This window comes from Cyclopterus lumpus, chromosome 13, assembly GCF_009769545.1.
Source record: "Cyclopterus lumpus isolate fCycLum1 chromosome 13, fCycLum1.pri, whole genome shotgun sequence".
Lineage (NCBI taxonomy): Eukaryota > Metazoa > Chordata > Actinopteri > Perciformes > Cyclopteridae > Cyclopterus > Cyclopterus lumpus.
The window spans coordinates 10,279,213-10,423,391 of record NC_046978.1 but is presented as its reverse complement, the minus strand read 5'-3'; the positions used below and the strand labels follow the sequence as shown (position 1 = coordinate 10,423,391).

The window sequence follows — 144,179 nt, the reverse complement described above, 5'->3', positions numbered from 1 at the left end:
TAATATTATAAAGGTGGAGGCTTCAAATAAGCCCAGTTGGCTTTTTGCCTCTTCCTGCACAGTGATATTCATTTTTCTCTATTATGTTTGTTTATTTTTTAATTGTATTGTTTGAGTTGTGCAAATAAATAAACCTAAACCTGAAAAATGAAAATGAAACGGTGACCAACTTTAGTAACTTAGCCCCATGAGGTCTGTTTATTCTCTTGGGTTTGCCTTTCCCTTGTTCGACAGGATTCAATGTTCTTTACTCTACATTCATTTTGAAGGGGGATTAAGAGCGCTATTGTTCTCTGTAGTGAACACTCAACATGGAAGCAGAGCAGAGGGGTGACCTCTCGCTCTGTCTCTCTCTTGATGTGGCGTTCAGGTATGAATCAGACAGCCAGCTGTGACGGCTGATCATGGAAGCTGTCAGCCAGAGAACTTTTCAAGGCAGTCCAGGTCCAACGCCAACTGCTTCCGAGCAAGATTGATGCCAGGGCTGCGTTAAAAGATTGCTCTCTGGTGCAGTCATTGGGCACGGAGATTGAGGCTCACCCATGGCAGAGCAATGGTGACACGACTCATCACCGGAGAATTATATGGAGAGAAGGGAGATGGAAAACACAAGGTCCCTACTCGATCAATCCTGTTTACTGGAAATTCCAAATGAGCACCAAATTGGAGGATCAGAGTACAGTGAAACCAGAAGCCTGGAGCTGACTAGATTTTTATTCACAGTGCTGCCGTTCATTCCACAGTAGATGTTTGTTTGTTTACTGTTTTTTAGTTTTTTTACTGAATGTTGCTTGATGTGTTGAATAGCACAGCATCCCAGAGGTTCAAAAACAAACCAGCAAAAAATAATGGCTTAAACACACAATAGCAAAGCCCAAATTCCCAATGCATTTCACTATTTTGCCCAACCATGTGCAATAGTAAACCCTAGTTAGAATCTATAGATATAGGAGAACAACCTGCAGGGGCTTAAAAAGATTTTTTTCAGCAGACATTTGGAAGTTTAGCTGTGAGTACACAGTTGCTGTCCACAACAGGCTTGTTTAACAGTGCGTGTTATGCGGTGGAGTGCTGCAATGTCATCGTGCCACAGAGAAATGTCAAATGCTGTGTTAATATTTGGTTTTCTGCGCATCCATAATGTGGCTCTTGATAAGAAAGGCATCTGTATTGTCATTCTCACTCAGACTGATACCGACTTTGTTGTGGGACTTTTATTCAATAACAATTTTTCATGAAAGATAAAATTGTTTTCATTCGGTCCAGACATTGTTTTAAAAATGGCACATACCTATTTCTTGCTTCATTTCTCTCTTTTCTTTTACAGCCCATCATAACTTTCATTCCCTAATCGTTTTATTTGTTTTCACAAAAGTGCCTGGTGCTCAATGATTTTTTTTAAGTATAGATGGGCTCTGCAGACAATTATTTAACCGGAGTGAACGATTAGCTCTCTAAACAAATTCCTCTACCTATTCCCACCAAGGAGGACTGAAGGTCATCCATCTGTCTGATTCCATTTTTCCTGTGCTTTGTTGTTGAGTTGCTTTTCCAATACGTGAGGAGAGTAATTCCGTTCAATACACCGCCTGCCCCAGCACTACTGCTCGGCACAGTGATAAATCACAACACAGAGAAACAGAACTTTATTTGCATTCAGCTTCCATCCACTTTTGAAGCCGCCAGTTTGAAATTGAATTTTTCCCCTCCCAGCTCTCTCTTTCTCCTCAGTAAGAGTCTATGATCTCAGAGCTCTGAGCTATCTACCTTGTTTTCAGGGGGAAACCTGATTCAGCTTGAATCTGTTAAAGCACAGCGAGCCTTTGCATACCCATATAAATGCCATTTGCAGGTTACCGTGTTCTCTGCTCAATAGCAGGAAATCCATGAGGCGGGGGGGGGAGAGAAAAAAAAATCAGTTTTAGTGCAGTAGTCTTTCAATCTAGCAAAAACATTACAAGGTGCATGGTCATTTATGTCACCATAAGTTATGGTGATTACGCTGAGAGGAGAGAGCGGCTGGGGCAGGCCCAGAGGATGCAACCCGCCACCAGATTTTGGAAGATAAACAGCGGGCCATGTGGCAGGATGTTGACTGGCTCCCTCCTGGCTTCGAAGGCTGCAAAGGGAATCTATCACGTCAAAGAGGCCATAGCCTCCCGCGTTCTCCAGATTGCTCCCTCTGCATTACGCACTCGCACACACATGCACATTCACACAAGCGTGCCTGCTCAAGGGCTGGCCTCTTCCACTTGACCGCTCTCGGTGGCAGAGAGGGTATATACTCCGTGTGACAGTGGCACTCTGTTGTCCTCCTGGAGATGGAGATCAGCCCCTCCAACCTGCCTCGCTGCCGAGAGCCGGCCCACATCGAGCTGGCCCACATCGAGCCCCGTGTGCTGTGACCTTCATGTCCTACAAGCAAAGGTGAAAGTCTGGGCGATTCTGGAACTACAACTTGCATCCGGCCTCTTGTCGGACGATGGTTCCTCATTCCGAACGAATTTGAGATATTTTTGTATTAATCTGTGGGTCAAATGAGTCAACTGTGTCGCCAGTGTAAAGCCAGGCCAACCGGCTCTGCTCGATTGGATCGGAAAATAACTGGCAGTGCTGATGAAGCCAAGAGATTATTCTACTTGGATTTCATTTCAATATGAGCCCACCTTTGGAAACATGAACAATGATCTCCCAATAATTTCATTCTTATTTATTTAGTTGCATATTCCTCCCATGTTGAATAAATACAGAATGATTCGTTAATATTACATTAAGCCTCAACAATAACAATCATGTGTATATGTTGAGTGTGGTTATAAACACATGCAATCACAGAACTGAATTTCTGTTTTTACTCTATATTGTGTTATTTTTAAACCCAATAAAAAAAGGGATATCTGCAATTCTCAAGAGATGCTAGGCTTCTGAAACTACACATTTCTGTGGTGGGACTGCACTATCGCTGTACTGCATTGATTTAAAATATATCACCATAATCTAGGACAAAAAGTTGTACTGCAACATTTTTTGTTGTTTTAAAAAATGTTTACATGATGCATGAGCATTAAAGTTTGGAACAAATACCAAACTTCAATGTACTTGAATTCTTGCATTCAACTAATTGTTGTATATCTTTAGTTGTTAATTTGAATCATAGTTCACTGTTGGTGGAAAGTTACTTGGGAACCACAATGTTAAGAGGGTTATACCCTAGAATTGTCAAACTAACCACCTTCACAAATTCCTCCTCATGACCTAAAAGCAGGTGTAATTCATGTTATTTCTCTCTAACTGTATATCATTTTGTAGAATAATCTTGATTTAACAGGTAGCCCACCTGCTGATTGACTGACATAATAATGAGTTCAGTGCAATAATTAACACTGAAACTTTTCCTGATAGGATTCCATTGTCCCAGCACAGTATCACTGATTAAATTATGTTCTTAAGATTCACAAGTTTCTTACTACCACCACCTTCACATAGATGGTGTTATGCACTGCTGGCTTTTGCACCATTAAATACATTAAGCATGCTGTGATTAGATCTCGAGTGAAGGCATTATGTGAAGAATTGATTTGATCCTTCAAATAATCATTCTCGCTCTTTTTAATACAGTCAATACAGTGGGCAGTAATGAGTAGAATGCAGGATTACATTAGAAGTCCTTCGACATTTCACTGGGTCCCAGATTGCTTCAGGCACAGACATCCCTCCTTGCTAGGCCTAATGAAGCATTGTGCACTCCTGTGGCAGCCTACTTAATCTCCCCACCATGGCTGCATTGTTTGAGAAGAAACTCTGTGTTGGGAGGTTGGAGGTGTGAGTCCAACTTCCCATCAGGTGTTCAGAAGATTTGACATAAAGTGCCATCTGTTTAGGTGTGCGGTCCAAATTGTTTCAGTTGTTTAAGTGTTTTTAGACTTTTTTGATTGGTGATGAGGCACATCATTATTTTGGTTGTGATTGTGTGTCTCGGTTCTCTGCTGCACCTATCTTTAACTTTAGCATTGATAGCACAAAATGCTTGGAAAATATAGCCTATTATTTGATTAGATTTCTGTTTGTTTGTTTTGGGAAATAGAAAAACAATATATATTTTTTCCCTATCATGTCAAAACTATTACTAGTTATTTCTTATCAGCAAGGTTAAAGGACATCTAAAAGTACAAAATCATATGCGACTGCTTTTTATTTTGATATATCCCTCTCTTTTGCTGCATTGTTATGCTCCCCTTATGACAGTTATGATTTAGAAAATGAAACGTTCCCTGTTAAAGCACAAGCATATAATGAGCTACACTTACAGCGGTACTCAGATAACCATTTACTTTTCACTAATCTACAATATTGAAAAGGATCGCAGAGTAGGCTGCTGTACCAGTCACAGTTTGGACGATAGTTGCAGCACAGATACAGAAGAGAAGGAATTTGGGTTGATGGCTACCACTGTAGGTTGGATCTGCTCACTTGTCACAGTTTGCCACTCTGGAAACCAGCTGCACATATACAGAAAAAAGTTTGACATCTCCTTTTGTCTTATTTTGAAAGTGCCGGAGCCCTGACACTGCTGAACGCCGACTGGCTTTTCTTCTTTATAATTATAGAGTCAGCGAGTGCTTCACCAGATGTCATCACACTGTTCTGTTTATGTTGGCATGTTGAGGGGTGAAACATTGTTATAGAAATGCATTACCACCCTTCATTAAACTGAGACCAATCGCAGGCAGGATTATGTAAATTAACCCTGATATGAGAATCAGTATGCCCAGGACAGCGGTGCCAAGAAGAGCTGGCTGGGAAGCTTTCAGCCAAAGCCAAGAGGCTCTGGCTCCAGCAGTGGAGAGCATGTGTTGGTCCCGATGTTGGAGTTACTTTGCATTTTCACTCCTGACACTCTTCATCATCCGTTTGGAAATCGTGGAGGTAATTGGAGAATATGTCAGCATAGAGATAAAAAGGCAATCATTAACTCCTCTTGGAAAAGGCTTTTATTCCTTATTGTTCGACAAATTGAGAGCAGTGGTCAGAACGATGCAAGTCACAATGGAAATCAATCAAGAATTGACCTTAGCCATCTGTGTATCTCCCTGTTCTTTATCACCTCAGACTGGCTGGTTGCAATCTGGCACGTATACATAGGCGCATACATACAGGCACAGAGAGGGAGGGTGACACCATAGTCATTAGCAGCATATTTTTGGAGGAATCACTTCTGTTCTGTCGCTGGAACTGTTGCAATTAATCTACACTGCTTGTTATTTCACAAGCCGCTATGATAAGCTGGGTGCATATTCCGTTGAAACAAAGGAAGGGATAAATTGAACACATACTTTTAGATGTGTCTAATTCAGCATTTTACAATAGCATTAAGTGGTCTCCGTACAGTGAGACTAATCCCGTCAACTCAGGGAGGGAGCAGTACCTGCGCAGTAGCTCCAAGAGTGCTCACATCTCCACACAATAAAGATGGACATCTTCCCAAGTGGGCGCGATCAGGCACATTTTTTATATTCTTGCCATAGAGAAGAGCCTTCATCAGGAGAATCAGCATCTCTGAGTGTGTGGCTTCCCAGGGAAGTCAAGCTCCACAGAGCTGAAGGTAATGGCCATATTGCCTGCAGCTCTACCAGGAGAGGGATGAGTCTTGCCGGAGCCCACTGTCAGGAGAGGAGGGCTGAGCTCAGTACTTGTCACGGCTGCTGTATAAGAACCGCTTTGAGATCCCTACCCCTTAGTATTGGCAGAGGAAAATCACGCTGATATTAACTGTTGCTGCAAAGCTCTAATGCGCTCTCCGTGAAATGATGATTAGATGACAGCAGCTGGAAAGATGCTCTGGTTTGAAAATTAGACCGTATCAATTATTCAAAGATTCACCTGGCTTCTTTGCTCACTTCTGGGCCCCAAGATTAATTGACGCTCCTTTCAAGTCTCTTTGGGATGTTCACGGAGGGGCAGAGGCAGCTTGTATGGATGGCTGTGTAAAACAAGAACAACAGTAAATTTGACTGATGTCCCGTGTATCCATAATTAAACTGAACATCATCCCTAGGGCCAGATATATATCAGAAAAGATGAGTCATGCTATGAGCCTATGGAACAGCAGGAAATAATGCCCTTGGTTGTGAGCACTTTGTCATGGAGCCACAGATCACAATGACCAGACCCCATGGCACCACAGACCACCACTAGGCAGTGGACATTATTTCAGAAAGGCCTGTGGTTCTGATACGATATAAAGTTTACCCTGAGGATGTTCAGCAGTCTGTTATGGTCATTCTGTCAGTGATGTATTGTACATAATTCAAAATGAGTGGAAATGTGAGGCCTTCTTTAATAGCCTTGAGAATCTCAAAGTGCCTATTGTTGGTTTACTGATGTCTTTTTAAGTGCGAAGGCTCTTTCAGTTTCTTTGATATCAAATTGTGTCTTTGCAGGATTGTGATGAAAGACAAAATGTATCTCAGCACATTTTGAGTCTTCTCCCCCCCACCACGGTAATGACAGCATGTACTATACTCAATATGTTTAGGTTATTTGCAGGTAGTATTTACAGTCTATCTTCAGTTGCTGGTGACAAACACCTATCCTACAGCTTAAGAGAAGGAGAGAAAATGGTTTTGATGGATGCATCACTGAGAGCTCCAGAGGACTGTCTGAGCTCTCTGTGAGGGATTATATAGAGGTTAGTCATGTAAGAGGTGCTTCTCTCTTCAGCGAGGCACTTATGAACCAGGCAAATATTGAAAGCTATTGTATGTACATTTCAATACCAGAGATATTGGTTAAGTTGTCAGAGCTGTTCATTTCGGATTTTGCATTGCTGCTGTCCAATTTCATTACAGTCTTCGGTCAATCAATACTATATCCGCATGAAAGAGGCTTTGCAACTCCTTTCAAATGCTGTTCAGTCATTGTAATCTGTGGATGGTGCAGTCTCAAGGTGAATGTGATGGGGGTATAGCACGATTCAAAATGCTGTTACTTAAGAAAATCCCATTGGTTCTACCATTTGTAAATATCTCTTCCCTTGCATTATTTGTTAATAGAGGCATGTGGCATTGAGAATGACAGTTAAATCTAAGGTCAAAGAGGAGAAGTAAGGGAATCTGTGAATCGGTGATTCATACTGTTACTCGATGCCAACATATTGGGTAGCTCTGGTTGCTCTTTCTGGAAGTCTCCTGGGTCCCTCTGGGAGCAGAAACATGATCAGATTTATAGGGCAACAGCTGCCACCCCGCTCTCCTCAAGCTACTTGACTGCAGGGAGATTTGTTAGTATTCACTCTCATCACTGATAATCTGATACCCATTTTTGACCGAGCAGTATAATGATGATAATTCTTAAGAGTGTCAGCTTATCCCTGACTGCTTCAATAGACAGAGACCGTATAATAATAATAATAATAATAATAATAATAATAATAATAATAATAATGATAATACATGTTATTTGTATTGCACTTTATATTTTAACAATCTCAAAGTGCTACAGAGCAGAAAAATAAAACAACAAAACATTTTAAGATAAATTTAAAATAAATTTAAAAGCAGAGCCTATAAAGGATATTTTAGCAGTAAGCTTTCTTAGAAAGGTGAGTTTTCAGGTCACGTTTAAAGGCCTCTGCAGTCTGTGGGGCCCTCAGATGGTCGGGGAGGGTGTTCCACAGCCTCGGAGCTGCAGAGGAAAAGGCCCAGATCGCCCATAGTGCGGAGCTTGGTTCTGGGGACTTGGAGGGTGTTTTTGGTTGCAGAACGGAGGGTGAATGAGGAGATCTGGAGGGTGATTAGTTCTTTTAGGTATTGGGGGGCATGTCCGTGAATGCACTGATGAGTGATGAGGGAGAGCTTATACTCAATTCTGAGTGGGATGGGGAGCCAGTGTAATGATTTCAGAACGGGGGTGATGTGGTCGTATTTGCGGACTCTTAACAGGATCCTGGCAGCGCTGTTCTGTATATGTTGCAGTCTCTGGATGTTCCTGTTAGAGATTCCGATGAGGAGAGCATTACAGTAATCCAGTCTGGACGAGACAAAGGCGTGGACAAGCTTCTCTGCATCTGTCAGGGTGAGTGTTGGACGGAGTTTGGTGATGTTCCTGAGGTGATAGAAAGCTGTCTTGCAGAGGTGTTTGATGTGGGTGTCAAAAGTGAGTTTGGGGTCCATTTTAACACCTAGGTCGGTGACAGATGTGAAAAGAGGGACGTTTTGACCGGAGAAGGTGATACAGGTGATGGTGGAAGAGCACAGCTGATGTGGTGTGCCAACTAGGATGGCTTCTGTTTTTGAACTGTTTAGCTGAAGAAAATTTAGTTTCATCCACGCCTCTATGTCCTTCAGGCAGGTGGTGAGTGTGGCTATAGAGTGGAAAGCAGAAGAAGTGGGGGTTGTCCTCATATAGAGCTGTGTGTCATCAGCATAGCAGTGATAGGATACCCCATGCCTGCTAATTATATTACCCAGGGGAAGCAGATAGAGGGTGAAGAGAGTGGGGCCCAGCACTGAGCCCTGAGGGACACCGCAAGCATGTTTATTCATGACAGTACCCAACATGACATAAATAGTTCAATGTGCCTCTTCTTGATCAGTTAATTAAAGGATAAAAATGCTGCTTACACATGAATGTGCTAACAACATTATCATCTAGTGGTATTTATTTATTATTTATTATTTATTTATTATTAATTATTTATTATGGATTCCATCCAGTATATTACCATGCTCATTAGTTTTTTGCAGTGGATCCTGGACCAGATGCTTATGCTATAGTAGTTATGTCAGGCCAAGCTGCTGGTGTCAGAAATAATGGCACTGTAGGTGTATGGGTATAAGAAAAGTGTGGTGAGTGCACTTTCTTTCGCTACAATAGAGGAATAATGAAGTACATGGTCCATGTTCCCCATGGGAGGTGTAATTTAATTAGCAAACCTGACAATCTGTGATGTGCATTCCTTTTTTAGGAGCAGAGAACATGATTTATTTGCTCTGCTATTTTTGTCTGACCTAATTGAACATTATTCACATCATATCAATGTAAATGTACCAAAGGAATATCAAAGTTAATATTATTCCCCAAAGGCTGAACATATTGATGCTCAGGCTTTATGGTAGAATTTGAAATATGTTGTGCTTGCTGTCCTTGGTTAGTGTTATATTTCCAGAGTCTGTCAGCTAAACCATGAACACAGAATTATAAATGAACTATGAGACAACACAGAAAATATTGTGAGAAATTCAGTCTCATCTTTACACCTTTACACCATCTTGATTACTTGATCGTAGCACCCTAACTGTGACCACATGTGGCCACATAAACTGATGTTCTGCCACCCGTGTGATTATAAACTCACTTTTGAGGGTTACAACCTTCACTTTTACTGTAGTTCATGCGTAAAATGTTGTTTTAGCTGCAATCTGCTGTCCAATATCAACTGCCCTAAAATCACCAAACCTTGTGGCCCTGTTATGGGATGTTCATCTCATAACACATGTGTCAGTAGTGTGGCCCAGATACGGGAGGTGTTGGTATAAACTGAGGCCTTGTATGTCACGCTTAACTTCATCAAGAATATCATCTATGACCAGCCCATCTTACGGTGATGATTTAGTTCCACTTAGAAAATGTAACCCTGATGTACCATATTACCCAGAAATAAATAAGAATTTTGGTAGAGAGATTGTTATGATTATCTGAGTGTTTGTGCTTGGATGTTATGCAAAGCAGTAGCTTGAATTGGGCTTTTGGGCATCTCACAGGTGACGTTATCCTCATTAGCTGCTGAGAGTAGAATGCATTTTCCCAAACGATATGCTACGTATATACATACGTATGTTCACCATTTGGCAAAATGTTGTGCTACTGCCAATCATGAGTGCTCACAAATAGTTGTTTCACTATTTCAACAAGGAGAAAGTTGCTATCTTATTATGTGTGATTAGATGCAGTGCAAACCACTTGCTCAAAATAAAAATGGTTCCTTACACTTTCTTTTCTATTTCTTTTTATTTGCACCATCAGCCCAATATAGTCTTAAACAGCTCTTTTGATTGTGCATGTTGGCAAGTACATGTATGTTTTTAGTTGTTTTTACTTGTCCAAAATCAAATTGCCTTCATTGTTTAATAAAGTAGTAACATTACAATTTATATTACACTGTATTTTTGTGGGTGGCTAGGTTTTTCATAGCCCCATTAATCATATTGTATTAACACTGAATCAATTTACTTTGTGTAATATGAGGGGGGTTGCTGTTAGTGTTCAACTTGTTATCCCCACCCCCTCTCCTTTAGCTCACTCCTTAAACCATTCAGCAAATGTGATGTAAAACCAATCTCATCACTCACATTTATTATATGTATGTACTCACACATATTCCACACACACACATAACTTTGCCCATTCAATGGTGAAGCATCCACAAAAAGGGTTGATGTAGTCGAGTTTAGCAACAGACAATCCATGACAAAACATTAAATTAAAAATTACAATCTCAGATCACTTTAAAAATCCAATAATATAGTAATTTCAAACTTGACCCAGGATAAGAATAATAAACTTCATAATATTTTGCAATAAAACAGTAGACTTTGAATTGTGTTATTTAAATTATATTAATTTCTAAACACATCTTGATTTAGGTAAACCTACTGAGTAAAGGCTTAAGTGCTTCAAATTGGCCTGATTTGAAGAATTGCTTGCATTCATTAGGGTCCAAGCGACTGACGAAGTCAGTCCGAGAGGACCCTATTGAGTTTGTTAGGGTGAACATTGGGCGCATTTTGGGGTATTTGCGAGCGACGAAAACCGCTCAAATTTGGCACGCTTGTCAGTCTTGGTGAAAATAGCCATCTGATCAAGGAGTCAAATTTTTGCAATTCATAGTTGCTCTCTAGCGCCCCCTAAAATTTTGACCGGCGACGCCCCTCACCCAGAATGTCCGATTGATTTGAAATTTTTCACACATGTCCATATCCACCAGCTCTACAAAAAAAACTCTCAGACCCCTAAGGTCCGCCTACTGAGATTTTCCGCCATTTTGAATTTTGTGAAAAACACCTAATTTACTTTCTTAACTACATGCTTGGTCCATATCGACAAGCTTATTTTCACTCGCAGTCGACGCGCCGCCTACTGGCGAAAGAATATCGGGGTTACGCGACAGACGGTAAAACGTACGACCGGTGGCCCCGCGTTCTCGGCCGAGCGGGTCGGCGTCCCGCCGGCGCCCCCGACTGGCGTGGGTGAGCGAGGACCCGTTCATTGCTGCTCGCAGCTTTAATTTGTAATTGATGTTGCTAATCTGGAACTGCCTGTAAAATCTGGTGAAATGCTATTTTATTGTTCTGCTGGATGTGAATCCATGCAAACGGCATCCATTAGCAACATAACAAGCTATCATGAATGAACCCTTAATTATTTTTTATTATGTAATACAGATTACAAGAATCTCAAGCAGATGGAGTTTGGCTGGTTTAAGTGATGCAAGATGAGTAGTTGAACTGTATAAGAAAACATGGAAGACTGTCTCAAGTCTCATAGGTGATTTTGTTTTCATGATTGTCACGGCAATATGATTAATCATGTTGTAGGAGAAAAAACATGTTTTCTACTAATAAAAATTATTTCAAATTATTTCAAATTACTGTAATTATTTTTTATTGTCTTAAGTTAAAAGGCAAGTGAGCCTTTCTGCTGGCATTGTATATTCTTCCACCAATAGACAGTGTTTGTTAAAATGGTGATTTATTCCATCCTAATGAATATGGTGTTTAATGGCTAATTTGATATTAGAGCATACTTCCACCATTCAGAACTAAACTGTTAATTTTTGATTTGAAGTCATCCATTTGTCCATACAATTATTGTTGATTTTCATGTCAGATTTTTATTATTTTAGCGCTGAACATTAATATTGCAACGACCCTACATATTAGATTTACCACTTTTGATGTAAATACTTGATATCAAAACTCCTCTAGACACAGATTGAACCTTACATTTCCTATCCCACAAGGTTAATCTATCACAACAGCCAACTGTGGGCAATCAATCTTTGCGGAGGAAGAGTATTCTTTCTGTCCATTGTGTGAGGAGTGTGATGGAGGGCTCAGCCAGGGACACAACTTAACCATCACCCCACCCTTTCTCTAGGGGCTGAAATGGTACTTCATCAATGGTGTGTGAACAGCCACTTCCCACGCCATGTATCCATCACTTCGGATACATAGCAATCACGACACATTAGTCGAAGGGGATTTAATTTTGATTACGGAGAGGTTGTATGGGAAGGCAGGTTAATACAAGTAGGGTAAACGCCACGGCATGCCATTTCTTTGTGGCATATAGTAATGACTGATATCCTGCAGGAGAGAGCGTTTTGTAGTCAAGGGCATTCAGTGTGACTTGACTGGGATGACTGCTGAACTGACAATGCTGATAAAATTGAAGCTCTTGTTTTTCTGTCAACATGGTGACATGAGCAAATCTGATGATTGTTAGTCTATGAAGGAACTCTCGGCAAAACTCTCATAGATATCAGTTATGACAGTGCTAAATTACACATTGCACAGGAGGCAGAGAAACACACGAAACAGACGCTTGTTTGGACAGGGGACTGAGATCAGAACATATTGAAGTTGTATTGAGAATGTGAGAAGCTTGCCCTGGCAACAGCAGTCAATAGTTATATATTTCCTATTTTCTCTGGAGAGAAGCGTAAAGGCATGAATACATAATTGAACAAAGGCAAAATAGTCCAGTACAAACAACAACCCTATTAGTATGAGTCGCTTGGGCTGAACCAAAAAACTGATTCCACTTTCTCTTCAATGTTGCTGCATGGGAAATAACGTATGGTGGCAACATGACATGCTCCTAGAGCAGAACATTGCTAATAAACAATGGATGACATTCTTGAGCACGAACACGTAAGCGTTTCCTTGTGATTGCAATAATAAACATTCCGAGCCTCATCTTAAAGCAGTGTCTTCACCCTTAGACCCCGGCAATTGGTGGATTAGAGCGCTATAATTATCGAGCATGCTGTGTGAAAAAGGTTTATTTTATTGGCATTATCTCAGTTCATGATGTCAGACTGACTCGATTAACTCCTCTAGCGAAGAGTGAATAAGGTTATGAGCCTTATCAGGTGGGATTGTGCCTGTGAGCTGTTTGCTGTTTGTCTGTTTGCCTTTGTCAGCCACAAAGACCTTCTTACTGATGGCTGGGGTCCGGGAGGCTAAACCGATATTACAGTTTTTAATGGCAGCCGTACAGATACTGTGCCCCCTCTGCAGCACCTTTGTTCTTCCTGCCTTCAAGCAAACATGCCTTTAATCAACTTCAGACCTTGTGCTGAACAGTAGCTTAAGAGATCTGTTAATGAAAGCAATGAAGAAGCACATGCTCTATGCCCATAGGCGAGGATTGAGACTTCAACTCATTGCGAAAGATGTTTGCAAAGCTATCATCCTAACAACGTATGTCTCACCTCATACTCTTGGCATCGTCTGAGGTGGACAGACTGAAACACAGCCCTGATACCAGATGACAGTTTGTTCTTTTTTGCCTAAGATATCTGTGGCGATTGAGGCCAAGACAACAGATTATACATGATGGATGAAAAGAGTTGACTTGCCACTTTTAGTGCAGGCTCCAAAAAGTCAAATAAGTAGAACGCTGACATCCATTTCACAAGGATTCAGTAAATCTCTTCTTATGGTGACATACTTTGAAAAGCCATTCTATCTTGAATGTACCTTTATTACAGTGAAGCTACAGCACTCCCATACAGGAGGGATGCAGTTGGATGATGAAGGGCAAATTAAAACCCAATTCATATTTAAAAAAGAAAGAGGTGCTTAGCTGGTGACTCATTTCCAAGACTGTTTATTAAGCTAAATACAATGATTTTCGTGAAGAAATAGCAGACATCTCTAGCTCCTTATAACATTCCTGTTTGGAGAGAGGAAAACAAGTGGACTCAGCTGTTTGATCTCACGATTATCTTAATACATATGGATCTCTTCGCTGCTTCTGAGAGCATTGTTCCAGCCCATTTGAATCATTGTCAGCTGCTCCTTCCCATGATTGGAACAGTTTTGCTCCTGCTCGGAGATAAGAGGAAGTTTAGGTTACTGTGTGAGAACGTGGTCTGAATAAATACATATTCTGTTAATCAACTAAATGAATGTGCCACTGAAATTTCAGTTTGTTGCTTTCTACAGTGTTGGGTCAATCAATACTATATCTGCATGAAAGAGGCTTTGCAACTCCTTTCAAATGCTGTTAAGTCATTGTAATCTGTGGATGGTGCAGTCTCAAGGTGAATGTGTGTCATTTCTCTTTCTATTTGCTGTGACATGTTGCAGAAAGACTGGATGCCCTCAGAGCCCAACTTTGATGATAGCTTGTGATGGCCTGCCCAGGTGCGAAAATAACATTAGACCTGCTGGACAGGTGGCTATGCGAGAGAGGAGGGCTTGGAGGCTCAATAATGAGGGGTACGCCAGCTAGACCCCCATCTGTTGCCATGCACAGAACTCTGATCCATTAAATTGTGGCACTCTCAAGTTTTGTCACAGATGAGAAAACGTCTACTCCTCTGAAGAGTGTTAGCGTGGCTTCTAGTACCTTGGAGCCATTTTAAGTCACCTGTTATAGTACATTACATTTTAATTGGCCATCTTGTGTCTACTATAATTATATTTGCATTGACATTTTTTGTTCTCATGAAGAATACCTAAATTTAAAAAGGCACAGTATTTTATTTTCACGAAGTACATATTATTTTCTTCTAGCCATACTGTACTTGCTCTGCCCATGTTAATCTACAGGGAAGCTATATCAGCCTATGTTTTTACTAATTAGAATATGTGGCAGTGCTCGGAGGAAGATGCCTCATACTGTAGAAAGTGAAATGCAGTGAAGCCAGAGCTCCTTAAAACAGTAAATAAAACAGTCCCTCTTCTCAAACCCACTTTTCTTGGAAGAGGATTAGTTCACCCGAATTACAACGATCCAATGCAGGTGAATGGATTTGTATTTGTGGGGCTCACTGCTTTGACAGAAATTAAATGTATTACATTTACGTTTCACAAAAACATTTCTATTACTTTTCTTTTGTATTTTAAAATGCTCTTCCAAAATTAGTTTGTCAGCCAGTATCAGGGTCTGTTGCTTTGGATCATTTACGGAACGCATACTCTATGACTTTAGGGACATCTCTGAATTTTTCAAAGTAAAGATTAATTACCATTGGAATTCTTAGGATATACATTTTATTGGTTTAAGCACACAAAACAACATTTTCCATTCAGTTGGGAAGGAGCTATTATTTCATAACTGTTACTTCAGATACAATTAGGTACTGTATGTGATAGATATGCTATTTTGGAATTCAGGTTTTTTATGTGTTCCAAAACACATAAAAAACAAACACCTGATTCATCTGAAAGAAGACTGAAAGAAATCCCGTCCTCACCTGAAATGCCTCCTCTACCGGGGAAGGCACAGAGTGACATGTGTAGTCTTTGAGTGCATGTACATGCTCGGCATTCTGCTTTTGTCACTTTCAAAATCTACTTTGACAATTACAGTGTGGAAGTGTCATGAATAATCCACCCTAGAAATGTGGATAAGTACTACCTTGGTGGAACCCAAACAATCTCTTCCTTTCTTGTTTTTTATTTTTTGGTGCCATGCTCCTCTCTCTCTTTCTCTCTCTCTTTCTCTCTCTCTTTCTATCTCCATCCCTCCCAACCTGTGTCATCATTACTGCACTAAATCCATCAATAAACATAATAGAGCTGCTCAAACTAAACAGGAGGCTTGTGTTTTCTCTCTTGTTGGGCTCTGCTTAGATGTTGTGCAAGGGAAAGAGAGAGTATTTTAGGGATTAAGGAGTACATTGTGTGGCACAGTGGGAACTGAGCTACTGGGAATTACCCTGTCGACAGGGATGTTTGCGAGGCGAGCAGTTTCCTAGGATTTCCTATTCTCGGCAAAGTGGTTGCTGGGTTGCCAGAATTCGTGGTGCGCCCCCTGTAAAAGAAAAGTGAATTTCCACACACCCTGCCTAAGAACCATCTGGGCACTGTGCATCTTTTAGCTCATTTCCAGCAGACACATTGTCTCATCCACAGCAGGGGTGGAGGGGGACATCTACTTAATATAATATCAAAAGAGTGACATTATTGCATCATCCAAACATATTGATCATAATGCTGGATACTGTACCAGCTAGTGTCCTGACAATAATTGCTTTTCTTTCTTTTCTTAGCTTAGCTCTACAACCACTGCAAACATTGTGAATTGTATTCCCTAAACCATATCATTACTGTGTGCGGTAAATACTAGTTTGTTTTCAAGATTAAATTGCCAAATAATAAATAATAGTTAATATTTTACAACCTGCTCATTTAAAGTCACAGAAAAGGAAGAGGGCAAACATACTAATGATGATGAAGAAAAAAGAAAAAAAATCAACCTCTGACCACACTAATAATGAAGGAGTTTTTCAGTCATTGGCTAAAATTGATTTTACACTGCCATTAAAGACTAGAGAATGCTGTCGAATGCCACATCAGAGTCATATTTTTTCCACCGCACAGAGAGGACCAGCTGGCACTGAGCAGTTACTGAGTCCTGCCGCGAGCCAAAAAAATAAAAGCTCTTTATGTTCATGCTTATTCACTTTTATCAGTGGACGATCACATGCATATCCCAGGAAATATTTAGACATGAACTCCAAAGTACTCTTCAGGTCGTCAACAAAGTGCCAAACAAAATGTCACAAGAGAATAAACCCGTTAAACTACCTTATTGTCCACCTTCTAAAATCATAGGACAGTACATTGAGCTGTTTGATTATATAAAATATGCACTTTTCGTAACTTAAAATTGGCTTCTTTTCTGAAAGTGTGCAACTCAAACTCTATGACTGTATGCAGTACCTTCACTAGTCCACAGCAATGCATTTGAACTCAATGCATTGACATACATTTTGTTCACCAATAACTTACGGAAATATTGCACTGTAACATTCAATTAGAATAATATCAAAATAGATGGTCACACCATAAGCATGACGAATGGATTTGAGACTGGGGCCAAAGTAGCTGTTAATTGCATTACTTAACCTAAGACTGTAAAGCATTGACATGAATGAAGCTATTAGTTTCACCACGTTAATCTGTTGTGATGGCATTGAGCAGCATCATCTTTTCAACCAGAAGAAACGTGGTTTATTAGAAATGTCTTAATTCAGAGACAAAAACACGGCATCATAGGTACGAGATGGGGCCTTCTGGCCATCTGAGCCATCATTCAATTTTGGAAAATTGTGTAAAAATGTACTAAAATGTGATGCATACAGATTACATATGTTATGTATGCTACAAGTAGCAACTTTACAATACCTCAAGAATATCCACAGATGGACTTGATTTAAAGTATCCTCAATATTGTCTGAGCATCACTTTCCCGAAACCTGCCTTACCTATAACCTCGTTGATGATTTCTTGTCAATATATTTTCTTTCAGTGAGTTTGATTTCCAATGCAATCTCTATGATAAGGAGGGGGTGTAAGTATAACCTGCCACACACTTTTTTTTTTGTAGATCGAAGAAATTAGCCCCTTATGCATTGCATTGCCCTTTATGTAACTAACACCTTTTAATTGTAATAGTAATACAGTCTGGAATGTAGCACATATTTTTAAACCAATCATAGGGATTTCATCCAGCAGCTCTATACTTCTAAACAAATATTGACTTGCTTCCAGAACTGCAGGTGTTACACACAAAGTGTTATCTGAGTGAGTGTTGATAGCTGTGTAGCTAGTTATGATGCAATATGTGATGTAGTAATGTGTAAAATCATGCAGTATTGTAGGAAAATGTTGTCTTATATGTAGACATGTCTGTGGACATGATATACGGGTAAATAAAAAAACATTTTGACATCCATCACTATCATGGACCCTGTTTCTGTTTCTATTGCCATAGTCCTCTGGCCGGCCACTGGTTCAGCTGCAGCTGAATCTTGTTTTAGCCAGGGAGGCCAGGCAACATGGATCCAACTAGCCTCTTAATTTCCTGCTCTGTGCTGAAGGGACTCCAAAGAGGCACAAGATGAGGCGAATGATGGAGATGGACTGTGTGCCAACATCCTGATGCCAAGTCTTAAACTTTTCATTTTACAGAATCAGAATTTTGTCTGAAAAATACAGTTTCTAATATGTTCATATGTTATGCATGTCTTTGTGTGTTTTTCTATTAAGGGGCTAGTGCCACAGCCCCAGTGACTTAACCTGCTGCCACTCACAATGAGAGGAGAGTTTAGTCATGAATGAGTCGATTTTAACAGGGTTTTAAGTTTCACTCACCTCATTGCCTTCAATGGCCTCACTAACAATCACAATAAGTAAAGTACTATTATATCAAATAAAGTGAAGTAGGTCTTGTTTAGGCCACACGCCTTTGTGATTTGCTTATGCAGTTTAACAAAATAAATGTAATGCTTGGATCATTACAGTCTTGTGTAGTTGGTGGTCTTTAAGTTTCTATACTTCTATGTGGTATCATATTTCAAATATTGGAATTTCTGGAGTTTGATTTTCAGATTACAGATTCATTTAAATGATATTTTAGTTATGCGATTTAGGATGACAGTTAATGATTTTATATTACCTTTGAGGTATCGTGATCATGATCTGGTAGCTCACAACTAATTATTTGGTTTGTGACTTTGTGCACACTCATTCTTTAGGACCTGGAGAGCAGAGAGCTCAGAGTAGAGATTAAGGATATGAAGGAGAGATAAGAGATTAATGAAATCTGAAAATTTGTTTTGTACCCATTCCTAGAAAATAAAACAGAGAAAATGTGATAATAATAATATCAATAAGGATTTGGAATTGCTCTGTTATAATGAGGCCTATAATCCATCAAAGAACCGTTATGAAGAAACTGGAGTGGACTTTTATTCCACTGCTCCTGGTTAGCTTCTCTCTCGCACCTGGGCTGGTGGTTCAGTTGGTACCTGCATTGGACAGGTTACCAGCTGCTTTACTCCTTCTCCAGGAGGCTCTCAGGCGGGTCTCCTGTGGTAGTTAATGACATGTGGCCTTTATGCAGAAAGGCAACTTTGAAGGGTGGAGAACAAGCACTCTTTGAAAAGCACTCCATTAAGGTGTAAATATCCCAAAAGATGACTCAGTCTTGTCCTGGATAGCCAATACTTTAACATGCAATGGGATCTTGAAAGCTGGTGTTTTAAATAGGTCCTCAGCAGGTTAACCCCAAAGATGAACGCCTCGTCACTGATGGTGAATGGAATCCAGCTCTTCAGCTCCATACCTAAGGGAGGTCAGTGAAATCCACAAGGTAGCCCTGCTGGAGTTCCTATCCAAAGGCAGATTCACAGAGTTTACCAGAATCACTCCCCTTGCCACAGGCACCCCAACATCAGTGATATGGAAGCAGTGGTTTGCATCTGCATTAGCCAGGAGCACTGTGGAACAGCTAGCTTTGTATTTTGACAAAGGGCACTGTGGCCCTCAGTCTGGTGGCGCCTGGGTAACAATGCCTTCCAATCAAAATCCATTTCTGCAAGAACTCAGCAATGATGGTTCTTGAAAGAAACTCTATCAGCTGGATTACAAAAGTTAGCGACTTCTCAACTAGCAAAACTTAGTGTTTGTTAGCAGTGTTCGATGGGCCACAAATAAAAGAAAAAGTCAGCAGGAAATTTCACTGTTGTTACAACCTGTTTTTTTGCTGCTCACTGGTGCTGTCATGTAGAAAGTGGGAAATGGAGTTGGTGATTATGAGCATTTTCTCCGTATTATATAAAGTATATGGAAATCACTTCTCCTTCCTCTGATCTCAAACTCTTCCTATCCAGCCCAAGAGTGACAGAAAATATATATTTTTTTAAATACTCAGACAACTGAAAGTGAAATGAGAATAACATTAGAAAATATATATTTTCTTAATGTATAGAAATAAAGAAATATATATTTGAAGTGCATGCGGAAAAACCAAACATTCATTATATACTGATGCCGTTTGCCAATAAAACTTGTCAAGATGAGCAAAAACAACTTTTAGCAAAATTAGCTTTTCTTGTTCAATTTAACAATGTAATATGAGTGTCCTGTTGTTTCATACCAAATTAGTTTGTCCGTGCAAATAAACAAACTGGTTGCAGACTTGTTTTGTTCTTGAACTACTCAGAATGTGAAGTAGCCCCCCATTGTAACATCTCCAACACGTCATGTTTTCATTCTCAACAAGTTTTCAATTCATTCTGATGTGTAAGAAAGTGCAACGTTGTTTGTGAGCTGAGGTGATTAATAAACCATCTATTTCATATCGAGGAGGAAGTCAATGACTTCAAAAGGCTTTAAGGATGACACTTTGAGAATGTGAACAGATTCATCAAAGTGGATTATCTTTGCGGCCGAAAGTACTCTCCAGAGGTTGACCTTCTTTAGAATTCCATCACTGGGACACCACTGTGAGTGTTAGTGTGATGAAGGGGGTGTGTGCATGTGCGCCTCACATGTGGTTACGTTATGACATAAAACTATCCACTGTTTCGCCACACAACCTTTGTTTGAATTACATTTCGTTGAAGGGGTTTCTCACCATTGACAACCGACTCACTCCCAGTTTTCTGGCATGTAACGAGAACCTCACCTCCAAATTCTATCTGTCTATCTGTTCTACCCCCGAGGCAGGAGACGGGAATCAAGGACATGACGGACCAGTGACAAATCAAATTGAACACACCTGACCCAACAGTTCATTCAATTATGCATTTAGCTTCGCCCAACATGATTTCCATAAATAGCGTTTAAACTTATTTTTACTTCATTCAATAGATGTGACATGTATTTGCTCCACGTTACCAGCATTATCTGTGTTTCACAGCTGGAAAACCTCTTTGCTTAAAAAGAACAAGTGCGGAGAGTCTACTTTACCTTTTTAAATATGCCCACACTACGAGGCAAAATATCAAAAAAACGTGGAATTGGGCCCAGACGAAATTCCAGACGTCACGCAGCGTTTTAACTTCATGTAAACAACTGCAAATAATATATCCATAACTGACTTGCACTCACAGAAAGACAACTGTAAACACATCTTGTTTTCCTCTGAACAGCACAAAGTGATGAGAAGATGTAATACAGCAAAGTACAGGATCTGTCACTCCCTCCTGCTGTTCATCACATCTCTCTTAAGATGGCTTTCCTAAATACTAGGTTACATTTTAAACATAAATGTGTCCCGGGAAACCAATTCCTTTTGACACAACAAACCTTTTGTCTAAATATAGTCATTGAGTATAATTTTTGCAACACTAAAGTATTGTACTTTCAGCAAATACTGTAAATTACCCAGCATAATGGCATTTTAGGGTCTAATTTAAAGAATCTAATTTGCATACCAACTTTAGCCGAAGTATAAATTGAGCAAATAGTGTAGAGGGGAAAATACAAATTCTCATCTCAGAAACGATTGGAATATTATTGTTTTATCAAAATCAAACATGAAAATGTCAGTATAATAGGTGTTTCTCATTTAAACCTTGTTCCCAACTTTTTTGTTCCAGATTATTGTAAAATTGGGGTTTTTAATCATTTCCCTTGTGTGCTCATTGAAGTCTGACAGTGTCACCATCATGCAAGGCTGAAGCCAGAGGAGAGGAGTGGTGTATGTAACATTATCCTGGGGGTTGGCAGATAAAGACATCGGAGGTTTGAGTACTGGATTGCCTTAAGCGGGGAGCCTCATCTGCATGCACAGGGCCTCAGCAAGGCATTGGTGCAGCCACATAATGTCAAGCAATTTTCTATAACACAAGAACATGTGATTTCTAGTAGCAATGAGTAGTGACAGATACTCCAAAATCACTTTGAAACATCTTAGTTTATATCAAATACAGCTCAGCTGGACTAAAGCGTAGCCTCATGGCATGTTGTCATGCCCCCAGTGGTGTGCACACCACAAACCATCTTGCAGGTAATGCGGAGTGATAGCACTGTGGTTGCCTTTGTTGTGGCGTTTTTGCCCTGTCGTGATACCACAGGTTTTCATTGTCTAGCATACCTGTACAAATGCTATTATAAGTTTTTTTGCTACACACCATATTTGTTCGGAGTGCAGGCATGGGCACGTAGGGCAATGAGCCCCCAACACCAAAATGCTCCTGCAGCCCCACACTAAGTATCTTCCCTTCACTCCAAATTTACAAAATACAACGTATATTATTTTATTAAATTAAATAAAATGCCACATCAAAATAACAGATTTTACTAATATCTGATTGGTTGGTTTGGCCACATAAAATTCGGATTAGTGTATATGATGGAATAGTGGCATTAGAATGTGCCAGAGGCCTAAATGACCAGGACATGTCCGCAGACCCCCGTATAGCTGGCTACTTTTTCCCAGAAGCTGCTCCGTATCCTTGTGGCAGGCCCTGGTTACTGTACACAGCCTGCTCTTACTCATTGGGGCATAGCTTTAGATAAAACAACATAACAAAGTGTGTGTTAAAGCTTTAACTCCTTAAGCCCACTCAACTTAACCCCCACCCCCCATTCAAAGCATCCTAGAACCAGGCATGTTTGGAGGGTGCATGCTGCACAACTACCAGGCAGAAGTAAGATGGTGTCTTTACATATTAACTTGCAAGTCTGAATTCATGTTGCTGCATAAAAAACACCTTATTACAACTACTGTCAACAAAATATGCAATGTTTTGTCGAATGAGCTATTGAAATGGTAAATCTTATATCAAATCTTTGTTTTTGCTCCAGGCCAAACCATTTAAGTGCCATGGTAAAGTTCAGGGCTGCTATGGACAGAGTGGTATGACATACAAAAAGAGAAGCAAAGTAATTGGCAACACAGTCCACGACATCATTGCAGTCTGAAAGCTAAACCCCTGCTTTTACCAGTGGGATTAATGGCTGCAAGCTCCCACTTCATAACTATAATCATGAATTAAACACAAATATTAATCTGTGATAGCTGTCTTCTATGAATAGGTCTCTTGTGATAAGGGTAAAAATATGGCACTGAACATGGCCCAAATATATATAAAAATATCAAATTATACCTCAGTTTTTGTATACATGTGTGGTTGTGACCCATCTGGAAATCCCCCCTTACCTTCATATTTCTAGATGGTTAAAATGAGCCTCTTGAAATTACCTGTGTATCCAGAATGTATGTTACACTGTATATTGTGCAAGTTTGCATGATTTTGTTCTAAGATGGAATTGGAGTTGTTTAACATTTTTGTTCGATTTATTGTATTTTTTCTTGTGAAATGGTGAAAAAGTATTTTTTTTACTTCACATTGCCGTACATATTGCTTTATTTTACCAACAAGTACCAATGAGTGATTCTGTGTTGTTTAAAATCGCACTTGACACCAGCAAAAATGTGTCTGAATCTCTAGTTTCACTGACATTTTACTGACATTCTCTATTATGTGTACAAGGATTGTTTATTGCATTTATTTTTACAAATACCAGTGTGACGTGAAAAGATGAAGAGGTCTTATTCCACACAAAGTGGCTGTAGCATGACACAGAAATTTGAAAACAGGTTCTCATTTACACTGGCTTGCCTTCCCATGTTTGTGTTGCTCCAACCGGAGGGACACTCGCAGCTTTCGTTACATGAAGGGCTCGGATAGAAACAAGATGAGAAAATTGAAGGAGGAATTGGTTAAGGGCGTTGTCGGCAGGTACCGTATGTGTGCCTGCCGTGCTACCTTTCAAAGTGCTCTAGAAGTGTGTTTAAATTGTGGTGTTTTCATTGGACCAGCAGCAAAGATGCAAACTTCTGGGAGAGGAGAGCATTGCTCTGAAGGGAGTCATTGCTGTTTGTGGAGGAGTTGGCACTTTGAATTGGGTTATTCATTCTGTATTATTGCTGTAAAAAGCTGGAGGCACTGACCATTTCTTACAGCTCAACCTCATCAATAATCCACTGAAAGACTAAATTATTCACAAAACTCTGGACACAGGTGAGAGGACATTACAGCTGCTGAACTTTGCCAGCTGTTTCACCTCACGTTGATTCGATTGCACGTCCAAACGTTTTACCTCCATTAACACTCACAGCTTTGTGCTGCTCTCTCTATTGTAATGAAGTCCTCCCACACAAAAAAAGCATAGTTTTCAATCAAGAGCTCTGCACGATGGCCGATATTCTTCTGCAAAATATTGTGTTACTCTCCTGAAAGTCTAGAACTGGATTTGCAACATTTAAGTTGCTATTAATGAGAGTCTACAGATTATCCATATTTGCTTGTGTGTGTGTGTCTGTGTGAGAGAGAGAGAGAGAACTGAATATGATGAAGTGCTTCCCTGTTAAAGGGTTAGTTACAGGCGCGTTGTCCCATGAGAGTGTGTCGTGTGACACTGGCAGAGGGAAAGCAGTGACCCCTGTGATGGCCAGCTGAGGGACCGAGAACGTCTCTCACTGTGTTAGAGGACAAACCTCTCAGTGGCCGGTTAAAGTAATCACAGCAGGGACAAGCGGACATTGCTTTGTTACAGGTCTGCGTCACCACTTCAGAAATGACAGACAAAAGAATAGACTTCATTCTGTCGCATGTTGAGCCTAACACAATGCAAATACAGATAACAAGCAGACTGACTGCTCCAAATGTGTGCTTCTGGTGGCCATGGTGGCCAAAATCCCATCTTTCTGCCTGGTTGTGTTGCTCTGTCTCTCATTACTATCTTATCTCATTATCATTGACATGCCATTATCCATTTTATTGTTTGGTTCCAGAGCATATTGCACTCATCTGACTTCTCCATGTCTTTACTGGGGATGCTATGTGAATCTCGGTAAAGTTTTTTAAATTTTCTTTGCCAGTGTGTTGTCCTATTTGTATGAGGCAGTGAAGCAGTATTGTTCAAATAAAACTTGTTTATCTGAGTGTATTACTCATTCCAACTTAACTAGTCAGTAATAATGCACTGTTTTCCATGAAGCAAAATAATGGATTGTTTACAAGCTACGGCAAAATAATCCTTTGTGTTTTGGAGTTTAACGTTCTAGACTTAAGAGGTGGGCATTAAAGATTGGTACAGGGTCATTGCTGCAGGGGAAAAAACAACTGAAATAGACAATTGTGGTACCTAACACTACATTTTGAGGTCATAACCTAGTGACGCACAGTTATGAATCATCTCATGAGGATTGTTTAGGATTCAGCACTAATTGTTAAAACAAACGACGCATAGCTAGAACAATCTGGAGGAGGTTTAAAGTGATAAACAATATTGAGGAGTGTAAATTAGCAATTGCTCTCAACATGTTGCCTGGCCACGCTAATGTCACTGGTTTCACCCTTGCACTGCCTCAGATTCACTTACATTATATGTAAAAATTGCTGCTTCGTTTGAAACAGAAGACGATTTTGCTGCTATTCAAAGTCAAACAGTTAATATTATTGCTTTCTTTGAGTAATTACAAATAAGAAGATATCTAAGACCCTGAAATGTTACTGACAAATTACAGGTGAAAAACTAATACTACATTTGGTTACATTTGAAAAGTTTAAGAACATTTGTTTTCTCTCTCTCTCGCTCTCTCTCTCTCTCTTTATATATAGATGTGTATATATACACACACAAATATGTATTCAGTTCAGGTAATCCTATTAACACAAACAGCAAGGTGTTTACAGTATTTTTACACAGTGTTGGATTTATTTAATGCACTCATGCATTTAACCATGCGATAAATGTGTTAAACACATTGACATTCTTACAGAGAAGTGGGTTGTTTTGTGCCATGCTATTGATTTTCAGAGAACGTCCTCTTAGGAATGTCAGTGTGTTATACTTTTCAGATAGAATATATTGATATGCTTGCAAACATTTCCAGTTCACAGCAAGGATAATCTGATCATGGTGTCTGACTTTGTCAACACTATTAAATCAAAGTCAGAGATTAATAACTTCCATGTAAGGAAAGAATAGGAAGAAGCACAAGCTTGGGAGCATACAGAAAGATTAATGAGTGTCAAAAAAGAAAGAATTCTCCTTTTATATAATAGAATGGCATGTGTTACATTTTTTAAGTATTTGCAGTTTCCTCATCAGATAGGACATTTTTCAAGGATCACCAAGAAATTACCCATTTATATCGATAAACATTTTTGTCCTTTCTGCAGACTTCAGATCAACACCGACCTATATTTAGTCAGAAATAATACTTTTTTCCACAAGGCTTCATTCCACCAGTTATTGATGTTGTATGAGCAAGATGACGTCTATTTATATATTGTTTTCTTTGGATGTTTGGCCTGGCTGTTACAGAATTGCAAAGATATTACATTTAACGTGTAGAATTGGCCCTGTGGGGGCTGGTTACTGAGAAAAATGGCAGATTGCAGGAAAATCTTTGAGCCTCAGTGTATGTAACACTAAAAGTATACAATGCATTGCAGACCGGAGGTAGAAGAGAGGTAAATACTACAAGAGGAGCTTATTTGTCGAGGAGCCGAGAAGTGCTCTTGTCATTCAACCTCTGCGTCCACAGGAAACAGCATTGTGAAATTCGCAGTCGGTGCAGATTTAGTTCGAGCAAGGAAAAGCTCCAGTGCTGCTTCACATGCAGCCCTGTTGAAGTCTCCATGCACTGTAACAAAAGACACGCAGAAAGAAAAGGTCAGGCAATGTCTTGTTAAAGAAAAAAAAGAATAAGAAGATATAAAAATCTTAGGACATGAAAGAAATAATGCTAACATCCTCTTTTCACAGCAGAAATTCAACTAAAGGATGCATGGAAGCACAAAAAAACATCAAAATAAGATAGAAACATTCCCTGATAAATCAGATATGAGCTGTAAATTAATATAACCTCCTACCCCACAGATACTTAAACATTCAAGATCTTGCAGGAAGACCCGCAGTGACTTCTTTCAGACAATCTTCTGTGAATGTGTAACATCTGGGGCAAACGAAAAACTTGCATTCCTCAAGAGGCGTCTCATTAAATCTATAGTGTTTCCATTACTTATTTTATGTGCACAAAGAGAGACACAAACATGTCACCTTTGAGGTGGGTGGTTGCCTGTTTGATCCTCTTCCTCTCATCTTGTGACCTGGGGAAATCCAAATGTGAATGTTTAATTCCAACCTAGTGTTCAACTTCTGTCTCCTTTTTTTTCTTCTTGAAATAGGCAATGCTATAATGCCAGCTCCATGTTCCCTCTCGTGAACAGTCGCCACACTTTTGACAAAGTTGTGCGCATTAAAAAGCCATTGCTTTAACTCTTCTATCTCAACAGTGTTTCCACGACAGACATAGTGCTGTAGTTTATTAAGTTGAGGAGGAACCGTATCTGGAAATGGGCCTTTTCTACGCTCTGTGGTGCTTTGTCCTGTGTTGGGCACACACAGTTGTACTTCTGATCAGCATTCAGTGCTGGTTTTGTTGTTCATGCAATGAGTCCTTTTTAAAACCGTACTGGCAGCTCTACCGTTAATCTCTTCTTGTCTGAAGCCTTTGGTCACAATGTTCTGTCCTCATTACATCTAACTAAGTGTCTGAAAGACAGTAAAGCACTTCTCTTTATGTAGCCAGTAACACTGGAGACAAACAAAGCACCTGTCTCTTGAGTGATGATGAAAGGAAACTGTTTACCAGTCTGCCATGTTAGCCTGAGTAGTGTATTGCAGAGAAGGTGGAAGTTGAAAGTTATTGAGTAGTATTCTTCCCAGGCACTGTCGCACAGATTAGCCCGTAAGGCGTGTGTGTGTGTGTGTGTGTGTGTGTGTGTGTGTGTGTGTGTGTGTGTGTGTGTGTGTGTGTGTGTGTGTGTGTGCACGCGCGCGTGTGTGTGTGTGTGTGTGTGTATATATATTTAATGTAATGGTATTGATATCGGAAGAACTCTAAACACTGGCACCGCAGAGTATGAAAGTCCCCCTCAAGCCCTAAACAGACATTTTCACCGTTAACCTGGTTTGCTGGTCATTTATCAAATACAGTAGTGCGTATCATTGAGGTCATATTAGAGAATACTTGTGAAAGAAAATTCAAAGACATTACTGGTGTTTCTTTTGCCCTGATGTTTGTGTAAATAACTACATACTACCCTCTGCATATTTGTTTTGTAGATGTTAAATAATTCATGATATGACTAAGCTTGTTATAGGGGGCATATTTACAGTATATTCATGTGTTCTTGTGTCTGCAATGTTGTATTGATAAGTTCTAACATTTGACATGTCCTGACACAGTGTGGTATAAATAAATACGCATTATACTACTTACATTTCCACATTCTAAACATTTCATCTCATACCCCCTGACAGCATGGGTAGTGAATAATCATCGATGTTACTCCTTCATACTGTACTACCTATCTAACCTGCTCTTCCCTTGCTTTACCCCCTCATGCTATCAGTGGCTGGGACGAAAAGCAAAGCGAAAGGTGAGTTATTGCCTCCATTTTCTTGCTACATGATTTATGTTGCACACCGTTCCCAATAAACAATGTTTGAATCGCCCTTTTATCTCCCCCAAGAGCCCGGGAAGCTTTAACATACGCTGCTTTCAGCAAAGCTTTCTGGGAATTTTTCAACCTTTATTTCTCCAGGAGAAATGTGCCGAACGTGCTGACTGTTTTTTAGATACAACCTGCTTCCCATATGTCTAGATTCACACGTTCACACCAGGGAGCTGCCCGCCTTACCCAGTCATGCCTTTTCTCTATTTGGCCACTGTGCAGCTCCAGTGGAGCAGCTGGGGGGTTGTTCCTGGTTCAAGGACACTAGCGGTAGATGAGGGAGGAGAATGTTTCTCATTTGCTTTCCCAACCCAGATTTTACCAGAAATACTGTGCATTCATACTGGAGACCTTCTGGTCACAGGCCTGCTACTCTGCCTGCTTTCATATACCGCTGCCCTCCAGTAGCCTAATTAATGCTTTGTCCTGATATTTGGTGGTGTAGGTATTAACATTATTGCCATTGAATCTGATCTAGTGCCTAATAAATTGTCTTATTTTGATTTATTATGCACTGAGCGTAAAAATCCAGCACCTAGGGTGTTTTTTTATTTCATTTCTTGCTGCCAACCCACAAATGACTTCTTCCATCCTGCTACAGATTGTTTGATGATTCACAGACCATTTCTCTTCCTTTTATATTGGATATTAATTTTCTGTTATTGTTCATGTTCTTGCTGCAGCTGATACAATTGTAGAATCACAGCATCAATACCCCAGTGTCTCTGGCTCCGCCTGTATGCGTATTGATGTCACTGGGTTGTAACTACGGGATTCTGTAAAAAAAAACAAAAAAACAATATGCTAGTTCTTCTGACTTATTTGCTTTAAATTGTATGAACCTACTGTATTGTTGTCTTTCCTGTGTGACAGTGAAATGACTAGCTTCCCAATATACTAACCAGAATCATATGCTCATGCATTATATATTGTAGGCCAGTGTTTTTGTTTGTTTTTGGGCTTCTTTTGTTATTTTTTTGTGAACATGACTTCAACCAAACCCACTAACAGCCAATGTTCCTACTGTTCATTAATTACATTTTCTTTTTCTTTTTTTTCACTTTTTAAAAATGCAGTGTTTTCTAATTACATAAGTAATTTAGGGGCTAGCTTTTAATTAACAGAAGATACACATTCTGCATCCACACTTCTGGAATCTCGCTTATTTAACAGCACTTTTAGGTCTAATTATGCTTAGTACATTTTATTAATAATGGTGAAGATAATGCATGTAACCACATGTATCAGTCTTGAATATCAATGCATTGGTTTTTATCAGCTTCTCTATTGCATGCTATAGCAGTGTAATTTGAGTGTACAGTAGAAATCATTATAATGTAAAACATGCCTTTGGATTTATACAGTGAGACCTACCTATAGATTTAAAGCAATACTTTGACCAGTGCAGATAAACACAATCATTTATTAAAGTGTAGATTGTCACACCTGTATGTCAGGTTGGGTTTTTGTCCTGTCTCCATGTTTGTTTTGTGACTTCCTGTTTTATTTTGAAAATTAACTCTCCTCTCGTTTCAGGTTCCTTGTCCTTCCTCATGTGTCACCAGTCTGATTGTCTTCCCTGATTCCTGATTGTGTCCACCTGTTTCCCCACTTCCTTCATGTGTAATTATAGTCGGCGTCTCCCCTTGTCCTGGGCCAGTGTGTCATGTCCTTTCGTCTTGCACACCCGCCTTATACTATTGTCAAGTCCAAGTCTTAGTTTTGTCTGTACCGAACCTTGTCATAGAGTCCTCGGTTGGCCTTTTATTGCTTCACAGCTCTTCGAATTATTTCAGAGCTTTTTTTAGTGATTGATTATTTTCTCATTTCCTCGCTAAGAGAGGTTTTGTTGGCTTCCCGTTATTTAGTATTTCCCAGCTCTATGGCTTTAGCCAGAGCATTTCCCCGTTCATCCCTCTTCGGAAGAGTTTTTTGTTTCCAGGGATTTCCCTGTGTATTTTTGTTGGAAATAAAAGATTGTCAGCTGAACCTCTACTCTGCGTCCGAGTCCTCCTCAAGAGTTCCCTTCATGACAGTACACACTGGCCCAGGACAAGGGGAGACGCCAACTATAAGTACACATGAGGGAAGTGGAGAAACAGGTGGACACAATCAGGAATCAGGGAAGACCATCAGACTGGTGACACATGAGGAAGGACAAGGAACCTAAAACGAGAGGAGAGTTAATTTCCAAAATAAAGTCACAAAACAAACATGGAGACAGGACAAAAACCCAACTTGACATAGATACTGTTAAGAGAGAATACATTTAAGGTAAAAACAATGTTAATGTCTTTTTTTACTTATGCAGTCGGGCAAGTAGGTCTGAAATCTACTTGCTCGAAGTCCATGTTTCCATTCCACTCTACAAATTGTTTTATTAATTTGTGGTTTATGAAATAACAACTAGACTAAAGTTAAATGTCTCTTTTTTCTTTCAAAACTGCACCATATATAGTTAGGTTTTTCACCCACATCATCTCAAAGGCCATTCAACTACAGGAGACTGCTGTTTGAATAAAATGCTCGATGCACTAAACTTTTTTATGCCACCTGCCACCTGTTTTGTCGCCAGTGACCAATCGGTACTGAACAGAGACGAGAAGAAAGCAAGATTTAAATTGAGTTTATTGATTGAGCACATTTAAAAACAACAGAAGTTAACCTTTGGAAAAAGAAATGTGTTTTGTCATTTTGACTTGGGCAAGTTAGTTGCTAGATTTACAAGCCTCCAGTGGCAGTTTAATTGCCCCGGCAAGTAAGGAAGCCTCATTGCCGAGTCCCTGAATTGCTTCATTAGTGAAATTGCATGTCCATCCCAAACTCATGTCTTTCATCTTGAAGTAGCAAGGCAACTTGTTTGTAATTGTGTTTTGTTTTCTGCAAATAGGAGAAAAATGCAGAAACCTTATTGGTGGTAAACCACATGGCAGAGGTAAAACATGAAGCTGAAATCATAGAGTACAATTGTGTTATGTAAACATTCTGAAGAGCACATTCAGGCAGGTTGAATTTGAATTTAAACGTTCATTTTATTTCTGATAGAGGTTATGATACATATGGAGAGAACAAGGCACGGATTCTTACTGTGATAAGATTTTATTGAACATCTAAAACATGATCACATTATACAGCAGGGTTTGTGGAGATGGACCATGAATGCATGTCTCGCAGAATAGAATAGAATAAATCCCAATCAAGTTTATGTTTCACTGAATTCTCATCAATACTGAGGCTGTTTTGATATCTAATATTGGACCCTAGTCCCATAGAGTCGGATTGAGCCCTATTGGGAGCTGGTTTTCATTGCCATTTGTTTGTCATGATGTAGACTTTGCACTCAGCTTAATGTTTATAAGCACAGAGACACATAATCCCAAAGTTAATTTGAGGCACATCACACGTTCGGTCGTGTAAGTAACGCCAGTTGAACGTGATATTTCACCTGGAGACAGTACAGTATTTCTGACCCACTTTCCACCTCCTGCACAGCAAAAAAACAAACACTGCTAAGAGTTTCGCCCAGCTGGGATATTTCTTGTCAGTTCTGTGGCTTCTCAACCCCGTACCTTCCCCGTACCTCCCCCACTGTGGCAAATCACAGGGCAGGACGGCGCTCAGTACCACCTCTGAGTCGAGGGAGGTTTACTTTTGCTGCGGTGCTATTCAGTAACAGGCACCAAATTCTCCTTTTTGATGGAGGGTAAAGTTGACAGACAGCTCACTTCGTCTTGGTTATTTCTCTCTAACAGGCTTCATCGCCTCTGTAACAGCTCAATCAACTGACTGCATCATTTAAGATCACACTATTGTTGCCGATACACAGTTGTCATGTGGTGGCTCATTTCAACATTGTCATTGTCTCCGTCTGATCTGCTGTGAACTGTTCTTGTTTACAGCTGATGGAAGCATTGTGGAAAACCACTATAACCCCAGAGCAGATAAAGGATGTGTACACTTGAATGTGTCTTGATAAGATTCCACACAAACACATTTAATGCAAGAAAGATTTATATGAGATTTGGAAATATCCACCAGGAGCCATTTGCACCTGGAATGAAGAGAACAGTTGATATATATATATATATATATATATATATATATATATATATATATATATATATAAAACCTGTCTGTAGCTGCATTGCATCTGAATACAGATGTTCAATCGCGAGTGACGTGTCTCTTCTAGCCTATTCCCTGATGCAAAAAAAGTGAGTGACAGAGTACATTACTAATCTTGAGAAAAGTAATCACAGCCTTTGTTTTTTTCTATACTTTCATATGAATTTTCTATGACTGAATGAATTGCACATTGGAAGTAAAGTACCATTTTAAATGTTCCCTGTTGATTTTGAATTATCTAAAGTTGACTAAGTTTGAACCAGTAGTTGCACAGTTTGCAAACATGGATTACTTTGGACAGGTCATTTAAAGATTAGCTGCAATTAATGGATCAGATCTAGATGTAGTGCTAATTAGCTGATGGCCCTAAATAGTTGCTTAAATCTCTCCAATCAACTAGGCCGATAGCTTAAAAAATGGCACAGCTTATTGAGTGTCTCAGATCAGCAGATTTGCCATAACCAATACGAAGCATCTCTGCTGGTGTTGAACCAATAGGCCTTAAATTACACTGTCAGCTTGAATGACTGATTTTAGTGACAGATATGACCTTTTTGTTATAGAAATAAATGACATGATGTTTTTGCTATTTTTTCTCCTTTTAAGACTGGTGTTGTCAGATTTATCACACTGTTTGCAACATCGCTTTATATTGTATCTTATATTATGACTGTATTCATGGGTTACTGTAGTTCAGGCCTACACTGTACTTAGCTTTTTATATTTTAGTTACAATGTAGAGTTTTGCATTGATCATATCCTCTTTTCTTGTGTTGTTAAAAAATATGTCAACATTTTTTTACATCATTTCTTCTCTTGCCCTACTGATTTACATATTCCATCATATGCCCCAAATAAATAAGCAATTAGTACCAGCTACTAATAACGCTGTTGCAATCTCATAACAATTTAAGATTGAGACAGACAGAAACCACAGAAGGGGTTTGCATGCATTCGTATTCTGCATACTGCCAACATCTAGCCCACATTTTCAAAAGTGATCTTATTTGGACTATAGTGAATGGAACATGTTGTTTCCATGATGTGTTAAACGGAGAGTGTTGGTGCAGTCCAGTAACGTACAGTATGGATCATCAATGTGCTGACAAATGCAGTGTTGCTATCTGTTTCTAGCCAGCAGACCAGTTAGAAGCCATTTTGTTAACTGGTATAATTGTTTCAGAATGGAGGGTTGTGTGTATTCATTTTCAGCAGTCCTTCACACAAGGGTCAGCATTAATCTAAGACACTTCACTCCCTTTGAGAGAGCGCTGTTGTTAGTGTTGGCAGGAAGAACACATACATGGCACTAAGCAATAATATTAATACTACTGTGGAGAATCATGTGACAGGCAGTCATTATCTGGACAGCCCGAGACCAACACTCTCGGGCCTGATTATGGGTCTTTCTGAGCAGCTGCATCAACTTCGGGGTTGAGATCTGTTTGGCTTTAATAATTTTTGCATTACATTTTCTGAACGTGTACAAATTATCCTCACTTCCTATGAATCACAGGTCTCTATTTACGGTGTGCATCTCTGTAAGAGAACAATCACAAGTCATTCATTTTAGACACAAAGCTGACATATATTAAGAAACTGAGACTATCACTGTTGAATCCAGTCTGGTTCTGTGGTAACAGGCACGTCTGACAATGCCCTATTAATGATGCTGAAGCAAAGTGTACGGCTCAGGGGATCTGCCAAAGATTTGTTAATTTTTTAATTCCATGTCAGTGAGTAATTGTAAAGTCGAAAGGAACAAAGGAGTGCTGTAGAGCAAAGTACCTATACTTGACCTAACATGTTCATAACAACCGCATTTCGGGCTAATGGTGTATAATGGCGGAATCTTTGGAAGAGTTGGTTGTATTTATTTCAGACAATATAATTATGATGAAATACAAAACAGGAATGCTAACCACCTTCAGTAACTAACATGCGTTCATATGCAGTACATACCTTACAGGCTTATTGAGGTGGTGCCACACCACCCGTCCTATCTGCTTTCATAACAGAAAAGAAACATTTAATTCACAAGAAAATACTCTATTTAAACATGAATAGCTTTAGAGCTGCACTAATTGTACAGTTTGGAAGCTGTTTTGGCTGACAGAAACATCAGCTCTATTGTCCAGGGGAAAACTGAAACCAATACCGTGGCACTATTACGGTCAACATATCATTTTAGACATTGCAGTTTACAGTACTAAGAGGTGTGATTTCCTTATATTAATAAAGCTACTATGAAATAGTGTGTTTTAAGTAGATTGTCCTTGATTGTGCTGTGAGAAAAAACAAGACACCAATTGTCAGTTCATGCTCCTGGGAATTTGCCTTTGATCAGATTTAAAACATGCGTGAACTTACAGTTGAACTGTGTATTTCTAACCCTGTTTTCCTGTTAAACCCAGCACCTTTACACTGCTACAGCACCCAAGTTGGCAAAATACAAATGATTTTGTTTGGATGGCCTGTTTGGTTGAACGAGATTCATCTGGAGTTCATTATATCTTAACAATACAGTTGTGTGCATCAATGTGAGGATACGACGGATGTGCAACTAAGGTGGACTGAGCATAGCTTAGAACCATTGAAACACTGGCTTCACAGATTCGACTTTGTTTACATTTTCGGTTACTTCTGCTTGCTCTCATGTCCCTCTTCAATAACTATCTTATCTTATCTTATTGAAAAACACTAAGAAGCAATTACCAAAGAAAAGCTAAATTAATGCATTCAACAACAATTATTTTCCTTGACAAATCTGCTATTCTCAGAGTGGGTTTACAGTAGACTTACTCTACATCACTACTGTTGCTTTTACCACGGTTTATATTTGTTTGAAACAGTGTAATATTGCTGCTGATACAATTACCACTATTTCCGCTAACAGAAGTCAAAAGTGCCTGCCAAACAAGCAATTAAAATAATTTGAATTTGAAAAGGCTTTTTTGTTCAGATGAGATTTTAGAGGTGATTTTAAATTATGCTGAATTAGCAGTCTGAGCTGGTCTGGCAGGACATCTCACAGCCAAGGTGTCAGGTAAAATCCAGTCATTTTTCATCTTGAAACCAGACTTAGCAACTGCCAAGAGCCCTGCCGGTGGTGTTAAAGCTGCACTCTGATGTATGAGGGGGCAAAAGGTCAGAGATATAGCTGAGGGCAAGGCCTCAGCCATAAAAGTTATCAATGAAATATTGACATCAGTTTAAAAAAAACAGAATGGTTGCCAATATGGTCTCTTCACTTAGTCCATGCCGAAATTCCCTTTTATTCATATAATCAAAAGTTTTACAAGGAGCTTTACAGCATACAACATTCTCTATCCTTAGACACTCTATAGAAGGCATGGCAGTTATAAGACAAGAACATCCATAGGTTATATATAAAAGATATGAATGTATGACACCCGGCATTATTAGAGCAATTTGGTTTTGACAGGATTCCCTCGTTGGAGAAAATATTCACTGAACCAAACTTGAAGGTCATAAGCTGTTTTGTCTACATCATTTTGTGAGAGGTGTAGTGCAGGACACCAGCTGAACAGGGTGTGTAACACAGCCAATGTGGTCTAACAGACATACTGCAGAGTACTAAAAGTAGCACCAGAAAGAACCATCTGTATGATTGTAACACAACATAAAATGACCCATAATTAAGCCTTGGCGTACCATATAATACTAAAGAGGTGAAGGAAACGAGGTCAATAGAAAACTCAAACATTTCTCTCTCGCAACTATTTGAAGCGTTTCCATAAAAGCCCACCTTTCACCTGTATCTGCTCTCATATAAAGTGAGTCATACGTTTGAGCAAGATGTTTTCAGTGCTTTCAGAAATATGTGTATTAAAGAGCACAGCTATTAACAATTGGTATAAACTGTAGGTCTTTATTTTGTAAGGAAGGTTGGATATGTTTATTTTTTTCCCATGTTACACAACCATTAGTCCTGGAGTTATTTACCTCTGAATAATTATGTCTGCTGAACTGATGGATGAGTCATATGTGAAAGTGTCTGTTAGTTATTGTGAAGAAAGTGACTGACCCAAATGAGGTTAAGTTATTCCAACACAAGTAAAAGAGGAATAACACAGGGATTCCAACAGGATGTGGAGAACAAAATGTAAGCCATGCTTTTACAAAACTTCACACTGAGTTTGTCTCACATGGGAGATGGCGAGCTCTGTTATGTGTTGTGCTCTCCACCAAGGAATGCACACCACGAGAGGCTTCAAGTTGTAATTAAATGGAATATTTATAGACTGCGGATGTTCAACTTCCTTTCCTCCCAACATGCTGGCAAATAGGCCACGCAGTTTAGAGTTAGCCAATTAATTACAATTTTGTCAAGTCACAGCAATTGCAGTGACTAATTACCATGTTCTCAAGAGCATATTGTCTATTTAAATATATTGTAGGTAATAATGCGGGATATTTGATTTTCTTCTCCAAACTCCTCACTTTTTAACTTTACAGCATTTACTGTCTACAAAAGAAATTGGAATACATTTATTTGTAAACAGTAAAAAAGGTTGTGTTTGTTTTTTGGCTTTTTTAGCAATCATTCATAGACAGCTAGTTTGACAAACATGTCATTATTTCCATACATATTTAACATACTGGCTGTCTGCGATTCAAAGTAAATTTTAGTCTCCGTCCCAAAAATGGATTCAAGTATTTCATGTGTATGTAAATCACAGATTACAGAGAAGTTTTACGTAACAAGAATGTAAGACTTTCATCAATTAATTTTATTTTATTTTGCTGTTAAGTTTTAGTGGCTCTTCTTGAAGTTTTCATTGGTATTGCCTAGACCTAAAAGTATAAGCAGTCTTTACATTGCAGTTCCACCAAATCAATGTCACACATTCAGTTTTCACTGTGGATACATAAGTGAATTGTAGAGACATGTTACTACATCGCATTTTGTTATTGGCAGGCAGTGTACGAAATTGCCATGACTTAATGGCATGCTCAGCACCTCCAACATCTCTATCAGCCAAAAAAAACAGAGGTGAACTTGTGGTTTGATAAACTGCCTGGAATTCATTTCTAATGAAAATTAATAATTGGTAGCATTGAGTAATGAATGGAGGCATCGGCTATTTCATGAACTATTTTCTGAGTTATTTGTTTTCTTTTTATCCAGCCTGCAGTTTACAGTTTATTCTGCAGTGCTGTGCTTGACTGCTCTCCAGCCATTCATCAAGGCACTGCTTTCCATTATTTGGTGCATTCAGCTGAAACTGAAAAAGGCTTTTGGGGTGGTATGGCTTATTCTTCCTCCCATAACTCTCTGTTCTCCTCAACAGAGATGTTCCTCGTATTTTTCAACTTACGACCTGGATCAGTGATCATTAGACGAGTCGTGAAATTATACACGGCTCTCATTTGATCCGGTTTTCAGAACTACTTTCACAGAATGCTGTGATTTTTTCCATGAGTATCCTATCAAAACAGAAACAAAATGTGTTTACATTATCATTAATGATAAAGCACTGCATTTAGATGCATCAGCTATCTCTCTTAATCCTCACTTTAAGTACAATCATAAATATTGCTATCTCCCTCATATTCACATGTTCTAGGTGCCCACCCAGCCCACAAGACTTGCAAAATCAATAACCTAAAGTATCATATTCTTGGCTTCTAATATTATCAGACTCAGATTCCACCAGGCTACGGTCTGAGCTGCATTCTGATAACAGCATGAAGAGGGGCTGGTTGAGATAAAATAAAATAGTTTATCGTTAATGCACACTCAACAGCCAGCCATTCTGAACATCTGTATTCATATTTATACTCTACACCTGCTGCACAGACCTCATCCCACACTACAATGTATAGAGATGAAGTGCACACATTTATTTATGTGTTTTAGCAGACATCATTCTGTGGTTCCCCTTTAAAATCTAATCATCAAATATTTATGTTTACAATGAAGATGCTATCCTCTGCTCTCCATTTACATTCCTACCTTATTTCAGCTGTGCAGGTAAATATTTGATTCATGAGGCAGTGTCACTTGATTCTGAATGAGAGTTAATGTCACAGTGGAGAGAGGCGTCAGCAGCATTCTGACTGTGCACAGCACAGCAAACAACTTGACTAATCTCATGTGTGCTGACATTGTGACTGATGATCAGTGTGCTGGTGGCCCACCTGAATGTGGACCATAATCTCCCAGCTCAGGGTGATATTGCCAGTTTCAGCTTTCACTGGAGTGGGCTCTTTGCTTCAACTGTAAAAATAAAATAAAACAGCAGCTCTCAGATCCATGTGGCCATCATAAAAAAACATTGTGAAAGGGGAAAGCACTGCCAAGGGACCAATTATAGCTTTAAGCTTTCGGCCCATAAGCAGGATGATGTTGGAAACATTTTTGATTAAAAGCACATAGGCACAAAAACAAAACAATAAAACGCTGGGATTTTAATTGATTAAATTCACTTTTAGCATAAAAATATGGAAAGCTTAAGGGAAGCTGAATTGGAAAACAGAAAGAGGGTGAGAGAGACACTGATGTGATTGATCACATATTGGATTTTTCTTTTACTATAGCACTTCATGATATTCATCGATTAAAGGAGAGAAGAGTTGCCAGCATGAAAAAAGCTAACACTAAAAGGTTTTGCTGGAACACGGTCCTGTTTATGGAGACCTCTTGGTTTATGACTGCCCGTGTTCCGGTACACATTCCCACGGATCTGATACCTCTTGTGGTAAAAAAACAAAATAATAACATAGAGAGAGAGAGAGAATGCTTTGTTTGTGCTGATGGTTTTGTGTAATTTTAACAGCTTGCACCTTAACATTGTCCAATATGCTCCAGGCACTGTGGATTTTTGATTTGTTGCATGACTTTTTCTCGCCCCTTCAACCTCCTGATTTACCAAATGAAACACTCGTGTTTCAGAGGGCGCCTGCTGCTTTCATCAAGATATCTCAGGTTACTCAACCTCACCTCACCTATTCAGCTCCAATGCTGTCGACTGTATGGGAAAACTGTTAAACTGCAGTGCAGCTGGCTTTGACTGAAAATAAGTAGATGTAGGCCTGTATCCAATAGCTTGAAAAGGAATACAGCAATGCCATGTATTAAAGTCATTTAGCCTGTAGAACTGATATGCTTTGTGTTTAAGAAGCATGTCCTCCCCAAAGGCATATTTCAAAAGTGCAGGTTTATTTCTCATTTCATCACTGCATTTCACTGAGTCATCTTGGATCATCAGTGAAGCAGACAACCTTCATACCTCCATAACACTGCCATAGTCCAACATAATCTACACTTTTACCAGGAAGCTTTTATTGTATCTTTCTGTACCTGTAGTGCTTGTTGGTTATTTACTGCTAAGGTCACCATGTGTTGATCTGTTGAATTTAAGTGAAAATGCTGAATGGATGTAATGGGTGTTGTAAAGCCTTAAAACCATTATTGCCACATTATTACTGAGAGATATTATATATATATTATTATTATTATTATTGTCATATTTTTACCATGTTACCCAGAAGTAAACCCCCACTATTACCAATACAGTCTAACTGTTTTTAGTTTCCTTTGCGATAATCATGGAATCACCCCAGCATAAGATATTAACCACTTATTATCCTCTTATTACAGAATTGTAATGTATAGTGCTATGACATCTTTTAGTACAAAATGTGCCTCAACTTACTCAAATTAAATTAAATATGGGGTGGAATAGCCCTCCTTGTCACACACACCGGATCATGTGCGTCTTTAAAGTGAGGTCAGTGTGTGTCGAGGTTCACAACACAGTGTAGCGCCCGGGAATCAGTTTGTGGTTCAGTGACTTTGGAGACTGTTGTTTGGCACTGTACTGTAGAAGGAAGGTCGACCGCTTCCAATCACCATTTCAAGCAAAATGAAAAATTCAGTCTGTACTTGGCACGGGGGATTATGTTTCCAGAAGGGACTGCATTTGCCATACCGACTGCTACAGAATGTCAAGACTGGAATTTCATGAATGCATTTGTGAAACCCAGTTAGCTGGAGTGCACAGCAACCTGCACTGACACTTCTTTTAAAACTACCCTCACGACCTTACTACTGATTATGTAAACAACTTGTATTGCCCTCGCTTGCATAATTACAAGCTTTTGCAACTGTACATAAACCAACCAGAACTTGAGGGATTGAGAATTATATGCATTGCTGTTCAGATTTGAATTATTTCTTTTCAGTATACACTGGAGACAGGCAGCTAAGATACTGGGAAGATGGTGGGGTAGATGATATGACAACATTTTTTTAAAGATATGCAGGAACTGACAACAACACCTCCACATGGTACCCCACACACAATGCATCCGCATCAATTTCTCTTTTTAATATGACATGCCGAGCTGATTTTGCTGGACTACCTTCTGACATCCAGCCAACTGCATTTGTATTATTGTAATGATGACATGATGAAATGGTTTGTTGATGTGATATTGGCTGATTGGGTGTAAGGAGCAGATAAGTGATGTACACTGTTGGAATCCTACTCTCATCACTAGTTATAGTCAGCCTCACTTTCACCTCTAGCTGACAATCGAGGTCACGGAAGGTTCACAGACCTTCTCCCCTATTTGAGCGGGACTAATGAGGCAGACACCTGCTCCCTTAGTTGAAATATCCCCATGGTGAACTGTACCTTGGAGATGCAAAGACAATGTCACCTTCATATTCAGGCACATGATAAAAGGAAAGCAAAGCAGACCTGTGAAATGAAGAGAAAACATGCACACAGATTAGCCTAGACCGAAAAATGCTTCCATGGAAATACAGCACATTCAGCTTCAAGCGTGAACTCAAGGGCTCTAACACAGTTGTTGTTCACTGTTGTCATTCTTCAAGGGGCCGTTCTGGTCAGACTCATATTAGCTTACACTTTGTCTTCTCACAATTCCCTGCAAAAGAGAATTGGGTTTTAGACATCTGTTTCTGAAGCTTGGCAGAGTTCAATAAAGCACAGGCAGGGTAGAAATGCTTCTGCAATGTAATTAGGGGACTTTGCTGAGACGACAAGTACAAATGTGGAATAAGAAGGTAAAATCCAGCAAGGCTGGGTGATTAGGCCTCATTTGGATGTCTTCTGCACACTGTGACGAGCGGCTGTTTCAGGGCATGCCAGTCGCTCGGATCGAAGGTCCACAGTGTCTAGGATTATGTGTCAATTTACCACCCAGCTGCAGCTCTAGACTCTGCAGCAGAACATGACTACCTCTAATTAGGCCATGCTACCAATTAGGGCCCTGCAATAAGGCAGCGAGGAAGGCACTCTGGGAGACTAAAACCTACCATTGTCTCCATCGTAAAAAAAAAATAACACTGTTTTCTGGCACCAACAGCTGTCGAAGGCTGATGTCCATGTCAATGAGGCTTTCATTAAGCTATCTTTGGTTTACTGTGATGTAATGAAGACATTAATGTAATTGGGCGATATGATGATAGAACATTAACTTTGAAAGGTGTCAAGTCTGAATGGTACATTAATGTGATTCAATGAAAAGACGGTAAGAACCAGTCTAAAACAGCAATCTATATATTTCACGGCCATGACCTCAAACTCTGTCTAATAATCCCACAGGTAGCCAAGGTCAGTTCCCCATAACTCAGAATGTGACGGTGGTGGAGGGGGGCACAGCCAACATGACCTGCCGCGTGGATTACAATGATAACACTTCCCTCCAGTGGTCAAACCCTGCACAACAGACCCTATTCTTTGGGAACAAGAAAGGTGAGTAATATTCCCAGCGGATAATGGGTGTAATGATAAAATGATAAGAAATGATAAAGATGTCACAGCCAGATCAAATTATGACAGGAGTCGTCTTCATTCTTTCTTTCTTTTTATTTGGAATGTACAAATGTGTTCCTGTCTGCCTGATACCTCATCATTTTAGAATACAGGAAAAAGACAGGAAAAGAGGGAAATGCACGTAATGTAGAAACAGACTTTTAATGAATTTATGTCTCCATTGATGTCCCAGGGCACAAACTAAACAGAAAGAGACTGCTTTTGAATTAAACTTTTGTAATCACGCAGCACTGACAGTGTTGTTTACAACACAGCAACGCCTGTGGATTGTGAGATGATTGGGCTTAATTAGCATTTTAACTGCCCTACATTTGTATAGCTGTTTTGAAAAGGAAGTGCACTGTTGCAACCTTGTGTAACAAGGTCCAATCCAGAATTAATTATAATGTTCTCTCCCCAGCCAAATCCAATTTAAAGGTGACACAAGTCTGGAGTTGATCAATTGGAATTGGGGTAAAAGGGAGTATAACAGTGTTCATCTTTCAGTGTTTCTCACAGCATATTACCCATTCCATTTATGCTGTAGCTGCTAATACAATATCATTGGTTCAGTGATTGGAGATTAACGTTCCCTTTGAATAACAATTGATAGGAGAGGGAGATGCCAGAGTTAACCAACATAATGAGAGTCACAGTCTGGTTTGAAGAAATACTTTCTCCCTTGAAAGTGATTGGATTTAGTAATGAGGTCTCAGGTGTTTTATTAGATGAAATTACATCCCAATACAATTAAAGGAAAGTTAACTCAATCTTAAATATATACTCTTTTGTGAATGGTGTTAACGTTGTCAGAGATTTGAATTCAAGCTAGTCATAGAACAAAAGCATATATGCTTTGGTGTATAGAATACAACATTTCATTATTTCACTTTTGGAAAATTCCCAAATTCTATCAAAGAAAATCTCAAAAACCTTCACTTCTTTTTACTTTGAAGAGCTTTAACACATGACCAATCATTCAAATCATATCTTTTGGGGTATTATATTCGGCCAAAATGAAGTCAGTTAAGTGTGTTTTGTTCACATTTTTCATCTCCTGTGAATAGAAAGGCATAATCTGTATCCACATGAATATCCAGAAGGCTGCTGTTATAAGCATGTAAGGGGAGCTTCGGGAGCACAATATGTATGAGACACATTGCCCTTCTTGGGCAGCCATTTATATTGCATGACAGAATCTTTTTCCTGAGCAATGCGGATGATAAAATGAATGTAGTCCCCTCAGCAGAGGTTGCCAGGGCTAAGTATGGGAACACTTCCTCTCCATCTCCTTTTAAACAGCCAAATGAAAAGCTTTATTGGCACAACTAATACGATGCCTGTGAGGCCATCAGGAGAAACGGGAGGCGTGGAACAACACAGGCTTCATGTGAGGAAGAGGGTGGGACACCTGGGAAGAAATCTCTACTGTGCCAAATCACCAGTTAATTGCTTGGCAGAGGGCTGCAACTGTCCTTCTCCCGTTTGTTGTGTATTCTTGTAGGAGCCAATGAAAAATGTTAGATTCAACCGTATGCTACATTTCAGTCAAACAACTGCAGACTGGCTGAGCTTGAGGCAGGGTGTTGACCAGCTGGTCATAGAACACTGTCATTGAGTAGATTAGATTAAAATAGCTATGTTGCATTTTCTGTTGCCTACCTCTCTGCTTGCAACAATCCTCTTGGGTGTCCATGACAGCATGGCCATGTCTCCTCAGAAAGGCAGTTTGTCATTGTGCTTGTGTAATTCAAAAGAAACTGCTTTTACAGCTTTTATGTGTGATTCCGGAAGCTCAAGACAAGTAACGGTGATAAAAAATACATCTACTGTTCTGTCTTAAATTAAACTAAACGCTCTGTGAGGCATTTTTTAAATCTACTCTTGCTCTTTCCCTCAAGCTCTCTATGATAGATACGTGCATTTATCTGGATGTGTTGGAGGGAAACGAGTATTAAAATGACCTTTGCAATCTCTTTCAGCAGCTATAGTGGAGTAAAGAGAAACATCTGTAACGAAGCTGTGGTTCCTTATTATATCATTTGGGTCTGAAAGCTGCTAGGTAAAGTAAGACAAAATCTGATCTTTGCCCTGACTATAATTTGTTCTATTTTAAATCAGGTCTGAGAAATTACCAAAAAAGCCCCAAAGAGTGGTTATTAAAGACAAGGAGAAAAGGGATGTCCGTGTCTTTTTCTGAATTTTAAAGACACTGAAAGCCTGACGTCTACTCCAGTCTAAGAGTAAGAAATGCTAGCATGAGTATCTTTTACATTATTCAAACACGTGTGCCAGTCATGCAAATTAATGCTGAGGCAGAGGGGTGTGGTTAGGCTCAGCTGCAGAGGGGAGGGAGCGGGGGTGATGTGTAATCCGCCTCAGCTGGGGTCAATTTAATGTTTGTCTCTCCAATATAAGAGCAGGTAGTAGATGGAAAACGGGAGGGAGAGCGGGGAGCAGACGCTGACCGAGCGTGCGGAAGCAGAACGGAAACTTAACATAATAAAGCCGGTTACTTCCAAAATATCCTGTGTTGCCCTCTTTTGTGCTTTGCCGGGACTCACACTTGTTACAGTGGAGCCCAACGTGGGGCCTGGCATGGATCACAAGGAGCAGCACGCTCGGTCAGCGTCTGCTCCCCGCTCTGAGGGAGTCCTCATGTCGAACATAATTCCAGCAGTGCATCCTACAACTTGTGTGTCGAGACGTAACATTGCTGTGTAGACAAATTGTAAATCACATGTGGAATTAGGTAATGATGTGTGTTTGCAGGTGGGAAGGAAGTATTGGGCAGGTGGCAGCTCAATAGCTTTACGTATGTTAGATAAGAGTGTAAATGATAAGAAGGACCTCCATCTTATCCTCTCCCATAAGAGGATCAGTCAACCCTTGTGGAGCTCCAAGAGAGTGTTAACCTTGCTGGATTCCCAAAGCCAATCCATATGGGTTGGACTGTCTCTGCACATTTGTCTAAATCTGAACACAGCCCTCCTCTTATAATACCATGCCAGCTGGCTCCTTGGCACGCTCTTCCACATCCATTATGTATATCTGAGTCTTGGTTGAATGTTGCCACCTTAGAGGCCTCAGACTACACCACGGAAAAGACCAGCATGCCGATTCCATTGCACTACCAACACAAACCTGAGACAACAGAGATTCCCTTAACTGACAGGCCAGGACATAATTCATACATTATACCAATTAGCAGGGACTGTTGAAGAAAGTGGCTCTGTGGTGCTCTGCCACAATGATTAAATGTCTTTTGTAGAATAATCATTTACATATGTTACTGGGGTTATGGATTATTATTGCCGAGCAGGATAAATGAGAGCAGAGCTACCCAGGTGAAACATAAATATGCTAAGTATATTTAATCTTAGCATACTTGAGTATACTTGAAGCCCTACTAATCATAAGTATACTTTAAATGTGCTATTTTGGAACAACTAATTGTGTACTTAATATATTTTAGTTGTGATTAAATAGTAATTAAGCACAATTTGAAGTGTATTTAGTATATTCTTTTGTGCTAAATTGGAACAATTTAAAGTATACAATTTAAGTATATGACTATGTGTATGTGCTAATATGCATGCCGATTACTTAAAGTATATTTGAAAAATATTATGAGTATTTTACAAATATGTAACCTTATAAATATAAGAATATTGTGGTAATAGTATACCAAAAGTATATTTGGTATCCAAAATAATAATACAATTAATATATTAAAATAATAGCATGAATAAGTTTACTTGCTAATTACAAAAAATTTGGTATATTTAAAATCAGAATTTATCAAATTTTCAATTCAATTCAATTTTCAGTTCAGTTTATTTTGTATAGCCCAATATCACATATTACAAATTTTCCTCAGAGGGCTTTACAATCTGTACACATACGACATCCCTGTCCCAGGACCTCACATCGGATCAGGAAAAACTCCCCAAAAATAACCTTGTGCTTTAAATACTTTGTTTCAATGGTAATTTAGAGCATACATTTTGAAATATATAAAAATCTACATTTAAGTAATTGCACAGAACTTACACTTAAAATATATTCTTCTTCTAATATATTTTTGGAAATTATACTACAATACAATTATTTTAAAGTGTGTTAAAAGTTGTATTTTTAAAACAGGTGAAAGTGTGAATTTTGTATACTTCTTTGATAGTATATTTTCAATGTTCTAATGAAAATATTAGTATATTTTAAAGACAATAAAGTATTTTTTTTGCTGTCTTCATTGTGATTTACTTAAATGTTAGCTAGATAATGGGAATGATTTGAGAGAATATTTGTCAGAAACGGTGAATTTGAATAATGAAATTATTGGGAAGTTATTACAGGTTGCATGTCAAAGGCAGTTAACACATTGCTTATTTGAACTACAGTATGTATTTGTAGCAGAGATATGGAGACATATACAACATGTACATACATGCTGTGGCACAGTGTACAGCATTTTGCTCATCTCAATTAAATCTCAGAAGTTTATGGTTCATCATTCATGACATTTAATTGGGTCATTCAGCTTGGATCATAAAGGGCACAAAGCAAAATTGATCTTAATTGGCTTGTAGTAATCAAAATGCTGTTATGTGCTAAATAAATGCTCTAATGTGAGCATTAAAACATTCATTAGCTTGAGAGAATGAAGGATAATCACAGAGGATGCAATTACTGGAGTGAGCACCAATGAAAGCACATGTTAATGTCCATTCTAGTAAACACACACCATTTGATGGTGGGTCTGTTGGAAGCAAGTGTAGTGGATGTTTACCTGAGCTTGGTCTCAGATATCTGTGTGTACATCTATCTTCAGTTTGAAATTGACATCAGCTACCATATACAGGTTACTGTTGTTGTTGTTGTTGGTGGTGGTGGTGGTAGTAGTAGTAGTAGTAGTAGTAGTAGTAGTACTGTTATTATTGTTGTTTTATTGTTTTTACTTTCATTAGAATTTGATTTTACATTGTTGCTTAATGAACACGCCACAAGGACACACTGTAAAAGAAGGAAAATGTCATATACAGTTGCCAACAAACATAGAAATAATCAATACATATTAAGTAAAATGTGAAGTTAAGTGTGTAAGACTTAAACACACCATGAGTTTGAATTATTAAACAGATGCTTTACCACATTTCCTTTCAATATCTTGAGAAAGAAATCTTAAGCGATGCTGAGGAAAATTATTTTAAAAGTATTTTGTTTACTTCTTAGCGACAAAACTTAGATGGCGTCTCATGGCCACAGCTAATGTCTTTCTTCAGGGACTAATGGACTTTTAAGTGTACTGGGTTACCTCCAGCTTCACTGTAATGTGAATGTCCATTATGATTATGGTACTATACACTCGACTATTGTCACTATGTGAAGAGCCACTCTTGTATGTACTATACTAAGCTCTGTGCCACACACACACATGTGTATATGAGCTCTTTAGAGTAGTGAAGTATATGTTGTAATTAAAATTTGGTAGAAGTTTGAAACCCATCTGAAAACGGTTTAGATCCTTTTTACCGTGTAATATGTCTGTACAAACCCTGAAATGTGTCAAAATGCTTTGGAAACCAATATAATTATGTAACCCCACTGTGACTTGGTGGACTGCAAATTAAATTTAGAAAGTTCACTTGAAAAAAGGGACTCAAAGGCAGAACAATTCCACAGTGTACAATCAAGCTTATGTCAGTGGGCTGAAAAATGGACAGACAAAAATATATTCCGTATCATTATACACCACTTGAAGAGGGGACGTAGCATAGCCTTTGGGAGAATTCTTCATTCTTTCTTTTCCTCCTGCAAGCACTGAAAAGGAGTCCAATTTGCATAGCATCTGCTCTGTGGGATCTCTGAGAGTGCGGGCAGTAACAATGGACCTCTGGAACAAGGCCCTTTCCTTCTCTTAATTGCAGCCGCATGTGTGGTGAGAAAGAGCCCCCTGCCTGCACCACTAGCCCTGGAACACATCCAGAATCGCCCACACAGTCACTGAGTGAGCACAGCCAGCAGCAAACACACTCCAATTGCAAAGAGGGGAGCCCCTAGCTGGACTGTTGGAAGGGGAGGAAGGGGGGGGGGGACCTGTTCTCGCTGAAGGACAGCTAGTACTGGATCAACGTGGTTACAGGCCATGCAAAAATGGCCATATGGGGACACTTGGCATTGCGGATGTAACATATTTTGGCTGAAACTGTTCGCCATTAGCTTGTTTCCAAGACTAATGGATCGATGTAAAATGTTCTTTTCTATCTGGACTGTCAGGAAATACTTCATTATTTTGGATTACAAACATTGGGTAACATCTGTCTGCTGCTCAGTAAAGTGTGGACGTGAATGCCATGTGATAAGTGCATTTTGAGTTTCGCTGCCTCCAGTTTATCTCAGGACAGAGCTATTGTAGCAACCAACCAGACTGTTAGTTCTTCTCTTACACATCAAATAAGTGCACTGTATTGGAATAAGTCAACAGCTGTTTTACATGTTAAAATGGGTTCTTGGACAGTGTACATTCAGATAATTTTTGGCCTAGGTTGACCTAGGTTGTTAAAACGGAATCTGACAAAATACTCTTCTCATGGGAGACCTCAAATTGGTCTTCCACTAAAATGGTTGATGGTGCAAAGGACTATCAGGGAAACAAGGCACATATTACTTTGCATCAAAGGGCCATAGCAACATTATCCCTTGCTCTGAATAACTGGGTGTCCGTTGTACTGATTAGAGACAGCCTTGGTAAGGCCTCCATCACAGGAGATGTACTGCGCATTAAGCTGCCATGCTGCAAGGCTGTAGCATACACAAGGTCAGGGTGCCGATGTATGCTTTCTCTTAATCAGAATGAACAATACGGGAGCTATCTAGGGTTTGGGGGAAATGAACCTTTTCATCACATTGATTTCTTAAAGCGCCTGGAAAAAGGCTTTGTCAGCCGCTGGCATTTGGGTCTGATTGTGACAGATCTGCACACAATCTGGGCCTCTAGCCTGGATTGGATGCTCGTAGTAAGCTTTTCTGGCCATATGCGGTTTGAGTAATAGATAACACTTGTTATTCAAACCTGTGTAAATCTCATTATATCAATGTGTCATTGATTCACGTGCCATGTGATGCCAGTGCCTGTCTTACAAAAACACATCAGTCAAGTTCATCTTTTGTTTAACTTTAAGTTGTTTCTTAGCCACAACTTGGATTGGAAACATATCGGAATCAGTATTCCAGCTACTGGCGTTTAGATTTTAATTACTTTTAATGGTAATGTGATATTGTTCAGCAGATAAAAAAAGTGTCTCCTAACTTTTACTTTACACATCACTTGAAATTGTCGGTGGTCTGTATTTGGTCACTGTTTTGCGTCTACAGAGGTGATTAGTTTCAGGAAAGACATTTCTACAATCACTCCTGCAGCATAATCCACTTCTCTGTTGTCCAACCATGTGCTCAGTGTGTTTCAAAGAGTCATAATGTTGGTTAGATATGGCTAAATATGCTACTATGGAGCTTCAAGGTTCCAATATTTTGCCATATTTTGCCAAAACGATGACTGTTTGGCTCAGACTGACCGTATAGATGTTAAAGATAATCAGTTGCATATTTTGTAATCGTCATGAATTCACAGCTACCAAAGCAAATAAGATTAACGTTAGATTAAGTTTAACAACAGGTTAACAAAAATATGTCTGTTTTCCCTTGACAAATCCCTCTTAGGAAACAGCCAGAACATGTATCAGTATCACAGAGGTTGCTGGAGCTAGTCATTGTTTTGTCATATATGAGGAACAGGGGGTTAAGAAGAAAAGTCAGTCTGTTTCTCCTTGTCTTTTCTCCATGCGATGCAGGGATGTAAGGATATGCAGGCGAAGTACAGTATGTCATATTGTCCAAAGGTTTGATCTTCTCAGACAGTACTTCCATATCTTTAGAGTTCCGGTAAAATGTTGTTTAGACCCCATCACCTCTCCGATGCATCCATCCACCAAAGGCTTTGCTGTTTTCTGCCAAAGCCTCTGGGCATTTTCCAGCTCTGTAGTGAGGATGCTTAACTACAAAGAACATCAGGCAGCTTTGTTTCAGGATGTGGTTTGCTTCAGTAAGACTATCAAATGTTTGTATTAAGCCCCATAGCAAATAATAAGCTGGCTCTCTGATGACGGAGCTTGTTGTTCAATTTTAATTCTGGCTTGAAGATTGTTTTTATTTACTCTTTATTCTTAGATAACAAACAGTCTCTAATAAGAAACATCTTAGGGCCATGAATATCTCTCTAGTCAATCTTTCTTTTTTCTTTTTAGTGTGTGCGTGTGTGTGTGTGTTTGTGTGTGAGTGTAGTTGTGTGTGTGTGTGTGTGTGTGTGTGTGTGTGTGTGTGTGTGTGTGTGTGTGTGTGTGTGTGTGTGTGTGTGTGTGTATAAGATAATGATCATCAAATGATATGGTGTAATTGAAGCAGAAGAAGAGCGTTGCTGATAATGACCTATGTCTGTGTAAATCTTATAATCATTTCAGCCAATCTAATTTAACTGTTTATCACATGGCTGCTGTGAATGTGAATCACTGAAATCAAATAAATGGGAATGGAGCAGTTGATTAATGATTTACATAGAGATGTCTTCTTTATCTGATGTGATTTTACATTGGCCATGTGAATTAAATCCTAATCAACACCTACTTCTGCTGCATGTTGGAAGATATGCCCCGTGTAATACAACCCAATAGAGTTAATATTACTTCGGATGAAAAAATGTCCAGGGAGAGAACTTGCCAGGCCTAAAGGGAGTATGGATTAAGAATGTGTAATGTATTCAATGAAGAGCACTTTCCTTCCTGCCCTCTGTGGTTGGTTGCATGTCGGAGCAGGTGATTTTCAATTTGAAATTGTATAAGAGATGACAGGTGCAAGATGACCTTCTTCAGCTTAGCTGTGTGGTTTCCCCAGGTTTATGAGGGAGTAATCTGAATGAGCAGTTGTGAAGGTGTCCTAAGATGACACTTTCTTTTATTTCAAGGTATTTTTTTCAGAATTACCATTGTGCTAATTATTGTATTATTGCTCATTAGTAATAGTGGTTGATTTGTGTGTAGCTGTAGCAGCTAATTTGAATTATTTGAGCAGTATTGTTGTTTTGTGTTTTACCTTAAGATTGGACTAGAGCTGAGCAATTTGGTTGATTTTAATATCACAATATTAACAACACCGTTTTAACAATATTGATGCTCATCGTGACAAAGAAAATGCATACAAGATTATGATATACAATAATCAAATCAAGGTAAAGTACAGTGATGTACAATACATGGAATGCATACATGTGAAATGATTATGCAATACATTTTTTATGTAGTAGTAGTTTGTAACTCATTGACGCAATGTGGTTATACCAATATGATACTGATAGTTAAAAATCACCAAGTGGTACTATTGCTAAACCTTTATCTGAACTTTATTCTTTTAGCCTATAGTTACAGTGAAAAATACCAAATAATTAAATAAGTACTAAGTGGTTCTGTATAAGGCCAGGGTAAGGTTTTGATATCAATGTTCAAAGTATAAAATGTCACAAGCACAGCCAGTTACTAAAAGTGTTAAAGTGAGTGTAAATCACTACCTGCAATGTAAGTGATTACCTAAATAGATATTGCAATCTAGGACTGTACACTTTTTCTGCTGCTTCGCTTAAGAGCTTCCCGCTGATGCTTTCGATATTCTCACAGATTCAATAAGACTGTCAAACTAGAAAACAAATGTAAAGAATATGTTTTAAATCACTGGCCACAGTATGTGTTTGCTGCATTAACAACTATTTGGAATAACTGAAAGCACAGTGCATTCGGCCATAGTCTTGTAAGGCTCATCTGAATTACAAATAATAACTGCCATCACCGAATTCAGCGTGAATTTGCCCATTAATAAACTGTGTTTTCTGTCTCTGCGCTGCACACTCCGTAATTCTTTGTGTCCTCCTTCCTCATTCAGCTCTGAGGGACCACAGAATCGAGCTGGTGCTCGCCTCGTCACAGGAGCTCGTCATCAAAATCAGTGACGTCAGCCTGTCAGACGAGGGCCAGTACACCTGTTCGCTCTTCACCATGCCTGTCAAGACCACCAAGGCCTTTCTCACTGTTCTGGGTGAGTCTGTCTGTTTTGGACTAGTCGAAACACGGCCAATTTATTGTGGTTAATTGTTCACATTCTGACAGCATGCACATTTTAAATTATAGTCTGTTCTTTTTCTTTACCACGCTACATTACATAACAGAAATATCCAAATAATTGCAAGCTGGTTGTGTTACGATATTGAATTGTCTGCCAGGCAGGACAGCCACACAAGAAACTCAGTCGGAATTTTTTCCACACCTGTTTAAGACAGACAGGTTTGTTAGGATATTCATAAATTGACCACAAAAATCAACTCGAGGATGACCTTCGTCAGGCATCTCACTGCCAGACAAAAATACATTGTCCTCAGTTATCTTGAAGGACTGATTTTGGGTATTTGACCTTTGACTTTATTAAATAATATAAAAATACATTCCCAGTTATACCATTCCTATGGTTTTTTTGTTTTTGTTGGTGATATTTCATTGTTGTGGTGCTACTCCTTTTTTATCATCAATTGTTATCCCGCCTTAAAAAAATCAATGATGAGAAGAAAACATGAATATCTGATCTGAATAGCAATTCATCATTTCTTATCATCAGAGGAATACAGCCTCATACATTCATTCAGTGTAGTATTTATAATTATATTTCCATGCACCATAGGAGTGCCAGGACGACCAGAGATCACAGGATTCACCAAGCCTGCCATGGAGGGGGACGTAATCGCCCTGACATGCACTACTCCAGGCAGCAAACCGGCTGCCAATATCCGGTGGTTCCGAAATGACCAGGAGGTCCAAGGTGGGCATGTCGTGTGGATTTCACAGAGCATTGTATCTTCTGTTACCACTTGTACCCTCTCTTGGAGACACCATTACTGTCAAGTCATTCAGCTGCTGCATTCCTTTGTGCTCATACTCGTGCATTGTTCCACTGGCTGGGGTTTAGCGCTGCCATGATTCTCCTGGCTCACGGCCAGCATTGCTGCTGTTGTTGGATGCAGTCCAACTGTTGCTGTACTGTGGCAGAGGCTTCCACATTTCACCACGTGACCAAGGTGAAGACATACTGTATAGGAGGGTCTCGTATTGATTCTAATTATAAAGTTAAGTCTACATCAACAACAAGCTCTGCACAGCATTCTGTGTTCTACTGTTTGTGGCACGAGTAATGATGTACTCGGTTGATTAATAGGATCACAAATCAATCATGCAATAGTAAAGGTGGTCATTAAAAGTGATATTTTTACACTCCAGGGGTTTGCTCATTGGCTCGGGCTTGTTTGCAATTTACAGAGATATAATACACAGAAGGTGCAAACCCTCATATTCTAGAAGCTAAAACCAGCAAATGCTTGGACTTTGGGTCCACTAAAATGTGGCTTGGCTAATCGACTCAAGTATGTCACGATGAAGAATCGTGCTTTTAAGAGAAAGTTAGCGCTCCTACACAGTCTGAGAGAGTCAAGAAGAACAATGTTGTGCAAACAGTTTCAGACTGTGTTGAGACTGTGTGCTTCATGTTTTGTGTTCACTAGTGGTGCAATAAAACATACGGTTCGGATCTTATCACGGGTCAGAGTCAAGGATCGGATCAGCACAAAAGAAAATAGGGAGCTGATGCTAACTGCCAATCATTGATGAGCTTTATTGGCAGATTGTTGTTTGATTAAAGCAGCTGGTCTACAAGACTCCAGACTTTTTTTTTTAATAGTTTAAACTACTCGGAATTCAGAGTAAACCTTCAGAAATTCTAAATGTTATCCTTTTACTTTGTAAAGTAATTTATAGTGGTGTTTTCTTTATAGAAACACACAATTGAAATGATAATTAGAAGATATATTTTTTACGTATTATAAGCTGCTCAGTGCTAGCTCATAATTCATCTCTAATATCTATTGATGTTGTTGTGAAAACATCTCTTTCAAACAACTGTATTTATTAATTTATGTCTCATTAAAACAACATTTTACGAGATTACATTTGAACCTATCATGATAACGTTATAATTAGCCCAATACTTATTTTCACTGAACAGAGCATGAACGCATCATAATGTAACCCAACTGAACCTTCGTTTGTTGTATTAGTCGTTTACAATGTAACATTATCAATTCAATTCACTTCAATTTATTATTATTTTGTATAGCCCAATATCACAAATTACAAATTATCCTCAGAGGGCTTTACAATCTGTACACATACGACATCCCCGTCCCAGGACCTCATATCGGATCAGGAAAAACTCCCCAAAAATAACCTTTGACAGGGAAAAAAGGGAAGAAACCTTCAGGAGAGCAACAGAGGAGGATCCCTCTCCCCGGATGGACAGATGAATAGATGTCGTGTACAGAATGAACAGTGTTACACAGTTACATAAACATATTACATAAATATGACAATGTATGAATGGACCTCCAATCCATGAAACAGAAGGAGGTAGAGAGGAGGCGCATCAGCAGGGCCAACGCGGGAGGCCGGCTCACCAGGCATCAGACACCTCCAGGTCCAATGGACCCTATGAGACGTGAAGTCACAAAGACTCCGGGGAGGAAGTAGAGTTAATAAGGTGCAATGGAGAGATGTAAATTCATCCATAAGGAGAGAGAGAAGATGAGATAGGTGCTCAGTGTATCCTAAAACATCCCCCAGCAGCCTATAAGCCTATAGCAGCATATCAAGGGGCTGGACCAGGGCAAACCTGATTCAGCCCTAACTATAAGCACTATCAAACAGGAAAGTCTTAAGTCTATTCTTGAATGAGGTGACTGTGTCTGCCTCCCGGACTGAAAGTGGAAGCTGGTTCCATAAAAGAGGAGCTTGATAACTGAAGGCTCTTGCTCCCATCCTACTTTTTAGGACTCTAGGAACCACGAGTAGCCCCGCATTTAGTGAGCGCAGCAGAGATCGGTGACACGAAAAGCATGAATGTCGATGTCCTGATCGCATATTTTACTGAATATTGGCGGACAAAGAAAAAGTAAAACTGTATTTCACACTGTGATGGTTAACAATTAACTGTGTAATTAATCCACGGTCCACAAGCGTGCCGTGAGGGTGGATCCGTACGGATAGACAGTGGTCCGTTACACCACTAGTGTTCACCAAATAAGACACAGTCGTTAATTTATACTGTGGTTATGACCTTAGCGCTGTTTGCCTGTCATGAGTTTCTCTTGCTTGTTATGCAGGTGGCTCTAAGGTGCTATTTTTTTTCAAACAATAGCAATTAGATTAGTCAAACGAGTCAAGGAGGACACAAGAAAGCACACGAATGCAAACTTATAGAGGCCACATAACTATTCACCCAAATGGGAAAAAAACAGTGACAGAGACGATGCATTAGGCAGCAGATGGTGCCGTGTGCTGATCACACTAAACCAGCAGAAGTTTTCTGTGGTTTCACACGATGTGCCTTACAAGCTTTCACTTTGTTGTATACCTCTTTCCAAACTGTCTGAAGCTCTGCACTTTGTATTTTTATAGCTTTTACAAAAAAAGACAAAAACATTTTAGAAAATAGGAATGGAATGTTTTTCCTCAATTTGATGGCAGAGGTAAGCCGTGTGTGTGCAGCCCTTTAATGTAACAGAGCCCACTGTAGAGACTCAGTGTGACAGTTGCTCTTTATTGAAGATTTGCACCAGAGAGCTTTTTCTTGGTGGTTCTGTCTGTGTCTGCCTAGCCCTACATAATGATTGATGGGAGAGGGGCTGAGATATGAAGTTTTCTTGTTGAAATGCACGGAGATTGCTGAAAGGCCAGTGGAGAGCTGGCTCACAGCGTCACAACCAGACTTGCTGTCCATCTCGTGTGGCACTGAGATTATCTCTCTTTTTGCTTTATGTCTTGAGGTATACTGAGGTATAAAATAACTCTTTAAAGCTCAAAACTTAATGTGCACACACATATACACATATGCACATAAAACAAATGCCAAAATGTAAATCAAGTTTAAGGATGCAAATCAAAATGTAATACCTTCATCCCAGTTTAGCCGGCATCGCAAAAGAACATAAAAAAATAAATTACAAAATTAAAACAAAAAAATGATTCCCTACATATTTGATGTATGAAATGGAATTGAGAATTGCACATCCCTAAAACACATCATGTGCCCCCAAGTCTACCCCAAACTAGTCTTGTTTACAAATGTGCTTTTATTAGTTTTACCTGTGTTATGGTGTTTTTTTTATCACGCCGCTTGGGCAAACAGGCCTGGTGTGATGCATCTCCGAGTCATAGAGAGATAAAGAACAAAGCAGAGACTGGAGGGCTTGACTTAAAAACTTCATTTCCATGTCAAAGTGTCAAAGAGGAGGAATGTCAATCAGTGCTCCGGATCCAACTCTTTTGTAGGTGCTGCTTTAAAGCTTTCTGTAACGAGTATGTGCTGGGAGCAGCATGTTTTGCCATTGGTTCTTCTGTGGTAGATCATTGCCGCCAGTGTCTGCTGTCAGTCAAATCTATCCCCACTGGGGTACCACTCTACAAAGCTCCAAGATGACAGCAGGTGTAATAGCAAAAACATGTCATATTTATTTCATGCTTTGATGATTTGTTTTTCAACAATTTATATGAGAAGCACGCAGCATTACAAACCTCAAAATGCAACTGTCATCCAGTGTCAAATAATTTGTTTGCAGAGTAAATAGCTATACAAATTACTTGTGTCGCTGAATGACAGCTAGGCTTCAAAATATAATCTATTGAGGAAAACATCCACCCACTGTCACTTTCTTTGCATACATAAAGTGGCATATACGTATATTCCTTTCACAATGACAGAAAGGCACATTCCAATACACAGCAGCTCCAATGTGGTGACTCATTATATATATATTCTGTTCAGCAAGATATCAAGACATTTATATCTAAAGATTATATACTGTATTTTATTATTATTATTAAGATTTTCATATGCAATAAGTGCATCATGTCATGAGACAACCTTTGGCCTCCATGTTTTGTCTCAAGTGTGTTTTAATAAAGACAAGACTTGACAGCCTAATAATATACTACTTTTATTCCTGCTAAATATAACAAGCTGTATATGCGACACGTATATGGAATATCGTGGGGCGACTATGGGTCAGTGGTTAGCATGCCCGTCTTTCAATCAAGGGGTTGGCAGTTCAATCCCCGCCCTAGTCGATGTGTCCTTGAGCAAGACACTTAACCCTGCATTGCTCCCCGTAGCTGTGTCTACGGTGTATAATGTAAAGTGTCTTTGAGTATCTTGAAAAGCACTATATAAATTAAATGTATTATTATATGTATTGTTCATACTGTCTTATTTAGTTGAAGTTTAACCTTCATAACTTAATTAGACCTCAGCATTTTGCCGAAATTAAACACAATCAAACATTTGATTATGTGTCTCATTCATACCAGTGTGGTGCAGGCATGTGAGCAAGAATGATGTTGTATTCAATACCTTACCTATGTGTTTCTGGGATATGTTTTGTTCAATTATGTGTCTAACATCTGTTAGCCTAACTCTAAAACCATTACTCCAATGTTTTCTGTAGCTTCTTTGTTACCCTTACCACTCTCTAAGTTTGATGAAAGGGGGAAATAGACCAGGGAATATGAGTATTTTATAAATGAGCCATATAACAGGAGTGTACCTGTAGAACCTCGTTCTTTTTTATCACATGTTTTGCTTTACATTGTTTGACATGCTGTATTTTAAGACAGTGTACACTCACTTTTTAAACCACCGTTATCCCCTGTTAGTTGAAATACATTTAGAAACCAATAGAGTTGTTATACTCCTACTTTTTATGGTTAATCCTTTATTTATTTTTGTATGTATTGTATTAGTATAGTAATAGTATTTATTTGTGTGGATGTATTTAGGCCTTTTACATTCAATTAATTCTCCAGTACAGGCATCACATTGCTCCTCCCAGATATGCTTCATAAAGGGTGGACAGCGCTCCAGCATCATCTGTTCGTAGAAGGATCTGAGCTCAATGCACATCTCTGCTCTGATTTTATTAGTTGATGTTTTCCCATTTTTAGCCATTTGTAATAATGTTAACTGTGTTCTATAATTAAAACAACAGTTGGAGACCATTTGTTTGAAACATTGTTCCTCAAGTATAGTAAAATACAGTAAATATATAAGCCTGTGTGTGAATAAACCAAGACACCATTTTAAACTGCTGTTACCATTGCATTACAAACATGTAATCAAGGCTTAGTGATTATCAAACAATTGTGTATCATAGCCATTCGATTAGTGCCAATGAGTGGTTCAACATGGATAGTCTTGTATGTTTATGTGTGAACATATTTAACTGTTCCACATTGATTAAAACATATATTTCTCAAAATATTTTAGGCTGTATATATTGTTCAGCAGGCAGTAGGTTGCAAACTGCACCAAGCAGGAGGTTATGGCATTAAATAAAACAAATGCACTTTTAGAGAATGCCTCTGATGCCTTCATGAAATAACCATAAAAGAAAATTGTTACATGCTCATTTCTTCAAGGCTGAAGACAACCTGACCCAATGAACATAAAACAATAATCAATCTGGAGACAAGCCATAATTGAAGTCTTCCAAACTATACCCAACCAACCGTAATACGTTGAATCCTCCTACTGATGTTCCTCCTTGTTAAAACAGATTCAGGTGGTAATTGAAGGAGCACCCCCAGTTGTCTGAATGTAGATCTGCATGTCTCTTGGGGCTCTGGCTCAAAGCAAGTACACCTGGGCACATTCACATTCTTACGGAAAGTGCCTCTGCGTGCTCTCTGGCGTTGCTAGCAGCTGCCTTGAAATAGACTGACAGACTTCCTCTACGGCAGCTCTGATGCTGGAGGCGACTTGATGAATGAGAGAGAAAGCTGCAGGGATTTGTGTTTGACGCCACAGAGATACTTACCCCTCTCTGTACTTCGGAGCTAAATACAAGGCCTCTGGCTTTCCTGTTTGGTATGTGATGTCTGAAATGAGGTCTCAAAAATAATCTAATTTGGGATGTAATCGATAAAAGCATGATGTCCTCAGGGCCAGTGAGGTTGAACATAAAAATAGCATTTTTTTTTTCTTCTTCCTCTTCTTGTAATCGTCTTCTTCTTCTCACTTTTAGTGTTGAAAGTTTGACTTTTTGTGTGCGTCAACATGCACTCAATTATTATTCAGATCCGGAATGAAGTGCATACTTTCAAAAATGCCAAAAAAACACAAAAATAAAACATACCATTTCACATACCTTACATAATCAGATTTTTTCAATTCATGTCCTTGATGTAATTGTAAGGTACAGTGAAAGATAAATCTAAGGAGGTGAGAAGGGTAGTAGCTCCAGTGAAAAGTCTTTCTGAGGCAGTCGTCAAGTAATACCTTTGTCCTTTTTTGCATTGTTCAGTGCAGCTCTCTCCAGAAAAAAGTGACGCTAACATACAAAGCATTGACAGGAGAGCAGCAGCAAACTACAAAGAAATTCTTCCAATTTTAAGTTAAGAGGAGTCTCTAAATGAACACGACATCACAGGGCAGGGACAAAACAAACACAAATCAAGATCTGAGGCTGTGTAAAGGGTGAGTGTTTGGGTATGAAAGTAAGACAATGAACGGAAAGGTGTGACTAGAACTGTGGAGATCCACTCCGCACTGCGGGGTGTGTCTGTTTGTGTTGACTCAGATGTTTGAGATGTGGTCCTGGAGGAGCAAACACAGTCAATGCTCACACTGCTCTCCTCTCACTATTCACTCTACTTTGACTTGACTTTCAAAGGCCAAGGATTCTCTCCCTCAAAGGAGATGCAGAGAAAAAAGAAAAAAAAAACAACAACAACAACAACACTCCTGCTGTTTGTGTCAGAAAAGCAACATCTTGAAAAAGAATTTCATGTTTCTTAAGTTTTAGTTAACATTCAAGATTTATGTTATTATTTCCATGAATGACTTGCACAAAAGCCAGAACTGTTCTCCAATAATATTAGCAATCCACAATTATATTGCACCCCTGTTAATTTTCTGACTTTCTGCAGGCACTAAGGAGGCGAATGCAACCGGAAAATCCTTTGCAGTGAGGAGTAGCCTCCAGTTCCAGGTGGACAGACGGGACGATGGCGTCGCCTACACCTGCAGCGTGGAGCATGTGTCTTTGCCGAATCCCTACATGACAACTGAGGTCCTGGAGGTCCACTGTGAGTGCAGTCATACACACCCTGCAAAGCTGAATTAGGTGTAAGATTAGAAATTAGAAGAAATACAAGAATTGAGATTACATTTATGTCTGCAGGTTTAGTTTTGCATTTGTTCAGGATTAGTGTAGGATTAGTTTGCAGGTAAGGGATTAGTACCAAAGCAGGACATGGATATTGGCCAGAGCTAAAAGCTGACCAATGGGTGAAGAAGTAACTACTGTGGTGTGCTCTGCAGTGTTTGAGTTAAAGCCTCCAACATACAGTTCTGTCATAGCATTGCAAATTGTTTGTCCCTTCTCTGCAGATGCTCCCCATCTGGAGATCACACATTCACTGATTATTCCACAGGAAGGACACTACTTCAAATTGGAGTGTGTGTCCATAGGCAACCCAATGTAAGTTGCCATTTCTGTACAACTTCAATTTTATAAGTATTAGCATCAAAATAAGCAGAGGTCTGACTTAAATGGGATTTTTCTTCATTACAGAATATTTCTTCAGTTTAGTCAATATGTCTTTACGTTTAGGAAATCATAAGCAGCCAGATGAAAGGAAAACAATGTATTTTCTTTCCCAGACCTGAACCGGTGCTGTGGTCTAAAGATGGAGGAGAGCTGCCAGACATCGAGCGTATGATTGTGGAGGGCAGGGAACTAACCATCACCACACTTAATAAAACAGACAATGGCACATACCGCTGCGAGGCCAGCAACCACCTGGGGACCAGCAGTGCTGAATACATACTGTTTGTATATGGTGGGTACTGTAATGGTTAGTCTTGTTAAGGATGATCAGTTTTGCCATCACTTGTCCAGGCTTTGTGCTAACTCAAAGATGATTGGTGTTCATTACAAAGACACAAAGACAGAAGACAATCTAACTGCTAGGTGGTGCACATTACAACCATTTTAAAAAAGCCTGTAAATTATAATAACAAAACAATAATAGCAAAATAAATTCTGAAATATCAGATGAAAGATTTTTCAATAGAATCACAACTGTCTCTGAGATTTCCAATGTTTCTGTCAAATAAGCAATCATAACAGCTCTTGGAACATTAATCAGTTTTGTATGACAAGTAGATTGTTAACAGAAACCTTTGACTTTAGTCCTTTTACAGTCATTGGTGATTCATGTATGAATATATGCAGACATAGACTTCAGCTCCCTGTGGCCATGAAAGTGGGTACAGCTAATGGATGGATGGAAATAATGAATTGCTGTGGCTGTAAAGTCATGTGCCAGTTAAGTTTATCTTGGATTTGATTTGTTTTCACTAAACCCTAAAAAGACCCCGACAGGGTGTTTGCAAGGTTTAGCTCCTCAACTGCATATCATGTGCACATTTTGTCTGACCATAATTACAAGCGTTATAATGACAGTTTTAGCATTTTGGATGTATTCATCTTACCCTATGAGGCAGCCATTGGTTTCCATTCATTTAGGAAAATATCTTTTTAAAGTACTATATTATGAATGTGTGCTCATGCAGTGTAAATGGAGATTAATTTGTCAAGGTTCCTTTGTGTGACCTCTTAACAATATTGTAACTTAATTAATGCAGACTTATTTAAAACTAATGGATAATTTCTTTTTATGATCTGCATAGAAATAATGGAAACATATGGCTGCCTGGAACAGAGAAACAAATGTGAATCTCTAACAATTTAGCAGCATGATAAATGAACAATACTACATTGCATTTCCTGCCAGATGGTAATGAAGGATTGGATAGAAAAGAGTAAAGGATGGCTTCCAACCACTGAGTAGAAATATGAAAATAAAAGTAATAAGTTTATTTTCTAATTTTATTAAATATGTGTAATTTTGTGGTTCAAATATTTAAAACTAAGTTGAATGGCACTTTAGGACAAGCACTGATAGTACAACTGCATGTCACCAGTTTTCAGACCATTTCCTCAAGATTTTGGTTCCAAATCTTGGCACTGTGCCGGATAACCCAGTTTACCTCACTGTACTGTACAAATCGCTACTCTTCCTATGAGGAAACAGGGGGGAAAGTGTAGAGGATGCAGAATGTAGCTTCAGAGTACTGCCTGGGGGAGAGATAAGTTAATCCCGAGACTGTGGAGCGTCTGAGAGAATAAAGACAGCATGGTGCAGGAAACGGATCATTAAGGTCTCTGCAGCACATGTTTATAACATTTATCAAATACACCAAAGTAAAAGTACAAAAACAAGGACAGAATATTCAAATTCAACATGAATTTATTTGTTTTTACTTTTGCCAATTATACAGTCCCACAGTTTGTTTGGGAGCAACTTATCACAGCTCAGACTTATTCAAGCTCTCAGGCACTTAGTGGATGCACAGCAGCGTCTTTTTTTCAATTTTAAAGGCAGAGAATTGTGGGGAGAGGAAGTGGGAATTGGGAAAAAACTAAGGAAAAGGAGAATGACAGATTCATCCTTTCAGCTTTTGTTATCTCAGTCTCTTCTTCATGCATGCTCATTGAAGGGTAGGCAGCGATGTCAGGTTGGTCCATATCATCCTGTCATACCTGGGAGTCATTTGTTGGACCAACATTTCCAACCTCACATCCACTCATTCACATTAGTTTAAAGAGAAATATTAAAATCTCTTAAAAGTATCTGTGTGTTTATAGTTTCACAGGGATGTGACAGAGTTGTTTCTCAATTTTTTTTAACTAAATGTGTAACCCTCGGCAGCCCTCTCACTAAATACAAGGGTCCTGGTTTGCAGGAAGGAGTTAAGCAGGTAAAGGATGTGCGAGATGGGCTCATTTACACCGATGATGATAGTCATTCTTCAGAGCTACATTGTGTCTGTCTAAATATTTACCCGGTCTCTTCGGATCATCTCAGCCTCTAAGCCTAATTTGCTAATGACAGGAGAGCTGAGTAGAAATAAATGTCATCGCTCCGACGCAATTTATCACCATCTGCAATTATGCTCCTTAGTACACTGTATTTAATAAAGTGATGAAACCACATGTAGGATAATTACTTTGAGATGTTGGAGAGATGGTAACAGTTAGTAGTTTTGTTAAATACAGTTGAGAAATGACTGCATCTCATTGTGAAGCTGCATTCCTGCTCCTCTCCCCCTCACCCTCACATTTCACTCGTTCATTATATATTTTGAGCTCAACAAGTATGGTACATGATGAGTTTTATATTCTCTATGGGTGTGGCCCATTTACCAACCAATCTTGCTTGACAATGTAATAGATGTAAAAATGATGAGTCCTCCATGTACAGTATGAGTCATCCTTTCCCCAAAAGATGCTGAGGTGATCGACCAGAATTAACCCACGACACCAGCCACATGGAGTATTTTATTCATATTTCCTGTCGGTTTTGTTCAGCCCGTTCCCCATGGAGAGCTTTGTTTTTGCTTCCCCTCTGTTGCTGCTTTCATTTAGTAGATGTCATCACCTTGATACCTCCATCTTCATCTCCCTTCTTCTTTAGCCTCTGTATTTCCAGTCTGCTAATGCCTACCCTCCCACATCAGGCATAGGCAGTGCCCCACCCCCCTCCCCCATGTCCCCGCCTCAATGCTCACAAACAAAACTGAACACACAGTTGATGATTGATGAGCTAACAGCCGGGCTTTGAGCTGGAAAATAGTTATGTTTTACTGGACGAATTCAATACGCTGTCTAGTTTTTCTCTTTCCTTTCTGCTTCATCTTTTAACACAGCGCTGTTACATTCCCATCATTTGTATTGCCGTTTCTGAATAGTTGTTGTCATTGGTAGCTGACAATATGCAAATACCGTTGGAGAACCTTACCACATCAGGTAGTTATTGTTTGCAAACCACCGCACACATTTACATCTTTGCAGAAGCAGAAAATAGAAAACATGAGTGTTTATATTTTTGTTCTTAGGCTGAATGATTTCATTTTTTCTAATGATTTCATTACAACCAAACAATAAAAACACATGCAATTACATTTGAATAATGTTTACCAAAATCACATGCTCCATGTGTTTACTTCAGTTCATCCCTCCTAATGGAATTCATCTTGTAGTATTTGGGTATGACTTTTTCCACAAGATCACTCTGCAGGTAATACATGCTAACGACCTTAACAGTCGAAACAGCTCTGGTGTTGTGATGGAGAACACACAAAAGGTTTCTTAGATTTGGGTTGTGCTTCATTTTGATAATCAACCTATGAACCTTAAAGGTGCCTTTTGGAGTTTTCCTGTAAATAAACAAAAGTTATGTTAATATTCAGTGTCTCTTACCAAAACCCATTATGTGTATCCTTTAGGTTTGGCACACCTTTTAACGGCTTTTCCTTCCTCGTTAAATACTTGGAAAGCTGTTTTTCTTTGAATATTTGAAATTGTGTATTGTTTACATCTCTACTAGCTTGCAGTCTTTGCAGTGCAAAATAGTTTGCCACTGACAGCAGGAATGTGTATTACGTTGACCACATGCACGTGCATGCATTCTAAAAACAAACAGAACAGGAGTCCACTCATAAAAACATGCTTCATATCACTACTATTGGTAAACAAATAAATTAAAAACTCTACAGGGTACCTTTTAACTTTAAGCACTTGAGCTGTGACTTTTTTTAGCAACTTTCCATTTGGCCATATTCTTATACTCTTACTTATTGTTCATCAAAGATAAGTACTGCAAAATATTTCTTGTTGAATATATAGATGCTGGCGAAAAATAATCTTTATATTTATGTTTATTTGCAATTTTGATGCAGGATGAACATATTTAGCTTTTGTTCCTCATCTTGTCCTCGTCGTTATCTGGTGCTGCTCTCCCAGTGACCATTTCCAGTACCTCCAGTATGCATGAATTTGGCTGTGATAGCAAGCTTCGCTTTACATCACTTCTGCACGTTGTCAAATTTAAAAAACAGACTATGGTAATTTCTCATGTTTCGTATACGAACTTTGTGGTCACCTTTTTTATCACGGTGTTGTTCCCCTCGTCTTCCCTTACTGCTGTCACTGTCTGCAACCATGGCAACAGCTAAAGACTTTCCAGGGCCTACAACAGGTAAATATCCCACTAGACGATCATTGCAAGCCAGATTTACAGTGTGTGATGCTGAATCTGGAACTGGGTCAGGACACATCATAGCCTCCTCACAGCATGAGCCAAACCATCACCATGCATGGATGCTCACTCTGCTGATGCCAGCCGCTTCCTCTCCAGCCATGTCACAGGCTGCATAAGTTATTACACAATACGTTTATGATTTAACTTGTCTTTGCACATGAAATGGACGTCTTTATGTGAGTGAAGCTGGGATGGAGATTGTGTCTGTGCCAGTGTGGAAATATTTGATTTCAGATCATGTGATTACTTGTGATCTTTCACATTTCTAATCACATAAAAAATATGTACAGTATATCTGTTCACCATATTAGTCTTGGTATGTTGATGAGTTATTATACAGTATGTGCATAGTATGTGGTTGCAGCAATTTAGTTTGACATGGTATTAATATGGGAGATCTGCCAGACACAATAGAAATAGAGTAGAAACAAGATTCACATTTCTTTCTTGATATAATTAAAATATTGCAAATGTAGTCATTGATTGTCATTGTGCCGTTGAAATGTGTGTAGTTTTCCTTTTGTGACCGTGTTTATAGTTTCTTAAGTGTCAACTTAGATGTTCAAGAAAGTTGTTTAAATGTTTTGCATCATAGTTTGTTCCAAGATAGACATACGAATAATCTGTGTGTTGAATTGAAGCTCAAAATTCGGTTTGGACAAGTATAAATATGCCATTTGTGACACCATGTAAGTGGAAAGCACAATTAGCGAGTTGTGTTGCGGTCACACCTTCAGCTGTAGTGCAACAAGAGTCGTTCAGCTTGTGTCATTCATGTGAGCAGTGTGCAGCAGCCCAGTGGGATATAAAAATGGCTGATGCCCCTTGTTGACAGCGGAATCACCCGAAGAGATCATTATATTATCGACATGCAACTAAAATTGCGTTAAGTCAACTGTTGTACCAAAACAGATATCGCTTCAAAGTGTGACGTGCCTGTTTGTGAGTCCCCGATAAAACAATCGTAGCCTTGCATGAAGATGAACCTGCATGTAGATATACATGCAGGTTCTATCCTGCATGTAGATATATAAACTGCATGTTTCTCGATGCCATCTCTTTGCATTTTTAACGTCACCACACTGGGCTGCTGAATATAATGGTTGCATTTCGTTAATAGAAGAGTATAACGAGATTTTTAGCAACATCCCCGCCGTCATTTCCCAGGGTCACTTTGCAAATCTGAGCCCAAGCCATAGCCATCCATCAGCTTGAGATAATTAGAGCACATGAGGTGCACTGTAAAGACACAGCCACTTACTGTTCATTACAGGACCGACACAAAGGCATGCTCCTGCCTGGGAAAGCTTCAGGTCGCTCTCTGCCCGGAGGAAGCCTCATGTTAAATAACACTCATTTAAAGAACCTGATCGTCAGCCGCTGAATGTGGCAGTAAGCAAGGGGAAAAAAAAAAAATACCATGTGTCGAGATTTTGGGGAAAAAACTAAAACATCACTCAGAGCTGGACTTCAATTTTCTTGCAGCATGTTGCTGTTCCTATGATTACATATTTTCTACCTCAATTCAAGCGCTTCAAAGCAGCGATGTCAGGTTGCTCTAAATATGACAGAAGCTCATTTGTGACTGTGCTTTGTTCGCGTGTGTCAACGTGTTAAAGCGACATCAGGATTTCTTCATGATGCATCTTCAATGCATTTGAATACATGTCTACACCTGCATTAGAAAGCAGCTAAACATCTTGCAGGTGTTTCTTTTGTCTCCACTTTTCCCTCCATGTCTCTCTGTCTCTGTCTCTGTACAGATCCTAATGCTTTAGATCAACATGGACCTGACCACGCCTTAATTGGGGGTGTTGTTGCAGTTGTCGTCTTCATCACCTTGTGTCTGATAATAGTTCTTGGACGATATCTGGCCAGACATAAAGGTAAAAGAGGTCACTTGAGCTTCCATGAATAACAATTTTCTTGACTGGTCTAGTGCTTTTCAGCAGGTGGATAACTTGCTGTATGGATCTGTATGTCTACAGGGACGTATCTAACACACGAGGCCAAGGGAGCAGAGGATGCCCCAGATGCAGATACAGCGATCATCAATGCTGAGGGAAACCATGTGCATGCAGAGGAAAAGAAAGAATACTTCATTTAGGCTTCTTGTTCTCTTTTTCCTTTTTTCATAACAACTTTTGACAGCAGACATGCAAATTAAGCTGCCTCCGCATCAATACATGATCTATTTTACTTTACTTATTATTCTTTTGTCTTCTCCAGAAAGTTCATGCTTGGCTACGTATACTTTCAAAACAGTCGCTGACAATATAGCCTTCACATTTTGTGATCAATGTAAACCTTGTACAATTAGATGATTTCCATTTCTGTTTTATGGTGCCTAAATGATGTATACTTTTCTGCATTTCTTTTTGCATTAACTGTTTTCTTGAGTCTCTCTTACTTTACCTGTTCAGGTATCAATGGATTTCTAATTCAGAATCAACAGGAGATGTACTTCAACTCAAGTTTGAGACAAGTCTTAGCTTTTTGAAAGGTTTTGCTTTAAGAGTGGATGTTAAATAGATAAACAGGATTAAACAGTGGTTTTAGATGTTGCCTGGAGCTTACACAGCCATAATGCATATGTTCAAAGAAATTATAAAATTGACCAGACACTTTGACAAAACAAAACATTGAAGCACAATCTATGTGATTGTCTGTATAATCAACTCCCTCTTATCACTGTCTGTATATTTCTGCATTGATTTACTTTTGGTTTTCAGTCATGCTGTTGATTTGTACCAACAGAGAACAAGTACGAAAATTTAAGCACAAAGTCTGAGGACTAACATGGAGGGAGAATACATCTACTGTTTCTTGTCTCAGGATTCAATATGAGTCTAGATGGAGAGATGGTCAGACAGGTGATGAAGATTTCAGTACACTTGCAGTTATCGTCATGGATGAAGAACTTTAATTTCAGTTGGCGATTTGATGTAAGATCCTAACTGAACGAGTGGAACCTAGTGGGGGTTCATTATTTATGTTGACTTTTATTGAACAACTATGCTCAATGTGTGGATATTGCTGTAAAATACTTTGCTAACGTGAATATTGGTGAACAATATTGTTGAATCTTGAGATCCCTGACATATTACAATTTGTATATTAGCATATACAGTATTTAAAGTATTCCACAAGTCTTGATTCTTTTTTTGCATTTATCTAACCAGAGGTTGTTTTGCCAGGTGGCATGTAAATAATGTGTACGTATTCAATTTGAGTAAAAGATAAAACTCTGGATGTAGATTTTAATTTTCAGGTCTCATCAGTTCCCATCACACTGAAATAATGTTCACAATTTGGAAAACTTTTTTTTTCAAACAGGGATTCTAATGAATTGCTTAAAATTAAAATATATATATATTCTGGTCAATATATGTATTTATTATTATTATTGATTGACATTTATTATATAATACTATATTGATTGATATTATTGATGTTATTACTAAAGTAGTTGTCTGACATTAACTTTTCCATTTTTAAATTCTGTAATTTATCATTAAAAAAACAATACAAGGATCACCGTTATGGCCTTTGAGTTTGCTGCAAACAGTACTAATGTCGAGGCATTGGTGTATCAGACATGTCCTCACTGTATATAGTCACTGTATCAAAGACATTGAACCACATTGCCAATGCTCATACATGTTATTTTGTTAGTTCGGTATGATGCTATAAATAACTAATTTTGTACAAAGTTGTAATCGCTGTAATTAATTTGCTTTTTATGGGGGATGTGTGAGGTTTGCTTTTTTCTCAGTATTGAATATTCATTTTTCAACTATGCCACTGTAAAAAAAAGAAAAAAGAGAGACAAAGTGCAGATTAAAATATCAACAACTTGAAAACTTCCATTTTGTTGTGACTTGATTTGTAGATTGATATGAGCATATGAGTATTAAATGAATGACAGCTCTATTAGCCACAGTCACAATATGAGTCTGCATCTATGTATTTATATTAAAGGGAGCATATGTTGATAGACAGCACTATGACCAAAGCTGCACTGTAATTGTTATTCCGTGCAACTGTTGAGTATTGCTCCGCCTTTATAATATATGCAAAGTGTTGAAGGATTCAAAAACCATGAAGCTCCTCAGGAAGATTGCCCGAGGCTGTCAGCTCCGCTCATGACTTGTGCATTAATACAGGGTGACAAAAGGAAGACTTGAGTCTTCCCAAATTTCTCCCTGTCTCACTGGAAGCGAGTTTGATATGCTTGAAGTGGCTTCATGAAACGTCCCGCAGATGTCAACTTAGCAGGCTGCCGTGGCCCTTGATTTAACAAGAGAGAGGAAGTAGGCTGAGAGGGGAAAACCGGAGGCAAACCACTTAGTGATTTGACATGATGGTCAAGGATGTCAGGATCCAGCTGATTGCCTTAATTGAAAGTGAAACACTTAAGATGAAACTTTATTGATCCCTGTGGGGAAATTAGGTCATCGAATAAGCAACTAAGAGCATCAAACAGGAAAAAAGACCAATGGAAAACATGGACTAAATAGATGACAAAAAAGGAAAAAGAACATGTCGGAAAAAGTATTAGCAGTAGAATAGAGTGGATACAATTGTGGAGTTCAAATATATGCAGACGTTGCCATAGCACAGGTATTGCGAGCATCCATGTCTTCTTGCTGTAAATCAGGATTACTGCAAAATAAAAATGTGCTAGATAATGTTCAGTGTGCATAACAATGCAGTCTTTACAAACATCTAATAGAAGTGTGCATATTCTCAGCTGCTGCACCCCCCCCCCCCCCCCCCCCCCCCCATCCACATCCATCAGGCTCCCACCCTATCATCATTCATGCAAACCCATCTCTTCAAACTCACCTTCACCTGCACCCTACCCTCCACTACATGACTCATTCCGCACAGCTTCTCCAGTTTTTTTTTCTTCCTTTTTCACCGGAAATGTTCTGTTTGTTTGTTTTGTTTGCTCCTTGTCTTTCTATTTAGTTTAGTTCTGTTTGTCCATGCCTTATGTAAAGTGTCTTTGAGTGTCTAGAAAAGCGCCTATATAAATTAGAAGTATTATTATTATTATTATTATTATTATTATTATTATTATTATATGAAAGTACCGTGGTATATGAGGGACCTTGGATAATTCAAAATCCAAGTATTCCAAGAAGATTGGTAGCGAAAGTGCATTATATGCACAGGGCCATATGTATGTATGAAGTGTAATGGTCTGGAGACGAGCATTATAAAGACAAAAGCAAATGTTGTCTATGGTGTCTAACATTTAATGTTGCTACTGCACATACAATATACCCTACCAATTTAGAATACAAAAGAAAGCACCTTTAATGGTCCATTATCACTGCTTCAGTGACACAGATGAACTGTTTGAAATTTTATGATGGAAATAATAGCCTTGTGCAGATTACTGAGCTCATATTAAATATCTAGACATCCTTAAAGGGAGATCTCGTTCCAGGACACGGGGCCTGTGTCATTATGATCCTCCATTCTTCAGCTCCCATTGACCTTGAGTATAATGTTGCTTCCCAGCAGACTAATGTTGCCATTATCAACACACTGTCCGGCCAGCCATCTGCCTGCTTCACACAACGCTTCGCTCCCTCTCTTCTCTCGCAGAGACGGTTCCCAATGCTCACTTCATAATCATTACCATCAAAAGCCCAGCCAGTTCAAATAAACATCAGCTTCCACTATCACACTCCTTCGCGTTATTAAAAGCTCAGTGCTTCGTTAAGCTATGCAAATTGAGATAGACTGTCTTGAATAATGCCTGGCAGAAAATAATGCTAAAAATCCATCATAATTTAGTGATTGGATATGGAGGGTGGGGGAACATTCATGCGCCATCGTAAATAGTGAGTTGGAAAATGGATTTTCTCTTTACCCTTGAAATGTGAGAACCATACCCTGGGCAATGTAACAATCACAGCATGACCTCTGAGGAGGCCTTGTAAGTCTTACTAAACTGAAGAAACTGATACCCGTAGGCAGTGTCCATATCAGTCCTCCAGCTCACAATAAGCTCTTATCATACCAGAACAGAAGTCTCTGACAAAATCCTTCAGGGTCAAATTGATATCTTAAAAAAAAAAAACTGTATTACACTTAAACATATCAGGTCTACAACACAATTCGGATTCAGCAATGTTAAACATTAAATCTTACGGTAATAGTTGGATTTGGGGGTACTTCGACTGAGTGTTCTGTATTTTACATTTTACTTGAGCCAGACTGATATTAACACAGGAGCAGCCATCACAAGACGTTGCATGAAAAGCCCTCCAACCCTGACACAAATACTGGTCCTTATTTTGGATTTGCAGCAAAGCGTTTTATGCCGAAATCACAGTAATTCCACTTGTTCTCACTATACATGCATGCAATTTGCATTGTGCAATTCCCTGGGAGATTTGATGAGGACGAACAAGGATAAAAGGACTTAAAAATGGAGTGGGATTGCGAGGCAAATGCAGTATGCAAAACTGAAGTGATGAAGAAGTCTTAGTCCTCTCTCTCATGTTCTTTAATTAAAGATTGAATAGGTATTAGTGACACTTTGAGGTACCCATTGAATCACCCACACCTTGAGTCAATACTGAATTTACCGATAATCACAACATTCCCAACTGGAACAAGCACATCCAATTATACATTATATTTTATTAATATTGTGTCATCTTTCATATTGCCTGCCAGGCAAGACAAATATTTGCAATCATTGCTCTGCGCCCAAAGATGAGGTGCAAAGAGCAGACAGTGGAAGATGAAATTCACAATTTTTCAATATCATTCTTTTTCATTTTCAAAACTTTTGTTGTTCAGTCTGTTATCGTTGCCCTTAGAAGTTCAAGATAGCATTGTTTGTGTAAATGTTTTTGTCTTTGATTGACAGCTCATTCTAATGGAGAATCGGGTAGAATAATAATGGCATGTTTACAACACTGGTGCTACCTTTGAAAAGAGTCATTGCAGAATAATCTCATGATGATGCCAACTAGCATTGCAGTTACACTCTAGACACATTAGCTAAAAGGTGTCTTACTTTTATGTAACTTCAAACAGCCCATGTCATTTCTTTATAATTCATGTTCAGGTTATAAAGGTGGAGCCCAGCTGAGTCTTCTGTTGCCTCTTTTCCTAATAGCTGCAACACTCACACATCATCTGTATCGCTGCTGAATCAGAGGGCTTTAGGATATTATCTTGAGATGTGTTTTGCCTAATCATATTTGATGAGATTAAACAGATCACTCACACTTCCAAGTGTGACAGGGATGAGTGGAAGTCAGAAGGAGTCAAATGATCTGGAACAAAGAACATTAGCTTGTGTATCCCCCTGGATGCATCACCATACCATTAGTCTAGATGAATGTGTACAGTCAGATACAATTCCCTTGTTTGCTGCATGAGGGCTTCCACTTTGTGAGGCAACGGCTCTGTTGTTCGAATCAGGCCACATGCAGGCCCGTGGATTGATGACTGAAAAAGGGCTACCCAGTGTATTTAAAACTCATTCATCCACACTGACTCACATTCTCTGTGGTGTATCTTTAAATAGCCTGCCCTGGGATTGTCTTCCATTTGATTTATTTGATATTGTATTTTTTGGTCTAATTAAAAAAAACTTTTCTGTATTGTTTGGCTGAATTTTGAATCGTGCAGAAAAGAAAAAAAGAAGCCTTATCTTGGTAGACTTTTGAGGGGGCAAAGCTAGTACCTGTGGCATAAGGTATGTAATAAATAGAGTGCCATCGGTTTGGATTTGAGCACTTGAGATTCCTCCAAAGAACTCACAAGAGATTTAATTAAAGTTGGAATATTAGTAAATGGGAGACTGATCGTCCTCCAATAAAATGACAGCTATAGGAAATCTTAGCATTAGTTTGATGACTCAATTTGATGTTCTTAAGAATGAAAAGACAGTGCTGCTTTTTTATTGATGCTTTTATCCTCAGAGATTACCACCAAATATCTTAGCAATGCCTTTTACCAGCTGTCTTTTGTGTAGTCGTCATATCTTGTAGACAATTTCACACAGAGATGCCGTGAATAAGATCTGCCGTTTCGCTGGCTTTACTTTTTCAGACTGAACCAAACAACGGTGGCATAATGCCCCCAGACAGCACGCTGGCATCACTGAAGCAAAGGAGGCATAAGGCTTTTTAAAATATGATTTCCATTTGTCCTTGCAGGGTCTGCCATTTCTGGGTAATATGCACATCTAATGGAAGCCTAGGAAATGATGTTAATGCAGGAAATATGATCATTGACAGCTGTCAATGATCATATTTCATTGTGTGTGTTTGGAACAATTCCATTATTACTGTTGTTAGAAGAGTGTCATTCATTATTAAAGCCCTGTTGATTGAGGATTATTGTGAGGTTTACATGCATTTGTCTGTGCAGCAAAAGCAAATAACTTGATAATGTCCTAACACCTTTAGAAGTAAGGGAAGTTAATCCTTTATTTTCTGGACAGGACAGCAGTAACACACTTTCTCTTGTGTATTCTATTATAGCGATTTCCTTTTCAAATAACAAACACTCCCCAATGCAAACAGAATAATAATGTGTAAACAGAGTATTGAAAAGGTTATGACAAACTGCTGTGCCTGCAGGACGCCAGCTGTCTGGTTGTGGGTGGACATCAGCCTCATTATCATCAAGGTTCCCATCGCCCTTCTCTCCCTTTTCCTTTTTCAGTATTTATAGTAATGACATAGGATGACATCAGGTTTAATTGCCCCTGGTTGAAAATTGCGTGAGTAGCACAACATATGATTTGGCTCAATGTGTCTGTTGTTTGGACTGTGCTTTTATCTTGAGACAGACATATGCGATCATTACAATCTATTATATCAATAATCACATATACATATGTGTATCTTACACTCACACAATAGATTTTTCTGCAGGTGATGCTTGTGTTTTATTGCTTTAAAATATCATGACTATCCTATATATTTTGCGTCAATATTCTAATTAAAGTTGCGCATGATAATCATTAGTTGTTTCAACTGTTATTTGGGAATTATTCTCAAAGAGGTCTAACTTGGGTTAGAATGCCACACATGTTCTAACACTGGTTTTAAGCAGACACCACTGAAAATGCACCTATGGTTTGTAACTTCACAACTGAATTTTTATTTCTTATATCATATATATATATATATATATATATATATATATATATATATATATATACAGTACATATGTAAATGATATAAGAAATAAAAATGCAGTTAAATTATGATACTGTATTACTAGATACTGCAAGGCCTATTGACCCCCACAATCAGTACATGTTTAATTGCAAACATGAAAACATATTTGATAGTACCATTAGTTAGCAACAGTGTCGCCAGATTTCCCAAAAAATAAATAAAAAGCTTCATCATGGGTTTGAAATCAGGAAAATAATCACATAGAAAATAAATGTCTGATTACACAAAAGCACTTCCTAAACCCTAATATAAATCTATATTTGTATTAAAACACTTAAATAACAAATCGTACTTCAGAATTGATCACGGTGTGACACAGAACATTGCAAGCATATAACAAAAAACTTCTGTTGGTAGATAAGCTATGTGGGAGCGCATATAAAAAGAGTGGAAGGACCGGTGGGATTGCTCAGGCTTGAATACTTCCACAGCACTGTGCCAGTCGTCTTTATGATGCCAGTCAGTGTGATGTGAGCTTCAGGGATTACTCCAGACAGACATCTCTTTAAGACAACTGATTAAATAGTAGTGTGAAGTGAGAAAATGTTTAATTCAGTCATATTTAGTATTCATGGGATGGACAGCGATACAAGAGTTCACCTTGAGGGGTCATCAGGGGAGAAGGTCCAGAATCACAAAGAGCTCCCATGCCAAGCTTCCGCATAGCACTTGGAAACACAGCTGATTGTGTTTTTAATTGCTTTGATTATCAAGGTAGCTTTGGCTGAATTGAAAATGGTAATGCAACACACAGCGAATTAACAGACTGATATGTGATGAAAAAGAGTTTCTGTTGTGGACCTCTTGTTACATTGTGATAGATTTACCAAAGCAAAATCGATGCAGGGTATGATTAATACTTACCAAGGAGTACAGTTTGAACTGCGTATTTTCTTGCAACCAGCTCAAAGAATAAATATTGTTCACATTAGCTACAGAACAATGTGGTGTACATTTCTTTTGGGACAATAAAGGTTTATAAGACTAAGTTTTGGAAATTCAAATTCAAACTAAAAAATCCTCTGTTCAATGTTTGCAGCTTTAAGTAATGCAAAACAATACAATTTCTATGAGCATGGCTCTGTGAAAGAGTCCCGGCTTTAGAGACATGATGAAATCCCTGTCTGGAAATACCTCACCCTGGCATTCAAAAACTAATTCAATTATATGCATCACCAGTTCAATAGACCTACAGAATTGGGTTATTGTCTGAAATGAAAAAAAAGGAATAATACCAGTAAATCATGTGTGAATGAAGTTTAATGTAAAAATGATTTTCACAAAAAAAAATTGCCAAAATGGGCTTCAGGAACAAGGGGTATAATTTCTGCTGTCATTTCCCAAATTATTTAGTCTTCATCAACTGCAGGTCCTATTTACTTTACATCTTCAAAGGTATTCTTCTGGTGGGGAGATAATATGATGGTAACGCTTTCCCCAATTTAGCAATAAGCAGTATGTAAAAGTTTTCAAATGATTTGTAAATCACTATTAAGTAGTTGTCCGCAGATATAAGGACATTGTTAAGAAGTGTTAATGTAACTAATATACATATATCAGCAATTCTAACTTCTCCTGTGAAGATATATTTGTACCACTTTATTTGACTATATTGTCAATCATTATCTGTTTATTCAGAAGCCTCCACTAATGCGTGTGCGTGAGGAATTACATTTATAAATACGTGTATTCGCAGACTAATACATAATAGTGTGTTAAATTATCTTATAAACTGCTTATGAATGCTAAATAGAGAAGTAAGCAGGGGACATAACAGAAAAGGTTCACAGCACGGTGGAAAGTTCTTTTAATGGGAACTTTTTAAGCTCATGTTCTGGTTCATACATACTAGACCATGTTAATATGTTGTGTGCCTGCCTCTTTAAACCACCCTCCCAAAGATTCCAGTCTGGTCTAATTGAAGATATGAAAAATGTGGTTCACCTTTGCAAAGGTAGTTCTCAAGTTAAATCACATTTTCTCTGATCTAGGCAGCCCACAAGAAACTGACTGGGTTGTCTTATTTCACAGTTTGTAGATTGTTAGGCACTACAGATACACAAATGTATGTGTACATGCACTGAAAATGCATTTGTCATGATATATGCCCTTTATGTCTAACCCAGATATGAATCAATAGCTGTCTTTAATCCCAAATAGCTATGCATCATACATTGCTCTATGGGAGGAAATAGGAAAATAGGAACATCTACAGTATTTAGCTTCTTATACTGTATAGGTTGGCTCATTAAATCAAGACTACATGTTTGGGTTTGGATCAATAGCTCATTGTATCAAGCATGGGGTGTGAATACATCTGTGGAAAGTCAATATGGATGATGAGTTTCACGATGAAAACCAGGAGATTCTAGAAATCTTGGCAGTGGGTAAAAGTCTCAGTTGATTGATTCAGAAACTGATGTGTTTTTTTCCTCAGTCCTTTCATGATCCAGCTTCTCAATGTCACCCCAGTAACCAACACAAGATACAAGCATGCAATGGTCTCACCAACAGACTTAGCCATTTAGGTTTTAAAGTAAAAATATGATTATGTCACAGGAATCTGTATTGGATACACAAAGTAGAACTCTTTGCCGTATCTGGGTTTCGCCATAGTGAAGGTGTTAGGCCACCCATCTGCCCTCAAACATATTGTCCCATGACAGGCCTGAACAATACAACCTATAATAGTCACATTTGTTGTGTGAAACCGTGTTTTAATTCTATATTCTAATAAATGTGTCAAAATCTGCCACTATCCTAGCTCTTATGGACTGCACTATTTGTCTATCAATAAGTAACTATGGATGAAGAATGCAGAAGCTGTAGGTCTACAATTGACATATAGATGTGTGTTGACCAGAGGCAGAGTTAATGATATGCACCTATAGTTGCAGTACAGGTAGGAACACGGCTCCATTGCCTAGATCAGTATTGCAGACAATGAAACCACATGATGGTAACATCTGGCAGGTAGATATCAGCAATGAACCTCTGATGGAGGGAGCAGCTGGCTATGACTAATGTCGGCAATTTCCACTTGGCCATTTATAATCATACCTTGAGGCACAAATTCATCAAGATTTTAGTTAGAATGGGAGTCATTTTTGGCAATGTCAGGATCATATGCTGGAACATCATAAGAGCTCCTCATCAGTTCACTTAACAAAGACATGACGGACATTCCCAATGTGCAACAGTAGGCAAAAGAGCACTGAGACATTCCCTGTGAATCTTTAAGATGTGTCATCTGATGTTCAGTCTGTTGTAGGTATGGAAGAAAGAAATAAGGGAGAAAATCAATGGAGCATCTTGAAAGTGATCTGTGCATGGAATGAATTAAACGTGTGGAGTAAAAACAAGTCATTTTTATTGAAGGAGCCTTGACAACAGATTGCTTACAAAAGTTGGCAATTAATTCTTCATTAGTCATTGCTCTATCAAAGCTATTATAAAATCGTTATTGAAGAAATTGTACTTGCTTGATTCTTGTTGTTCTGAGTTTGGACTCATGGTTTAATGCACTTATTGTAAGTCGCTTTGGATAAAAGCGTCAGCTAAATGACATGTAATGTAATGTAATGTTTGAAAACATTGGATGTCCAGCTTATCCACACGCTACACAGATGATCAGCAATATTACAGCAGAAAAACATGTTGTATTCAGTAATGCAAAGCCATACAAATATTCATCACATTATTTGATTAATTTATGTGTCAAGGTGTCCTTCAATGCTTGTGTTTGAGATATCTTTAAGTCATTTGATATTCAAGAAACCATTTTCATCTTCATTATTGTATATCCTCCTGCTCACATGCTAGTATAACTGCTTGTCTGAAACCATTTAGATTAGAACATAATATTCATAACTATGTTTCCTTTAGTGAAGAATAATTGCTGTGTTCTTGTTAACTTAGAATAAGTCCTTCATATTTTCATAAGGAGCGCGTCCTCTTCAAGAACAAGGGGTACTGAGTTTGCCTCGATAAACAACCAGTTCTGAAGAAGCAAGTTATGACTGGAGTATAACACGTAGCATCAGGAAGAGCAGAACGGGAGACCATCATCTCCCAGGACAAAAGAGATATGGGACTCAAATCAGGTTGAGCACCTCCCTCCTGGTCATCTCTGCATCAGCTCCCAGTTGTATGATAGATACTTTTAAAACCTCAGTCATTGTTATAACAGATGCACACATTAGACGATGAAGAGAAGTGTGCCTTTTTATAACCTCCTTGTTTTATAACCGTCTTACTTTTGTGAAAGTCCAAGGATATAACCCACCTACCCATTTTACTTCATAAAAGTCAGCATTTTAATTTGCATAGATATTCATAAAAGTTACATATTTGTAAAAATGATTAGATTTACATTTGATTCAAATAATCCCTTGCAATTATTTTAACCAAATCGTTATTGTTCTGCTTAAATTGGAATATATAGTTCAATCCAGGTTATGAATTGTATGAGGTTGAACATCCAGAAATCAAAGGCAACATCTTGTCAGGACTCAGCCAGCCGGACTCCCTCCTCAGCCCGTTCACACAGTGACACCCGGTACCTCAGAGCGCGCTGCCAGGGAGCTACGGGCTTGGAGGCGGGGACAAGCCAGGGGCGCTTCAACTCACACCTGAAGCCACTCAGCTCGTCCCACGGCTGCAGCTCGTCAGCTCGTTGTATTCGGGGGGATAAAGATCAGGACTGTCTGTGTTGACGTTGCGAGTTCGTGCCATGATGTCCGTGGACTTTCCTCCTTGTGTCGTCACTGAACTTTCCCTCGTGTCTTTGCTGACTTTTTTGTGTGGAGTATTTTCTTGGATTTTTTGGGGTTTGATGTTCGATCACCCGTGGACTAAGGGGACACTTTGAGTTTTTTGTGTTTCTTTTCTAAGTGACTTGTTGTGCTCAATAAACTACGCCGTGTGTTCGGCTAGAACTAAACCTTGCTGTTGTCGTGCGCTTGGGGTCAGAGACAAACCATAACAGTACGAACTCGCCATGACGACCCCAGCCGACACAGAGAGTGGATTGTCCAGCTCTGTTCAGGTTGCCCTTAGTAGGCAGCTGCATCTGACCAACACCCACTCTCACCAGCTGGAGGCGGCCTCCATTGCCGTGCAGAACCTCCAAGCCCAGGTCCAGCCGCTCCACGCTTCTGTGGAGATCCTGACTCGTCAGCAGGCGGCATCGGCAGACCAACAAGCCGAGATCCTGCTACAGCTGCGGGCGTTGACGATGGCCCTCACCACCCAGCCGCTGAACCAGCCTGTGAACCCGCCCCCTGTGTATCCCTCTCCGGTTAACCCTGCGGTTTCCAACCCAGTACCACGGGAGCCTAGCCTCTCCAGCCCCCGACCGTTCGAGGGTGATTTTGAGACTTGTGCCACCTTCATCATGCAGTGTGAGTTGGTTTTCGCTCACCAGCCTAGCAGGTTCACCTCTGACACCGCTCGAGTCGCGTATGTGATTAACCTGCTCGCCGGCCGGGCAGCCCAGTGGGCTACCGCTTCCTGGGCCATGGGTGCCAGCTTCTGTCTCTCCTATAGGGAGTTTGTGGCAGAGCTACGTAAGGTGTTCCATCATCCAGCCAGTGGTCAGGACCCCGGTGCCCGGTTGAGCAGTATCCAACAGGGTGGTGGCAGAGTGGCGGACTACTCGGTGGAGTTCAGGTTGGCCGCTGCGGAGAGTGGGTGGAACGATCCTGCGCTTCGGGTCACCTTCCGGAGGGGGCTCAGCGAGGCGGTGAGAGACCAGCTAGCCACACGGGAGGAGTCCTCTTCCCTTGATGACCTCATCAACCTCGCCATCCGCATCGATGGACGCCTCTGTGAGAGGAGGCGGGAGCGAGTCCTCCGGGGATCCCTTCCCACCCCCCACAGACCCAGCACACAGGAGAGGACCCTCGCCGTAGCTCAACCTACTCCCCCTACTCCCGTCCTGCCCTCATCACAGACGACGACTGGCGAGGAACCCATGCAGCTGGGACGCATGCGCCTTAGCCCAACCGAACGGGAGGCCCGATTCAGGGCAGGCCTGTGTCTCTACTGTGGCCAGAAGGGACATCGCATCAGCGGCTGCCCCACCCGGCCAAAAGATTAGGCTCACCAGGACCTCGGGAGATCCTAGTGAGTCACCTTTCCTGTTCCCGTAGTCCTGCACCACTGAGCCGGCGGATTAGCGTCACCCTGGCCTGGGCGGATCAGCGGATTACAGTGGGGGCCCTCCTCGATTCTGGGGCGGATGAGTGTTTCCTGGACTCGGAGTTCGCTGCCCAGGCTAACATCCCGCTAGAAGCACTGGAGGAGCCCGTAGAGGCCTTTGCACTGGACAACCGCCATCTGGCCCGCATCACCCAGAGCACCCGTCCCATCTCCCTCACTGTGGCGGGAAACCATGTGGAGAACCGCAAGTTCTACCTGATCCAGTCCCCACTGGCCCCTGTGATCCTAGGGCACCCCTGGTTTGTACAGCATGAGCCACACATTGCCTGGTCCTCTGGGATGATACTGGAATGGAGTTCCTCCTGCCACGCCCAGTGTCTACAGGCAGCCCCCAGCCCGTTACCCCGACCAATCCCCAGTGTCCCTCCCCCGGACGTTTCCTCTATTCCTCCGGAGTACCACGATCTGGGAGAGGTTTTCAGCAAGACCCGGGCTCAGTCGCTCCCTCCACATAGGCCGTACGACTGTGCAATTGACCTCCGCCCTGGGGCTTCCCTTCCCAGCAGTCGGCTGTACAGCCTGTCTATTCCGGAGAAGGCTTCGATGGACGAGTACATATCGGAGTCAGTGGCAGCAGGGCTCATTCGGCCGTCGTCCTCCCCGGTGGCAGCGGGCTTCTTCTTCGTGAAGAAGAAGGATGGGGGCCTCCGACCCTGTATTGACTATCGCCAACTGAACGACATAACGGTCAAGAACAAGTACCCCCTCCCCCTCATGAGTTCCACCCTTGAGCCCCTCACCCAGGCTACCATCTTCACCAAGCTGGATCTCCGGAGTGCCTACCACCTGGTTCGAATCAGGAAGGGGGACGAGTGGAAGACCGCCTTCAAGACACCCCGAGGTCACTACGAGTACCGGGTAATGCCGTTCGGCCTTACCAACGCCCCGGCGGTATTCCAGGCGCTCATGAACGACGTGCTCCGCGACATGCTGGACGAGTTTGTGGTCGTTTACCTCGACGACATCCTGGTCTTCTCCAGGACCCTCGAGGATCATGTCCAGCACGTCCGCCGGGTGCTCAAGCGTCTCCTCCTTAACCGGCTCTTCGTCAAGGCTGAGAAGTGCCGATTCCACTCAACCTCTGTCGACTACTTGGGCTTCGTTGTGGAGAAGGGTCAGACTCGGGCCGACCCCCGCAAGATCCAGGCTGTGGTGGACTGGCCGAACCCCACGTCGCGAAAGGAGTTGCAGAGCTTCCTCGGGTTTGCCAACTTCTACCGGAGGTTCATCCGGAACTACAGTGTCGTGGCGGAACCTCTCACCAGGCTGACCTCTCCCTCCCAGCCGTTCATCTGGTCCCCAGCTACCGATGCCGCGTTTCTGGCTCTCAAGAGGAGGTTCACCAGCGCCCCAGTTCTACTCCATCCCGACCCTAAGAGGCAGTTCATTGTGGAGGTGGATGCCTCGGACACCGGCTTGGGGGCGGTTCTTTCCCAACGAGCCGTGGCGGATCAGAAGGTTCATCCCTGTGCGTTCTTCTCTCGCCGGTTCCTTCCTGCTGAGGAGAACTACGACATCGGGAACCGGGAGTTGCTGGCAGTGGTAGCTGCTCTGGGGGAGTGGCGCCATTGGCTGGAGGGGGCTGAGCAGCCGTTCACCATCTGGACGGATCATAAGAACTTGACTTTCATCCGGGCGACCAAGCGTCTCAATGGTCGACAGGCTCGGTGGGCCGGCTTCCTCAGTCGGTTCGATTTTTCTCTGACCTATCGTCCCGGTTCCCGCAACATTAAGGCGGATGCCCTGTCCCGACTACACCAAGGGAGGAGCCTGACTGCTGAGGAGTCAGTTCCCATCATCCCCAAGGGCAAGGTGGTTGGCATGGTGGCCTGGGGCATCGAGACAGTCGTGAGACAGGCGTTGCGCTCCCATCCTGCTCCGAGTGGCGTGCCCCCACGCCGTCTGTTCGTTCCGGAGTCGGTCAGGTCCCGGGTGCTTCAGTGGGGACATGCTAGCCAGTTTGCCTGCCATCCTGGCGTCCACCGCACCTTCACCTTTCTGGCTCGCCGTTTCTGGTGGCCTACTATGAGGAACGAGGTAAAGGACTTTGTACTGGCCTGCCCCGTTTGTGCCCGCAGCAAGGCCTCTCACCGGGCTCCCGCAGGGCTACTGCAGCCCCTTCCAGTTCCTAGCCGTCCCTGGTCCCACGTGGCATTGGACTTTGTGTCTGGACTTCCGCCCTCCCAGGGGAAGACGGTGATACTAACGGTAGTGGACCGTTTCAGTAAAGGGGTGCACCTGGTGGCCCTCCCTAAACTCCCTTCGGCGTTGGAGACGGCGGACCTCCTGACGAGCCACGTGTTCCGGCTTCATGGTCTCCCCCAGGACGTCGTCTCGGACAGAGGACCCCAGTTCATCTCCCAGGTATGGCGAGCATTTTACAAGGGGTTGGGCGCCTCTGTCAGTCTTTCCTCTGGTTATCACCCAGAGACAAACGGACAGACTGAGAGGATGAACCAGAGCGTGGAGTCTGCGCTCCGTTGTGTGGCAGCCAGGAGACCATCCTCCTGGAGTCGGTTCCTCCCCTGGGTCGAGTACGCCATCAACTCCCTGGTCAGCTCCGCCACCGGCCTCTCCCCCTTCGAGGCGTCTCTGGGTTACCAGCCGCCGCTCTTTCCTGCTCAGCAGTCGGAAGTGGCAGTTCCCTCCGTGCAGACCCATCTGAACAGGTGTCGTCGTATCTGGGAGGTCACCAGAGCCGCCTTACTCCGAGCGGCTGAACGTGGCAGCCGAGGAGCCAACCGTCGCCGGAACCCAGCGCCCGCATACCAACTGGGGCAGAAGGTTTGGCTGTCCTCCAAGGATCTTCCCCTGCAGTCAACCGCTAAGAAGCTGGATCCCCGGTTCGTTGGACCCTTTGAGATCACAAGGGTGCTCAGTCCTGCAGCGGTGAGGCTGAGACTTCCAACCTCCATGAGGATCCATCCAGTGTTCCATGTGTCGAGAATTAAACCTGTCTCCCACAGTCCCCTGATGCCTCCTGCCCCAGTTCCACCTCCCCCTAAGATCGTAGATGGGCACCCTCAGTGGAAGGTTCGCCGACGAGGACGTGGGTACCAGTTTCTGGTGGACTGGGTGGGCTATGGTCCGGAGGAACGAAGCTGGGTGTCCCGCCAGCTCATCATGGACCCAGGACTGTTGACTGACTTTTATCAGGCCCATCCCGAGAAGCCTGGCAAGTCGCCAGGTGGCTCCCGTAGAGGGGGGGGTATTGTCAGGACTCAGCCAGCCGGACTCCCTCCTCAGCCCGTTCACACAGTGACACCCGGTACCTCAGAGCGCGCTGCCAGGGAGCTACGGGCTTGGAGGCGGGGACAAGCCAGGGGCGCTTCAACTCACACCTGAAGCCACTCAGCTCGTCCCACGGCTGCAGCTCGTCAGCTCGTTGTATTCGGGGGGATAAAGATCAGGACTGTCTGTGTTGACGTTGCGAGTTCGTGCCATGATGTCCGTGGACTTTCCTCCTTGTGTCGTCACTGAACTTTCCCTCGTGTCTTTGCTGACTTTTTTGTGTGGAGTATTTTCTTGGATTTTTTGGGGTTTGATGTTCGATCACCCGTGGACTAAGGGGACACTTTGAGTTTTTTGTGTTTCTTTTCTAAGTGACTTGTTGTGCTCAATAAACTACGCCGTGTGTTCGGCTAGAACTAAACCTTGCTGTTGTCGTGCGCTTGGGGTCAGAGACAAACCATAACACATCTAGGATCAGGTTCTCCAACTCTGGTTATATAATGCTGCCACCTGTTGGGCATTGTAGCCTAAGCAATTTTGCAAATAAATTCAACGCTATGCCTGCAACTACTGCCTATTAATTACTACTACTAGCTCTGTACAATGTGCAGATTTTAATTTGTTTCCCCAGTTTATTTGTAACAAAGTCTGAATTCCTAAATGCTCCCCCAGGTTCAGAATCAGCATTTATACATCATTAGAATGTACAGTACATAGTGTAATAATGCACATGCAAATCTCTTTTTGGACATTTTCATCTCAGTGTGTTGAACATTAGATTCATCTTCAATAACAACACATTTTAATTACCAAAGTGTAATCCACAATTATGCACAATTTATCTAAGAACAAATCGTTCAAAGAAAATTGGAGAAAGACTTTCCACGGTTATGTTATCTATAATTCATGAGAGGAAAAAACAACAGATTTCATAAACAGATATCTAGCATAGTGTTGACTAAGTTGTCCAATTATTAATGTGGTATCAGACCTGAAAATCCTATAATAACCTTGTAGTATACAACCTGGTGTCATTTGAGGAAAGAAACACCATGGGCAAGGTTTGATCTTGAAGGAGTATTAAAATATTAACTGAGGTCCTCAAGAAACCTCTCAGATAAACATCTTTTTTTTAATGCTTCTCTTTGAAAAAATAAGTTTAAGTTTCTAGAAATTGCCAAACTATTATTTTTGCCTTTTATCCCAATGAAGTCTCAGGTGTAACAGCTGAGCAACTTCTATGAAAAGCTTATTCGGTTATTTCAGTTTTTCAGGCAAGCTTACAATCTTTTTAATGTATGTGAAAATAAAAGAAACAAACTAAAACAGCAATTAAGGAATACATTGTTAAGTAAACACTTTAGAAGTGACTTCAATGACAAGGCACCTGTATGTATTTATATTCTACGCAGATCTAAACACTACTTTCCTTCAATGCCAAAATATATCTGAAAGACGTCACAGCAGCCTCTCTCATTCAAAAACTGGTAGAGCTGCCCAAGGTCCATGTGATTACCTCTGTTCCCATGGGGGTCAAACATGGCCTCTTCAAAGCCAGTGAATTTGCGCAGGGAGTCTATACTTTCAATAGCCCCGCTGTCCTCGCCCTGACGATCAAGAGGAATATCCTCTCTATGTCGAATCATGATCTTCTTCCATGTCAGAACCTTCACTCTGTGAAATGGGTAAATGTTTGGAAAAATAATAAACCTGGGAACTCAGCAGGCTTCATGGCTTTGACATAAACTGATCAAAATAACAACACGTCAGATACCTGGACCAGAACTCCTCGCAGGCAGAATGAGGACCTTCCACACACACAATACCAGGCTTCCCAGGCATGCTAAATCCAGACAGGCCCAGCTCCTTGGACCACTCCAAGATGTTCTTCCTTTTCGTCTTGTTGTAGATGTGGTGACTGTAAATCCAAATTCGGCTGAACACTTCCTGTGGCCGTGGAGAGGAAGACTCCTTCTTGGAAGCCGTTGATGCTGATAAGCTCTTATTAATGAAAAGCTGCAGGTTGTCTTTCACCCAGTCTACAGCGGAGAGCACACACACTTCCCCCTGGCAGTTTTCCATGAGGTATGCATTAAGATCTGTGTGGAGCTGTGTTTGCTGGGCCCTGCTGAGACCGGCACACCTAAGGCACGAATAAAACATGCTGTATTCAGAGAACATCCAAGGCCACTTGGAGCTAGAAGTTTCCATCTGGAGGGCAAAAACTTTGAATAGAAATCTTGAAGAAGCTAAGATTTGCACGACAACATAGCTCAAATAACTAGAACAGATCTTCAGTAGGTTGATAGGCTTACTCATCAAAATAAATGACTACTCCTAATGCAATAGTTTCTGAAAGCAACTTAGAATATGTTTTTTTCTTCAACGCTATTGTAGTATTATTGTGCATCGTAATATACACTCTACTAGCACTCTAGGCAACTCTAGGCAAGATACTGGCCATCTAAAACAAATTGCACAGGAGGATGAACTGAGACGTATCTTCCGACAAAAGCAGCAATTTCCACTACTCATCAACCGAGATAAATATGTGTCATCCCACCCCTTTGATACAGTAGCTTTATTACAGATTGTGTTAAAAAAAAAAAACATTACTGTTGCTGCTTTACCAAATCCATAAAGTGATCACATCTAACTGCATGTTATTTCCATTTAATCATGAAGATTCCTTAACTTTCAACAAAGCCATAACAACAGAAAATAACCTTTTAATAACATGAACCGTTTCCTCTATGTCATTAATCTGTTGTTTATCTATGTAAAATCATTTAATTTCCACACAATTGTCTTCGCAGTTCAGGCTTTGTAACTTATGGAACTTATTGTAACTTCTCGATCTCTAGGCAACATATATATATACACAAAACATAAATACTATAAATTAAGCAAATGACTTTGTTGAAATTGTTTTGCATGTGAAGAGTTCTTACCACACATGAAAAGTGGATATTGGCTTACCGGACTGTTATCTCTGGTAACACACTGGGATATGCGGATGGATAAGCACAGGATAGAACGACATCCGTCTGAGTGGAGCAACGAAATAAGAACATAATTATGTTGTTGTACCTATTTAAATTTACAATGACATACTATGGCAGTCGGTCATTCAGTTACCCTCTCCATGCTTGCAGTGTCAAACTTCTGTTTGATGAAAAACTGAGGTCTGGAAGAAGGGGAGCTGTCTGCTGAAGCTGAGCCCTCCACATAGTCCCTGAGCTCAGCGAGTGCCAGCTGGTCTGTGATCTGCAGCTCGTCCTGGGTGGGAAACATGCTGGTCAGCAGCTCTATCTCTGCAAGCTGAGACTCAGCCCAGTCTGAACAAGACATACTGATAAAGGAAAACTACAGCGTCGATCTTTAAATGGCTTTCTGTCTCCACATTCAAGTCTTGTCAACCGTCGAACATTCAACACATATATGTATATGAGTTATATTCACGAGGAACTGAACACAGACCAGTTAAACACCTGGACAACGTCTGCATTGCTAGTGCTGTTTGCTGGTCGTCGAGCGTTGTTTCCACTCGGACTGTTTCAAGCGACGCACACCGGAAACACACGTATCGAAACAGCGGTACCGTCACATTTCTGTTCCTCTGTTGTCTGCATGTGTCAGCTGGCTTTTTTTTACAGCCAAATCAACCGAGAGTTTTTTTTCGATAAATTGCAACGTTGTAGGTCCCTTTTCTTACTCCTTTTCAGTTGTGTCCGGATGAGATAATTAATCCATACGAAGTGAACGAAACTGTAAACTGAAGGTTAGAGGCTCCGTTTGCGACAGTAAGTTGAGTGGACCCTGAGTAAGATGGCCATTGGCTTAGACGTTACATTACTCGTTGTTTGCTTCTGGCACTGAATCTACTGGCTCTCCGTTGTGTTAAGCAGCATTATAATTATATTATTAGTCATTAGTCAAAAATAGCTTTACTTCAGCTGACTGCTGATTTGCATTCATCTCCAATTGTGTTTAACGTTAGGTGGAAATGGGAAAGAAAAGGGGGAAGGACAAGAGCTCCAGAGAGGACAATGACATCGGCCTGGCAGGTAAATAATATGTCGTAAATTAGGCGATAGAATATCGGCCTTGGGTGACTTTGCCACACGTTTGTTTCATATGTCTATAGGTCCATCCTGCAGGCATATAAAAAAGGGAACAGACCAAACTATTTTAAAGAAACTCTCAGGGAATTCTGATTGGACGCGTTGCCAGGATTGTAAGCAGGAAGAACATAAAGAAAGTATCAGCACCACCGCGCCACAAGACTCTGAAGAGGAAAAGGAAACAACAGCCATATGGATGTGCTTGAAATGTGGCTATATAGTGAGTTTATTCAACCCATTTATCATTCTGTTATTAAAGTGTATGAAGTGACTTTTTGCTAAATAACCAGATGCATTTATTTTACCAGGGATGTGGACGCTACTCTGAGAACCAGCATGCCATTAAACATAATGAGACTCCTCGGTCGGATCCTCATTGCCTGGTAATCAGTTTGGACAACTGGAGTGTGTGGTGAGTATGTTGCTGTGGTGTGTTAATCACAGAGGCATACGTTGTGTTCGAAATGAGAAGTACGTAGTCTGTATTAATGTGTTTTCAAACTTGCAGGTGTTACATATGTGATGATGAAGTCCAGTACTCCAGAACCGGACATTTGGCTCAGCTGGTGACCAACCTAAAAAAGCAAACTTCTGCAGATCACATCAAGAGACCACAGACAAGTAAGTCCATCTATTTCTTTTTAGTCAAACTGTATTATTGGATTTGCATGTTTCTATCACCATGTTGTGTTATTTAGGAGTGAAGGAAGAAGACAGCTCGTTGAAAGTTGAGCAGAAGACAGAGACTGTAAAGGCAGAGGAAAGTGAGGACAATGAAGACAAGGGCCTTCAAAAGAAAAACACCAAGAAAGAGAGTGTCGGGACATCAAACAAGTCTGTTACTTCTGCAGACAATAGTGGTGTTTCAGTAAAGGGGCTGAGCAACCTGGGAAACACATGTTTCTTTAACGCAGTCATTCAGGTAAGATGGTGCTTTTATAGGATGTCAGTCTTGAATTAAAATGAGAGAAGTCGTGAATTATATTTGTGAATTATTGTTGATTGCTGTCATTCTGCTTTCTAGAATCTTTCTCAAACACAGCTCTTAAGACAGACTCTCAGCAAAGTGGCAGAAGAGACTATTAGTCTTAACATTAAACCTGTTGCGTCCTTAGATCTGGTGAGTTGCCATTATTTTTGTAATGTTAATTGTTCACTGTAAAGATGATGTCTAATTTACTATATTTATTACTGAAATACTTTTTTTGAATTGTGCAGGCACCTATTGCAATGCAGTTAGGTCAGCCTGGATCCCTGACTTTAACTATGTGTCAACTACTCAATGAGATCCAGGAATCTAAGAAGGGTGTGGTAACACCGCGGGAGTTGTTCACACAAGTTTGTAAAAAGTGAGTGTGATTACAAGTTGAGTTGGAGCTCAGCCTTAAGATGTGTTTAAAATGTACTTCCTAGCATGACTGCATCTAGTGCTGTTCATTGTCTCATCTCATTTGTGCAGGGCTGCCAGGTTCAAAGGATTTCAGCAGCAAGATAGCCAGGAGCTGCTGCGCTACCTTCTGGATGGGATGCGAGCTGAAGAGATCAAAGTATGCTTTTAGTTATAAATATATCACATTAGGGAAAGATGTACAATTGTAGCTGTCCACATGGCTATGTGTTGTCATGGCAGTGTATTGTATTGACAGCAGAACAATACTACAGTGAATACATTGTTTGTAAGCCAGTTGTGTTTGTAAGCCAGTTGATATGTATTGCACTGTGCACTTAGATTTCTGGTTTCAGGCTTATAAGAATGCAATCAGTGTTCAGAGGCTGAAATGATGAAGATTCTGTGAAAATGTTGGACATTTTATGTCTGCAAGAGTTCATCTGTTGGTTTATCAAAAGGTTATTTTATGATTTACATTTAAAGTATGTCTTTGTATTGACAGAGAGTAAGCTCAGGGATCATGGAGACATTGAAAGAATCTAGAAAAGGCACCGATGGAGAGCAGCTGAAAACACTAGTTAAAGGTAAGTAACTTAAATCTTGTCATTAAAAAATGTAATCATAATAAATTGTAATCTTTACAATATTGGTACACCTAATAGTTAAATATGGTCCTCTAACAATGAAGTACTGATTTCAGAGTACGAAAAAAATGGATTTCCAAAAAACTTTGTCGACCAGGTTTTTGGTGGGGAAATGACCAGCACTATAATGTGTCAGCAGTGTAAAACGGTATGTACTGTGGAGAAAAAGGTAGGATAACCTGTCAGTATTATGTCGATGTGATGTAAATGTCCCGTGTTTGAACTTACAGGTGTCTGTAGTCACAGAGATGTTTTTGGACCTTTCCCTTCCTGTTTTTGATGAGGTAAAGATTGTTTATTTGTCAAGCAACTACTTGTTCATGTTTTATTTGTGTTGCACGCATTTACCCTTTTGTGACTACATGTTGCAGGCATACAGAAAGAAGAACCAGAAAAAAGCAGTTCAGAACACCAGTGAGTCGAGCCAGGATGACAGAAACAGCCCTGCTTTGACAAATGGGAATGATGACATTCACAACGGGTCTGGCAGCAAGTACCAGCAGAAGAAAGCAAAGAAACAGGCAAAGAAGCAGGCAAAGGTACCTCACTCAAAAAGTACAGAGGAAGTTTCTTTCTTTTGCCTTAATTCATAATTGTGATGGCTGCATGATGAATAATTGTGCAGAATAAACTAAATAGTTTGTATTGTTTCATGTTCTTGCCTTAAAGCATCAAAAGAGACAGCAGAAGATTGAGGGCAGAGTCACTTTGGACAGTCTCTCATCTCCGAGCCACTTGGAGAGTGAACAGAACGTTCCTACCGCAGATGCAAAGGACACGGAAAATGCTGACAATGTAACACATGAAGAAGCCTTACTAAGTGAAGGGAATCCTGCACAAATCAGTGTGTCTGAACGGGAACAGAAGAACCTTGAACCAGTTCAGGATGAGAAGGAGGGGGAGGAGGAGAAGGAGGAGCAGCAGGAGGAGGAGGAGGAGGAGGAGGAGCAGCAGCAGCAGCAGCAGCAGCAGCAGGAGGAGGAGGAGCAGCAGCAGCAGCAGCAGGAGGAGGAGGAGGAGGAGGAGGAGCAGCAGGAGGAGCAGGAGCAGCAGCAGGAGGAGGAGGAGCAGCAGGAGGAGGAGGAGGAGGAGGATGATGAGATGGAGGATTCGGTTAACGACTGCGACTCATTGGCTACGTCATCGGTCAGCAATCATTTTACTGTCTTATCAGACGAGCAGCACTCACAGGACAGCATCTTAGATGATGACCAAATATCTGACATGGATCTGGAACAAGAAGAGAAAACACAGCTGGCAAGTGAAATGGAAAAAGTAACTCTGGATGACGCCTTGGATACAACTATGGAGAGTGAAGATGAGCCAGTGGAGGCTAAAGAGTACACTGTAGTAAGTCAGGACCCGGAGCTGGCCTTCCACACACTGGCTACCAGGACAGCCCCTGAGAAACTGGAGTGTTCAGTCCAGTCATGCCTTTTTTACTTCACAGAAGTGGAAACCCTCACGCAGAACAACAGCCTGCTATGTGTCACATGCACTAAACGGCAGCCAAACAAAGACAACACTGGAGGTATGTGAAATGTATCTGACTGACGTGGGGTTTTATTTGGGCAGTGCAGGATCACAAATCCATTCATGTTTGGCTGATTTAAAAAAAATGTTTTTATCTATACGACTCACTTTTACATTTGGGAATGAATGAAGTTCATCTTCTTTATTCATGATTTTGATTAGGAGCCCAGAAGTATGTCTACACTGATGCCTTGAAGCAAATGCTGATCTCCTCTCCCCCGCCAGTGCTTACCCTTCATTTGAAAAGGTTTCAACAGGTAAGATTGTTGAAGACAAGTTAAGCTTGTGTACACTTTTGATTCTGTCAGCCAAGCTGTTATTCACCCAACTGTGAACCAACTATTTAAGAGATTAATACCTTGTTTAGATTTGAGAATTTTGTTTTGTCTTTTAAAATGTAGTGAAACACTTCCTTTAATGGAATTTTAATGATACTTTTTTCCTCTAGAATGGATACAGTATTTGTAAGGTGAACAGACATGTCCATTTCCCCTTGATACTGGATCTAGCTCCCTTTTGTGCGGTTCAATGCAAGGTAAATATTGGGATTAACAGCTTTTATGAATTATTAATACACTTATATGCCTATTTGTAAATGTATCATTGTTTTATTGTAGTCTGAGCATTAACACAAGTTGTTTCCAAACAGAACTTGACAGAGGGAGATGCTCAGATTTTGTACAGTTTGTACGGTATCGTAGAGCACAGCGGAACAATGAGGTCGGGTCATTACACAGCCTATGTGAAAGTACGACCTGAGTGCCATAACCCCTCATCCAACGGACTTACAGCTGAAGGCAGGTGTAGACGTGACGATCAATAGAATAATAACTTGATCCTAATGTTTTATGAATCTCTCAACTAACTCATCACTTCTCCCCAGGACATGTAGAGCCAACCAGAGGATCCTGGTTCCATATCAGCGACACAAGTGTTCAGCCTGTGAGCCAGAGTAAAGTCCAGAGTTGCCAAGCCTACCTCCTCTTCTATGAAAGAATCTTTTAATCGAACGGTGCCTTACTACTCAGGAAATCCAACAAACCAACGTGCTGATTCTGCTCTACAGTATAAAGGATCAGTTAACCAACCAGATTTGTCATTGACTGTGATGAAATGATATTGATTATACAGAAGGAACATTTGAAACAAAGTTTAAGATTTTCATCACAGGGGTTTTCACACAGTGTTTCAAGTATTAAAGAGGACCGGCTGTATGTTTCTCACACTCAGTGAATATGGTAAGGTGTGCATGAACGGTTGAACAGATTGTGTTGTTGGATTTGTTCGCATTTCAAATCAATTTCAGTAGGAAAATGAAATGTTGGGGGAACATAATTTGTGAAACACATTTATGTCTATTTTTATCAATGCCGTGTAATGAAATCATAATGAAATGCTTCAAAATTGGATTTTTATCCGTGTCTTGGATTGGCTTTCTGGTGCTTGCACTGAGCATGCGCAGTAAGTGCTGACCAAATGGTCACATGACGAGAGTAAAGTCTGCTTCCGGATGTCCAGAGACATCTACTCAAAACTCACCAATGGCAATGTTATCAAGGTGACATGACAGGTCAGTAAACATGTGGCCCTTTATAATGATTTGTAAATGACAACTTTCTGTTAAGGAATATTTTAGTTTTTAGCCAACAACAGGAAGATGTTGTCGCTCGGTACAGTCGCTAACTAGCCTAGCGTAAAGCCCTTCCGTCAGGATACTGTTTTCTACCATAACATTTGCGTCGCAATGAAAATGTTGTCAGTCGTTAGTAACATAACGGTCTTGTCGTAAATGTCGATATTATTAGTTGCGCCTCTACTGAAGGCCCGGTTGTGTAACTTGGCTAAACATGAGTCAGCATTTCAACTGGCTGCCCAAGTTAAAATAAGATATCCTGAACTAGTTGAGTTAGGTTTCGTCAGACGGCTGTCTCGCTAATTGTTTAACCCCGTCAGTTCAATGTTCACCATCATTGATGTTTTACTTGAGCGATTGGAGCATGGCATCGCTTTGAAGGAGAAGGCACAGTGTCTTGCATAGAGGTAGGTCCTGTTACTGCCCTGTGATCTTTTCTGCTGCCCATAAGAATAATATCAATTATGCAACTTGTTCTTGTGGAAAAGTGGTATTGGATAGTAAAAACAAAAGTAACATACCATTGCACTAGTTTTTACATAATTATATTACAGCTTTATGTTTTGAGTTATTTCAGTAATGCCACTAAGAAGCAGATCAGATTTCTTGAAATGTGTTTGGTGGCTGTATATGATGCAAATAAAATGGTTGGAGATTAGTTTTCTGTCAACAGACAGATTGAACATTGACTAATCCCTGCAGCTAGAACCCATACTGTGTGTGGTACATTGTGACAAATGGTGTATGATCATGATGCCTTTTGACTTCCCTCTGTCACACAGGTTGAGCTTTTTGAACCATGTCTTTCCAAGCTCCTCGCATGTCAGTGTTCACCTTTCAGTCTGCAGTGCACAGTGCCCATGTTCTCCAGTGTCTGGATGATCAGAGGCGGCAGGATGTTCTGTGTGATGTGACGGTGGTGGTAGAAAACAGGAGTTTCCGGGCCCACTGCTCTGTCTTGGCTTCCTGCAGTGAATACTTTCACAGCAGGGTCGCCAATGTCACCAGGCAGAATCCCATCATCACCTTGCCTGATGAGGTCGGTGTCCTGCTATTCATCTGAAGTATTTGTGGAAAAGATGATATGCATGAATTTACTGTTACAATTTTATATTTATGAGTAATCCAATTTTTTGGGTAGGATATAAGGCATTTCTGGACTTAAGCACACTCATGGCACAAGTAACTTTATATTGTCCGTTATCAGCACAATGTTAATAATGCACTTTGGGCATCCTGAAAGAATGAAAGGCTGCCAAGTTAATTGTGTAGAAGTAGAGAGCTGCAATATCTCAATGCAGAGTATGTGCAAGAACAGCCACTAAAAAGTTTCTGAACAATCAATACGTCGATTAGGAAGTGTCTCTGCAAAATGTGCCATGGAAAATGCAGACACTGCAATATCAATTTTGTCCAGCAGTGGATGTTTTTTTGTAACATGACTGTTGGTTCAATATGCAGCCCTTGCAATGTGACTCATGTCTGTGCACATACATACAGCACAATGTGTGTGGCAACAATATATTTGTCCAGGGAATGATATAGCACTATGCGGTTTTGATCTTTGTTGATTTTTGATGGATGTGTGGTACCAAATGAGCTTTATACTGTTGAATAGGCGACATAGTTATTATCTTTATTAAGCTGGTCACCTTTATAGTATGGTCATAGTGTAGTATTTTATAGTACAGTATTACAGTAGTTTATTATGTCAACGATATGGTGTAGGTTTTTTGGTACCTCAACAACTTCCTGACTTTCTTTCCCTCCAGGTGACCATTGGGGGATTTGAACCGTTGCTTCAATTTGCCTACACATCAAAGCTACCCTTCACCAAAGAAAACATTCATGCCATTCACAGCAGTGCTGAATTTTTAGGATTTCATGATTTGGAGTCCACATGCTTTGATTTCCTCATCCCAAAGTTTTCTGAAGGCAAAAGAACGTCACAAGAGATCAGGCGTAGAGCCTGTTGTCTGAGCCGGGATCCCAATGCCAGATTTAGCTCCAGCGCAGAAAGCAGCCAACCAATATCATTGGAGTCACACAGCTCAGTGCCTTCAAGAGGGGATGAACAAACAGATTTCCCATCACAGTGTCCTCAGAGTGTGCCGGGTCAGACGAACAGCGGGGAAGAACACTTTTGTTTGGAGAATTGTGGGCCCCAAATGCCCACCTTATCTTTGGAGTTAACAGCAAATGGTGTGTGCCCCATGTCGTCTTTGCCATGCCCAGACTCTGACAAAGCAGATCACACCTCTCAGTTCTGTGAGACGGCTATTTTTGAGATAGGAGATGTGTGTAATCAAAGTGAGTTGAGTTTGGCAGATTGTGGCTTACCCTGTGAGCTGTCAACCCCAGGGGATATGAATCTGCCAGAACTCATTGATCCAGCAGGCAGAGATGTTAAGCAGACTGTGGAGACGCTTGGTGCTGAAACCGACCGCAACCCTGGTTCATGTCCACACAGCACATCAGGGGCGGATGATTGCCATAAGTTATTAGAGCAGAGTAAGGCTGGCCTTCAACAGAAGATGGAAGGTGATCTTACAGACCCTACACTGTCGGCTCTAAGTCACAGAGAGGGAAATGGGGAGAGGAGCAGTGTGGAGAGGGAGGTAGCTGAACATCTGGCAAAGGGATTTTGGTCTGACCTATGTCCATCTCAGGCTCAACCACTCCCTTTGGAACCAATGGACCAAAACAATCTGGCAAAAGCTTCAGACTTTCATTGGCTTAAGCAGCTGGACCTGAGCTCCAGTGTAGGCGATTGTCCCTTCCTCAGGGACTTTGAGACAGGTGATGACCCGGCCCCATGCGCTGACAGCCTGTCCCAGTCAGAGAAGAGCTCCTACATGTCTTCCTCGTTCAACTCTGGGGATGACTCAGACCTGGACACAGATGGAGATACTGAAGCCAACAACAAAAGAGCAGCAGAGGTCATTTTGATACACAGTTGATATTATTTTTTTGATAGTTGGAGATATTAAGTAAAATAAATCTAACTCTTAAGCACTGTACTCTACAGATTCAGCTCCCCTTCCCTGTCGAGCAGATCTCAACCCTGAGCCGGAGTGCCTTCCAGCAGCTTCTGAGACACCATCACTTGACTCAAGATCAGCTGGAATTTGTCCATGATGTTCGTCGACGAAGCAAAAACCGTGTGGCTGCACAGCGCTGCCGAAAGAGGAAGCTCGACGGCATATACCAGATAGAATGTGAAATCAAAAGATTAGTAAGTTCTCTTTAATATGACTGTTATTCTTAACATGTTGGCAAACATGATGTGATTGAGTTGTGTGTCCTTGTAACCATTATTGGCCTCTGTTGGTGACGAGTATGAATCACAGTAATTTTGATGGAAGTTCTTTTGTCTTCCTCTACCCCTCCTTTCCACTCTTGTCCATTAGCACTAGAGATCAATATGCAAAGTCATTAGAACACAAATCCAAGAGGTATCTAAATCCTATGAGGCAAATTTGTGATTTTGGGCTATACAAAATAAATTTAATTGAATCTATGGAAAAAGGTAGTCCAAAATGTCATAATGATAATGCTTAAACATAATTGTTTAGCTAAAATGTGCGATATTTATCTCAGTTCTGCCCTGTTAAGTGTTTTTAAATGTACAGAGATTGGAGGAGATCAACATGGCAGCCTTTGCTGCACAGCTAACTGGCAGTTTATGAGTACAACAGACCCAAATGTGCACTTAGGAAACTCTTTACTCAAACATTCAAAGTCTGGATGAGCACAAGACAAAGACTATTTATTACAGCAAGTGAATGCGTCTTGTCCCCTCCTTCATAGATATTACTGTGTCAATTCTGTATCACCTGTAGAAAGTTGAATGGTAGATTTAGGTTTACAGATGTAACAGACTGGACCCGACCAAACCTTTGAATTGTAGATACTGTTGACTGATAAAGGAATATAAATGTAAGAAAGAAGAAATGTAAGTTAGATCATTAAGATCCTTGCTGACTGAATATGTGCTTTGTTCTTTTCAGTTATCTTCAGCTTTTAGTTTTTTGTCCCAAAGAATACATGTTATGACAAGGATTCGAGGAAGTGAATGTACTTAACTGTCGTCCTCCCTACAGAAAAGTCAGAAAGAGCGTCTGCTGAACGAGCGAACCGATCTGGTGCACAACCTGGAGGAGACGCGACAGAGTCTGTGCGGGTTATGTAACAGCGTCAGCTTCGAAACTGGCTCTGATCAGGACCACTTGCAGCTTCTTGCCAAGGTCTCCTCACCAGACTCCACCATCCACTCCCCTTGCATTTTGGGTAAAGATGAGGAGTCCCAGATCACTATCAAAATGGTTGGTTCTTCAGAGTGTGACCCAAGCAAGCCGCCTGCAGACTCTGTTCAAACTACTGCACCAGATGCTGGCACACGGACAGAGGAGGCAGTTTCTCCACAGAGCTGCCCGGTCTCTGTGTCTCTGCCCAATGTCTGTCTGGACATGAACATCAGTTTATAATTGGACTTCATTTCCATTGTTACTTCTAATGTTGTAGTATATATGTTAACCCCCTTTAAGGATTGATATGCTTGTCTGAATTTCACTGAATGATTTTCGGTCTGATTCTTAAAGTGGCATAGACAAATGTAAAATGTCCTTTGCTGTATTCCTAATATGCATTTCACTGTGGTAAACACAGAATCTAGTATTCACCATTTGGAAAGTGCAGACATGTTAAAGTAATTCCCAAATGTTTCTATTTCTAAATTAGGAGGACGTTCTTAAAATTAAGTTTGTTTTTCTAAGGGAAACTCACAACCTGACAGTGTTTTGATCATTCTCACACACACATACACACATTTATGAAAATAAGATGTTTCTTTTATTTTGAGCTCATTAATTATATTCATCACCATTGCATTCTTAACACTATGCATTTGCCACTGTATGTACCACTATGCTGTTTCTTTGATTAATGATGTGCAACACAACTTTTTTTACAGTAGAGGAATTGTTATAGCTAACATAAATTCTCAGCAGCATTATTTGAATGCCAGTGTATGGTTTGAATGAATAACTCTCCGCTTCTTCTGATGTCTGAGGATTAATGAAAGTGTTACAGGGGAACAGAGGAAATTATGATATTTGATGCAAAATGTGCCTTATGTGGTAATTTAGTATGAATACAGGGAGATAAAGGCAATCTTTTTATGTTCTTGTCTCAATCACTGTTGCACATTAACCCAGAGCCCACATTAATGGCATTCTCTTACATGAAGGTATGTCATGTTGAGTATTTTTTATTAAATGCGTTCATGGATTACAGATTTAAATAAACATTTTATACCATTCAGTGTTTTTTTTTTTTACATCAACAGAAATAATGTGTGTGTGAGTGAGTGTGTGCGTGTGTCCCCTGTCCCGTCCCCCACACACACACACGCACACACACGTCTATTGATGCACAGTACCACCGTTTGGCCAATAGATGGAAGCACAACTCAATGTACCTCAGCTACACTGACACCTAATTGACTGCAAGAGGAGATACAACTTCAGTTTTTAAAAAAACGAGCCTGAAACCACATGTAGTGTCACTGATGTCAGACTGTTCAGTCATCAATGGTGGGCATGACGTAATCAACATTAAAAAAAAACTTTGACTGGAAAGTTGGGCCGGAGCTTTAAATGCGGAACAGGAAACTGATTCAGAACTTCTTGCACTACTATTGACAAAATGGCTGTGGCCTAAAAGTTACACATGGCTGATGTTTTATGAACATGGATTAAGAAAAGACTCCAAATATAAGCGCCTGATAGCAAAATGATCTTAAGTAATTCTACTGCTTGTATCTTACAGTTTGATCTATTACAGAGAATCATAGGAGGACTATAGATGGAACTACATTAGAGTGGACATTAAAGGCAGACTCAGTTGAGGCTGATACAATGACCTATGCTATGTAAAAAGTGAAGGTATCCAGAGACTCTGCAGACAGGACATTGGATAAAGTGAAGTGTGCATGACAGCCATCCCTGTAACCATGACAGCCATCCCTGTATCCCAGCAGTGCAAACTGAGTAAAAGGCTTATGATGTAGATGTAAGGAAGACGCCTCCCTGAACTAACCCAGACTTATAATTATATAATGGAACATAAAATGCAATGTTGAATTATTTGTATTTCTTATATATAAATCATTGTTTTTTTTAATTTAAACAAACATGTACACTGTTTGTGTATAGCCTTACATGCTGCTTTCAATTTTCTACAAACAGAGTAACTCTTAGAACTGACTTTGTTATTCACAAATGTACACATTCATGTTTAACAGGCTGCCGATTGGGTGTCATTATTAAACCAACTCTACAAACAAGACACATGCAGTTGTTGCGTAAATTGCCTGCGTTTGGCACATCAACCAAAACTGTGGCAGATATTTCTCACTTGCCGATAAATGGCCCACATATCTTTGATTACTTTTGGTACCAATAGGTGGTGTTGTTTGGACTGGCAGGTTTATTTGAAATAAAGTGTTACACATGAATTGATCAAATAAATCCAATATACAAGAAACAAGAGGTTCTTGTATACTGTCTCTTGTACAGAGAGGTTTAGCTACTAGCATGGCATGTATTTGGCTGCTTGTCAAAGAACTTTCACTGAAATTGGTTGTGAAACAATTTCATCTTCATCTTCTAAAAAGAAAAAAGTCCTACAGTTTGAAGTATTTCATAATATCAGTCCTCTTTCTTTCATCACAGAAGCCCAGTCCTTTTGCAGACTATATGTATTTATTATTTAGTACACATCGATGCACATGTAAGCCATCTTAGATCGATGCACAGGTGAAATCAATATAATTACAAACAAAAGAAAAAGATTGATTGAGCGTGATGCTCACTTGCTCATTATTAGCCACCTTACCCACCTCTTGTTTTAGCTGATTATTCTAGTAAATGGTTGTATGATAAATAAGACTGCAATGCCATAAAATTGACAAACCTTTTTCAAAGATCTGTGTTTGAGCAGAATACATTACAACATAGGAGTAATCATGGTACAACTAATTTTATTGTTGGTTTCTTTCTGTGTCTGTAGACCTGTTTCAGGTCATATTATGATATTGAGAGTGTAATTGTATCCATCCTTAAGGTGAAATAGTAAACTGGGACAACGATTTGATACACTTATTAAATTATTGGAGTGCAGGGAGCTATCATATGAACTGACACTGGTCTGAGTGCTCACTCTTATTTCAGAGTGGAGAGGAGCTTGGATCAGGCTTGGTAAAACAAACTAGTATTAAGAAGAACAGCTATTTTACAAAGGCCCCTTTAAAACAGTCCTCAAGGTTAAAGTGGGATTTACACAGGCAACCTTGAAGCCACTAATACAACTTGAACCTATATCTTTTAGAAGTCAACCCTCATACACACTAAAAAAACAAAGCTTCAAAAAATTGTGTTGTATCTAAATATATAGTTAAAGGGATTAGTAGATGAAATACCACAGAGACCAGATATCATGACACACATCTGTAGAAAATCCTTAAAAGCATTATGAATTGGACCTGTTTTTGAAATACCCCCTCAGAAATTAGGATTATTCCCCAGTGTTTGTGTCTTTTATTTACAGTTTGGATTTTGGAGCATTGTAGTGCAAAAAGTAAGCTTATCCTCTTTTGCAAGCTACACAGGAAGAGAAACTTGATTTGAGGAGGAAGCAGCTGTGCGGCATGGCAAGGTCAGAGGCCCATAATCCGCGGCCTCATTCATGCGAGATTAAAAACCTGCTCTGAGTTCTGATTAAGAACGCAGGGTTAGAAGATTAAAGACCAGCGAACAAAATGAAAGCAGTTTAAGTCCAATCCTGGAATTCATCAGAATACCAAAACCTTAAACTGTCATTACAACGTGAGATTAATGCAAAGCCCCCTTGAACTCTGTATCTGTCTTGATATATCTTCTGTGTCAGAGCTTGTATTTCCTTTTTTATCAAAAATCTGAAAATGAAGATTTCTCACTTTGTCATTTATTCTCTGCACTTCCCTCTAGATTTTTTTTCTCTTATTGAAATAATTTCTTATGGATCCTAATAGAAAATTGTCCGTATGAATTGGTCACACAATACATAATCTATTTTATAAAGTGTTTAACATATGTGACATATGCTCGAACCTGCTGGCTCGCTATGTTCTCTCCGTGTTAGTGTGGCTGTTCTTCCTCCACCAGTCTAAAGACATGCATGTTAGGTTCATTGTTCCCTGTAAATTGCCCATAGGTGTGATTGTGAGTGTGAATAGTGGTCTGTGTCTATGTGTTAGTAGTGATTTACTTGACCTCTGTCTTCCAATGTCAGCTGGGATTGACTCCAGAACCCCCAAGGATAAGCGGTTGAAGGCAACTGGAATTATTGTGAAAAGTAGGTAAAAGGGGCATATAATTCCAGTCATTATCCTCTGACAGACTCCAGTACTTGGGAAGCACGGATTAGGAAACAGAAGGTCAGGGGGAGAAACAAGGATTAGAAATTAAGACATCTGGAAGTTAGCTTGCTTGCGAAAGAAGAAAATATATATGCTAATAAAATCGACAAACACTATAGTGTGGCTCCCATGGATCTGACTGGACTTTTCCTGAAGGCTAACGCCGACCAAAGATATGTCGATCATCAAGTTGGTGCAGCAACGGCTACGGGTCACACATTGGGGTTGCCAGAAAAACGTATCCATATCTATTTTTATCATAAAACAAACATTAGTTGATCAAAAGAAGAAGAATCCAATTATTGGAACATCAGAACAATATAAACCAAAGTTCTCGATTTGACAATATTTGTCTTCTCCTCAGTAAACATCTACTTATAAATCAGTTATCTTTTCAGATTCCCTCCTATTTACCTTCAGGAAACAGATCTATTCTGTTTTTCTTCTCTTGAGAAAGGTGCACTTTTCCCTTAAGAGAGTGTCTTATTTGTAAATATTTTCAAAGATGTGCTTGTCCCTCCAGATTGAATTTCCTTCAAAGAAAATTCCCTTCATGTTCTCGAAAGGTTTTTTAGAAGACCCTTTAAAGTACATTTAGAGAACCTTCAGGGAACATTTCCTTTAGAGAACATTTGGAAAACCTTCAGGGAATATTCCATTAAGGTTTCTCTGAAGGTTCATAAATGCCTCACCAAAACTTTCAGGGAACCTTCAAGAATTGTTCCGTGAAGGTTTTCTAAAGGTTTTTCAACTCTTTCTTCTCTACATTTAGAGAACCTTAAGAACATGTGTTTTGAGGGCTTTCAAGGTTCTAGGGAGGTTTTAAAGGCCTTCTTAGAACATTTAGAGAACCTTCAGGAAATGTGTTCTATGGGGTCTCCTTTCGGTTCTTGAAAGGTTTCTTTGACAAGACCTTCAGAGAACCTTAAGGGAATATTCACTTTGATTATTTATGATAATTTGTGTGTAGCTACTGCTCTATTGTGTTAGTTGGAGAATAGTGAACCTGTCCCTCCACTTTAAAGGACACTTTAAGGACAATTACCAGAAAGTTCTCAAAAAACTCTCAGAAGGTTTTAAGAAGATCTACAGAGAACCTTTAGGGAACATTTCCTTGAGATAACCTTGAGAAAAGCTTCAGGGAATGTTCCCTAAAGGCTCTCTGATGGTTCTCAAAGTTTTTCAAACCCCTCTTAGATAATGTAGAGAACAATCAGAAAATGTTCTCCGAAGGAACCTTAACAGATTAACTGACGCTGCAGTCACTATGAATTTATAAATGAATACCATAATACTGTAATCTCTCAGAAAAATTAGAAAAGCTAGCGGGCATTCCGACCCCAGCTAGCCCCCTGCTCTGCAAACCTCAGATTAACAAACAGCTGGTTGTATACACAGTAACAGATTAAATTTACACTTGCTTTCTGTTGCATTTCTAACACTAGAAACACTGGGAAAATGTGTACAAAGTACAAGATCTGAGTCAAGAGACAACTGGAAAAGCAAAGATGATGCCTACAATTTTGATTAACTTTGCCTGTTTTAAGAGTTACATTGAGCATTGAGTCATTTTTCAGTTTAGCAGTGCAGAAAATATTCCCAAAATTAAAAAGAAGCCACCATCCTTAGAATAAAGTCGCACACTGTGTAGGTCATTTGAGCATTTGAAGTGTGCTGATGTTGATAGAGTACAATGCAATTCAATTCCAATGCTGGCCTTATGTAAAGCAAGAATATATCTTGTCCAAAATGAACAGATCATATTCCATCCTCAGCGCGCTGATTTACTTGAGTGCCATACCTGAAGAGTGAACATCAGTTACACAATGTTGTCAAATTTTTCATGTGCAACTCAGTTGAAGCACTTGTGCTGGTGGTTGAAGGTGCTGCTTTATGAACAATTTAAAATAACATTTTAAACGGGGATATGGGATTCATCTTTATTCATACATTTACATCAATGAAAAGAACAGCCTTGAGATCAAAATAATAAAAAAGAAATACCCTTGATAGGTGCAGACTCTTTTCTTTACTGAGATTATTTTTGCTGTCGTAACACACTGGTGTTAGTCATCTAGTTCAAATCTGCTCAGTTGAGTCCTGATTTCATGTCAAATGTCGTGTATGTGTCTCAATAGATTGATGGTTGACATTCATTCAAACTCCGTTAAACAGTTGAATTTAAATCTTGAAACCCAAACTGTGTAACAGTTAAAACTTATTTTTTGAATATTAAAAGTTGCTCTCCAGTGATACAAATTAGATGATTCTTATTGAATGTGTGGGCTTTCCAAATTAGCAGTATTTTTTAGACAATGCTGTATGTATGATGCAAGGAATCTGTCAAATATCTAATAATCATAAACCCCAATCAAATCATAATTGTTTGGTAATGAATCCCACTCAACCATCCTTACAGGCATAATTATTTAAAACCTAAAATTCTGTCACATCGTCCTTCATGTAATAACAAACCAATAACGCAGAGAAATAACACGCTACGCTCAGTAGTCCTGTCAGATTTGGGGAAATAAATAGTTAATTGCATCTGCAGGATTTTCTAATCTGTGTGACAAGCACCTTTAAACCAGGAGTGTTTCTAATTTTTTGCAATCCGCTACATAAGGAGGATATTATGAAGCCGGAGTGAGGTGAATATGGATCCATATAGAGCTGAAAGCAGGCAAAGAGAAAGGTGATTCAGGGAAGAAGCTACTGCTGAGTCGTGGCATTTAGCATTATATCCAAAGGCCATCTCTCTACATTTTGGATTGGTTTGCCTTCCTGTGCAAACCATTATAACTAGTGGGTTTTAAATGCGTGATGTGCCGCTTTACAACAATGGTGAATAAAGAGTTGCAAATTCATAATAGTTAATTAGTAAATTGTAATTTGCAAAACGCCCAAAAATAAGACCTTGGTGATATACAGAGTTATATGCAAGCATACCTGAGGTTACGTAACTCATAACCCCTGTTCTTAAATAACATGAGACTATGAAGTGTCTCGTGAAAATTGTTCCCCAGAAACAGCTAAAACAAATGATAAAAAAGAAAACTCAAAAGTATCAAAACGATCAAATATTCAAAATGGGACAGCCGTAATTTGAAAGACATACTAGTTTTACAAGAGCGCAGGTCATCTTGATGTAACTCAAATACTTCATGAATGAAGTCGTAGAGTCGTGATAACAATGATCACAATTACATAACTTCTCCATCCAGTACAGTAAACGGTTGTCCATGCAGAAGAGGGAGCAATCAACACCAAAACAACCAGAAATGAAAAGTTAAAGGGTGCAATGTTCTCACATAACTTTAGTCATTCTGAAACAATTCCAACATGACGAAACATATACATGCGTTTATGAACTTCATTTGATACAAAAGCAACAAAAAAAGTATAGACAATAAGCAACTGATGGCCTGAGTGTCAAGCAACTTGAATACAACTTTGTGGGAACACTCATTCATAAACGAAGTGGAAACAACCGCCCTTACATGAGTACATACAAAAGCGGTAAGAAGAAGTACTGTTATGTCAAAATTTCTGTGCGCTATAAATATGAAAATTGCAAACATGTTATAACAGAATACTTTCAAACCTACTGCAGCTGTTGAAATCACCATGACAAACATGCCTCAAAAGGTAACACTTACCATCACTTACCCACATTATCATGGCATGAAATTTCTTTTTCTTTTTCTCCACACAAAACAAACGATACAGTTTTTTGCACAAAAAAAACAGCAAGGCCAAGAAGGTCAAGATTCAAGATGTCCGAAGTCAACAACCATCTGTCATCATAAAAAGGGTTTCTAATGTATTCTTCCAATTCAGACTAAATTGTTCACGTGCTCTATGTCAAAACAACTAAAACCCTCTACATTTTCCGGTAAAAAGTATTTCTTTTTTTGATTGTTACAATTCAGTTCAACACATTCAGACTTCACTGTTTTGTTGGCCCAGTGCTTACTGTAGTCCTCTGAAGACAACAATGACAACAGGAATGTGTAGTACGGCTCATAACAGTCTTCGATTGAGTCCCCTGGTGTGTTAATACTTGTTGTGCCATTCACACTGACCAACACTCACCTCCTCAATGTCCAAGTTTTTTCTGGATTTGTAAATAAACTCTCCGATTGCTACAAAAACTGAGAGAACTAGTCCAGCTGCCAGGACAATAAAGATTCCTCCTATGTTCTCCACACCCAGAGCACTGGCCTCTTTGCTGTCCTCCTCTGGACAGCCATTCCCTCTCCACCATTTCTCCTTCATCATGTGCAGCTTTCCTTCCTCCTGAAGCTGCAAGATGGCGATGGTGATCTTGTCTCTGTAAGGGGAGCCTACAGCAGGATAACAAAAACATTATTACTGCCATTACCAGCATTATAATATCTGGGTTTGCTGTTTAGTAGACAGATATGTAGTATTTATTTATCTTTGTTACTGTGTAGTTTGTTATTCATCTCTCTTACCAATCGGGGTTCCCACTCCATAGCCTTTTGAGTCTATCAAGCCTCCAATCTGTGTGAGATTGCAGTTACGCTGACTAATGTACTCAATGCTGGTTGACTCCATCAGAAGAGCGTAGTCTGTGGTGAGAACCCTCTGAATCCCCTCCCGGTTGTTTTTCACCAGAGCCGTGTTTTTTCTACTGCTCATGAATGCCCACATTTTCTCATAAGTTGAGATCTTAGATTTCTGTTGAATCAGGATTAATGGAAGTTTTAAACAATACACCTTGATGGTCAGCACAACAAACAACAAACACAGAGGTTTACACAAAACAGATGATATTGATACATGGTCAGTGGCTTTTTTACTAATATTTCAAATGAAAGAAGACTATCTGCTGCTTGGAGCAATCATCCTAATGCATGGCAGGACATTGGATGTGACATTCAGATGAACTAGTACAAACAAAACAATAAATCTTGAATTTTTTGTGGAAAAATTGTCAAAGACACTAACCTTTAACCCTACCCATGTTACTGTAATGACTTAGGACTGATGAATAAGGCTAACAAGTCAGGTTTATTAAAACTGATGTTCTTGTTTGCATCCCTCCCTCTATTTCTGTACAGTTACTTTCCCAATTACTGTTCAGTGAAAAGGAGATTACCTTGAAAAAGGTCATGGTGGAGCCGTCTCTGACAGCACCATACTCTATTTTGGTTTGCTTGGCCAAGTCATCTGCAGAGTCGATTGGTGAGTCCATTCTCTCCACAGTGAGGAAGGCAGCCAAATTGGCAGTATAAGAGGAGATTATGATCAATGTAAAGAACCACCATATTCCACCGACTATCCTTGTAGAGAGGGCTTTCGGCATCAGTTCAGATCCTGTAAGATAACAACGCAGGGTGCATTATGAACTCCAACAAACACATTACTAGACAATAAAGATACATTATGTAACAAAACATAGCCACAACACTAAAAATCTATATATTTATTTTCAGGCACACCACAAACATTTTGAAGGGGATGGTAGAAGGTGCTCTACAGAAGGGAAACTATACTTCCAGGTATGAACACAGCATTATGACATAACACTATAATAATTGCAGTGTAGTGGGCCATTACCTTGCTGCATAAGTGCGCCAACTCCAAACCAGACACTGTTTATTAGAGTGAAGTTGTTTTCAACCACATCTGAGTCTGGGTTGCAGGGGTGAGGGTTGTACCACTCATAAGGAGTAAACCTGAAGGCAAATAATTCACAATTATTGACGTAAATATAATACCATGACTCGATAATGGGCGACAGTGGGTCAGTGGTTAGCAGGTCTGTCTTTCAATCAGTGGATCGGTTCAATCAGAGGATTGGTTCAATCCCCGCTCATAGCAAGACACTTAACCCTGAATTGCTCCCCGAAGCTGTGTCTACGGTGTATGATTGTAAGTCGCTTTGAATAAAAGCGTCAGCTAAATAAAATGTAATGTAATGATAATGACACCACATGGAGGGCCAACAGCTGATAATTACTGATCTCTACCTGCATTACCTCTATTTTTCCAACTCATCTTAACGACTTACATCATAACATTCTGACTCAATCCTGATTAAGGACACAGAAACATGATTGTGGTGAGTTACTGTGAAACCAAACTTTAGGTATTTGTTGCCGCCAAACTGAATGGTTGAATATAAATGAATCCAAATGGCCTATGAAATGTTCAACCAAAGTGAAATTGTTTTAGCTAACCTAAAGTGCAACCAACTACAACAAACATATTTAATTATATCTGAAGCAATAGATAGACATTTTGTACACACACTAATTGTTCAATTCAATTCAATTCAGTTTATTTTATATAGCCCAATATCACAAATATGCCTCAGAGGGCTTTACAATCTGTACACATACGACATCCCTGACCTTTGACCTCACATCGGATCAGGAGAAACTCGCCAAAAATAACCTTTCACAGGGAAAAAAAGGAAGAAACCTTCAGGAGAGCAACAGAGGAGGATCCCTCTCCCCGGATGGACAGATGCAATAGATGTCATGTGTACAGATTGTTAGTCCCATGTATTAGAAATTTCTTTATGCTTTTACCTGGCAATAACAAACAGCACGCAGCTGACACCGAGGCAGGCCAGTAGCACATACATCCAGATATCAGGAGACAGTGGGTTGAGGAAGGAGAACACTCCTGGATTGGTGCCATTGGGTTTGTGGTAGAGGATGCTGATCCCCAGTGTCATGAAGGGCTTGGAGAAATCAATCACCTTTTCCCTCACATATGTGATAGTGAGAGGGGCCACGGCAAGGTCTGCCACCTGATACAGAACGAAAACATCATGCAGAATTTCAGTTAACGACAGATGATACCGCTGCTTGCTCGGATATTCTCTGACATATAATATTGATTGGCACTCACATGATCAATGAGTTCTCGCACCATGCCATTCCACTCCCCCTTGTCATTCTGAGCTCCATATTTGCCATCGGTCACCAGCTTTACCTCATAGGAGAAGCCCAAAATGTTGGAGAGCTCTTTGAGCAGGTCCAGGCAGTAGCCCTCAAAGCGATCATTTCCATAAAGGGGCTTATCAGATTTCTTATACATGACATATGGGTTTTCCTGGAACAAGGCGCATAACAGACTTCATTAGTTTCATCAGCACATTCCTGATCAAATGCTGCCTGATAATTACTTTAGATCATACCAGAATAGTTGTGACAACGAGGGTCCGGTTGGCCATTGAGTCAGTCACATTTGTGGATGAGTCCTTGTTGTTTTCTGTTAAATTAAGGCCTGTTTGGGAGTTCCACACGCCAATCTGTAAGTTATAAAATATTCAAATAACCACACTCAAAGATCCGTTGTTGCCCAAGTCACCTTGACAGTATCACAATAAGGAATGCAAAGAAGGGGAAAGAAACAAGTACGAAGAAGCTGACAAATTACAGTGGAAGAGATTAGAGAGTGGGGTATGAAAAAAAGTAAAAGAATATAAACACATATAAAACTTGAAATGCCATGTCAAACCAGTACCTAAACCTTTTTTTGTAAGGGAGACATCACAGAGGGCAGCTTGTAGAGTAAAAAAATAAATAGTGCCAATATTCCTTTAGCCTGCCAGGGCAACTAAAGTACAGACCTTTTTCCACACTTTATTCAGGCGGTTGTTGCCCGCGATTGTCTTGCAGAAATAATAAAGAAAAAGCATTTTAATCACAGAGCTCTGTCACTTAAATGGAAAAACAGTAAACCATGATGGTGGAATACAAAAAGAAAGACAAATGTGGAAAACAATTACTCTTATTTCTGACCAATCAATTGAATTCAATCTTTATTTCCAACAGTTTAGACTTTAGTTTCATCAAAATTAAGAGCAGCATTGTCAAAGTGTTCAAAGAAATATCCACAAACGTTTGACCTTAAAAAGGACAGCGACAACTATTTGCAAGAGCTGTGTTAAAGCAGTTCAAAAAATTCCTTTTACGGGTAAAATTAGTGCACCAGATTTCAAAACACGTTATACTGTTTCACAGACAAGACATCTTTCTGCAATATTAGAGGGAAAAAGGAGTTTACAATGAATACCAGTCACTCTGTTTGTCTATTCTCTCTACTCGGTTCAGCTCTGCTTGGATGTGTACAACAATAGCATGTACTGACTATATAAACAAGGGTCAGATAGTTCACCTTCTCCAAGCCATCTTCCTTGAGGCTGATGACATCTAAATCAAATTCTTTCCTCAGGCCGTCGGTCTTGTTTACTATTATTTGTCCCGTCAAGCCGTTCCATTGTGCCTGTGGCAAAGACAGTGCAGAACAAAAAATTAAAATAAAATGAAAACAGTTTTCAAAATATGAATAATTGATGAGTGCTAAATTATTAAGCGAAGAACATTGACAGAGGCTAACTGCATCTTAATGGACATGTTTGCATTGGCTGAATCTTCGATGGAAATGTGAAGTATCTCTGAGTATATAACATGCTGTACATGATGTAAATGGAGCAGGCAGGCATGGCCTCTGTCTGAGTGGAGAGCAGCGGGTGGGCAGCAGAGCTCAGAGATATTTGAATACGGTTGATAATGAAGTGAGCTCAGATGAATAACAGTCAGGTTAAATCTCTGTTACAGGGGCTTAGAGAAATGAGCTGTCTCTCTATTTTGCACTGGTGCAGAGAGCTGAGGAGATCATTTTGTTATGGGAAGAATACACCTTCTGTAAATTTGCCAATGTCCAGGCGATTTCATTTTTGTCTTGCTGTGAATCACAGTGGACTGAACATTTAATTAAAAGAGCAGTTCAACCCCATGACAGAAAGTCTATATCAAACCTTTCCATGTTCCTACAGATTGTTGCATTGCATATAAATGAAAAATAATATAATCATACATTGATGAAAACCAAAACATGCTGCTGCTCCCTCATTTACGTATAATCACTGACAAACTGGATACTTATGGCTGATAATCTACAACTTGTTGTGAGCCGTTTCTTCTTTCTGCACGAAAATAAGACGTTTTTAAGAAGAAAGTAGTTCTGAGAAAAACTGATTCCAACATGGCCTGTGGATTATTGAGAGCAAGCATAACAGTAATAATGTTATGTTTGAAAATGGACATAGCTGTTAGCTTTTTCCAAAGAACAGAAGCCGATAATAATAGCCCAATACATTTGGGAAATAAAGCCGGTATATGAGAGTAGAGCTGTCTCAGTTTATCCTTAAAGGACTTGTGTTGAGGCTCACGGTGGTGCAGCGCACAATGTGTGTGCATTAAGAACTAGAAATTATTGGGGGCACTCAGAGTCACACAAACCAATTGCCATCGAACACATGGTACTAGCAAAAGCTTCAAATCACATTGAAACTCTCTGAATGAATAAATGACTTCTGAGGTAAGAGGGAAACATTTTATTGGGTCTTTGGGTGAACTGTCCCTCGTCTACTGTCATACAATCTAATCATCTGGGTAATTGTCCTGCTACACCATCATTAGATTCTACAAAATACTTAATTGGACTCTCTCACTATATCAGCCTGAAGGATTGTTTTTTAGAAATCAATTACAAATGTATTAAAAGATGCTGAATGACGCTGAGCCCATTTTGTTCCTTCTGCCTCTAAACAGAAACTTACATCAGTCAGTTTGTATCTGAAAATATGTTCAATATGCGGTTCAACATACACAAAAACGTAAGATTAAACTTGATGATTCACCTTCATTACATGACTGACATCTGTTTATAATGCAAATATATTTTGCATCTATAGAAGGTCACAGGGTATCATTTGGTAAAGTTGATCTTTGATTAGACCGCTTCACAGTCTTATCCCACACATCTGTGACGCCTACTTAACCCCTAAGTCCAGATGTATTCATGTCATTAAGTCTCTTTTTAAATCCTCACCAATCAAAAGAGTCTCCATCTTGACCATGTGTTGGTGTCATTACTGCACATGTAGTGATGACATGGATCTTCTCAAATTGGAAAATCCAGATGATAAAAAAGGATGAGAATGAGTTTCAACACACCACTGAAACCTCACTGATTACCCATGAATCTACTGCACCGACCATCAGCGCCATCTCACTCCTCCCGCAGACACCAAACCTAACAAACAAACACGCTCTGCATGTTCATTGGTAGATTTTGGAAAATAGCCCAAATCCACAAAGCTGAACCTTATTATCTTGAGCTGTGAGTTCTTCATGAAACTTTCTCTGCCAAACTTAACTATTGGTATTAAATATGTGATACAGCCTTGATTCCTACAGGGTAAATATTATGTTTGCCCTGCCTCCCCGACACATTCAGAGTGTAGGGTGAGTCAGAGAGCAGCACCCCTCAATGCAATGACTTGCTCAAGGGCACCACAGATAACATAGTTATACAATACAATCTGAAAGTATCATATCAGTAGTTTGTATATGTTTTAACCAGTTTAACTTAAATTCTGTAAACTATGCTACTGTTGATTATTTTCAGTACCCAGTTCAATTTGCAGAGACCTGGAAATGACTTTCTGTAAGTGATCCACCACAGTGAACATCATACTGTGTTGATTGTTGTCCATGTTACATTATTATTGTGTGGTAATATAGTGCTGACATAGAACGTTTCAAGGTTCTTGATACAGTAAAACATGAATGAAATCAACTGGTTCCTACCAGTTAATAACATCTGTTTCAATATGTCCTGTCATTTCAGACCCTCTAGGTCTAAAACCCTCTAGCTCTAGTTGCCCTCAGTTCTTCCCAACTTCCACCAGTCACCCACGCTCCACCTGCCACACGCCTGCCTCACATTCTGTTCATGTAAAGACATGCATCCCAAGTCTAATGACAGCTAAGATCGGCTCAGGCTTTTCAGCTGAAAAGTTCATTTACTCACACCCTGCTCTCCGGACTCTGACATTTCCTGTGCCCCTCATTATTCTGTCTGCACTTGCAATTGAAAAGCTAATTTCTCAAAGAAACATCTCATTAGAATGTATAACATAACAAGTGAGACTATTAAATTCAAATGAATAATTTTTTCAATTTGAGTTTTAATAACCTAAAATCTACTCTACAGGATAGTTTACAATGGCATCTTTCAAACTTCAAACTATGAGGATCTATAACAAATATATTTTAGAATGAGTATTAAGGGAAGTTTAGGGAATCTTATTTCGCATTATCTTATTATCTAAGCCTGTTTTCATTGAGTACCATTTATAAAAAGTCACAGCTCTCATCAGTAGCCTTCTGAAAACCCACTTATCTAAGAAACCCCCAACACGTGGAACATGACGTCAATCCCTCTCCTGAGAAAAATGATGTAAAATCTGCTTCTTAAATTCTTCATCTGAATCTTCACGCACACGCTCCTTGTTCATGACATCAGAACTCATAACTCTATTGTGTCTGCTCCTGTAGCCAGGGAATTTAAATTGGCTGTGATGGATGGATGGAAGAAGAAGGGCGAGTGTCACACATTCATAAACCAAACTCACGTCTTTGAGCATGCTCATAAAGCGGGATCCAAAGCGCCAGGGTTTATGTCGGTGGCACTGAAGGGAGCTGACAGTGATTTGAGAGGCCCGTTGCGAGGCAGCAGCCACCATGTAGACGGCATCGTACATCAGAGCTGCTTCTGTCTGAAAGAGAAACATGGCCGTCAGCATCCGTCAGCAGGGATTCCGTCATGCACTTATCACATAAGGAGTGTAGCTGTACTGGACACGCACAGCACCATATGGTTCTTAAAAGCAGCGGCGGTTTTGCAAACTGCACGCAAAGCAATCAAGCAGGACACACAACCAGCGACAGTGAGCACAATGTAGTGAGCAATTTTATTCAAAATACCTCTCTGATTGTGCACAAACATGGTGGACTGCTGTATTCTGACTCAAGTGTGGGGGATGAGGGGCTCTGATGGGCAGTTTCCCGAAATAGGCTCTGTGTTTACACATGTATATTAATCTCTCGGTGATTACGTCTGGATGTTGAGAACTACCGTATTTAATATTAGAGCATAGTCTTTGGTACAGAAATCAATGTGGCTGATGACAAACAGATGTTTCCAACCTTGCTCAGCTGACAGGCTCAGACTGTGCATTGCTTTTTCATTTAATGTTTAGGTTACCATAGAATAAACTGTCATTCTTTTACTTTTTGAGTTGCAAGTTGCTTACAGTAGGCTAGATGAACAATCCCAATACCATCAGAGAGGACATCGTTTAGATGAGAGTCCCCACTGAGAGACACAGCTCCAGCACCTGGTGGACCTTTGGCATGCAGAATGAAACGAGGAAAGTAAAGTCGCTTACTGTCATCATCCCCTCCATCATTCCAGTCTCTGCTTTGGAGGGAGCCTGCAGTCGCTCCATGGCCCACCTCTCTACCACTGAGGCCACATGTGGACTGTCTATGTTGAGCAGTCTGAACCCCGTCATGTTGACCCCACTGTAGCGGTACGGTTCCAGGTCGAGGGAGAACAGGTCCTGTAGGAGTACAACGTCATCAGTGTAGAATGAATGTGATCCTTAAAACATATCCAAAAGTGGATGTGAGTTAATCAGCGAGGGCAAAGGGACAATTTTCTATGGAATTACACCAAGGCCACTGAAAACATTGGAAAACAAACCACAGATGTTTGAGTTCATCTGCATAATCTTTGCATAACAGAATCACAAGGTGAATATGCACGGCTCAGCACGCGTAGGATAGAGGGACACACTATTCAATGGTTCAGTGTTATTATATGCATATCAACAAGGTATTTAATTCCTGTTTCAGAGAAAAACTCAAAAGTCAAAGTTCCTGTGCATAAAAAACAATTTTTGTGTTCTTGAGATGCAGACATTTCAGAAATGTGGCTCGATAACAGTATTCTTACCAGTGTAGTGAAGAAGAAGTGGTAATATTCAGTCATCATCCCCATGGACAAGATCTAAACAGAATAAGAGAGAATACATTCACATTTCTCTCCAGGCAGCCAGTATAACAACTATTTTCTTTTCCTAACATGATCTAACAACATCTCTTACCAAGAGACTCTTTCAAATTACAAACCACACATTTTCCAAATTGCCTCATTTAGTATTGTTAGCATTGTTTGCATTAACAAGTATCCAAGTGAGTTGCTCATGGTAGCGTAGTGTTTCTTAAAGTCTGGCTCAAAAAAAGGCTCTGCTCAGATTTGGCAATGATCATAGGATCTCTGAAGGGGATAGAAGAAGACTAAACTTGCACAAGTAAATATTAAACCAAAAGCAATGCAGAAACACTAAAACTATTCAGACTACTCACCACTGAAAGATTCAAATTGGATTTCTGACACAACCTTGCACTTTGGGTGTCAAATTATTAATTAAATCCTGAGGGCAATGACCTTTGCCTAGTGTGGACTACATGCTGGTAGATGTTTGTTATTCACCTGCTTGAGAACATCGGCTGACGTTTGGTACGAGCAGTCAAAGATGACGTAGAACTCCTTCCCCTTCTTCATCTCTTTCAACAGAGGACGGGCGTCTTTACTTCCTGTTGGCAGCTGGCGGATCTTGATTTTAATGCTGTATCTGGATGGAGCTTTGATCAACTCTTGCAAACGAATCAGTCCTTAAATTAAAAGCCAACAAGGCAATAATTAGGCTCAACAATTCCATTTATAACAAACCCACCCTACGGAGACATTTTAAATAAAAATGTTATTTATGATGTAGTGGAATAAAGGCTATGATAAACTTTTGATTGTATTTAAGTGTTTTGGTTTCATGGTATTTTAATTTGTTTTAAACATATCTGCTCAAGTAAATGCACGTTACAGTGTCAACCTACATACATTTAGTTTCAGTTAGGGTGGCTATTCTGGAGACATTAAGCAAACAGAGCACAAGACCTTAAAAATCAAACAAACAATGATCTTGTCATCCTTTTTATTTATCCAGTAAGATAAGATATAGGTGCAATGTAAGATAAGGGTTACCCTTGTGTACATATAAAACATGTCAATTTCACAAGGTTAGATACAATTCTGAATCTTGCAATCTAATGCTATATTGTATTGTAATCATCCCACAACATAACCCATTGGTTATAGCAATTTGCACACATTTAAAGCCTCATGGGATGAGAACACGTTTATCATTGTTTTATCTTCATTTATGTAGTCATTGCAATGTATCAGTATGACAGTTCACAACCATTTATCTGAGAATATGGACAGAAAACACCATAGAAACTCAGCTGAATTTAATCTAGCCTTAGTAGAACATTTGCTTGTTATCTCACCCACACTTCCATGGTTTGCTATTTCCATTGTTTATCTAATAAACATATTTTTTAGCAGAAAATAATTGAAGGGTGTAGAGGGTTTAAGTCTCTAACTATGAGCACAACAATTAACCATTATTTCAGTTAGGTAATTTTTTTAATGTATTGCTTCGGCGTGGTCACTGTATTTTGAAAGTCTTAACCGGAAGTGGTCGACCGCTTTTTTTCCTACGTTTCTAGGTTTCTACGTTTCTAGGTAATTGTTTTAATGTATTGCTTCGGCGTGGTCACTGTATTTTGAAAGTCTTAACCGGAAGTGGTCGACCGCTTTTTTTCTACGTTGTCGCTAATTTTGGCTAATATGATACGGCAGTTCTTCACTGTGACCACGAGAGGGCAGTAAGCACTGTCGATTACACTCCGGTCAATCATCATCATGTCCACCTAGTACTGTTGAATCCTGTCAAAATGAATACCAACAAATGTAAGGCTACAATATATAAAATCTATTATTGTCGCACAGAAAATGTTGCACGCCATCCAATAAACACTTTCCCAAGCCAATTTTGAAAGTGTTTCCCAGAAGAATTAGCATGCTCCTAAATCTACAGCATTGACGGGCGACCACTAGAGGGCAGACTTTGGCAAGCGTAACTCATTCCGTAAGAACATAATCAGTTTAAGGGAAGAACATTACTCGCACAACATTACAATTGATCAACTGAATATTAACCCATTGAAGAATGTGTACTTGTACCCTGTTACCTGAATTAAAGAATAGTATCGTCTGTTGTTTCTAATTCTGTCAATTCCTGTGACTTTACTTTGAAATAATTCTACGGAAGTGCTAAGTGCATAAACGGTTACTATTGATGCTAGCTTAACTAGCAAATTGGGTCTTGCAATTACTCATTGTGGCCACAGGAGGGCGACACATAATTATTTCTTAACACAACTCATGTTACCTACTGTTAAGGCAGCCACACAGCCTTCATCAACAACGTTAGCTTCAATCAATATGTACATTCTATAGCATAAACGTCCGACCTGTTAAACGTTTTGATTTATTAAATGCTACTTATTTTATTTCTTATGCACTATTTTACTATCTTATCCCCTTTACTTAATTGCTTATATTTCTGCAATAAAAACAACATACATGAGCAATTGCAATATATTACATTCGTCAAGCGACGATATTGTGGGCATGACAGTTACCTGAACTTCCGGCTTTCAAAATAAAACAGTCAAATGAAGCTGGTGTAGATTCGAACTATTACGGATGTTACAGGCCTCGTTCGTCATTGGCACGTTATAGAGACTTTTGAAAGGTCACTTCGGAGTATGTTTTGTTCCAGCTAAACATCTCTAGCATATAACACTAATCATCGGCAATGAAGGCAGCTAGCGAAGTTAGCTAGTGGATGACATCTGTTCGTGGTCCAGGAAGAAAAGAAGCCACAGTGTGCCAGCCTCTGCTCCGTGCACAGAGCAATGGCGCAGGACTTGACGATGCAATGAAACATGACTCGTTTTCAACAGCAGGACGACAATATAGCGCCACATTCTTATCCCTCCAAATGACCCACGTCCTAACCAACATGCACACGGTGATAGTTACTGCTCTACCCGGACAGTGTAACCGGATTAGAGACTGGAGTGAGCACCTTGACCTACCCACGTGCTGCTGTGAACCAGAGTCAAAGCTCTTCCAAAGGTAGGCTACATTACATCGTTATTCGTGATATTTGTTGGAGGCTGGATGCTAATTCTGCTTATTGCAAAGTTCGAGATGATTCAAAGCACATTTGTCGTTAACCATTACCTCTGTGACATTCGTTTCATAATGAAATGCATAATGCAGTTAATAGTCTAATGTAATGTTGCTGCATCCTTGGTGTTCATGTTGGTGTGACAGTCTGTTGTTGTGTGCTTAGATTCTGTGAATGGAGCTGCTAAAGGTGGTGTAGTTGTGATAGGATGTAGATCGTGATAAGCGGGATGATGTTTGTTGATGATGATGTTGGTTAAACTATCGTGTTGTGCTATACTATTATATTAGTACATATGTTCAAATTCATATGAAAGACTATGTTTTTGTTGGCATTCAACAACTACATCTCTCATGAGGCCAGGACTTGATGCTAATATTGTTCAAGTCAGATTCCTCAATGTAGAATTAACAACAACAACAGTTTTACTGCAACCGTTGTACAATGCTTCTCATTGGCTTGGCATTACAAACAGTGGAGGTCCCTCCTGCCTCCCACCAACAGACACTTTAGCGTTCAGGTCACTACTACACGATGCTTTGTCAGCTCTACACAAACATGTACACATGGAATAAAAATAACATTTAATTCCCTACTTTTTGTTAATACACTCACGTTGTCACAATTCTTGGACACATTTAGCTGCTGAAGTGTTTCACTGCTTTTACTGGTTTCACTCACCAGTTGCATCCTCATAGACGACAGTGACCGTCTTCCACTTGTAGTACTGCACTATGTCCAGCACAGCTCGGCTTATGGAGGTGTATTCCGGATAGAGGTTAATGTAGAAGCTGTCTTTGTTGTCCACTGAGGGGTGTTTCCAGCGTGTCTGGATGTGAGGGACTTCCAGGGCATTACAAATAGACTGCACCGCACTGACGGATGAGCTGTGAGAGGGGCCAAATACGGCCCCAACGCCCAAAGCCAGCTGGTCACAGGCTGAAGTAATGAAACAGAAAGTGGAGAGAGAAAATAACAAATGACCAACAGGAGAGACACTTATGTCATAGTAAACAATCACTTTAATTAATTATTCAACACAGAGAGCTTTCAGAATTAAATGAGATCATCCTTACCTCTTCTTGAGGCCTCAAAACTGTCATATAGGTTTATTCTCTGGATGTCATAGGTCAATGTGGTGTTTGGCATTAAGGTCCGGTTCCTGTTTATGTTGGTTACAGCGAATTTAAAGGCCAGTTCTTCAACACTAATCGGCTCATTCTCAAGCGTCTCAAAGATGCCTCCTGGAGGAAGAGAAGAAACAGTAGTGATGTGAGTGTAACAGCCAGATCACACTAAAGTAATATCAGAGAAACTATTGATCCAATGACAACTTCATTCTGACAGTTGCATAATGTGGCCCAATTGTCTATGATACTTCGACCACATCATGCTTCTAAGGGATCTGGTTGAGTTGACAGGATTTTAATCTCATTCAGAGAAAAGCTTGACCTTTACTGACTTCACTTCCTATTTAAATGAATGCCTGAATTTCACCAGCTGACACAATGCCGTGTGGGATGATTTGGCGAGGTAAACATGCTTAATCGTCCGTTCATTATAGACCAGCTTCACAGCTAATCTATGTAGGTACTTAACATATTCAGTAATACATTATCTTGGCAGACATTTAATAACATTCAGTAGCATGAGGGAGTGCTTTTCAGAGCGCAACCAAATTCAACATGCCTATGTGGAAACCTGATACTCGTGTGTGTGTGTGTGTTACATTTAAGGGTGAAACTAATACTGTTCATGGATCAGTTAACTGGTGATTAGTATCAATGTCACAATTTTCCAAAACTCAAGGTAACGTACATCACCAGATTACTTGTTTTACCAATGTTGTAAAATCCAATGATAATCAGTTTACAATAGATATGATTTCGGTCAATTGACTCATAGATTAATCGACTTATCATCTCAGACTAATGGTTTAAGATAATCAGATATATGATATATAAATAATATAGACTACCGAATAGCCTGATTGAAAAGGCACTAAACAGTAATCTTAAGCATCAACCTTTTATAAAGTAAGGAATGACCAAAATAATTTCTCCAAACATTTTAAATCAGTGTTACACTGCAATTGTCCGCTGCCTTAAGTGCCTCTTTATTATAAAGGTAGGTGCAGTCTGACAATGCCATTTCACATTCCCTGATATAGAATGAGGCAATAAAATCTGACAAATGCAACTGTCAAAATTTAATTTCAAGATACATTTCTCTTTTAAGTACAATCATGCTCAGCTGGCTGTGTGTGCCAGAGCCATAGGGAGGGGATTGTGTCAGAGTTGAGGAGATCATTCTAAAAACCGTCCAACTCTTTTAATCCGCTGCGCTGCTTCAGAAAGAGGACGGCTCTAGCATGCCATGGCTGGCAATATGGATATACTGTATATTGAGCCAGGCCCAAGCTCATCATACAATGTTTTACATTTCAGTTACATAAAGAGCAGCATAAAGAGCATTAGGGTTAAGGCCAGAAAAACCTTTGATTGTCACTGGATTGTCATCACCTGCATATAAGGCTGCAGACTCATGTGAGATTCAGTGTTCTTGTCCCTGCTGAAAATGCCTCTGCACGTTGATTTCACCCAAGCCTTTCAAATGTAAATTATAAATATCTGGGCCTTGAGTGATAGGATTTCTCAAGTAATACATTCAATGTTAAATGTTTGTTCTCACCACATTCACATTCATGGGAGCAGATAGAAACAAGGCCAGTTCTGAACTGGGTTATTCAGTTTTTTTTATCCAAATCAGAAATGAACATTGAATATTTTGTTGTAGGACAAATCATGTGTCTACTGCAAACTTAAAAACACATTTTCAAAGAACCATGACCACAAATTATGAAGATACCATTTTGACGCTACAATAGTTTGCAAATTACCTCCCTTCAATACTGAGGCTACAGATGGCTATAGGTCATTGGACTCTCTACGAGTGTTTGAAGACTTGCCTGCAAAATTGTGATTTATTTGGAAGGAGAAAGGGCCTTTAAAAAGCTCCCCTTGAGACCTGGATTGTGAATGACCTTTTTCTTTGGTGTAGCATAGCCTCAAACCCCAAACTGAGAAAGCCTTGTCTGGACTCCCTGGTCACTAAAAGCATGCTTGAAAGTGCCAATCCTAATGATGGTTACAAAGCCTCACTGAGCAGCTGCTAGGTCCCATTAAAGTCCTTCATTCTTTCCACATAAATATTAAATTTCTATTAAAAAAAATAAAAAAAGTTTGATCTTTGATGTGTTTTTAATATAAAAATGGACATAATCATGGTTTCGACCAGCATCACAGCATAATGTCCAATCGACCATTTTGTTTTCCACATACTTAAAACGGGGCTTTAAAAATTGATGGTGCAGTTAGTGTGAAAGGCAAAAAATAGCTGCTACTATTTACATTTTCTGATTTACATTTTTGTAGCTGACCTCTCATCACACTCATAACATGCATCCATTCCGATGCAAAAGCTGAAAATACAGCCAAAATATGTATCAGCAAAGTCTATTACATGGACAAACAGTGAAAAATGAAAAAGCTAAATCTGAGACTCACCACAAATGAAAAAAGTGATCTTATAAATTCAGCATTTATTAGTAGCTTTCAATAATATATTGATTTGCCATAACAGGCCATTTATTTACCGCCTCCTTCAGCAAGAAATTACTTTAACCTCATTGGCAATCCTAAAGTAGGTCTATAAGATTAGACATAAATAAAAACAGACCTATTAGCAGCGGTCAAACAGCATCCACTCTGGAAAAGCCACTGTGTTCAAACAGATGTGTAATTGTTTGGAAGGTTTTATAATTGTGTGTGTGTGTGATGAGCTAAACTATCTACACACAACTTTTTTTGTCATCAAAAGAGAAATATATCTATTTTATTGTACTGCTCACTTGTTATTTTTTTCTCTTTTGAAGCTTGGTGGAAAGGCACATCCTACGATGAAAGAAAGCACATGCATCTCTCCTCACTATCTGACTACCAACCTTCAAATTGTGTGTTTGCAGATTGTCTGCAGCTCAGCATGAAGAGCACTGGTCCAAGCAATCAGTGCTGGTAAACACCAGCAAAAAACAAAAAATATTGATAGTGTTTAAAGTAGCTGAGCTCTTTGGACAACGCATTATTAATACACCTGAGATGATTATACACTGTATCGAGAAATGACTGATCCATCTGTTACCTTGGTTATTGTGCAACAGAGAACTAAAGCTCGGCTATAATCACACCCATGACCACCATCAACCTTCCAGACATGGAGTGAACCAGAAACAATACTCCACTTCATGTCTGGAAAATTGATTTCAAATAAGCTTATACATGTGGTTGAAAACTGAGGGAGGAAATCATCAGTCTTATCTCTGATATGCATTTTCAATTAAAAGACCAAACAAAACATTATGAACATATCAGTAGGAAAATAATTAATTTAGTCTCTCCCTCAGGCTTTAACATTTATGGACCAATGAGTTTGAGTCAACATTGATTTCCAGAGCAGTTCCTCTACCGTTCAGGCAGACATCTCCTTTTGTGTGAGAAGAGATATTCGCACACTTAGAGCTATAATTGTCTCAGGGTGTTCTCATATTGGGTATGATTGAGTCGTTTCTACTGGAGCTAGACCTGGGAGGAAAGCTCGTTGACCAACACCTGGTGGCCGGGCCTTGACATAGGGCTCGTCCGGTCTCAGGGTAAAACATCGACATTGAAGCTGCTGCCCTGTGGGCTCCTGTCCACGAGGTTTTCAACTCCCACCTCCTCTAAAATATGTTCTTCATCCCGAAAGAGACTGGGGACATGCAATCTGAGTGCAAGTGTAGTGTGAAGGTCATCTGTGCTTATTGTTGCAACAATCTGAGAAGGAGGCCGTAATGATTGCTATGGCAACAGCGGCGCATGTACACTTTGGCCAGTACCTCCGATGAATTTTGCTCCATTTTTTATTTTTTTATGTTTAATCTCTAATGGCATACGACAGAATACATTCAAGAACATCTAAAAAGGAAGCTTTGAGTGGATTTTGAGACGATCACCGCCGACGGCCGACCAACCAGCTAGACCAAACTGCCCCAGGGAGGAGAGGGAGGAGAACCGAGATGGAGGCAAAGTTAACCCAGGTAGAACCTGAAGCAACTCCACTACCCAGCATGCTCCTGATGTCCAATCCCAGATCAAGCTGCACTTGACAGACGGACAGCAGAACAGAGTGCAGGTTGATGGAAAATGTTTTCCATATTGGAATTGGATTTCGGCCATATTATCTGGCCAGATAATTTTTTTGGTTTGCTACTGTTTATATTCCTTATGAGGCAAATAAAAAAAATGCACACACAAATGTAATGCTGTTTTTGTTTTTGATTTGTGTGTCATGCATTTGTTGTGTTACAAATGGGCTGCAACGGAATTGTGTTGTGCATCACCGTGTTGCATAAGGACAATTAATGATCCTTCGATAAAGAAGGAGCCCTTTGTGGCTTGGCTAGACCAACACTTTGAGGAGCTCTCAAACCCGACCAACACGTCCTCCGTGAAGAAGGCAGAGACTCAAGTGGAAGACTCAGGAGAAAATCCACATCCATGGCAGACCTGGCAGAGGTCGCTGAGGTAGTCAAAAAGCTCTTCAGTGGCATGGCGCCAGGGGTAGATAAGATTTGCTCTGAGATGCTGAAGGCTCTGGACATTATTAAGCTGTCTTGGCTGACCACATCTTCAGTTTCAAGTGGAGTTTGGGGATAGTGCTTGTGGAGTGGCAAACTGGGTTGGTGGTTCCCATGTTTATAAAGAGGGACCAGAGAGTGCGCTCCAATTATCGGGGTATCACACTGCTCAGCGTCCCCAGGAAAGTGTATTCTATGGTGCATAAAGAAGGCTCTGACTAATTGTCAAACCTCAGATCCAGTCAGAGCAATGCAAATTGCATCCTGACCGTGGAACAGTAATCCTGTGGAAGTGGAGCAGCTCTTTACCTTCCTAGGGCTGTTGAAGGAGTCCTGTGAGTTTGCCAATCCAGTCAACATGTGTTATTTGGATTTGGAGAAGGCTTACAAACATGTCCCACGTGGAATACTGTAAGGCACACTGCAGTGATACGGGTTTTGGTGTCCCTTGTCATCAATTCTCTTTGTCTTTTTCATGGATGTCTTTCCGGGATGAGTCAGTACTTTCAAGTCTGAGGCCATGGTTTCCTGCCGTGAAAAAAACGGTGAATTGTTCCTTCCGGGTTGGGAGTAAGTAACTGCCCCCAGCGAGGGAGTTCAAGTATCCTCTGGGTTTTGAGGGGATTCAATGCAGGCGCTGTATTAGACAGTTGTGGACAAGATGGAGCCGAATCGAAGGTATATTAAGAGCTTTGCCGGAAGGCTGAAAGTCAAAGCTCTTGATTAGTGGTGTATAGTAATGAAGTAGAAATACTTTGTTACTGTACTTTACTATTTATATTTCTGTTGACTTTCACTTTTACTTCATTTCCCCTGAAACCTTCGTTACTCGCTACAAAATCAAATCTATCTTTAGAATCATGAGACCGTTGGGGACTGTGGTGGAACACAGACTCCAAGCAAGCAGGTTTGATGAATCAGTGGTCCTAGCTTGCAAGTTAAATCATCGGTTAATCAAGTTAATGCACAATTGCAAACAAGTGCTCTCAAAGCCGCGTTCTTTTGATTCCCAGTGATGCCCAGGATGCTAACTTAGCTAGCGAGCGACTACATGAGTAGATGACTGATTTCATGATGGAAGCAGAAATGGAAGCACCTGCTACTCCCGCAACAAACGACGGTGGTGACGAAGACCAACACCAGATTAGAGTATATCTCTGGCTGAGGAGAGGAGACAGGTGTCTGATCTTCTAATTTAGCTATAAATGGTGTATCTTAGGCTAATGTTCACTAGCTATCGTAAATCAGACATTTGTGTAGTAGACAGATCGCTAGCGAGTTAATGAGCTGAGGAAGTGTTGACAGTTGTGAGATTGTTGATTTGAGTCATCTTAGCTATAAGCATTGCAGCACTTAACGTTAGCTAGCCACCACACCATATGATTGACAGGATCCGCGAGAGAGCAGCATTACGATTTGAACCCCGTCGGACTGCGCAGACTGTGCGTAAGCTGTCTGTGAAGCTGAACACACCTCTACCGGCCTCAGTGGCCTGTGAAACGCTATTTAGCATCGCAGGACTAGTCTTCAGCCCAAAAAGTTATTTTGAAGATGAACAGGACATTTGTCAGTTTCAAGTAATGACTGGGTTGTTACTATCGGTGCTGCTTCAGTTATGATGGTAGCAGTCGCCTAATTGCAGATTCAGCTTGAGTAAAACCTTTTCCTATTGTGATCAAATCAGTCCCAGAGGAGTTTACAAGGTATGTGTCCTTTCTCAAAACACTGACCTGATGCATCAAGTTGATATTTGTTGCTGAACACAATATTATGCATTTGCCCTCTACATCCTCTAGTCGGAATGTGCATACTTAAAAAACGCACTGTTACAACTACTTCATAGTGTTATATTGCTTTTCGGAGAATTATGATAAGTTCATAGTCGATGCAAAAGTATACTTATGTACAATATATTATGTTGTACATTGTTGCTCCTGGATGGATCACCACAAACCCAATTATTTTTAACACAACTCCTTGACCGTGGTCATGGTGGCCACAGCACTTAAAAGAATAAACTTAATAATTCTCAACATTCTGACCCTTTGCTTTTTTATTAACAGCATTTACTTGTACTTTTACTTTCAATACTTAATTAAATTTAATATCAGAAAATTACTTTTGATACTTAAGTACAGTAAATATCAGATACTTTAAGACTTTTACTCAAGTAGTATTCTCATAGGTGACTTTCACATTTACCGGAGTCATTTCCCAGTAAGGTATCTTTACTTTTAGGTACTTTTTGCTTTTGGGTACTTTATATACCACTGCTCTTGATAGACCCGTCCATCTATGTTCTGTCCCTCGTCTATGATCATGAAATTTGGAATACATGCGGCCGAAAATAACTACTTATGTAGGGAGACTGGGCTCAGCCTTAGAGATACGGTCAGGAGCTCAAACATCTGGAGGGAACTCGGAGTGGAGCAGCTGCTCTTTTGCATCGATAAATGTATCCTGCCATGATGCTGTGGCCTGTAAACAATCCTGCCTGAACACAAGGTTTGTAGCAGTGCTATCTGGACACTTTCTTAATGTAACTCTAGAAATTAGTCAAAGGATCATGGCGCAGTGCACTTTTCCATTATGCACTTTTTATGGAGTTAGAAAAACTAATACTGTAAATAGGATTGGTTTTCAATGCTGATGCAGAGAAAATAGGGTATAAGCTTCTCACACTTCTTGTTTGCAGATGACACATGGATCAATGCTCTCACTCAGAAGGATATTAGCAAGCAAATAAACAAATGCACAAGAAAGTTGGAGGTTTTTGGGATTATTTTTACTTTAGTAAATACAAGTTTAGGTTTGTAGTTGCAGAGGTGCAGGTAAAACTATAACGTAGGAGCAGAAATTACGAGACATTTTTGTCTTGAGACTGTAGACACTGTAGTGTGCATTGTTGAAGAAGAATGCAATCATCCATTCGCAGTCCTCAATAATAATAATAATATATATATATATATATATATATATATATATATATATATATATATATATATATATATATATTAGGGCTGGGCACATTAACGCGTAAATACGTTAACGTAGCAATCCATTAACGTAGCAATCCATTAACGTAGCAATCCATTAATGTCGAAAATTATTTTTTCATGCATTAACGGCATTCATTTTTTTGCATTGGGAGGGGCTTAACACTGCTGCACACATTAACCAAGAACATGGAGAAAGGTACTTTTTAAATGGACATTTTTATTTTAAATCTCTACCAGACGCCGTAGTTGATAAAAACAAAGTTATTTTGTAACCACTCAAACTGGAGTTATCTTATCACCGGAGTACTACGAGCATGAAGTACTACGAGCATGAAGTACTACGAGCATGAAGTACTACGAGCATGAAGTACCACGAGCATGAAGTACCACGAGCATGAAGTACCACGAGCATGAAGTACCACGAGCATGAAGTACCACGAGCATGAAGTACGTCTTAAAGGCGTCACACAGCATTGATGCCAACGAGCTACCAAACAATCAGTCGAGCGAAACCTCGTCAGACTACTTTGGATGCGGCGTGCGGGAGAACTGTGGATAAACCAACGCAGGAACAATGAACACATGAACAATGAACAATGAACACATGAACAATGAACACATGAACCATAAACGCATGAACAATGAACACATGGCTCTGCCAAGTGGAGAGCAGCGGACTGCAGGCCGCTTCCTGTAGAGGAAGATGTCGGTCTGAGGAGCGTCCTGAGAATCACAACGAAAGACGGCGCGTACGAGCCTCAAGACGCACCGTCGATGTGTATGAAACGGAGCGGACTACAAAGATGGCGGCGTTACAACGTGCACCAACTGTTGCTCTCACTGGAGACGACTGGACATCTCTGGGTACCACAGTTATCTCTGAGTCACAGTTCATTATATTGATGAACTGGGAGCTGCATTCACGTGCTTTGACTGTCATGGCAACAGAAGATAGACATGTTTCAGAAACGTGGGCGGAACATTGTAATCATATTGCAGAGCAGTGGACCGTTTATAATCAAGTCAGAACACTTAGCGGTGACAGAAATATGATAAAAGTGCTTTTGACAAAGTTCTGAACAAATGCAGAAAGGTTCTGGTCCACTTAAACTCACTGTGGGTACCTGTTCAACCTATATTTATCTTTCTTTGACTGAGGTTCTCTAAAAAGAAATCCACAGGCTGTACTGACTAAAGGTCTCCTGCACAGTAAATTACAGCTGTGTACCTTCTTTAGTGCTAGACCACTTAACGTCACTCTACAGGGACCCTAACCACTGAATAGAGACTGTAATGATGTTCTCTGATAAAAAACAAATGTTTTTTCTGGTACCTGTTCAGAAAACAGATTTAAATACTGTATGTTAACTTGCTGTTGCTCCGAGAGTGCCTGTTATATTGTTCTAATAACATTACTTTAAAATAAAAGTGTGTAATACACTAGTTTTTAATTCATTATTGAATTTTGAGCATAATGTGATTAATCGCTGTTAATCACAGAAAAACCATGCGATTAATTGATTAAATGTCTTCATCTTTACTAATATATATATATATATATATATATATATATATATATAATTAGTGTAATACAAATTGTTCTATAGCTACCGTTAATTACTTTCCAATATAATTTTCAGGATCACTGAGCTTCTGTCTCATCTTTTATAGGCCAGACAATGCTGTGGGGTAATGCATGCTAGGAGGTCACAAAAACAAAAGATTCTGCTCGTGCTGCAGGCAAATACTGATAACGCCTTAGGCTTTGCTTTTTATCTAGTCTGCTCCTTCCTTCAGGGCTCAGAGAAAAATAAATAACTGGGTTCAGGTTTAGGCAGCTGGGTGGACTTTTTTTAATCCAGAAATCAAAAGTAGGAGGTTAGTATTAAGGAACTAATATGTAGGCCCTGATTCTAATCTGTGATGTTGTGACTCTGTGCAATTATCACATAAAGGAGAGTCTTTTATGGCAGAGGAACACAATGACGTAGTGTCTTGCTTTCTCCCTTCTCCCCATCCTGGGCCAGTTCCCAGTGAGACCCCCACCCCCACCTCAACAACACCACCAGCACCACTCCAACCTGGGCTCATGCCAGACTGTGAATGAATGAAGAGGTCCTAACCAGTCTAATATCTTCGTTTGATGTGGAACACTGAGGTTTCTCTGTTTATAGGATAGCTGCTTGCGACCCAACAACAACACATTTAGACTGAAAGAAGAAAAATTATTTTTAATAATCTGTATCAAATCCACCTAATTAAGGAATCAGGACTTTAACAAACAGCACGATAGAGTGGAGGCCAAGCCACAAGCTGCTGTTTCTGCGCTCTCCCCAACGATGAGATTTGGTCGCTGCCTAAGTACCATATTTGAGGAAGAGACTTTCTGCATGAAGAGGATTATTGTTAGTTGTTTAAGGGCTTGCGGGAGTAGATTTACCATTATTACCAACCTCAGTGAAAAGAGTGGAAGCCAGTCACAATCTGATGGCAGCATTTGCCAAGACAGAGAAATGTTAATTGAACGAAGCCACACACCATATGGAAGAGATTATGATGTGTGTGGGTCATGAAGAGAATGACAAAGATTAGGTGGCCTCAGAGAGTGATAGATGATTTAGAGAGATTAACAATATAGAGAACAGATCGGGACTGTTAGAACAGGGAGGTGGCACTGGCCTATTAGCCTTAAAACTTATGCAACGGCAAGTTGAGAGAATTTAGACAAATGGGCCCTGGGCATTGAACGTAGCATGGAGTCCTAAGCCCTGAATTAAAACCATATTTCTTGTGATGCAATCTTCTAACCTACTAGAGAAATGGAGGATAACCAATGGGAAGGGAGCAGAGCCCATTAATTTGCCAGCAAACACCATATCATTGTTACAACGTTACATCAGAAATCAAAGGGGAATAGTTGAAGCAAGAGCTCTGTTTGTCTAATTACAAGTGAAAGCAGAGGTCTTGTCAATTCACAAAGGCTTAACAGACTTCTTTGGACACAGATCTGCAGTTATAGGTGTCAATGTGCATCAGCATACATATGCACTAAGTCTAATTCACTTTTGAGTTTGTTTGTAGAAGAGATGCCTCAGTTTCACTGAGACTGTCCATCCTGTACTCTCTAGCTCTGTATCCATTTCACATTCCTCAGCGCCAAGTATATCATCATGCCAACAGTGCATGCTTTCAGATGAAGTCATAGGCCAACTTAATCACTCATCTGCCTCTGACCTGCCTGTCAACATGGAGGAACAGAGACTTTTTATGAAAACAAATAGTTGTTTTATGTGGACTACCTAGCATTCTGTCCTCAGTGTACATACCTTGTGAAAAAAAATCTAGCAAACTTACTGTGTAATGATACTGGACAAAATATCACAACAACCTAGTAAGTTTCCAAAGGATTTCTTTTTTTTCCAACAGTCAATAAAAGATTAATGTTGAATAACAAATGGCACGCACCTTTATGTCCATTAGGGTTGTTACAGGTTGCTGATAATATGATTGGATCATCCAGTGACAAGAGTATTATAGTCACACAGCAACACATACAACTAAAACGCATCGCAAATGTATCCTTAACACAGCGGATCCTTATTTTATGTTTTGGTTGATATTGCCAGAACTGAAAGGTTATCCTGCTCCCATTAACTGACATACACCTGCGCTGCACAATGGCTATGAATGGATATCCTTGCATGACATCCACGTGTATGATTTCTGCATTTATTACCCTGGTCGTCTCTAATTAAATACAATATGTATTTGCTCATCTTCAGAGAGAAGCAACACTATTCTGAGATATTGGAAATAGCATATGATAATTCCACAAAAGTCAATGTATCTTATTTTTTCATTACATACATAAAGAAAGTTCGAGTAGGTAATGAAATTGCCCTCAACCAAGGTCTTTTAATCATATAATTGAATATTGAAAAAAGCATATAGTGGCAGTATTAAGGACATTAAAAATGTACTTACCGATTCTCAGGACCTGCTGCGAAGTGAGCCAGAACTCTGCTATAAAGTACAGCAGTGAAAATAACGGTCCCTTCCTTTTCGCCATGGTCCTCTCTCCAGAGTCAAATTTAACATTGATATCAGTTTTTCTGCCCTTGGTAATTCATGCTGATAACTTGCCAGTCCTTGTATCCGTAACACAAATATACTGACAGCCGACCCACATCCATCCCTCACACATTGTGAGAAAAAACCACAACGAAAATACACACTCCACCTGCAGCTGCCACTGTTCAAAAGAACTCCAGTTTTTCCATTCTAAAATCCTTAATGTGCCAGTTAGGTTTTGCTTCCCATGTTCACTCTCCACACATCCCTCTTATCATGTTTTTTTCTGGTGCACACTTGAATTGTAGGCTGCAACTGAGGAGGAGGACCGTGCACTGGGCTCCTCCTGTCAAGCTTGCATGAATACAAATTGAAATTTCTTATTACCACTTTCAAAATAAAATATGAATTTAGGACTGGGCATTATCACAATATTAAAATGATATTGTGATATGAGACTAAATAATTGTCTTAGATCTTGAAAAAACTTAATATAATAGTAAGCTGTAAATGTTGTCTTTACAGTAAAGGGATTTGTTAACTTAGTTATTATATCCACATTATTGATAATTGTTTATCTTTTTGGTAAAACCATGCAATAGCTTCGCAATATTGAGGTATTTGGTGAAAACATATTGTGATAATTGATTTGTTCCTAATCACCCAACCCTAGGTGACTTGTCAACAAGAAATTAAAGATGAATAGGCTGCATATATGTCTGCCATTAAATGTGTGATAAACAAAATTACAAGCATCAATATAACTTTGCTGCAGATCACACTCCAGATTTATATTTAAGTGATTATAGATAATTTCACAATGCATATTGCAATATGTTTCTTATTTTTTTATTGTACAAATCTTACACTTAAGTCTTTCCAGTGCTGTGCATATTTATTTATTGTATTAATTAAATCAATCTTACATTATCCATACTTTTCCCTGCCTATACCTAATTCCCATATTCAACTCAACATCTGTTGTTTATCATTCTATCTCAAAGGCTTTAGTCACGTAAATATACAATTTATGTTTTTTTTCCCTGTTGGTCAGTGATTATCCTATAATTTGAATCCTTTTATTATGAAATGGAACATGCCTTTTTTTCCGGCCTTGCTCTTCCTGTCCTTGGCTGACTTGACACAGCTGAGCATCCCTCCCGTGCAGGAGCTCAATTGAGGGCAAAGCCAAACTGCTAATCCGCAAACATGGATACGTCCTGAAGATTAACTTCAAATCTGGCAACATTCGACCTCGACAACGTCTTTGCTTTGCTACACCGAGGAATGATTAAATCTTTGCTCCAGTCCTGATAGAAACGCAAATCTAATCTTCAGACTGGTCTGTGGTGCCCCCTTGAAGATTAACTACCTCAAACTGTTTATCTCTCATAGTAAAGTAAAGTACAATGTTCATGTTACCTTAACCCACTTGAGTGGTGGGATGGAAGTTAAAGTTATCTTGGTTGCTCACCTGCACCAATCAGCAAGTGGTGGTGATGCTCAAAACTACTGCTCCCAAAGCAAGGCAGAAGCATCATGGGTGTGTTATGGGTATTGGGGATTAGTGTAATATCAGTCCCTATTATTTCATTCCCCAGAAATTAGCAAAATTAGAGACTCATAGTTGAGAAAAAAAAATTGTATTTTCTATTTTAGACACATCCTCAATTGGCAAACATGCAGTACAATTTGAAGTAAAAGCTGGGTAACCTATTCATTAAGTAGTGTACAGAATTTGACCATCTTGCTTTGAAATCACAAACCCAATTTGAGTAAAACTATGATTTTAGAACAAATTAAATAAACTCTTAAATTGTGTTATAAGCTAAGATAGATAATATAGTAATGCAATATTACACAGTGTTATACAGCCCATAGCTTAAACTAGGTTCAAATGTATTCCCTTAATATGAAGTTCCTCTGACTGTGAGAAGGTCTGCCCAGGGTTTAGGACACATCACGTTCTCTGATGCCCTCTGGTGGTGAATGACAATGTTGAAGATTAGCATGGTGTTAGCATAACTGCCATAAGTATTGCTTTTATCAAGCAATAATCACAGCATGGAGTGTTTGCTGGTGTTGACCCAAAGCAGATTTATATACATTAAAACGGTTCATTAGCTCTCCTCTGTGTCTGTGAATACCCATTCAGGTAGTCTCACTGTTTACAATAAAATATTTTGACAGAAACAGTTTAAAAGAAATAGACTTTGAGTACTGTCACACCAATAATAGGCTTTAAAACAACATATATACAACTACCACAAGATATTTAGTGACATTTATTTTTTTCTTAACATTTCCAACATATTTTATATCTGACGTTAAGTTATTTTACTTATTTCTATCCTGCAGCACAGATAGCTCATCCTAGCAGCAAATAATGGGCACTATGCAGTGGACCATTTTTAACAGGTTGCCAGTCCATCATAGGGCTTATGGACTATGGAATTGACCTGATCTGGACATATTTATAAAACTGCTGTTCCTTAGGGAAACATATAAATTCCACACAAAGCCCATTCAAAGCCACTAACCCCTAACCCTAAATTGAACTCCACCTGCTAATTACTAAGCATTTGTCAGTCAAAATGTCAATTTCAAGATCATTACTAATACAAACTATAACTATCTACAAGTTTATGTATTCATTCAATCATAGTTACAAAGTCGTAGTAGCACTTTAGTAGCACTTAAATGGCTCTTACTGATAGCACTTTGTAGTTTAACTTTATTGAAGAAATTGAAACATCACAATATTAAAATGATATTGTGATATGAGACTAAATAATTGTCTTAGATCTTGAAAAAACTTAATATAATAGTAAGCTGTAAATGTTGTCTTTACAGTAAAGGGATTTGTTAACTTAGTTATTATATCCACATTATTGATAATTGTTTATCTTTTTGGTAAAACCATGCAATAGCTTTGCAATATTGAGGTATTTGGTGAAAACATATTGTGATAATTGATTTGTTCCTAATCACCCAGCCCTAGGTGACTTGTCAACAAGAAATTAAAGATGAATAGGCTGCATATATGTCTGCCATTAAATGTGTGATAAACAAAATTACAAGCATCAATATAACTTTGCTGCAGATCACACTCCAGATTTATATTTGCTTGATTCTTGTTGTTCTGAATTTGTACTCATGGTTTAATGCACTTATTGTTGCTTTGGATAAAAGCGTCAGCTAAATGACATGTAATGTAATCTCAACAGTAAAATACATAAAGAAATAATTAATGCATTGAAACACAAACACATACAATGATAACCACAGAACATTTAAAAACATTATGTATAGATGGTTCAAAATATGCAAAATATAAGGCTACAATGTTCTATACAGATGTTTTCTCATAAATATTTTGCGAAGTATACACTATCACAAATACAAATTACAAAAAGTGTGTAAATAGTAGAAACAAGATACTCTGGGCATCAAGATAATTCTAATATAAGCAGAATAAATATAATAGTACCTTCATCTTGGCAATAGTGCACAGAAGTTTAAATTAGCTTGCGTTGAAAAGCATAGTGCTTTGTGTCTTTAATGTTTAAGCAGCAATAAAAACTCACTCACACTTTTTGTTTATATGTATACACCAGCCCTGCTCTCACTGTGAGGTCCTGGTTGAATTCTTGATGCTTTATATCCTATGAAAACAGGAGTGTGTGGAACCGGATGAAAACTGGACTGGTAGGATGCAGGAGGATCGCCAATATAAGCCTGTGAATATGGCATGGCGTTTTGGCTTCTGTAAAAAGAGTTGTCTGGTGTATACAGGCTTCCAACAAGGTTAGAGCTCCGCATTGAGGAGTGGTGCGCCATACTACCTTGATATACCAATGATGCATTTTCTTGCAGACCTGGGTTATAGAAAACAGGAGGGTTGATTAGTGCTTCATCATTTGACATAAATTGAGGAATGTTTTGCAGTGGTGTCGAAAGTTGTTGTCCAACATAGCGTTGGCTCTGCAGAGACGGATGGTACGCTGTAGACTGGAGGCTGGAAACACTTGAGATGGGATGATACCTCATGAGAGATGGCTTGCTGGGTGCTGGCTTGTAACTGAGCAAGTTGGCTTGGTGGTACACATCGAATGAGCCTTTGTCTGAGGGTATACGGCGACAGACGAACAACATGGCAGATGCAAAAAGGAAGGCGCCGGTCACCCAACCGATGTAGAGAGCCTCTCCTAGCTCCCTCCTCTGGGCATCAATTAGCAAAGGATTGTAAAAATCTCTAATGATGACATGACCTGTCCACGACACAGGGATAAAGACACAGATACAGGCCCCAAACTGCATACCACCTGCAACCATCAGGATAATGGTCTTAGCCCAATCATTATCCTGAATACAGGATGTACAACGCATTCCTGCCAGAGCCACAAGGAGCCCCAGACCCGAGAGGGCCAGAGAACAGCACATCAGACCTCTGGCTGCCTGTAAGTCCGGGGGCAGAAACAGCAGCGAGTCATAGATCTTACATTGCATCCTGATGTTGGCCTGTCTGTAGCAGTTCATCCACAAGCCCTCCCAGCGGGTTTCCATCACAATGATGTTTTCCCCAATGAAAGCTGTCACCTTCCACATGGGCATCCCTGTAGTAGCCGCCGCCCCGATCAGCCCAATCAGGCCGACACACATTGCGGCTATCTCTGAAACACCTTGAACCATTGTGCAGCCTTCAAGAAATCAGCTGTCCAATTTCAAAATAAGGTTTGCTCGCGTAGACAATAAATTCTGATGCTTTAGTAAAATATCTCAGCATCTGAGTCAGAGATGTGTCCAAGGCAGCGTCGATCTTCGCATCTGATGCAGTTGGTATGGTGTAAGAGGTGGTTTGTTATGGGAAAGAGGCTTTGCTGTCACCTGGTTGGCTCAGGGCAATGGGGGTGTAAAGAACCTTTGCTTATTTTGTGTTTATGGTTCTTCTGGCTATAGTGGTATATCTGTACCATCAGCTTCATCAGCAGTAAACTAATATGCGCAGCCACAGCTAACGACTTCAGAAATGTTTACAACTCGACAAGTTTTTATTTTCCATTATTAGATGTGATAAAAATTCAGAAGCAAACAATACATCAGCGCCTGCAGTACTACTGTTGTCCACAGGGGGGGGGAGCAGAAATGACATTTAAGGTGATTATACAAAGAGGGAATTCACATCTCACAGTAGTGTGACACACAATAACACAATTATTGATTAAGTACCAGAAATATAGTTTAATGAATTAGAAGTTAAAATATGCCAGATTTGTATAACTCTAGGGTTGTTGAGAAGACATACATAGACAAAAACAATGGAGAAAGGTAACATTGTCATTACATCAAATATAAATATGTTCAGTATTTATTTTACTGCCATTACACACGTTGCAATTGAGAGTCTCCAGCTTTTGAACTCACTGAAAATGAAATGAGCTGACCAAATAGTTTAGGAGCTATAATATACTTCACTGAGCAGAGACAGAGACAGACATGTTCTTTAATTGCTTAAATATATGGAGTTGGATTAAACTAGATGTGGACAACTTTTGGTCTAAAACTGTGTATTCAAAGTGACTTGCAAATTCTTATCATGTGATCATGCCACCAGGTTGTCTCTGTTTGGCTTCTTCACAAACACTAAGGCAGATGTCCACACCTTTAACAAGCAGTCTTAAACCTGCATCTCATGTTTACTTAGCCATTTGTTCAGTTCCATTAGTTCCTAAGAGCTCCAGAGCATCATACCAAAGACTAACAATTGTGTTCCAATTGAATGGACACACACAAATGTACTGTATATGTTTTTGTTTTGTTTCTTACTGTTATGTCATCTCTCTTGTGCTTGTTTTCAAGTGCCTTGAGTACCTTTTTTAAAGCACTATACAAATTAAATGTATTATTATTATTACAAAATGTTTAGAATTTTAGAAACAAATGTCTGAGAATTTCCAACACAATCACTAGCCAATTTAGCATTTGCTGTCCTATTACTACATGTAACTTGATCAAAACATCAAAAAAGCAGAACAATATGAGTACTGTGTGTATTTGGGGGGAGATTGGTGCTGCAAGATGTTCTTTTTTTTACCACACAGATGTGTGCTCAGGCATATCTAATGTTGAAGGAAAATGGGTCTGTTTCTACATAGTTCAGTCATATGTGCCAACAACAAGCAATAGCATTTAACAGTTAACACAAATACTCGTGTCACTTTACTCATTGGTTAAAGGCTGCATGAATTGTTATATTAAGAATACGCTTACAAAATTGGTAACCTAAAATACAAAAAAATAAGGCTGTTAGTATAAAATGTAATATGCAACACTCATGTATTGGTTTACACAGTCTGGATTATAATTAGAAAAGATCGTTGATATTGAAATTCTATTACCATTGCTCTTAACAACAACAACACTCCTCAACACTCTTCAAGTATTGTATAATGCGGTTGATTTAAAACAGACATCCATATGGATTTGACTCATTTGAATTCACAGTTGTATTGAAATGTTTATGTTGTCACATTTTAGAAATGTGTCACAGATTGCACTGCCAAGCAAAGCCTTCTTAAAATAGAAATCCCCTTGCTTATGTTGAACATGTGAACTGTGATCATCATTACCTCAGTCAGTCTAGGTGTTCAGAGATAAGCCACCCCGCTGCGTTCAGAGGGGTATGTGGAAGGGTAGCTGTAGTTAGTTGATGGGTACCTTGACAGCACTGGCTGAAACTGGGGTTGTTGTTGCGGAAGTAGCACCAGCCGTTGAGGCTGCAGGGGCTGAGGAGGATAGGTAATGTAGTTGGAGTTCCTTGTGTACACATACCTCTCTGAACCTTTGTCCTCGGACAGCAGACTGCAACAAAGAAACATGCATCCTCCAACAAAGAAGAAAGCAGAGGACACCCAGCCGATATAAAGAGCCTCTCCGAGCTCCCTTCGCTGGGCGTCGATCACCAAGGGGTTGTAGAAGTCCCTGATGATGACGTGACCTGTCCAGGACACTGGGATAAGGATGCAGATGCAAGCCATTATGATCATGATTCCTGCAATGATGAGGACCATCCGCTTAGCTCGATCATTGTTGATACATGACGTGCACTGCAGCCCCAGCAAAGCGATCAGCAGACCGAGGCCACCCAACGCCAGAGCGCAGCACATGAGCCCCCGGGCCGCCTGTAGATCAGGGGGCAGAGCCAGGAGAGAGTCGTATACCTTACACTGCATTCTGATGTCAGCCTGCCGATAGCAATTCATCCACAGACCCTCAAAGCGGGTTTCAAAAACAATGATGTTCTCCCCAATGAAAGCTGTGACTCGCCACATCGGCATCCCCGTGCTTGCGGCCGTCCCAATCAGCCCAATCAGGGTCAATATCAGACCCACTATCTCCAGTCCTGAGTTCGCCATTCTGTCCTCCTCTTATCCCTCCAAACTCTTACATATAATAATGTGCCGACACGGTGTGACTATAGTAGGAAGCAGTAGATGGATTGACTTTGTATCCCAGTGGAGGAGGAGCAGCTTGATGTTCACCTGTACAGCCTCCTCCCTGTGGATAGGACACTAGAATAGGAGGGGTGGGAATCGTGACCGGTTGCTAAGAAACCGTATCCCCCAGGCCTACCTCAGGAGCTGCTGTAAGCTGCCACTTTGTTTATTCAGAAGTCTCGATTTACATTCTCAGATCACAGTTTACAAGGTAGCTTTAGAAACTAGAAATAGGGGGGTTGTTCAACAAGGGGGTTGTTTAGAAAAATATGTACTTTATGTTAATCTATTACCATACCATATCTATAGATATCGAAGACATGAATCAGCTCTGGTGCTCAAAATTGTCTTTTTGTTATTTTGTTAAAAAACGTTCACCACTGTGTCCTTTTATGTTACAAGGAATTACAAAAAAATACAATCGTAATGGCACGGTAGACAAAAAATATTAGCAAAAAAAGCATTTAGAAACTCAACATAATTGTTTGCAATTGCGTATGTGTCATGGGGTTAAGTGTGTACCCATGTGTAACTGTCTGTATGGGATTTATTGTCTCTTGTGTCTGTGCTCAGAAAAAAACAGGGAGTTGCAACTCTGGCTTGGTTGAAATAAAATCTCTGGGCTGGTTTGCATTGTGGGTGGACATGTGTGATCAGTCTGGTTTTACCCGTTTAGGCACATTTCCACTGAGAACAATGGAGACATAACAACTTCCCATTTACACACCCTTAAGCTAAACAGCAGCCGTTTCAGGAGGACATTTTGAAACTTAGGCAAACTTGAGAGCTTTTGGCAGGAAAGGAGACGCATGTAAGCAAGTCACCCTTACTTATTGATCAAGTGTGCCTCAAGTGTGTAGGCAACACAAAAAAACACACAAAACACTAAATCATTTTTTTGTCAACATTGCCGATTTATTGGAAACCACAATTTACCTGATATTTAGGCCAGCAGAATTTTTCAAAAGAGTATGTACATTTACAACAAAAACACAGCAATAAACACATCATCTGGAGGTATATTATCGGAAAAGGGCTGAGTGCATAATTTCTATCAAAGAGCATGTCAGCAGTGTTATCAACAACTATTAATGCAGATTAAAAATACTTCTGAATGACTGATATAATTTAGTGTCAACTAAGCATATGGAAACAAATGGCATTATTCAGCACAGTTCATCATAATCAAAACTTTATCAGTTCCATAATAAATTTATATCTGCAATACACTTGGCCGTCTTTGAGAAAGTAAGGAAACATGTGGCTATTTCCAGTGACGGCCTTTGGGCATGTTAATCCATTCAAATGTGCCAAATCTTGGCAAGTAAACAAAAAAGGGAGTCCAAAATTGTCAATTTTCCTAGTACTGACTTGGTGTGTATGCTACAGATCCAGGTGGGGGTACTGAGTAGGCAGGCTGGTAGGTGTACGCTGGCTGGTACGTGTATGGCTGGTATGTATTTGCAGGTTGGTAGAGATTCATGTCGCGGTTGTACACAATCCTTTCATCTGACTCCTGGGTGCGGGGAGCATGACGGCACAGCAGAATCACTCCGGCAGTGAAAAGCAAAGCTGAGGTCGCCCAGCCGATGTAAAGAGCCTCCCCAAGCTCCCTGCGCTGGGCATCAATCAGCAGAGGGTTGTAGAAGTCCCTGATGATGACATGGCCAGTCCAGGACACAGGGATTATGATAGTGAGACAGGCCAAGAGGAACAGACAGCCTCCAGCGACAAGAACAATATGCTTGGTGCGAGCCCGATGGTCCACCACTTTGGTACACTTCATCCCCACTGCTGAAACGACGAGGGCAAAGGTGGTCAGGGCCACAGAGCTGCACATCAGACCCCTGGCAGCCTGAAGATCTGGCGGCAGAAACAGCAAGGAATCATACACCTTGCACTGCATCCTGATGTTGGCTTGTCTGTAGCAGTTCATCCACAAACCCTCCCAGCGGGTCTCCATGACAATGATGTTCGCCTCAATGAAGGCTGTTACCTTCCACATCGGCAGGCCTGTCACGGCTGCCACTCCGATTAGTCCGATGAAACCAATGATGAGGGCCACTACCTCGCAGCAGATGGCGTCCCGACGGTCCTTCTTCTCAATTCTCTTTTTTTCCTCATATACAGAGTCTTCATAATCTGCATATGTCTTGTCCTGCTTCTCACTGTAGTAAGAGCCTATGTAAGATTGAAGGGGCTTGTTGTAGCCACTGTAAGCGGTGTAAGAGGCCATTGTGGCTGTCACACAGAGAGCCGAAGATTGCACCCTCCAAGCTCTAGAAACCAATCTGAGGAGACAGGCAAGTCAAGGAACTTATACACCCACAAAAAAAATGCTCAGGGTGCAATGCAACCTTACTGGTTAAGCTGCTTTACAGACAGATACATACATGAGGAGAGGAAAAAGAGTGCTTGTTTTGAATGAATTACAACTGCCACTGCTAACAATTAACCATTTGTTCTTGTGATTGAGAACACTTAATCGAAAACTAAATGAATCACTTCATGAAGTTACAGTTGATCAAAGCATGTTTCATCTCTTTTAAAGTTTAGCCATGAGACATCAAAACAATTATTAATTAAATATGTGGTATTTCTTACCTCCTGAAACTAATGGGTAAGACATTAAAATGAGTAGTTGTGGATACACAGTAATATGTGAAACCAGAAAACTACACAGTGTTTCCCTTTTTATGTCGCTGTTGTCCATCTCAAACCAAAAGCTAATAGGATGGTCATGAATGTCCAACTGTCTCTTCCTTCATATGTAAACTGAGCTGATAAAAAGGTGTTGAGCACAGAAACTTGAGTAGGATTGGTTTCATTGTAACACAGTATTTGTCTGTCTGCCAGCAGTTCTCACCTCTCTCTGCAATCGGATACATTTAACCAGTGTGTTTGTAGATCATTTGTGCATAAATGACTATTTACTATTCAGCTGCGTTTAGTTTTTAGTATAGTGTCGTTACAGTCAAACAGAGGTTTAACTAAAATGTTGGGATGCTATAGAAAAAATAAATACGATCACACAAGCAAATTCTACATTCTTTTTTTTGATTGTTTATTGTCTGTTGACCAGGTCAACGTGACTACTTTACCCTGAGTTACTACTGTAGAGTATTCTAAACAAATCTTATAACTCAGCTCATTAAACATGCCCATTAAAGAAATGCATTCAGTATAATACCTTGTTGTACCGCCATGATTGTGAATGATGTAATAGATCTCTGTTACTGGATGTATATGAGAGTGGAATAATAGTGAGTTGTTGACTGCAGATGCTCATCGCACCAACACACAGTCACATGTAGAGAGAATGGAATGTGGTTTTATTCAAATGTTAAACGCGGTGACACCTCGATGGGAAGACCAAGAGACGGGCGTTTCACTTGCCATGAAGTATGGACATGCTGTGCTCCAACCAGAAGACACCACCTGAAGAACTCCGCCTGTGTTTAGACTATGATCCAATGTATTGCCTGTATTCTTGACCAATATGGTGAAGTCACTCCTTCTATTTACCTGTATATTTACAGTATGCAATTACCAGTTCAGGATTCGTAGGTTTACTCTGCAGACAGGAGAACCACGATTGTGGACTGTGGCCCGGAGGAGGCTTGTGAATCTGTGAGGTGTGAGGTGACAGTGTTAGCCACCACACCACGTGCATCCTCACAACCCAGGAAACAGATGGTGTGAAGTCACCTTAAAGTTCAACACATGAGGATAAGCCACGGTCCCAAATGTGCATATGCAGACTTCTTTATCATGACCACATCTTCTAACTATCCTTGTGCATCTGAATCAATTCAAGCGGCACAATGGGACCTCAGTCTATGAATGGCACTAGGGCAGCGTGTGTTGCACTGAGGTCAGCATTAGTTTGAAATGTAATGTTTTTTCTAGAGGGGAGTTTGTGATAGATCTGTAAACTTTAACATGGCTTCAGTGTAAGGATCATTAACTCTCTTTATTAGGGATGGAGACATCATTTTCCTAAATCAAAATAAGATCTCATTAGAAAGAGATGAGTATACGTCTGTCAATCTCCTTTCAACTGACATGTCTGTTGTAACTTTGAAACAATTAGTATATAGACACGTATTATGCTGCTATGAAAATGACCATTTCAACTTGCCTTAACTAACTACGGCTAAAACATCTTTAAATGTGATCAGGTGTATGATGGCAGATATGTAGAAACAATGGGAGATTTCACAGATCTTAAACAAAGAGCAACTCCTTAATCTACATTTCAGTTGGTCGAGCAAAGGACTGAAATGTGGATGAAGGAGTGGCTCTGTTGGTCACACTGTTTCTGAGAAGTCGGAGAGACTAAAAAGGAAAGAAGGTTGTTAGCAGGAGCTGTATCTGTCACAGGAGAGGTCACGAAACAGGAACAGAAACTGGAAAGCCTGTTGAGCAGGTTTGCTGACTGATACTATCATCACATCCTGAGCTCGAGTGTATCTGTTTACGTTTAAAGCAGCTGAAAACCCCACGGCTGAACTGCACTAAAATACAAACGCACTGTGTTGTATTTTCTGTACATTCTCTAAGCTGCCAGTTTTGGATTTTGATCCGAGATGGTTTTGAATAACAATATGATGTACTCAGAAAGGTGTAAGTTGGTGGTACAGTGGCACAGGAAGCTACAACAGATAGTGCCACCTTCTGTCTGTAAATGGGACTGCACATTCTGTGGGCCACATAATAACAATGAGATATTTAACAAATATATTGTAATTCCAGATTCCTTCCCTTCCTATCACAATTAATTCAGTGCTCATGTTTAGATCACAAGCCTGATCTTAGTCTGTTCCTTCAAAACAAGTGCATTAGCAAAGCCACCCTGCACCACTTCAGTATAATTTATTTATTCAGCCCTGCTGCCCAAAGCACAGTGAAGGCTGAAGTAATCTTTCCCATTTATCTAAATAACCACAGCTTTTGTGATGAGGGTGGTGATTGACATGAGTGAGGGGGCTGGTGGAGGGGAATGGGCTTGGGTGACAGGATGTCAACAGAACAAGACAAAGATAGGTCTGTGGGAGCCATAGCTCATAGTGTCTGGGATAAATCCCCCCTGATCACAGTGGATCCGCATTTTAGTTAGTATGGTGTTTGAAAGCAAATACCCTTCTCTTGTTGGGCTTTATTTTTCCTCCATTATAGCCCCTATGCTTCTTGACTGTCACATTATCATGGTTTAAGTAGAGAGTTCTGCTGCCCAGTTGGATTTGTCCCTTTTTCCAAGCCTTTCAGTACTAATCTCATTGGTTGTGAACTCTTGCACTTTTGACATTTTTTTCTTCTCCTTTATGGCCTATGCTGTTTCTTTTCCCCCTCATATAACCTTTTCATTGATAAATGTTGAGTATTCGGTGGGAAAATTGCAATAATTCTAAGAGTGCGGTTTCACTGTGCGTCTAGACTATTCCATCAGCAAACCAGAAGTCCCTAAAGTAATCATTTAATTAGGTGAGCATAGGTAATGCAATATTTTGTTATTTTCTTGGTCTTTTTCATACACACCTCAACACTGAAAGTCTGCTCGAGCTTTACTGTTGTTCAAAATGCAGTTCAGTAGCCTAGCTCTGGACATGCCACCTG

General features: G+C 40.0%; 8 protein-coding genes across 9 annotated transcripts; 3 read left to right on the top strand and 5 right to left on the bottom strand.

The window, feature by feature from the left end:
- Positions 1–28,452: 28,452 nt before the first annotated feature.
- LOC117741791 (cell adhesion molecule 2-like) lies at positions 28,453–67,968 on the top strand. Its single transcript, XM_034549015.1, has 11 exons — positions 28,453–28,489; positions 28,715–28,834; positions 42,292–42,441; positions 52,486–52,638; positions 53,275–53,412; positions 60,621–60,779; positions 61,084–61,174; positions 61,357–61,535; positions 65,772–65,798; positions 67,625–67,747; positions 67,850–67,968. Exons 1-11 carry the CDS (start codon positions 28,453–28,455, stop codon positions 67,966–67,968), a joined length of 1,296 nt encoding a protein of 431 aa, XP_034404906.1.
- A 17,057-nt stretch (positions 67,969–85,025) lies between these two features.
- rwdd2b (RWD domain containing 2B) lies at positions 85,026–88,057 on the bottom strand. Its single transcript, XM_034548081.1, has 5 exons — positions 88,022–88,057; positions 87,680–87,879; positions 87,521–87,588; positions 86,316–86,684; positions 85,026–86,215 (listed from the first exon to the last, which is right to left on the bottom strand). The coding sequence occupies exons 1-5, from the start codon at positions 88,047–88,049 to the stop codon at positions 85,963–85,965; spliced, it is 918 nt and encodes a 305-aa protein (XP_034403972.1). The 5' UTR covers positions 88,050–88,057; the 3' UTR covers positions 85,026–85,962.
- A 68-nt stretch (positions 88,058–88,125) lies between these two features.
- On the top strand, positions 88,126–93,639 carry usp16 (ubiquitin specific peptidase 16). The gene is made up of 19 exons (XM_034548082.1): positions 88,126–88,344; positions 88,542–88,608; positions 88,689–88,885; positions 88,974–89,077; positions 89,174–89,286; positions 89,364–89,587; positions 89,690–89,785; positions 89,884–90,014; positions 90,125–90,212; positions 90,558–90,639; positions 90,756–90,847; positions 90,930–90,983; positions 91,071–91,238; positions 91,369–91,607; positions 91,803–92,230; positions 92,395–92,489; positions 92,681–92,767; positions 92,882–93,029; positions 93,116–93,639. Exons 2-19 carry the CDS (start codon positions 88,548–88,550, stop codon positions 93,235–93,237), a joined length of 2,529 nt encoding a protein of 842 aa, XP_034403973.1. The 5' UTR covers positions 88,126–88,344; positions 88,542–88,547; the 3' UTR covers positions 93,238–93,639.
- Positions 93,640–93,684: 45 nt separating this feature from the next.
- On the top strand, positions 93,685–99,185 carry LOC117741212 (transcription regulator protein BACH1-like). Of its 2 annotated transcripts, none has more exons than XM_034548078.1 (5): positions 93,685–93,802; positions 94,648–94,904; positions 95,638–96,804; positions 96,894–97,100; positions 97,969–99,185. In XM_034548078.1, the coding sequence occupies exons 2-5, from the start codon at positions 94,665–94,667 to the stop codon at positions 98,350–98,352; spliced, it is 1,998 nt and encodes a 665-aa protein (XP_034403969.1). In that variant the 5' UTR covers positions 93,685–93,802; positions 94,648–94,664; the 3' UTR covers positions 98,353–99,185. The 2 variants fall into 2 exon arrangements, with proteins under 2 accessions (XP_034403969.1, XP_034403970.1); XM_034548079.1 differs by having other exon boundaries at positions 93,729–94,272.
- Positions 99,186–106,379: 7,194 nt separating this feature from the next.
- On the bottom strand, positions 106,380–131,065 carry grik1b (glutamate receptor, ionotropic, kainate 1b). Its single transcript, XM_034548239.1, has 16 exons — positions 130,981–131,065; positions 119,400–119,567; positions 119,005–119,262; positions 115,716–115,897; positions 115,176–115,229; positions 114,607–114,780; positions 113,791–113,934; positions 110,484–110,591; positions 109,936–109,977; positions 109,501–109,614; positions 109,212–109,415; positions 108,887–109,110; positions 107,910–108,028; positions 107,449–107,666; positions 106,802–107,027; positions 106,380–106,669 (listed from the first exon to the last, which is right to left on the bottom strand). The coding sequence occupies exons 1-16, from the start codon at positions 131,063–131,065 to the stop codon at positions 106,380–106,382; spliced, it is 2,610 nt and encodes an 869-aa protein (XP_034404130.1).
- Positions 131,066–134,824: 3,759 nt separating this feature from the next.
- On the bottom strand, positions 134,825–136,864 carry LOC117741998 (claudin-8-like). The gene is made up of 2 exons (XM_034549315.1): positions 135,113–136,864; positions 134,825–134,945 (listed from the first exon to the last, which is right to left on the bottom strand). The coding sequence occupies exons 1-2, from the start codon at positions 135,757–135,759 to the stop codon at positions 134,909–134,911; spliced, it is 684 nt and encodes a 227-aa protein (XP_034405206.1). The 5' UTR covers positions 135,760–136,864; the 3' UTR covers positions 134,825–134,908.
- Positions 136,865–136,952: 88 nt separating this feature from the next.
- Positions 136,953–138,520, bottom strand: cldn8 (claudin 8). The gene has a single exon (XM_034549316.1). It carries the CDS (start codon positions 138,480–138,482, stop codon positions 137,715–137,717), a length of 768 nt encoding a protein of 255 aa, XP_034405207.1. The 5' UTR covers positions 138,483–138,520; the 3' UTR covers positions 136,953–137,714.
- Positions 138,521–139,533: 1,013 nt separating this feature from the next.
- On the bottom strand, positions 139,534–140,854 carry zgc:110333 (uncharacterized protein LOC550497 homolog). Its single transcript, XM_034548590.1, has one exon. The coding sequence runs from the start codon at positions 140,797–140,799 to the stop codon at positions 139,924–139,926; it is 876 nt and encodes a 291-aa protein (XP_034404481.1). The 5' UTR covers positions 140,800–140,854; the 3' UTR covers positions 139,534–139,923.
- Between the last annotated feature and the right edge of the window lie 3,325 nt (positions 140,855–144,179).

Excerpts from the sequence above, each read along its gene's own strand:
- LOC117741791 (XM_034549015.1), top strand. The coding sequence starts at position 28,453 with ATGCTATCAGTGGCTGGGACGAAAAGCAAAGCGAAAG. Across the intron at positions 28,490-28,714 it reads GACGAAAAGCAAAGCGAAAG|ATTCACACGTTCACACCAGG; the intron begins GTGAGTTATTGC and ends CCATATGTCTAG. Across the intron at positions 60,780-61,083 it reads TGAGGTCCTGGAGGTCCACT|ATGCTCCCCATCTGGAGATC; the intron begins GTGAGTGCAGTC and ends CCTTCTCTGCAG.
- rwdd2b (XM_034548081.1), bottom strand. The coding sequence starts at position 88,049 with ATGCAGACGTTGTCCAGGTGTTTAACTG. Across the intron at positions 87,589-87,679 it reads ACACTGCAAGCATGGAGAGG|ACGGATGTCGTTCTATCCTG; the intron begins GTAACTGAATGA and ends TGCTCCACTCAG. Across the intron at positions 86,685-87,520 it reads TTACCAGAGATAACAGTCCG|GTGTGCCGGTCTCAGCAGGG; the intron begins GTAAGCCAATAT and ends TTCGTGCCTTAG.
- usp16 (XM_034548082.1), top strand. The coding sequence starts at position 88,548 with ATGGGAAAGAAAAGGGGGAAGGACAAGAGCTCCAGAGAGGACAATGAC. Across the intron at positions 88,886-88,973 it reads GCTTGAAATGTGGCTATATA|GGATGTGGACGCTACTCTGA; the intron begins GTGAGTTTATTC and ends TTATTTTACCAG. Across the intron at positions 90,984-91,070 it reads CCCTTCCTGTTTTTGATGAG|GCATACAGAAAGAAGAACCA; the intron begins GTAAAGATTGTT and ends TACATGTTGCAG.
- LOC117741212 (XM_034548078.1), top strand. The coding sequence starts at position 94,665 with ATGTCTTTCCAAGCTCCTCGCATGTCAGTGTTCACCTTTCAGTCTGCA. Across the intron at positions 94,905-95,637 it reads TCATCACCTTGCCTGATGAG|GTGACCATTGGGGGATTTGA; the intron begins GTCGGTGTCCTG and ends CTTTCCCTCCAG. Across the intron at positions 97,101-97,968 it reads AATGTGAAATCAAAAGATTA|AAAAGTCAGAAAGAGCGTCT; the intron begins GTAAGTTCTCTT and ends TCCTCCCTACAG.
- grik1b (XM_034548239.1), bottom strand. The coding sequence starts at position 131,065 with ATGGCGAAAAGGAAGGGACCGTTATTTTCACTGCTGTACTTTATAGCA. Across the intron at positions 109,416-109,500 it reads TCGTTGTCACAACTATTCTG|GAAAACCCATATGTCATGTA; the intron begins GTATGATCTAAA and ends GCCTTGTTCCAG. Across the intron at positions 109,111-109,211 it reads TGCGAGAACTCATTGATCAT|GTGGCAGACCTTGCCGTGGC; the intron begins GTGAGTGCCAAT and ends GTTCTGTATCAG.
- LOC117741998 (XM_034549315.1), bottom strand. The coding sequence starts at position 135,759 with ATGGTTCAAGGTGTTTCAGAGATAGCCGCAATGTGTGTCGGCCTGATT. Across the intron at positions 134,946-135,112 it reads AGCAAGCCATCTCTCATGAG|GTCTGCAAGAAAATGCATCA; the intron begins GTATCATCCCAT and ends TCTATAACCCAG.
- cldn8 (XM_034549316.1), bottom strand. The coding sequence starts at position 138,482 with ATGGCGAACTCAGGACTGGAGATAGTGGGTCTGATATTGACCCTGATT.
- zgc:110333 (XM_034548590.1), bottom strand. The coding sequence starts at position 140,799 with ATGGCCTCTTACACCGCTTACAGTGGCTACAACAAGCCCCTTCAATCT.